Raw genomic sequence first — 109,122 nt, 5'->3', positions numbered from 1 at the left:
TAAGGAAAGAGGACTCTTTGGGAAAGGGAACTTGCTTAACTAAGCACCGTGTTCTCAGAAGCCAAATGAAATGCAGTAGCTCTCAGGTATTCTGGGTCCCCGGGCTCTGCTCAGTGGTGGCTGATCAGTCGGGCCCCAACATCAGAAGTGCAGGTGGACGATCAGCTTGCTTTCATCAGGAACTACATTCAGACACCAGAGGCTGCTTCCTGCTTCCCAGTTACACACAGCCCACATCTGCTGTCTGTCCAGGGCATTTTTTTTTAACCATTATATTTATTGACAAAAAATGTCCAGAAAATAATTGTAGCACTGTAGCACTGTCGTCCCCATGTTCATGGATTTGCTCAAGTGGGCACCAGTAACGTCTCCATTGTGAGACTTGTTGTTACTGTGTTTGGCATATCAAACATATCAAAGCTTGCCAGGCTCTGCTGTGCGGGCGGAATACTCTCGGTAGCTTGCCGGGCTCTCCGAGAGGGACGGAGGAATCAAACCTGGGTTGGCCTCGTGCAAGGCAAACGCCCTACCCACTCTGCTATCGTTCCAGTTCCAGAGAATTCAGAAAGGAATTAGGTAGAAAAATTATCTCATATAACTGAAGTCACATCTTTCAAGGGTAGTATGTATTTCAGGAAAAGTGCTTTTCCCTTTCATCAAAGCAAGACGCAGGAGAGGTCCAGATTGGTGCAGTGCAAGGCAGAGTTCCAAGGCCCTCGGACAAGTGCAGGCGAGACCTTCGAACTTAGCACCGGCACCAGAGAGAAATTCTTCATCTGAGATTCTGCAGTGATCTTGACAGGAATCTTCAGGGGTTTAAATGTCCTCCTTTTGGCGTCTCTCCATAGCCAGACCTCCCCCGTGTCCCCTTCTGTTTCTACCCGATGTCTCTCCCCTCCCTTCTCCATTCTCCCGTTTTAAATTTCCCTTTTACTTTTAGGTTAGTTCAGATGTTTCTGTTCAGGGTTGAAACGGAAAATATGTGTATTAAAAAATGTAGGGGCGGGAGAGCTAGTTCAGCGTGTAGGGCGCTTGCCTTGCATGTGACCCACCCGGGTTTGATCTCCCGACACCCCATAGAGTCCCCTGAACACGGGTACAGCTGGGTGTGGCCCCAAAACAAAAAATAAGGGCTGCTGGGGAGAGGACTCTGGGCAGGAGCACGTGCAGGGGGCCGGGTCTGCCCCCGCTACTTGGTCCCCAGAACCCCACCCCTGGGGGAGCCCATGAATGCCGTCTGGTGAGGTCTCCAAATTAAAATAGAACAGCCCCCCAGAATCCGATACTCTGACACATCTGGGAAGACATTTCCCGCTGGGAGGATTCGGCGTCCACGCAGAGCATGCTGGGAAACAGGCGTGTGGGCTCTGCCGCCGGTGGGTATGCACACAGGCGGTAGGTATGAGGTATGCACACAGGCGGTAGGTATGCACACAGGCGGTAGGTAAGCACACAGGCGGTAGGTATGCACACAGGCGGTAGGTATGCACACAGGCGGTAGGTATGCACACAGGCGGTAGGTGTGCACACAGGCGGTAGGTATGCACACAGGCGGTAGGTATGCACACAGGCGGTGGGTGTGCACACAGGCGGTAGGTAAGCACACAGACGGTAGGTGTGCACACAGGCGGTAGGTATGCACACAGGCGGTGGGTATGCACACAGGCGGTAGGTAAGCACACAGGCGGTAGGTGTGCACACAGGCGGTAGGTGTGCACACAGGCAGTAGGTAAGCACACAGGCGGTAGGTATGCACACAGGTGGTAGGTGTGCACACAGGCGGTAGGTAAGCACACAGGCGGTAGGTGTGCACACAGGCGGTAGGTAAGCACACAGGCGGTAGGTGTGCACACAGGCGGTAGGTATGCACACAGGCGGTAGGTAAGCACACAGACGGTAGGTATGCACACAGGTGGTAGGTGTGCACACAGGCGGTAGGTAAGCACACAGGCGGTAGGTGTGCACACAGGCGGTAGGTATGCACACAGGCGGTAGGTAAGCACACAGACGGTAGGTATGCACACAGGTGGTAGGTGTGCACACAGGCGGTAGGTAAGCACACAGGCGGTAGGTGTGCACACAGGCGGTAGGTAAGCACACAGGCGGTAGGTGTGCACACAGGCGGTAGGTATGCACACAGGTGGTAGGTGTGCACACAGGCGGTAGGTAAGCACACAGGCGGTAGGTGTGCACACAGGCGGTAGGTATGCACACAGGCAGTAGGTAAGCACACAGGCGGTAGGTATGCACACAGGTGGTAGGTGTGCACACAGGCGGTAGGTAAGCACACAGGCGGTAGGTGTGCACACAGGCGGTAGGTATGCACACAGGCGGTAGGTAAGCACACAGACGGTAGGTATGCACACAGGCGGTAGGTAAGCACACAGGCGGTAGGTGTGCACACAGGCGGTAGGTGTGCACACAGGCGGTAGGTGTGCACACAGGCAGTAGGTATGCACACAGGCGGTAGGTAAGCACACAGGCGGTAGGTGTGCACACAGGCGGTAGGTGTGCACACAGGCGGTAGGTGTGCACACAGGCAGTAGGTAAGCACACAGGCGGTAGGTATGCACACAGGCGGTAGGTGTGCACACAGGCGGTAGGTGTGCACACAGGCGGTGGGTATGCACACAGGCGGTAGGTAAGCACAGGCGGTAGGTATGCACACAGGCGGTAGGTAAGCACACAGGCGGTAGGTGTGCACACAGGCGGTAGGTGTGCACACAGGCGGTAGGTGTGCACACAGGCGGTAGGTAAGCACACAGACGGTAGGTAAGCACACAGATGGTAGGTATGCACACAGATGGTAGGTATGCACACCAGAGACCCAGTGCTGGAGGGGTTATTTAGTGGCTTCTGAAAATGGTGGTGTTCCAAGCCTCAGTGCAAGCATTAGCGAATGGGAATTACTTCGATGAAATTCTCTTTTTTTTTTTTTTTAAGTGTAGGAGTACTGCTATTTATTCAGCCATTGATTAAGCTGATTGAATTGGGCATGAATTCCACATTACTTTTTTTAAAATTCAGAATTTTTTTTTTTAATTCAGAATGTTTTTGGGACCCGGGGCTGAGACCTCCAAGCCTGCTCGAATCGGGACTGGACCTCTTCCGCCCAGATTTCCCATTTTCCAGTAGCTAGGCGGTCACACCCAGGGACTGGCCCCCCTGCGGCCTGTCATCCCATCAGTGACCAACATCCAGAGACTATAAAACCAAGCTCCTGGAAGGGAGCCCGAGTGCCTGGCTGTTTTCCCCGGGGCCCGTCGGAGGGGTTGGGCTCCAGCTTCCCTCCCCACCCTGAACAGAGCTCCCATGACTGAAGACCTCCGGAGCCTAGCCATAGCCATGCTCAAGGCCCCTCTCCACACGTTTGAATGAGCCTCACGCATGAAGGTACCGGCAGAAGAACCCAGGTGTGTGGGACCCAAGGCTGAGACCTCCTAACCTACTCAATCGGGATTGGGCCTCTTCCACCCAGATCCCCCATTTTCCAGTAGCTAGGCAGTCACACCCAGGGACTGCCCCCAGCGCCCTATAATCCCATCAATGGCCAACATCCAGAGACTTAAAAGCAAGCTCCCGGAACCCACAAAGCGGCCAGCCGACATCTTATAGCCTACTTCTCCCTCTGGGAGAACTAGCAGGCTACCGAGTTTCCTGCCCACATGGGAGAGCTTCGCAAACTCTCTGTGGCGTATTCATATGCCAAAACCAGTAACAATGCTGGGTCTCATTCCCCTGACCCTGAAAGAGCCTCCAATGCAGTATCATTGGGAAGGACGAGTAAAGAGAGGCTTCTAAAATCTCAGGGCAAGGACGAATGGAGACGTTACTGAGACGACTCGAGAAATTCGACGATCAACGGGATGATGATGATGATTTTATTATTTTTATTATTTTTTTAAATCACCACGAGTTAAGAGTTCCAAAGCCTTCCTGCTGGAGTTTCAGTCACACAGTGGTCTATCACCCAACCCTCCACCCGTGCACATCTTCCACCATCAAAAGCCCTAGTATCCCCCCATCCCACCCCTGCCCCTGCCTCTGTGGCAGACGGTCTCCCCCACACTCGCTTTTGTAATGCTTGTTATGAATAGCATAAGAGGTTGCGTGGCCGCGAGAGCAGCCGCGTGCTCCTGGAACCCCAAAATCCCAGACCATTAGGGTCTGGAGAAACCTCTGCTGCGAGCTGCCCGGTTCGGAGATTCTTTCGTGTGTGTGTCTCTGGGTCCTGGTGGCCAAGGAGCGGCCCTTGGAAAGGGGGGCGGGGCCCGCGGGGTGGCTGTCCAGGCCGAGCACGGGGAGGGGGCCCTCATGAGCTGCGAGCACTCGCGCTGTCCAGGGCACAGGGGGAAGGGGAGACGTGGCTCCCGCGAGGAATTCAGGGTATGGAAACTTCGAGAAGTTGAGTGAAGACTCAGAGGCATCACGAGCTACTCCAGAGGTCAAATAAGTCTCGCACGCTGGAGCCCCCCAGAGGAGCTTGGGGGCTGTGGGAGCCAGGAAATGAGGTGGTTACTGGTGTCAGAGGCGCGTGGCAAGGCGCAGCCGTGCTTAGAGCGCGTGCTTAGTGCGCGTGCTTAGAGCGCCACCTTCTGTTTGTGTAGACGGCTTAGAGTCGCTCTCCGAAAGTCAGAGGAGGCGTTTCACTGCCTCTGCTCCTTTCTAAAGTGATATAAAAGCTTCAGCACTTGGCAAATAATATTAAATTTGATTTGAGGATGTTGCGGACTCCCAGAGAGAGAGAGTGCAGGGTGTAAGGTGGTTGCCGGGTACGTGGCCATCGCGGGGGTCAGCCCCCAGCACTGTGTCGAATCCCCTGAGTACAACAGGACTGAGTGCTGAGCACTGCTGGGTGTGACGCCCAAGCCAGAAATAAACAAAGACCTGGGACATTTTGATCAAATACAAGACGGGGAACTGTGTTGCTGTTTGGTCACATATTATAACCAGGGTGTTGGCAGAAGCGGACGAGAGGGATCCAGGACCCTCGGCGTTGCCTTCCATCATCACCCCACCCCGGCTGGTCTGGAAGCCGCCTTAGTCACTTGTTCCAAGGCCTGAGGTCTGAGGTCCGACTTCCTCGCTCCCCTTTCCTGTAGCCGTGAGCAGGGTCGCGTGCACCTGACTCTGGACTCCCGAGGCTCGTGCCCCTGGTTGAGGCACCTGCGGGGGCTGCATATCTGAGACCCGGTTCTTGCACAAAAGCATGCGTGAGCCGGAGATCACACACACTCGAACTCTCCCTTGCAAGGCCAGTACTTTGCACCGAGCTAGACCCAGGCCAGAATACTGTGTACTTGGGTTTGGGTGCCCCCCCGGCAGTGCTCAAGGCTTACTCCTTGCCTTTTGCTTCGGGGTCACTCTGGGGCTGGGGCTGCTGCGTGGGGGATCGCACGCGGGGATCAGACCGGGTTGGCCACATGCAAGGCAAGAGCCTTAACCCCGGCCCTTTCCCTCCGGCCCTGGAAATCCACTTGTTTGTCCAGATTCAGGCCTCTTCACTATTGCGTTATTACCGCCTCAGCAGAAGTCTTGGAAACTGCTCTGTTTATCTTGTAATCTGGCCCCAGATTGCGAAATGGGTTGACTTTTCTTTCGGTCTATTTTCCACATTTCCCGGAACCATACTGTTTCAAATGGACAGGTTGGGTATGTGTATATGTGCCCCGGCAGCTGAAGACCTCTGGAACCCAGCCACAGCCATGCTCAAGCCCCTCTCCACACGTTCGAACAAGCCTCACCCATGAAGGTACCGGCAGAAGAACCCAGGTGTGCGGGACCCGGGGCTGAGATCGCCAAGCCTGCTCAGATCAGGACTGGGCCTCTTCCACCCAGATCCCCCATTTTCCAGTAGCTAGGTGGTCACACCCAGGGACTGCCCCCGGGCGCCCTGTAACCCCATCAGTGGCCAACATCCAAAGACTTAAAAGCAAGCTCCTGGAACCCACAAAGCGGCCAGCCGACATCTTATAGCCTACTTCTCCCTCTGGGGGAACTAACAGGCTACTGAAATTCTTGCCCACATGGGAGAGCTTCGCAAACTCCCCGTGTTGTATTCATATGCCAAAACCAGTAACAATGCTGGGTCTCATTCCCCTGACCCTGAAAGAGCCTTCAATGCAGCATCGTTGGGAAGGATGAGCAAAGAGAGGCTTCTAAAATCTCAAGGTTTGGACGAATGGGGACGTTACTGAGACCACTCGAAAAAATCGACGATCAGTGGGATGATGATGATGATGATGATGATGATGATGATGATTTAGCATTTGAAAATCAGTTGGTCAGTACCATAATCAAAATACGGTCCTTATGAAAAATTTCAAAGCATTGCAGTTCTGTCAGTGATAAGGACCAGAATAAGATGCCTGGTTCTTGGGGACAGTTGCAGGGACAGGCCCAGAGCACCGCCTGTGGGCTCAGTGCCAGGTAATCTGTCGAGGAGACTTTCGAACCGAGGAAGCCACGGGGCAGGTGAGTGTCTTTCGAGTGTAGCGTGTTGTGGAGACCGTACAAGATAAAGGCGTCCACAAAACCTCGGCCAGAAAACACTAAGTGTGTTCAAGCGACCCCTGGAACAGGACCTCTCCGGCTGGAGCGCAGCTGTCCAGAGGGACAGACGCTTGCAGCAGAGACAGGGGCCCGCTGTGACAAAGCAGCCGGGACCCAAGCTGCCAGCTGGTGCATGGAAGGGCAGTCGCTCTCTTAAAGGGTCACTGCCGCTCCCTCTTCCCGACGACGCTTCTCGTACCAGTCAGATGAGTTCATTTGTTCTAGGCCAGGGGGTACTGGGGGTGGGGGAAAATGAGGAATATTCCATGACTTCAGGAAGTATCCAGATCTGGTTTTGCCTGCTTTTAGTACATTTCTTTGTTTGTTTTCAGTTTTGGGGTCACACCCTTCGATGCTTAGGGCTTCCTTCTGGCTCTGCACACAGGAATCACTCCTGGCGGTGCTCAGGGGACCATGTGGGATGCTGGGGATCGAACCCAGTTCAGGCGCGTGCAAGGCAAACACTTTCACTGTTCTCTCTCTCTCTCTCTGGCCCCGTGCTTTTAGTACTGATAATGAGAACTTAACTGGTCCCGTGGAAACTCACCGTGATTCACAAACGGACCTTTGGTTCGTGTGACATTTGACCCTTCATCTGTTATCTTCTGGGGACTGTCTCTGCCTGGAAGTCGGTGGCCTTGGACGTGGTGAGGGAGGGGGAGTGAGGCCAGAAGGACGATGGCAAGTGTTTTCGCCAGTATTCCTGGGCAGAGACCGTGCCCCATGGTCGAAAAGGCTGAAGTAGAGGGATGTTTGTGGTTGCGGCGGGCGTCTTAGGTCTGAGCTGACATCCAGGTGGGATAGCCAGGCGGAGTCGGCGCTCCCAGATTGGAGGAAGGGAAAGAAATGATTATTGGTGATTAATTAAAGGGGCTCTCCAACCTGCGGGATGACAGAGCGGGATTCCAGGGACGGTGAAGAAAGGAGGCCGGGGGGCGGGGAACCACATGAACTGCAAGGTACTTGAGCTGTCCAAGACACAGAGGGAAGGGCAGACGTGGCTTCCATGAGGAATTCAGGGCATGGAAACTTCTGGAAGTCGAGTGAAGAAGTCTCAGAGGCATCACAAGCTACTCCAGAGGTCAGAGACCCCCAGAGGAGTTTGGCTGCCGAGGGAGCCGGGAAACGAGACGGTTGCTGGTATCAGAGGTGGAACCGGGGGGCCGTGGCTTTCCTTGGGACGAAGCTGCGTGTCAGGAACAGTGGCTCCCTGGGGGTGGGGCGACCCAGCAGCCTGAGAGGGGAGGACGGGGAGGAGGGGGCATGTCCGGAACCGACTTCCTGTGGGGTCACAGCAGAGCGCGGGCAGGTGCTCACCTGTGACCCCACAGGAGGACGGGGTGCTCAGCTGGCCCGGTGGGTGCGTGCGGAGGGCGCCTCCATCCCGGCAGAGTCGGCCGCCAGTGACTGGGGAAGGCGGGACGAGAGGTCAGAGCCAGGGGCGGGTGAAGGGACCAGGCTTGGAGGGGCAGAGCCGCTCCGGGAGGGCTGAGTCGCCCCTGTCACGCTCCCAGCCTCACAGGGAATGTTCGCGGGCTCCGGAATTCCCGGTACCAGCCGTGGGCTGGGACACAGACACCCAACCTGGGTAAAGGTGTGTTTAAAGGTGTTTGCCCGCTTTTTACTGTGCTGGGAACGTGCACGGTGGCTGAGCTTTGTACCTATGGAGAGATGTTTTTCAGTTCAAGTTGGCCAATAATAATGCAATCCATTTCTTATTTTGGGGGGGCCACGCCCTGTGGTTGCCAGGGCTTATTCCTGGCTCTGTGCTCAGGGATCACTCCGGGCGGGGCTCAGGGGACCACCTGCAGTGTCGGGGATTGAACCCGGGTCAGCGGCCACCTGCGAGGCCGGGGCACTGCCCGCTGCACTATTTCCCCGGCTCCGTTTCTTAATATTTGCGTCACGGCATTTCTGGCACCAATACCATGTGGTCAGGATGTTGTGTTTTTTTTTTTAAATATGTTGCTTGGTTTTTATTATTGTTTTATTTGGGATTTCATGAGTAGTAACAATCCTAGTCTGTATTTTTCTTTTGGGTGGGTCTAGTTATGGTAGATGTTGTGGCATTACAGAGGCCTGTTTTCTGTGCTATGTCCTCAGCCCCGGATGATTTTCTTGCTTTACACTGCTGTGGAATAATTTAAACCTATTTGGAATTGCTGGCCGGAGAGAGAGTACAGGAGGCAAGACGTTTGCCTGAGGTTCGGATTCCCGAGACAGCATATGGTCCCCTGATCACTGCCAGGAGTCATTCCTGAGCAGACAGGAAAAACTGACACCACCAGGCGTGGCCCAAAATAAAATTTTGGGTAATTTTATTTACCCAAAATAAAAATTAGGATTGGAATTGTGCCTCTAAAGAGTTGGTAGGCCTGGGCAGAAGAGAAAGCACAGTGGGTAGGACTCTTAGCTTGTATGAGGCTGACAGGGTTCGAGCCCTGGCACCCCATGTGGTCTCCCGAGGACCTCCAGGAGTGCTCCTTGAGTGCAGAGCTGGGAGTAAGCCCTGGGCACCACCAGGTGTGGCCTAAAAATAAATAAAAAGAGTTGGTAGACTTGCCCTGGGGCACTTTCTAGACTGCATTTTGAGAGGGGCCTGTTCTTCTCACAACACCGATACCATCCTCATTGGCTTTGTAAAATTTCCTTTTGCTTAGCTTTTCTTTTTTTTTTGGGGGGGGGGTTCACACCCAGCGATGCTCAGGGGTTACTCCTGGCTCTGCACTCAGGAATTACTCCTGGCAGTGCTTGGAGGACCATATGGGATGCCGGGGATCGAACCTGGGTCGGCCTTGTGCAAGGCAAACACCCTCCCCGCTGTGCTATCGCTCCGGCCCCTCGCTTAGCTTTTCTTTTCTGAAGCCAGAGTGATAAACGGTGGCCCCAGAGTGTTCCTGTCTTTTTTGCGTGGTGCTGAGCAAAACACAGGATTCGTGCAGGAGACACTCTGCATGAATTTCAAGCATACGCACAGTCTTGAAGCTTTTGTTTCACACGATGTCTCGGGAATTGCCTGCAATTTGCCTCTTGGTGCTAAAGTGGCTGCCGGCTGACACGGAGACGGCAGGATGCAGGAGGCCCTCGCAGTGAGGTGAGTTGGGAACAGTAACGGTGTGAAATGTCGATTCCTCAGAAGGCACTAGTGATGCCTGGGGCCTGGGGACCCCGGCCAGGCCTGCCGAGCTGCCACTCCCCCCACCCCACCCCTGTCTCTGTGCCCCCTAAATGGCCTTCTGGGTCCAAGGGGACTCTTGGTGCTGGGATTGGCTTTCTTCTCTGCGACACAATCCCTGATCGCCCCAGGACCCCCACCCTAGCCAACATTCAACCCTGGGCCCTTCCTGCCCTTTCTTTCTGCAGAACCCCCCAACTGCCCAGCCCACCCCCAGCCCACCCCGACCCCCTGAGGTTGTGGCTATAGGAACAGCCCCACATCTGCGTCCTAACAGCCTGGCGTCATCCACGTGCCCGCATGGGGAACAGGCACGCCCCCCGGCAGAACGAACAGCACAGACCCCCACGATTTTATCAGGACTTGGATGGAACTAGAGGATGTCACACTCAGTGGTCAGCAGAAGGGACAGACACAGGATGATCTCTCAGGGGTGGGATTCACAGTTCCCCGTGGGGAGCGGGGGCAAGCCCAGGGCAGCGGAACTGGAGAGCTGGTGCCCAGGACTGAGTGTGTGTGTGTGTGTGTGTGTGTGTATGTGTCGGGGGGCAGCGGAACTGGAGAGCTGGTGCCCAGAACTGAGTGTGTGTGTGTGTGTGTGTGTCGGGGGGGCAGGGGGACCTTTGGCAGAGGGAAGCAGGACTCTGGGGATGGGTGTGGCATTGGAATGATGTGCCCAGGAAACCAGCAGTAACAGTGTCGTAAATCATAGCACCTCAATACAGATACATAGATAGGTCACTGTCACTGTCGTCCCGTTGCTCATCGATTTGCTCGAGCGGGCACCAGTAACATCTCCATCTTGAGACTTGTTCCTGTTTTTGGCATACCAAATACACCACGGGTAGCTTGCCAGGCTCTGCCATGTGGGCGAGATACTCTCAGTAGCTTGCCAGGCTCTGAGAGGGGCAGAGGAATCGAACCCGGGCTGGCTGCGTGCAAGGCAAATGCCCTACCGCTGTGCTATCGCTCCAGCCCCATATATAGATAGATACAGATATTTTTTCTTTTTTTTTTTTTGATACAGATATTTTTTAAGATGGAGGACTGTTGCCGCTGAGTCCAGGGGGTGAGGTACTGGCCCAGTCGGGTCCCCAGCACTGCAGAGGGTCCCCGGAGCACCACTAGGAATAATCCTTGAGCACAAAGTGAGAAGTGGCCCCTGGACACTGAGGAGTCTGACTCCCACGCCTTCCCCCGAATTCCAAATAAAGAATCAACGGTCAGTGGCCAGCAGACAGATTCTGGGGGCCAGGGGCCGGCCACCTGCCCGGCCAGCAATTTCCCCCGCGATGCTGTCGGGTTGGTCAGAGGAGCTGGGGTGACAGAGAGTCCCCCGAAATGAAACGTCAGACCGAAGTGCCTGAGGAGGAAGTTGACCCAAGGCCCTTGGCCTGCTGGAGCCACTTCCCAGCGCCCTGGCCCTGGGCCTGGCTTTTACAGAATGGCTGTTTCTATCAAGATTGGTTTGAATTGTGCTTCCTGTCTTGCTTCTTTGGGGCCAACCTAATCAGCAAAAAGCTAGGTCAGGGCCGGTTCCAATCTCTTCCAAATTGTGAAGTCATTGGCTTTTATTTTTGAAATTGGTTCATTTAAGTGCTGTGGTTTCCAATTTTATGGGTCCGGTGTTCCAACACCTCACCCCCAGCACAGTGCCCTCTACCCTCCCTCCCCGCCCCCCCCCCCCCGCCCATCCCACCGCCCTGGCTGACTATTCTCAACCCTGGAGACCAGTTCTCAGCTTCTGTTTTCTCAGACATTTGTTTGTTCCCTTACTGTGCAGTCACTGGCTTTTAAAAAGGACGTCGGTACAGGGAGAAAAAGTGATTTCATCCGTTCAGAGTTGAACGCTTGGTCTTTTGTTTTTTGTTGTTTTGGGGCCACACCCAGTGGTGCTATGGGGTTACGCCTGGCTCTGCGCACAGGACTCTCTCTGGGCGGGCTCAGGATCCACATCTGATGCCAGGGATCAAACCCGGGTCGGCTGTGCACAAGGCAAGTGCCTTAGCCACGGCACTACCTCTCTGGTCCCCAAGAGCTCAGTCTGACATGGAATTCCCGGGGAGGGAATGTTGGTGGATATTGGTGAGGGCCCAAGCCGCTGTCCCTGGTGGACACGGGTCACTCCAGATCCGTGGCCTGTTGAATCGCAGGCTCGTTTCCAGCGTGTTATAAAACGCAACTGCTGGGGCTGGAGTGATAGCACAGCAGGTAGGGCGTTTGCCTTGCACGCGGCCGACCCGGGTTCGAATTCCAGCATCCCATATGGTCCCCTGAGCACCGCCAGGGATGATTCCTGAGTGCATGAGCCAGGAGTGACCCCTGTGCATTGCCGGGTGTGACCCAAAAAGCAAAACAAAAAACAAAAAAAAACCAAAACGCAGTTGCTATTTGTTACTGAAATTGGAGCATCGAAACAAGTTGGTAAGTCACCCGAGGAACATAGACCTTCGACATGCTGAACTCGGGCGCCAGAGAGCTTGGGCCGGCGGTAAGGCACTTGCCTTGCCCGTGTTCCCTCCCTGGCATGTGAGCACTGAGGCAGGAATGGCGCCTGAGCACCACCGGGTTTGCCTCCAAACCCACCCGCTCCGCCAGCCGGCACAGCCGCCCTGCACAGCCCCTCCCCCCTCGTGACCTGATGGGCCTCGCTCGGATCTGTCCTGACAGGTGGCTTAGCCCAACACTCTTGGTCCGGACCTCGCCCTGCCCGTCAGGGTGCTGCTCTAGGGCGAGCACAGTGGGGGGAGTCACAGCTGGGAGAGGGGCGGATGCTCCAAGGCAGGACCTCCTCCTCTGTTCGAGTGTCTGGGCGTTCTCACTGTGCTGGGCTCTGCACACACCACGCCATGTGGCACAAATACGGAGAAAAGGCAGAGTCAGCGCGGCTGGCGCGGTCCCGGGGCGGGGGGAGGGTGGCGGGGGGGGACACTGCAATCTGCATTTGCTGTCCCTTTCTCTGGGCCAGGAAACGCTGTTCATTTGCTTTTCTTCTCGTCTACTCGAATAGGCGAAAGCAATCTCCTTAATGGCTTGAGGCAGAAGGGGCACAAACTCCACCCGCAAGCCGGGCCAGCTGAGCCTGCCCGAGACTTAGGGAAGACCTTCTGTGAGGAGATCAGGAGAAGCGGCTTGAAATCCTGCAACGTGCTTTGATTGATAGGGTTTTACAGTGCTCTAGAGGATTTTCCTGTAGTCCTGAAGTTTCAAGTAAAAGTAGGTTTCAAGGCCCAGAAAGGAAATACAGTGAGCTGGACGCTGGCCTCGCGTGCCGCCAACCCAGGTTTGACCGCTGGCTCCCCATCTGGCTTCCCAAGCCCATGGTTTTATTTAATGTTTATTGTAAAAAGATCTTTATTGAGGCGCTGTGATCTGAAGCACTGGTAACGCATACATCATCCCAACACCCACCGGCAGAGGCCTGCCTCTCTCCCCCAGGGCCCTAAATTCTGCTCCCAAATCCCGACTCGGGCCTCGAGGTCAGCAGTTGCTTGGAGGATTTTTCTGGGAGATTTTAATCAATTTAGCGGTTTGGAGAAACTTGATCAGCGTTGCTGCTTCCGAGGTGGTAAAGATGTGGGGGTTGAAGCAGGTGAGCAGACTGGGTGGGGGGGTCCTTCCTGGGTGGGGGGTGTCTGGCTTCGGCCACCCCATCGCAGGGAGCTCTGCTGTGAGCCATGCGGAGAGGAGGCACCTGGCTTGTCCCCAAGGCCCTGAACCTTTGGAGGGGCCTGTCGGCGGCAGGGGCTGGTGAGTCCCAGAGGAAGGAATTGGGAAATTCTGCCCCTCCACATTTCCCGTCCCGGAACAGTCCCCCTCTGCAGTGACTGTTGTGTGGTGATTTTATCCATATGTTGGCTAAGTCAATTCCCAGCTAGTTTATATTTGTATTTCTGTGGACTGGTGCCTTTTCCTTTTCTTTGTTTTTGGATCACACCAGGCGGTGCTCAGGGTTTATCCTGACTTCACACTCAGGGATCCCTCCTGGTGGGTTCGGAGGGCCGTGGGGTGTCAGGGGTCAAGCTTGGCTTTGACCAAGGAAAACGCCCTATCATCCCGAGGGCCTTTTTCTAGTACCTTCTATATATTTCTTTTTTTTTTTTTCTTTTTGGGTCACACCTGGTGATGCATAGAGGTTACTCCTGGCTCTGCACTCAGAAATTACTCCTGGTGGTACTCAGGGGACCATATGGGATGCTGGGAATTGAACCTGGGTGGGCCACATGCAAGGCAAATGCCCTATCCGCTGTGCTTTTGCTCCAGCCCCTCCTAGTACCTTCTACTTGAAATTTCTGGGCTCTAGAAAAGCTATTATCTTATGTTGTTGTTGTCTCTTTTAACTAGCCACTATGTTTTGTTTTGTTTCAGTTAATTCTATTTTTTTTTAGTCCAAGAATGTCATTTGCAATAATTAATGATCCTCATCTCTCTTTTGCCCAAATTTTAAATTGGTATTTATTTTCCTGAAATAAATTGACTGGAATTTCTTGGGTGAGACAGCCTTGGTTTAGCCCAGGTCTTAATCGGAATGGCTGGTGTTACATTATTTCTAGTGAAGCTGATTGTTGACGAGATGTACTTTGTACTCTTAAAGGAAGTCTCTTTTTTAATTAACAAAAATGTTTTTGGAACAAATGGAAATTGCATTAGTTACTCTTCGGAATTTGGAGTTCATTGACAATAATGTCATAAAACAGAGTAAGAAGCACAGAGCCAGGAGTGAGCCCTGAGCACCATGGGTACGACCTGCCCTCATCCCCAACCCCCATCTTTTTTTTTTTTTCTTTTTGGGTCACACCTGGCAATGCACAGGGGTTACTCCTGGCTCTGCACTCAGGAATTACTCCTGGCGGTGCTCAGGGGACCATATGGGATGCTGGGATTCGAACCTGGGTCGGCTGCATGCAAGGCAAACCCCCTACCCGCTGTGCTATTGCTCCAGCCCCACCCCCACCCCATCTTAAAGCACTTCTTTGGTTCCTGTTTGTTTGGGGCACACATTTGCCAGTACTCAGGGGGACACTCAGGGATTGCTTCCCGAAGCCAGTGCCGGTGCTACCATGCGGTGCCAGGGACAAACCAGGGCCTTCTGCATGCAAAGCACATGTCTAGCCATTGGACCATCTTCCTGTCCCTTACGATTCTTAATGCCACACCATTCTTTCATTCCTATTCCACTCTTTCAAGTCACCTTAATATTTAATTTTTTAAAAATTTTAATGAATTATCATGAGTTACATTTACAGACTTACAGACTTCCATGATTGTGTTTCAGTCAAACAATGTTCGAGTACCCATCCCTCCACCAGTGCCCATTCTCCACCACCAATGATCCCAGTACCCCTCCCCCCACCCCTTCCCATGTCCTGCCTCTGTGGCAGGCACAATCCCTCTTACTCTCTCTGTCCTTTGGGTGTTGTGGTTTGCAATACAGGTAAAAGGCAGCCATCATGTTTAGTTCATAGTCTGCTTTCAACATGCGTCTACTATCCCGAGCGATCCCTCCAACATCATTTATTTAGTGCTCCTCTCTCCGTCCCAGCTGCCTTTTCCCCTAGCACATGAGATCGGCTACCAAGCCATCGGTCAGTCCTCCCTACCCTTATTTCAACTGTCTTTAGGTGCTAGTCTCCTATTATGTTACTTTACATTCCACAGATGAGTGCAGTCCTTTCATGTCTGTCCCTCTCTTTCTGACTCACTCAACATGATACTCTCCATGTTGATCCACTTGTATGCAAATTGCATGACTTCATTTTTTTTTCTAGCAGCTGCATAGTATTCGATTGTGTAGATATACCAAAGTTTCTTCCACCAGTCACCTGTTCTTGGGCACTCGGGTTTTTTCCAAATTCTAGCTATTGTAAATAGTGCTGCAATAAACATACAAGTGTATATGCCATTTCTACTGTACTTTTTCGCATCTCCGGGATATATCTTCAGAAGTGGTATTGCTGGGTCAAATGGCAGCTCGATTTCTAGTTTTTTTTGAGAAATGTCCATATGGTTTTCCCAAAAGGCTGGACCAGTCGGCATTCCCACCAGCAGTGTAGGAGAGTCCCTTTCTCCCCATATCCACGCCAACACTGGTTGCTTTTGTTCTTTTGGATGTGTGCCAGTCTCTGTGGTGTGAGCTGATATCTCATAGTTTTGATCTGCATCTCCCTGATGACTAGTGATGAAGAACATTTTTTTCATGTGTCTTTTGGCCATTCGGATTTCTTCTTTGAGAAAGTTTCTGCTCATTTCATCGCCCCATTTTCTGATGTGGTTGGATGTTTTCTTCTTGTAAAGTTCAACCAGTGCCTTGTATATCCTTGATATTAACCCCTTATCAGAGGGTTATTGGGTGAATATCCTTTCCCATTCTGTAGATTGTCTTTGTATTCTGGTCACTGTTTCTTTCGAGGTACAGAAACTTCTTAGCTTAAGATAGTCCCATTTGTTTATCTCTGTTTCTACGTGTTTGGTCAACGGCATTTGGTCCTTGAAGATACCTTTGGCTTCAATGTTGTAAAGGGTTTTGTCAACTTTTTCTTTAGTGTACCTTATGGATTCTGGTCTGATGTTGAGGTCTTCAATCCATTTTGATCTGACTTTTGTGCATGGTATTATGTAGAGGTCTGAGCCCATTTTGTTTTTGCATGTAGTTGTCCAGTTTTGCCAGCACCATTTGTTAAAGAGACTTTCCTTGCTCCACTTCGAAACTCTTGCTCCCTTATCAAAGATTATATGCTCATATCTTTGAGGGTATGTGTAAGGATGTTCAACCCTATTCCACTGATCTGCAGGTCTGATTTTGTTCCAATACCATGCCATTTTAATTATTACCACTTTGTAGTAGAGTTTGAAGTTGGGGAAGGTGATGCCCCCCATCTTCTTTTTCCTGAGATTTGCTTTAGCTATTTGTGGATGCTTGTTGTTCCACATGAATTTCAGGAGTGTTTGGTCAATTTATTTGAAGAATGTCATGGGTACCCTTGAATGTCATGGGATCACACTAAGTCTGTATAATGCTTTGGGGAGTATTGTCATTTTGACAATGTCCCAATCCATGAACCGGGGATATGTTTCCATTTCCTCATGCCCTCTTTTATTTCTTGAAGTAGCATTTTGTAGTTTTCATTGTACAGGTCCTTTACTCCTTAGTTAAGCTGATTTTGAGGTACTTGATTTTCTGAGGCATGATTGTGAATGGGATTGCTTTTTTCATATCACTTTCTTCTTTCTTATTATTTGTGTATAGGAAAGCCATGGACTTTTGGGTATTGATTTTATAGCCTGCGACTTTACTATACATGTTTACTGTTTCTAGGAAATTCTTGGTGGAGGCTTTAGGGTTCTCTAAATATAGTATCATGTCATCTGCAAATAGTGAGAGTTTGATTTCTTCCTTTCCTATTTGGATGCTCTTAATGTCTTTTTCTTGCCCAAATGCTATGGCAAGTGCTTCCAGTACTGTATTGAATAGCAGTGGTGAGAGTGGGCATCCTTGTCTCGTCCCTGATCTTAGAGGGAAGGCTCTTAGTTTTTCCCCATTGAGGATAATGCTTGCCATAGGCTTGTGGTAGATGGCTTTGTCAAGTCAGCTTAATTTGAGGTACATATACACCCAAACCATGAATGCTGACACTCTGTAAACACTTTACATGAATATAATTGATTTTTAAAAACTACATATACCCTAGGACAGAGAAGGGACCACTAGGACAATGATGGCAAGGAGGTAAAGGGATACATATGATACCCTTTCAGTAAATGTATTGCAAACCATAATGCCCAAAAGGAAAGAGAGGAGGAGGGGGAGAGGGAGAGAGGGGAGAGAAAGAGAGAAGGAGAGAGAGGGAGGGGAGAGGGAGAGAGAGAGGGAGGGAGGGAGGGAAAGGTGTTTGCCATAAAGACAGTCTGTGGGTGCAGGGAGGGGGGGTGGCCAGAGGGAACATGGGGACATTGGTGGTGGGAAATGTGCACTGGTGAAGGGATGGGTGTTGGAACCCTGTATGACTGAAACCCAGTCAGCAACAACTTTGCAACTATGTATCCCACGGCGGTTCAGTAAAAAAGCAAGCCAGCCAGGCAGACTGCAGGTACTTATGAAGGACAATGCCTTGTAAGTCTTGCAGAGGAGGGCAAGGGTCTGTATTGTGTAAGTTTTCATATTGGCACGTACACATACAAAAACTATTTGGGAAAGTTTTTATGGTTTCCCTAGTTCCTTATCAGTTTAAAGAACAAGAAATTGCTCATTCAAAGCTCCAAAGAATTCAACCGTGGAATGATTTGGCCTCAAAAAAATTTTCCAGAGATGGATTTGGAGAGATAGCATGGGTTGTCTTGTATGCTGCTGACCGGGGTTCCATCCCCGGCACCCCTTATCATCCCCGGAGCCCTGCCAGGAGTGATCCCTGAGCACAGAGCCAGGAGGAAGCCCTGAGCACGGCTGGGCGTGCCCCCCAAACCCAAGCCAGAAGAAAACAAACTATTTCCAGAGGTGATCTTTATTTGATTTGGGCAGCTACGGTGTCGGTTATCTTTTTTTTTTCCCCTACACAGAAACGGTTTATGCTTGCTTTTATGATTTTTGTCAATACTGGTCATTTGCAATTTCTGAGAGAATGTTGATTCGTTCCCTGCCTCTACCTCTACCTCCCTATAAATGTTTTCTCATGATGTTTGATTTTTTTTTTTTTTTTTTTTGCTTTTTGGGTCACACCCAGCGATGCTCAGGGGTTACTCCTGGCTTTGCACTCAGGAATTACTCCTGGTGGTGCTTGGGGGACCATATGGGATGCCGGGGATCGAACCCGGGTCGGCCGCGTGCAAGGCAAACGCCCTACCCACTGTGCTATCACTCCGGCCCCCCGTCATGATGTTTGAAATATCCGGACTGGAGCTGGGTCGCACAAAAAACTGAGTTTGGACTCTCTGTGCGGGAGGCCTGGGTTTGGTCCCCAGGGCTAATGGTGTCCGGGGCACTGAGCACTGCAGGGTGTAGCCCCCAGGCCCTCCTTCCCTCAAGATCATCCTCCCGAGAGCCAGAGAGCAGAAGCCTCTGGTGGTCTTAGAACAGTGACCCTCTTTTGCGTCCTCGTCCCAGCGTCCTGCCTGGGGCTGTGTCTGTTCGCAGCCCCCTCTCTGCGGCTGGGGAGGCACCGGGAGCTTCCCAGGCTCTGGGGGCAGCTCCCTCCCGGCCCGAAAGGATCCACGTTGTTCTGGGACTTTACTCTGGCTCCCGGGCGAGCCTCATTCTCTGCCGTAGAGACAGGACAGGCGTGCATACAGGCTGCCAAGGGTCGCTGCTGGGATCCAGCCTGGCGTGCGGCTTTTCCTGCACAAGGATTACTGTGCTCGGGGAAGTCTAATCAGGAACCTCCAACGGCTTCCTCTGGACCAGAGATCTCTGCTGTGGGCGGAGGGCGGGTAGGGCAGGGGGGTGGGGGATGAGAAATAGGTGAGAGACACGAGTGGCTGTCTCTGGTTCAGGGCGAGTTAAAAGAGAACGTGGCCGCAATCTGCGCCTGGGAGAGCCCTCACAGGCGGAGAATGAACCAGCGCGTCTCCACCAAGGCACGTGCTCCCCTGATACGTGACTCGGGAAGATCCGTATTCTAAGGCCAGTGAGACATCCCCACGGAATGACTCACCCAATAGCTGGCTCTGCCCCCTGGTGTTCGAAGCCCACGTCAGCTGCTCTCCGTCAGGGTGGACGGGACCTGTGGGGGTGGGGTGGATGTCATCTGCATGGCGAGGATGCGTTTAGGTCAAGAGTGGAGGGTTCGGGGGCTGGAGTGATAGCACAGCGGGTAGGGCGTTTGCCTTGCATGCGGCCGACCCGGGTTCGATCCTCGGCATCCCATATGGTCCCCCAAGCACCGCCAGGAGTAATTCCTTCGTGCAAAGCCAGGAGTAACCCCTGAGCATCGCTGGGTGTGACCCAAAAAGCAAAAACAAAAACAAAAAAGAGTGGAGGGTTCGGTAGGTTTAACTCAGGTCTCTGATCCGTTTGACCTTGAATTCATCAAGGGGGAAAGCACCCCGGTGGGCCTGCCCTCAGCAGGTGTGCCCATGGCCGCAAGCGTCAGGCTGCCTCCCCGGTGAGATGCGCTTCAGGAGCCTCGAGACGGGGCTGAGTCTGACCAGCAATTCTGCCAGCCTGGAAACGGGCCCTGGGCGCTGCCCCACCCCAGTCTACAACCGTGTGTACCTGGCGTGAAAGGGAAACTAGATCAGCCCCTTGTGGACGGGAACTGGTCTGTCCGTCTGTCCACCTCCTGGCTCTGTCCCAGCACCACCACAGAGCCCGGTGCACCGAAAGCGCTCGGCACGTTTTGTTTTTGTTTTTATAATGTTTTATGGAGAGTCTGTGGTTTACAGTACTGTGTTGTTTTGTTTTCTTTTCTTTTTGGGTCACACCCAGTGATGCTCAGGGGTGACTCCAGGCTCTGCACTCAGGAATCACTCCTGGCGGTGCTCAGGGAACCATATGGGATGCTGGGGCTCGAACCCGGGTTGACCGCATGCAAGGCCAGTGCCCTCCCCGCTGTGCTACCGCTCCTGCCCCCGATTACAGTATTGCTAATGATGGTTTCTCACGCGTGAAGTTCCAACGTGGCACCCGTCACTGGTGTCTGCAGCCCCCACAACGGCCCTAACACCCCTTTCTCTCCTCTACCCCCAAGTCAATCCTGTGGCTCAGAGGACCATGATGTTGCCTCTGGCTCTTTGTCACTGCCACCTTGCTATGTGTCTTTTTTTTTTTTTTTTGTCACACCCAGTGATGCACAGGGGTTGCTCCTGGCTCTGCACTCAGGAACTACTCCTGGTGGTGCTCCGGGCAGGGACTGTATGGGATGCTGGGGATTGAACCCCGGTCGGCTACATGCAAGGCAAACGCCCTCCCCGCTGTGCTATTGCTCCAGCCCCATCACTCTGTGTCGTTAATCCCATTCCTGAAGAGACCATCCTGTATCTGTCTCTTTCCTGCTGACCGACTGACTCTGCATCACCTCCTCCAGCTCCATCCCTGCTTCTGCAAACGGCATGGTTTTGTTCTTTCTTAGAGCTGCACAGCGTCCTATTGTGTATACTCGCCACTGCTCTGGACCCGTTCTCCGTAGTTGTGCATTGGGGTTGTTTCTGCATCTTGGTTATTGTCCGAAGCGCAGAGATGTGCATATGTCTCTTTGAAAAGATGTTTTTGTGTTTGGGGGATATGTACCGGGAAATGGTCTCGTTGGGTCATATGGCGGTTCTCTTCCTATATATTTATTTCTTTTAGAAATCTCTCTATTGCTTTCCATAGAGACCGACCCAGGTGACACCCCAACAGTGGCTGAGGGTTCCTTTCCCACCACGACCCCGCCAACGCTGGCTGTTTCCAGACTTTTTGGATACGTGTCATTCTCACAGGTGTGAGATGATATCTCATTGTAGTTTTGATTTGCATTTCCCTAATCATGAAGGATGACACCAGGCACATTTTCATATCTTGGCCCTCTGTGTGTCTTCTGCAGGGAAGTATCTGTTTATCTCCTCGCCTGACTTGTAGATGGGGTCGTTGGATATTTTTGTGGCTAAGATTCAGTGAGTGCTTTGTAGCTCTTGGACCTCACTCCTTTCTCAGAAGCATTGTGGGCCAGTATTTTCCCCCGTTCCATGGGCTGTCTTTTGATTAGAGTTTGGGTTTCTTCCACGACACAGACGCTTTTTAATTTGATGCAATCCCATTTGTTTGTTTTTGTTTTTGTTGTCTCTGCCCTGTGGTTGTTTCCTTGAAGATTCCTCTTCAGTTTCCCAGATAGTTTGAGCTTAGCCCGTTTTAACGGCGTTACTGAGACGTGCTCCAAGACACTGGAATCCATCCTCATGATCCCCAAATGCAACAAAAAGATGGATAGGGACATCCTGTGCCTTTATTACTTTGTTGTGTGCCCTCATGAGTTTAAAAAATATGATGGGGAGCCAGGGGTGGGGCAGTGGTAGGAACCAGTGGTAAAGTGTAGGCCTTAGAGACATGAGACCACGGTTCAACTCCTGACATGGGGAAAAAACGGTGTGTGTGTGTGTGTGTGTGTGTGTGTGTGTGTGTGTGTGTGTGTGTGTGTGTGAGAGAGAGAGAGAGAGAGAGAGAGAGAGAGAGAGCAAGAGAGAGAGAGATTGCTTTTACAATTCTTTTTTGGTGGATTGCTTTCTGCAGTTCTTTTTTTGGTTTATTTTGGGTTTGCGGTCACACCCATTTGGGCTCAGGAATTACTTCTGACTTTGTACTAGGGCTCACTCCTGACTGGGCTCAGGGCATCTCCAGGTCAGCCACATGGAAGGCAAGCACTTTACTTGCTGTACTCTCTCCCTAGCCTTCCCGTTGCTCATCAATTTGCTCGAGCGGGCACCAATAACATCTCCAGTGTGAGACTTGTTGTTGTGAGGACTGGCCCAGGAATTCCAGGACAGGCCATAGGAATCTATTTAACTGTCTTAAGATTCTTTTTACAGGAACCTGCATTGTGAAATAACTTGTCTATCTGTCCCTGAGCAAGGAATTTGGAACCAGGCGCCCTGGGTCGCAAAAAGGGTGGTGGTCAGACCAGATAACCAGATGCATATCACAAGACCCATGTCACAAGACCCAGGACTGCCCCAGAACCGGGACATTCCTGAGTATTGGCGTGAATACTGTTCTCTAAAACCATAGGCTAAGGAGTGATGTCCTTTTAAATGGATTGGTTAAGAAAGTTTGCAACATTACAAATCTATTGGCTATGAAACGCGCGGGCTCTGCTGTAATGGTTGGGAAGGCCTATATAAGATCTCCTTTGGAGAAGCTCGGGGTCTTGCCCAACCTGCTGGACCTGCGTGTCCGTGTAGGCGGCTGGACCCTGGCTAGCCAGTCTCACAATAAACCCTGCTTGCTGTTTGCAGTCTCTGGACTCTTTGTCGGTAAGGGAGATTTCAATCCGCGCCCTAACAGTTGTGACTGTTTTTGGCATATCGAATATGCCACAGGGAGTTTGCCAGGCTCTGCCATGCAGGCAGGATACTCTCGGTAGCTTGCCAGGCTCTCCGAGAGGGACGGAGGAATCGAACCTGGGTTGGCCGTGTACAAGGCAAACGCCCAACCGCTGTGCTATAGCTCCAGCCCTCCCCAGCCTTAAAGATATTTTCTGATTGCTTCCCCTGTGTACCTGTTGCACTAGGTCTGTGACCCACTGAGTGAGAGGCGACGCTTGACTGCGGATGGGTTCACTGCCCTGTCCAGCTCTGCTCAGTTGATGGCCCTGCTGACTAGCAGTCACGGGGGTGTCCTCCTGCGTCTGACCAGGCTCCCCAGGATTCGCACTGACCCCTCTGCTTTGGCCAAAGCCAACCCCACTTCTCCGACTGTTGTCAAACACCGCCTCCGAAGGTAGCCCGGGAGTGTCAGAAGCTTCTAGAAGTTGGAAGGTCCTTTCCCTGTGCGAGAAACGTAGCCTGGCCTTTGGTGATGAGAAGAGAGGAACTAGAAGCAGAGAAACGGGTGACTGAACTTTAGACAGACGTCCAGCTTCTTTGTAGGAAGAGGTGCCAGTTCCTCGGGGGGGGGGCTGGGAAGGCTGGGGGGAACGGCTCCGCTCGCAAATGTCCAGGCACAGAGTGAGGCTGTGCTGGGCCATGCCCAGGCGGAGGGAGAGGGCCGAGACGGGCCGCGGAGAGGAAGAGACAGAGTCCAAGAGGAGAGTCAGGCAGAAATGGGGTTCACTGGGAAGAGAGCGCTCCCGGGTGGGCCTCACGGCTCAGGAGGGGCTAATAAGATGACGCCCACCTCTCTCTAAGGGTGGGCTCTTAGGGAAGGAAAGGAGGCCTGGGGCCCTGGGGCCGGGGTGCGGCTAACTCAGAGCTGGGTCCTGCTTCTGCCCGGTGGGGCTTGGCTGGAGTGGGGTGAGGGGGCCCCAGGTCCCTGAGTGGTCCTTTGTTGTGGCTCCCAGGGGTTTGGGTGGGGCCCGGGGCGGTGCCTTTATGGAGCCGCAGGTGCCGGCTTCAAAGGTGCCACCCTGGCCGCCCTAACACTGGCCACACTCACGAAGGTGCTTTCCCGGGACCAGCGCAGCCGAGGGCCCCACGGGCAGTGCCAGGGAGCTTGACAGGGGAACGTCGAGCATGAGTGGGGGGTCCAAGGCATGAAACTAGGGGGCCTGCTGTTAGGGTGGGGGTGGGGACCGGAAGGAAACAGAGGCTGAGAAAGGTCGGGTCGGGCGCATCCCTGGGGAGCACTTGGCACATGCTCGCTCTGCCGCAGCTCCTAGAGACGCTTTTCTCTGTCTCTGGTCCCTCCTCTCCCACCCCCTTTGTGCCTGCTTGGTTTGGGGGGCCCCGTGCAGTGGTGCTCAGGGTTTGCCCCTTGCTTATGCCCAGGGGTTGCTCCTGGTGGTGTGGGGGTCGGGGCGAGGGGGGCAGGTGGGGAACCAGCAGGGTCAGGAAGAGGCCGGGTCTCTTGTATGTGGAACCCGCGCTCGGCCCTCCCGGCCGCTCTCACAGTGACCATCCCACTTGTCTGGCCGTGCTGCTCAGACTGTTTTGTAGCCGGGTGCGTGGTGGCACCAGGGCTGTAAGTGGCAGAGCTGCCAGGATCTGTCTCAGAGCAGGTGGCAGCCCCGGGGCCTGAACTCGTCATCAGAAGCCTTCCAGGCTGCGTGTCATCCCTCTGGGCCCTAACAGCGCATTTATTTCTCAGAAGCTGTCCTAGAGACTAAGGGACTTGATCTATAAAGCTGACCTCAGGCAAAAGTGCTTCGATTGTTTCACCAGCAGAACAGATTCACTTGGGAACAGTGAAAAGGTAATTTGGTCTCATTCATGATCACACACCACACACACACACACACACACACACACACACAAACACACACACACACAGAATAAAAACCAGGAGCAACTTATATACATTTGAAAGGAGACCTTATGATCCTCTCTCTTTCTCTCTCTCTCTCTCTCTCTCTCTCTCTCTCTCTCTCTCTCTCTCTCACACACACACACACACACACACAAACACACACACAAACACACACACACAGAATAAAAACCAGGAACAACTTATATACATTTGAAAGGAGACCTTATGATCCTCTCTCTCTCTCTCTCTCTCTCTCTCTCTCTCTCTCACACACACACACACACACACACACACACACAGCCCCAGAATAAAGACCAGGAGCAACTTCTATACATTTGAAAGGGCCGTGGGAGGCAGAGCTCATTGGAGGGAGTGGTGTTGGGCGTGTGATGACTTTGACTTTCCCTGGCTGCTCACCGGGGCCTCTCATTGGCTGGGCTGCTCGGCCCGGAGGGCAGCATCAGCATCTCTTCCCAGAGACGGAGGCACGCTGGCCCTGCGGGGATGTCCATGAGCGGGAGAGTTCCTGCCCGTCTTCGGGGGTCTCGGGGCCGCGGGCCTCCTGTCGCTTTCCCTGGGGCCTCTCTGGTGGGTTCCTCCTGGGGTGCGGGCAGCTGCTCTCTTCCTGTCACGTGGAGGCTGCCTGGGCAGTGGAGAAATGTCCAGCACAGAGGTGGACACGGTGGGTTTGAAGTTCTCGAGGGACCGGGGTGAGAGACCCCAGATAGCAGCAGCCCCAGAACAGGCGGGGGGGGGGGACGGGGCTCAGAGAGGGAACCGCTGTGTCCGAGAGAGCCTGTGTGCAGAGCGTGGCCGGTCTGGGCCGTCTGTGCTTCTCCTCCCCTCCCGTGTAAGTCTGGTGTCATGTTAGAACATGCTCCCGGCCTGTTTCCCTGCATGAAGCCGGTGACCCCCAGGCTCACCCCAGGGCCCGGGCCCCTCTCCGGAGTCTTTCGTGGCACTTGGCCCGCCTGCCTTTCCTGCTCTGCCGAGAAGTGCGTATCCCCCTGGGTGCGACTCTGTTTCCTCTTGAACCTCAAACCCAGGGGCCGGGCCCTCAGCAAGCATTTCCTGACTTCCCTTTGAGTGCTGGCAGAGGTCGGGCTTGGTCTTCCTGAGACGTAGGCTCGCAAGCCACAGGCCCTGGGCGCAGGAAGGCTGGTGCCTTGAGAACCGACTTTGGTCTTGGAGTTCCTGGCCTGCGGGTTCGCAGTGCCGGGGACGGAGCCCGGGGCTCATGCGTGTAAGCCACGCGCTTCACGGAGCGCGCCCCTGGCCCCAGAGCGGGCTTGGGAAGGCGAGGCTCGGGGCTCTCCTAAGGAGCAGAGACTTCATTCCATCCCCGCACCGCCCGTGAGGAGGTGAGTCTGTGGGCCGGAGCCGGGACCCCAGGGGAAAAGTTCCCCCCCCCCCCCCACTGTGATTCTCCGGCTTCGTGTGTGGCTGCACCTTGACGTTCAGGACGGGGCTGCGGAAGGCCACACTGGAAGCGGAACAATGCAGAGGGAAGAACGTGAACGCCACTGAGCACTGGGCACGGAGCACTCAGCATCTCATGGGGCCCGGGACAGCCAGCCGGCCCATCGGAGCCCACTCCCCGCACAGGGCGGGAGGTAACGTGGTGGCCCTGAGCAAGGCGCCGAGCAAATGGGATCCCCGGAGGTCCTGCCTCACTGAGGAGCACCGGGGGCTGCGGGGTCACTGCTCCCGGTGAGTGTGCCCCGATGATACGCGCTTCTCGGGGGGCTCCTCGGTGCTGAGACTCCGGCCGCAGGCTGCTCGGCGTGTCCCCAGAAGCCCAACGCAGATCTAATCGAGTCTCTTCCTTCTACCCCGGAAAGCGGATGGATGATTTGGTGGCTTCACGGCCCCATGCCACCATCGCTTCCTGTTTCCAAAAAGGAGACTCTTGCAGGGGACAAGGGTGTTGGCTCGTGCAAAGCACGTGCCCGGCAGGTCCCTGCCCGTGTCCCTGAACCTGCCGCCTGTGGCCAAACTAGGAGGGGAAAGTGGCACAGGGGTTCAGGCACGGGCCTCGCCTGGAGCTGGCTCTTCTTGGCACGGCATAGGGCATAGGGTACTCTGAGCACTGCCAGGTGTAGCCAGAGAGAGACAGAGACAGAGAGACAGAGAGAGAAAGAGAGAGAGAGAGAGAGAGAGAGAGAGAAGGAGAGAGAGAAAGAGAGAGAGGGAGAGAGAGAGAGAAGGAGAGAGAGAGAAAGAGAGAGGGAGAGAGAGGATGAGAGAGGGAGAGAGAGGGAGGGAGGGAGGTGGGGAGGGAGGGAGGTGGGGAGGGAGGTGGGGAGGGAGGGAAGACAGAAACTGCATCCTCGGATATTACTACCTCTTAACCTCTCCAACTCCCCGATGGACACGGCCTACGAGTACGACTCCTGGTCCCCCGGAATGCCCCCTTCCTGCTCAGAGCCTTGGTTTATAGGCTGACACCTCCACGTGATCAGTGCTGGGCTCTAGTTTTTTTTTTTTCTTCTTTTTGGGTCACACCTGGCGATGCACAGGGGTTACTCCTGGCTCTGCACTCGGGAATTACCCCTGGCCGTGCTCAGGGGACCATATGGGATGCTGGGAATCAACCCGGGTCGGCCGCGTGCAAGGCAAACGCCCTCCCCGCTGTGCTATCGCTCCAGCCCCTCTAGTTTTGTTTTGGTGGAGGGGCCCCCATGTGCTCAGGGCTTCCTCCCAGCTCTGCGCTCAGGGATCGCCCCTGGAGGGGCCCCGGGGGTCATATGGGACGCCAGGGATGGAACCTGGTCAGCCTCATGCAAGGCAAGGACCATCCCTGTCCTGTGCCGTCTCTCCGGCCCCAGCCCCTGCCTTTTTTCTTTTTTCTTTTTTTCCTGATTTGACCGACAGCCCTTTGTCCGGATGTGGCCCATCAGCCAGAGCTTTTTGTGAAATTCTGGGTCAATCAATGTTTTCCTTTCTCTTGGATATGTACCACGTGGAATTGCTGGGACCTACAATAATTCCTATTTTACTCATTGGAAAAACAGCAGGGTGGTTTTCAAGGCAGCTGCCCTAATTTAATCCCCATTAGCAGCGTATGGGGGTCCCATTTAGCTGGCAGGAGGAGGTTAAGGTAAAGGAATAGCAGTGGTAGAGGGGGTCTTTCATTTGCAAACCAGGTTATTTGTTTTCAGCTAACAGCCCAGTTTGTTTCTGCTGGTCTGGAATGCTCCAACGGACTTTTCAAGACCCAAGACAGGGAGAATAGAACCACTGACACTGCCGGTCCCGGGGTTGGGTGTTGATCGTGTCCTGTGAGTTCTCTTGGCTTTTCTTTCAGTTGGCCGGACCTACCGGGAGAGAACAAGGAAAGATCTCTGCTCTGTTCTCCCAGCGGCCTCCTGGGGGGGCCGGTTCTCAGTGGTCAGAGGAGAGTGAGAAAGATCAAATGCAGCTTCCGGCCTTGCTGGCCTTCTGCGTGGTCACCGGGGCCGGAGGCCCAGGGGCAGTGCTGCCTGTCACCCGCTTTACTCCATCCAGACAGCAGAGGGGACAGAAAGAAGAGCAGAGACCCTGGAGCAGGCTGGGCCCCGGATGACCCATCCAAGCTCTCAGTGGGTATAGATTATGGCCCGTGGCGGAAAGGAAGCCAGACTTCTGACAGGCCCGCTGAACCGCAAAGCTGTGATAATAAAGGTTTCCAGAAACCAGACACACAATTCCCCACTCAACCAGAAAACATTTCCCCCTAAATGTTGATAATGGGGGCCGGAGTGATGAGACAGCAGGGAGGGCGCTTGCACTGCCCCTAGGTTCGATCCCCGGCATCCCAAACGGCCCCCCGAGCACCACCAGGAGTAATTTCTTAGTTCAGAGCCAGGAGTGACCCCTGAGCATCGCTGGGTAGTGGTCCCAAAACAAAACAACATGTTTTTTTTTTTTTGGTTTTTGGGTCACCCCCAGCGATGCACAGGGGTTACTCCTGGCTTTGCACTCAGGAATTACTCCTGGCGGTGCTTGGGGGACCATATGGGATGCCGGGAATCGAACCCGGGTCCGCCGCATGCAAGGCAAATGCCCTCCCCACTGTGCTATCGCTCCGGCTCCCCAAAACAACATGTTGATGCACAAGGTATTAGGGTTTATAATAATGAATAAATATATGAAACTTAAAAAAATATATCAAGTGGGCCGGAGGGGTAGTACAGTAGGTAGGGCTCTTGCCTGGCACACAGCCAACCTGGGTTTGATCCCTGGAGCCACCTAATCTGAGCCCCACCAGGAGTGACCTCTGGGTGATCCCTGAGCGCCATCGACTGTGGTCCCCCAGACAAACACAGAACAGCAACTAGCAAAGGCCAAATATGGTAGGATGGAGTGTCACCCAAGCTGGGGCTGGTTTAGTCTGCCTGGAAAGCCCCTTCCACACTCTCTAGCCATCTGACTGAGGGGCTCGGGCCCCTCTGGGAGGTGACATGCCTTGTCACTGTGCAAAGCGACCTTTGCAAAGGTCTGTGACGGGTTAGAGAGGGGCAGGCACCGGCGGTCTGGAGGCTGGTTGGCACCTCGGAGGTTTTGTTTCAGTTGATCATGGCTGTTCTTATTTCCGTCAAAAGGTTTGGGGGCAGGGGGACGGGGATGCTAAGGAGAGGAAGGTTCAAATGGGCTGGCGCCCCCGGCTCAATTCCTAGTACACCCCTGGGAGTGGACCCCAGCAGCCCCCCGAGTCTGGCTGGCTGGGTCCCCTCTCCCAAACAAGTCTTTCCCTGGGAAATAACCTCCCATTGAAAGTGCAAAGGCGGCACGTACTTCCCCTGAGCCCTGAGCCCAGATTCCCCGAGTGTCAACCACAGACTTAGTCATTCCGCCTCTCGACGGAGATCTCGGAAACGGGGCGGGGGAGAGTGAGGTGTAGACGAGGACGCGGCCCCTGCCCCCTGCCCAGGAGCCCAGCCTGGACATTCCTCGGAGCCAGCGAAGCAGCAGCCCCAGGGCCTGTGTCTCAGCCGGCACTCAGCCTCCAGGGCCAGCCGGGTGCCCCCAGCAGGCGGGGGCGGGGGAGGGGCAGCGTGGCACACGGGCAGTGCTGAGCCCCTCCGGTCTGCTGCAGGACCGAGCAGGTGGTCCTGGAGGCCTCCCAAAGGCCCCCCTCGACCCCCCAATGATGGAGGAGTGGGGATGAGGGAGACAAAGCCTCAGAGAGACACGCCATGAGCTTCCTGCTCGGCCCGCCGTAGCCTCCCCAGAGGAGCGTCTAGGTGGGGATGGAGGGAGGCTTGGGTGGGGGGGTGTGGCCCAGACCGGTCAGGTCTGCTGGACTCCCTGCCCAGCATGGACACTAGGGTCCCCTGGACCCGCTGGGCAGTCGTCAAGCTGCAGCCGAGGTTCCCTTGGTCTCCACAGTGCGGGAACTGGTCCCCGCAGGGCCCTGTGGCCTCAGGCTGCTGTGAGGAACTGCGCTGTGCAGGGAGAGGAGAGGGCGGGTCCTGCCCTCCCGCGGGACAGAACGCCAGGAGGAGACGACGACAGCGCCGGGCCCTTATCTCTCCTCAGGAAACCCGCGGCGGGAGCTGTGCGTCCTGCCCGTCTGGGGTTCTGGAGGGCTTGTAGTGGGACGTTCTCCAGGCGAGGGGCCTGCCGTTGACGCAGGCACGCGAGCAGGCCGGACGTTGGCACAGAGGAAGCGCCTTGACGAAGGGCCTCCTTTCATCTTCTCGCAGCCTGTTGTTTCTCTGGAAGCTCCCACCCTTCTCTGGGTGGGGCGGTGAGTCTGCTCAGCCTCCCGAGGGGGTGGCGTTCGTCCATGCCTGCGGGCTGCTTTCGGGCCGGCAACCCGGAGAATTCTTTCAACCACACCTTGGTCTCATGACTGCCCCCAGACTCACCGCTGGCTCGGGAGAGAGGACGGGCCCTGCCCTGCCCTGCCCTGCCCGTCGCCTGCTTGGTTCTCACATAACATTACCCAGAGGGGCTGGAGCCATAGCACAGCGAGGAGGGCGTTTGCCTTGCATGCGGCCGACCCAGGTTCGATTCCCAGCATCCCACGTGGTCCCCTGAGCACCGCCAGGAGTGATTCCTGAGTGCAGAGCCAGGAGTAGCCCCTGTGCATTGCTGGGTGTGACCCAAAAAGAAAAAAAAACATCACCCAGAGCCCGTGGGCTGGAGCGGCTAGTACAGTGGGGAAGGCACTCGCCTGGCACGCTGCCAGTCCTGGTTGGCGCTCTGGTACCCCATGTGGTTCCTCGGGCACAGCCAGGAGTGATCCCCGAGTGCAGAACCAGGAGTCAGCCTTAAGCACTGCCAGGTGTAGCCCCCTCCCCAACCAGAAAATTAAACAAAAACCCTTGGGGTCTCTATATGAGACCTTTTAGCTCTAAACACCGGGCCCCTTCTTGTTTTTGCTTGGGGCCACGTCTGGCGGTGCTCAAGAGTTACTCCCAACTTGGGGTCACTCCTGGGAGAGCTCGCGCCAAGGCCTCTGATATCAAAAGCACCCCCACATGCACTGGCCCTCTGACCCTCTTCCTGCTTGCTCCGTAAGCCTGTTCTTATTTTGTTTCTGGGTCACCTGCGGCTGTGCTCAGGGATGACTCCCGGCGGTGCTCGAGGGACCCTGTGGGGTGTCAGGAACCAAGCAGAAGCCCACCGCGTGCAAGGCAAGCGTGCAGACCCACGACCCAGCATGTCCTTAAACACGAAGGCCAGCGTTCTCTTATACAACCACAGATCCCAATATCAGTACCGCCCCGATACGTGATCTATGAAACGTAATCCCATATTCACCCAGTTCCTAGGAATTTGCTTTTTTTTTTTTTTTTTGCCAAGCTCCATAGCTGATGAATTCAGAATTAGGGCTGCCTGTCACCTCCCCCTGCAGGGGGGAGCTGGAGGGCGGCGGACCCCCACCCTGAGGTCACCAGCTGGGCAGAGCAGGGAGAGCCACACCCAGGACTGGCTGTCCCAAGGGGGGGTGCTCCTGGGGGCCCGACGATGAGTCTGTTCTGCCAAGGGGGAGCCCCACCCCCTGGCCTCTGTCTTAGCTCCCCCTCCTGCCCACGGGACCCCTGGGACCACAGATGGCTTCCTGAGCCCCGCCACGAGTGGCCCTGCCCGCAGCCATTCTGGACACTCTGGCTACGGCTATGGCTGTGTGGGCCTGGGGCTGGGCTGGGCCCTCTCCCTCCCTGCCCTCCTGCCCTGCCCTCCTCCCTCCCTGCCCTCCTGCCCTGCCCTCCTCCCTCCCTGCCCTCCTCCCTCCCTGCCCTCCCGCCCTGCCCCCGTCCGCCTCCCTATCCCGCTGCTGCCCTCGCTCCAGAGGCTCCGGCCCTCCCTTTGCAGGAAAGTGACATTGAAAAATCAACTTTTCCACTGACGGTGTTCCAGGCGTGGAGCTCCTTGGCGGCAGGGGCCCAGCCCACGCCGCGGCACTGCCGGCTGGTGCTCGCGAAGGAAACTGAGGCCGGGCCCAAGCAGAGCAGGCGCCTGCAGTCGGCCCCGACGGCGGGGGGCTGCCGAGGGAGCAGGGGGCGGGCGGGGCGGCCTGGTGCTCAGAGGGTGGGCACCAAGGCTGGTTCAGCGGCGTCTCCCGTTGGGGTGCTGTGTCCCCCGCACCCTCTCCCCATCAGGGTTCTGATCCGGCTGTGGCAGGAGGTGGAGACAGACAGACGCCACATCCTGGAGCAGCCCGGCTGCAGGGCGGAGAGCGGGGGGCTGTGTGTGTCTGGGGGGGGTTGTGTACGGGTGTGTGTGTGAATATGCGTTTCTATGAGTGTGTGAGTATGTGCATATGACAGTCAGTGTATGAGTGTGTGACTGTGAGTTTCTGTGTGTAAGAGTGTATGTGAGACAGTGAGTGTGTGTGTGTGAACGTGAGTTTCTGTGAGTGTCTGTGTGTGTGACAGCGAGTGTACGAGAGTATGTGAATGTGAGTTTCTGTGTATGTGTATGCGTGTGTGACAGCGAGTGTATGAGTGTGAGTATGTGAATGTGTGTTCCTGTGTGTGACTGTGTGTGTGACAGTGTGAATATGTGAATATGTTTGCGTGGGAATGTATGCGTATGTGTGTGACAGTGAGTGTTCAAGTGTGAATATGTGAGTGGGTGTTTCTGTGTGTATGAATGTGTGAATATATGTGTGTGAGAGAGCTTTGTGAGTGCATGTGTGTCTGTGAGCATGTGTGAAAGGGAGAGTGTAAGTATATGAATGTGTCTGAGAGGATCTGAGTGTGTGTGAGAGTGTATGAGTGTGTGTGATTGGATGTGAGGTGTATGTGTGAATATGTGTGTGTATGTGACAGTGGTGCATGAGTGTGAATGTATGAATGTGTGTGGCTGTGAGAGTGTGTGAGTGTGAGTGTATGAATGTGTGTGTGAGTGTATGAATGTGTGTGAGTGTGAGTGTATGAATGTGTGTGTGAGTGTATGAATGTGTGTGTGTGTGAGTGTATGAATGAGTGTGAGTGTGTGAGTGTATGAATGTGTGTCTCTGTGAGCGAGTGAGTGTGTGTGTCCATGAGTGTGAGTGAGGAAACGGGGCAACTTGTGTATCAGGTTAAGCAATCTGACTTTCATCTCCTGGATCGGAAGCTTCTGGAAACAATGGCGTCGGAGTATGATCAGGTGGTAGGACAGTGAGAATATGACTGTGGGCCCCTGGGTGTCAGGTTCTGGGATGAGGAGAAGGAGCACATGAGACTGGGGTCCTTGGCCCTCCCCGAGCTGGGCCCTGGATGGAGGCGGGGGTGGGGGGGGGGCAGTGCCGTGCGGCCGGGCGAGTTCCCTGGCCTCTCAGACCCTCAGGGCTGTGAACCGGGCGAGGATGGCAGCGGAGTTGCCTCTGTGCCTCAGCACTGCCCCTTTTCTCTGGAAAAATCCTCTCCGGGAGTCTGTGCCCGGAGCTGGGGAGCAAGAAATGAGTTTTCATGATGGGCCTAAAAATACGCAGCGTTAGGAAACCGTCTTCCTAAATAGTGGCAGGGGAGGGAAAGGAAACAGTGACCGTTTCAGGTGGAAACCTGGTGGAGACGGGACCGAGGGAGACCAGGAACGGGCCAAGCCTCAGCCCTCGGGGACGACGGCCACTGCACGGGGCACTCACCCCCTCCCGCCTCAGCCACCGGGGTCCCGAGACACACTCGTGACTCGGACTCGGGGTCAGAGCACCTGCTGCAGCCTCTGATTAGTTTTGGGGGGGTCCAGGCAGTGCTCCGAGGGTCTCGGGGCCCATCTGCATAAGCCTGATGAGTCAGTCCTTGGGCCGGGCCTCACCTGGCGGTGCTAGGGATCAAACCCGGGACCTCGTCCAGGCCCGCCACGTGTTCCAGCTCAGACCTGTTTGCCTGCCCGTAGGCTGCCTTCCGGGCCAGCACCCTCATGTGACCGGGATGACGCCGAGGCCGCAGTCCTGGCCTCTCCAAGCTGCCGGGCACGGCACACCCCGCATGCTGGGTACTGCTTGCTTGGTCTTCCCTTCCTGCCCACTCTCTAGGGTGCCAGCACTCACAGCCCTCCCTGGGCCCCCCTCCACCTCGTACAGCAGAGTGCTCCCTGTCCCTCTAGGGTGGGCACCTTGCCCACTGCCGCCTGGCACCCTCGGTCACTCATGAGATGCGCAGTCACTCCTGTTTTTCTGATGACCGAGAACCAAGTGCCATTCAAGTCCATTCCAGCCAGAAGTGGGGTCTGGTTATTGGCCGGGTCACCCCGCTCCACCCGACACAGGAGTGTTTCAGGGGGGACTGGGCAGTGGGGGGAGAGAGGTGTGAAGACCTTAAACAGGCGGGAATGGTCCAGAAAACAGAGCATTCAGCGCAGGGCAGTGAGGTCTATGGGGCTGCCAGCGCGGGAGGTGGGGGGCGGGGGTAGGAGTGTGGAGCTGGGGGGGGGGAGTGGCAGGACCAAGGCAGCCTCTGTGAGTGTGTGTGTGAGTGTGTGTGTGAGTGTGTATGTGTGCGCGCGCGTATCCTTTCCTGTGGCCTGCACAGACCACTGGACACAGCACTGCCACCAGTTAATCTGTCTCTGCTCCCCGGGCCTGGGCTCCCGCACGGAGCAGTTTGGGCCGGCGCCCCCCTCTCCCGCCTGGGTAACGGCAGCTAGGGGGCACCAGACGGCGATCTGGTCACCCTGGGCCCTGCCCCCCGCCCGTCCCGGGGTCCTTTCCCACCCGGGAGGCTCTGGGTATGGGAGCGACCCGGGGACCCCGGCACCCCCCTCCCTGTCCCAGGCTGCTGGGTCCCCTTCGGTCCCCGGGTCCCGCGGAAGCCCCACAGGGCCCAGCCGGGAGGTGCTGTAAGTCGGGGTGATGCTGGGGTGGGACTCGGAAACGCTCCCAGCCGGGCAAACTTCGCGCGCCGAGAGCGCAGCCCCCACGGCGCGGACGGCGGGCAGCACCCCGAGCCCCCCGCGCCCCGTCCCACCCTCAGGCCGCCCGGGCCCGCGGCTCGGTTCTGGTGGGGGGTCGAGCGTTCCCCCGTTTCCCCTGAACTCGGGCCGGGCGCCACCCCCTTTGGACGCCGCTCAGGGGCCGGCGGCCAGGGGCGCGCGTGCCGGCCCCGGGGTGGGGGTGGGTGGGGGGAGGCGCGCACAGGGGCGGGGGCAGCGCCCCCCATCCCCGCGGGGGTCCGGCTCCCCGCCTCGGCGCTCGCTGGGCGGGCCCCGGCCCCGCCGCCGCCACCCGCCTCCGGCCGGCCCCCCCCTCCGGGCGCCGTGCCCGTCCCCAGGGCGGCTCGTCACCGCCGCCAGGCCAATGGGCTGGGCCGCGCGGCCGCGCGCACTCGCACCCGCCGGGCCCTCGCCGCCGTCCGGCCCTCGCCCGCCCGTCGCCGCCGTCCGCGCCGCCATGCAGCCCCCGCTGCCGCCCCCGCTGCTGCCGCTGCTGCCGCTGCTGCTGGCCGCGGCCGCGGGCGCGCTGCCGCCCCGCGCCGGCCGCTCGCTGCCCGCCGCCGCCTGCCCCGAGCGCTGCGAGCCCGCGCGCTGCGCCCCGCCGCCCGCGCACTGCGACGGCGGCCGCGTCCGCGACGCGTGCGGCTGCTGCGAGGTGTGCGGCGCGCCCGAGGGCGCCGCGTGCGGCCTGCAGGACGGCCCGTGCGGCGAGGGGCTGCGCTGCGTCGTGCCCTTCGGGGTGCCCGCGTCGGCCACGGTGCGGCGGCGCGCGCAGGCCGGCCTCTGCGAGTGTGCCAGCGGCGAGCCGGTGTGCGGCAGCGACGGCAACACCTACGCCAACCTGTGCCAGCTGCGGGCCGCCAGCCGCCGCTCCGAGAGGCTGCACCAGCCGCCGCTCATCGTCCTGCAGCGCGGCGCCTGCGGCCGAGGTACCCCCCGCGCCCCCGGGACCCCCCGCGCCGGGCCGGCCCGCGCCCGGCCCCGACGCGCCCCCAGGGAGCGATGGGAGCGCGCAGAAGAGGCGAAAGCGGGGCGTGGTGGGGGGAGAGTGGGTCTGGGTCGCCCACTGGCCCGGGGATGGGGGGAGGACGGCCCGGGGTTCCCGGGGTGGTCACTTCCCTTCCGCTTCCCGCGGACCGAAGTGTTGTGCCCCGCGGGGTTGGTGGCCGAGCGCTCCATCCCGCAGCCCGGGGCCAGGAGGACCGTGAGCCCAGTCCGCTTGCCGGCCGCGGGTGGGGGTGCGTGCGCGGGGGCTCCTTGGGGAACCTCCCCACGTCAGCGTCCCGGGAAATCAGAATCCAGGACAGGAAAGTGGGTAAAAGACAGAGAGCAGGGACGGCTGGCGTCCCGTGTGCCGCCGAGCCAGCCGTTTGGGAGCCCCTGGGACTCCCCCGGCTTCCTCTTCCTTCTCCGCATCTCTCTCTCCGCTTGAAACCCAGCCTTCCTCCCTGTGTGCCGCACGGCCTCAGCCCACAACTTGAACTTCGGGAAGGAGCAGCGAGGCGCCCCGGTGTTCTCCCTGGGCCGGTGGTGGGCACAGCGGGTGTTGCCAGCCCTACTGAAATGAAAGCGTTTCTCTCGGAACTAGCCGGACGGGGCCTTGGCTCGGAGATTCTGTAGAGGGTTGGGAGTGAGCCCTGGGAGCGCGCCTTCTCTCTGCCAGGGCTCGTCTCTCGGCCCACGGGGCTGCTCTCCGGGCACAGGGTGGAGAAAGGCTTCCCGTGGGAGAAAGTGCTCAGGGATGCTGCTGCCGGCCTGCCAGCTGTGCAGAGAACAGCGAGGAGTCAGCGGACGCCAGGAGGGCTTGGGCTGGGGTCCGCCGGCCAGCCGGGATGGCGCTGTCCTGGCTGCAGCGTCCCCTGCATGCGAGGGGCAGAGTGTGGGAGGGACCGCAGGGCTGGGTGCGGTTTGCCTTGTGGGGCTCTGGCCCAGGTTGGTACACCTGCAGGAACCAGGACTGAGCGGGAGATTGTGCCGCCCCCAAATGGGAACGGGGCGCCAGCCTGGGCCCCCCTCCGCCCCCAGGACTGCTAGATAGAGTTTGAGGGGAGTTCTCAGGAGGGGCAAGACAATGCACGCAGAGAGGGCGTCTGCGCGAGGACACGTCCATCCCCGTGACCTTCTCCGTCCCCTCGAGGAAGCCTCCTACTGTCACTCCTGTTTTACAGATAAGGGAACTGGGCCAGAGTTACTTGCTCCAGGTCCCGATGTTGGAATTTGAGTGCAGTTAACTCAGAGCCCGAACACACACACACACACACACACACACACACACACACACACACACACACACAGATAGTGGGCAGAGAGGTCAGACGAGGAAGTGGAAGTTTCTGGAAGGCGAGCAGGTGCGGCTGGTGGAGTGGGGCACGGCGGGCGGGAGGCTGAGACTTGCTAGGGAGGGGCGGCTGGACTGGCCTGGTCGAGAAGAGCTTCGGGGCGGGCACCGGGAGTGACCGGGAGCCCGTGGGCGCCCAGCGCTGTGCCCTGTCCTCACCCGCACCTGGACGCAGCAATGTGGACCGTGCGGCAGGAAGCCAGGGCAATGCGGGGGTCAGGGATGGCACGTGAGGACGTGGGGACAGAGCCAGCGCGTTCCTGTCTGTCTGTTGAAATCAAGCGCCACCGGGAGGGCAGTCTCGCCGCCCAGGAACAGCCCCCGCGCTCACAGAGGGCCGTGGCACTGGGGCTTTGGGGCTGGCGGAGATGCTAGTATCCTCTGGGCCCAAACAGGTCCCCCCATCTGCCAAGGGGGCGCGGGGGGGGGCAGCTGCAGAGGAGAAGCCAGTTGCCTCGGACAAAAGGGGAGCTGGGGACTCTCACTTTCTGCAAGTGTTTAATGAGCTCTGCTGGGTGTGTGTGTGTGTGTGTGTGAGACCCAGGAGCAGTTAGTCCATGTGTGAGTGGTGATGGATAGAGGCAGGAATGGGTGTGTGTGTGTGTGTGTGTGTGTGTGTGTGTGTGTGACCCAGGAGCAGTCAGTCCATGTGTGAGTGGTGATGGATAGAGGCAAGAATGAAGGCAGGAGGGGCTGGAGCAATAGCACAGCGGGGAGGGCGTTTGCCTTGCACGCAGCCGACACGGGTTCGATTCCCAGCATCCCATAGGGTCCCCTGAGCACCGCCAGGAGTGATTCCTGAGTGCAGAGCCAGGAGTAACCCCTGTGCATCGCTGGGTGTGACCCAAAAAGCAAAAAAAAAAAAAAAAAAAAAAGAATGAAGGCAGGAGAGGAAGTAGGCATGGCTGCAGGCCCGGCCAGGAGTGATGAAGGAGTGATGTAGGAACGGATGCGGGAATGCATGCAGGAATGGAGATGGAATTGGATGGAGGAGTAGATGCAGGGGTGGATGCAGAAATGCAGGAATGCGTGGACCCAGGGAGGGGGGAGCCCCGTGGCTCTCCTGCCTGCCTGCACAGACGCTGCTGTCCTGCTCTCCTTCCCGCCAACACCCCGTGCCCATCTTTCTGGGCAGGCTCTCTGGGGCCCGGAGCCGGGGAGCCACCAGGCTTTGTGCGGGGACAGGTTGCCAGCGTCCATGAACCAGGCTCCAGCTCCAGCTGCAGGGGTTGGCCGAAGGACAGTCTTGGCGAGGCTGGCCTGGGAGACCTTCGGCAGAGGTGCCCTTGGACGAGAGGCCTGGAATCCGAGACAGGAGTGGGTCCCAGCACGCCCAACATCAGAAGGGGGCCTGGGGGCAGGGGCAGGCCCGGGCTGGAAGGCACCTGGACACGGGAGGCTGATGGGCAGGTCTTGGGGTCTCCCTGGGGCGGGAGAGGTCATTCATGGCTGAAGGAGACATTTCCCCCAGAAAGCGTTTTATTTTATTTTTTTATTTTTTTGCCTTTTGGGTCACACCCGGCGATGCACAGGGGTTACTCCTGGCTCTGCACTCAGGAATTACCCCTGGCCGTGCTCAGGGGACCATATGGGATGCTGGGATTTGAACCCGGGTCTGCCGCGTGCAAGGCAAACGCCCTCCCCGCTGTGCTATCGCTCCAGCCCCCGGAAAGCGTTTCATACAGCTCGAGTTTCCTCCGTGTCACCTGGAGGGGAGCTGGGCTGCTCTCAGCTGTCCCCGGTGACGGGACGGGGGGGCAGTCAGGCTGTAGGACCAAGACCCGCAAAGCGTTTGGGTGAGCGTAATGCCACAGAGACAAGTCCATGGGCACTGGCCTCGAGCTGGGCTGACCCAGCTCTGGCCCTGGCGCTGCCTAGGGTTCCCGGGAACCCCACCAGGAGTGATCCCTGAGGGCAGAGCCAGGAGGCAGCCCTGAGCACTGCTGGGTGTGGCTCGAAACAGGACAAAGCTAAGTGGTCCGTCGGCCCGAGGGTACGAAAAAGCCAGGGCTCGGAGAGGCCGGTGCCGTGGGTGAGGGGAGGCGCAGATTGGGGGCACACTCCCGCCTAGGCGGGATGGGATGAGCTCCAGGCCCTCCTCACCCTCCCTGGAATGGCCTGCTGGAGGCCGCCTGCTGACCAGCTGGGACACTGAGTCACGACGCCAGAGCCCGGCCCCATGCTTGAACCCTCCGCACAGCTGGGCCCGGGCCCGTTGCTAATCACGGCTCCGCGCTGTTGACGGAGAGACGGGGATCAGGGGCGAGCCCAGCAGGCCGGGGCCAAAGGCTGCAGTAAACAGAGCTCCAGATGGCCCTGCTGGACACGAGGCCCTCGCACGCCGCCTCCTCGCCGCGTGTGGGGGCTCGTGGAAGGCTCCGGATTCCCTCCTCTGGCCCCCAGCGGGCTCCAGGAGGGGTGTCCCCGGGCCCGGCTGGGGAGGCCCCTGGGCCCGGCTGGGGAGGCGCTACCCTCCGCAGCTGACCTCACAGCACTCGTGGATCTGCTCGGGGCAAGTTGCTCCTGTGAGTTCTGGGCCAGGAACTTCTTGCTGGTTGTGTGCGTGCCCTGGGGTCCCTAGGCCCCTGCAGAGTGAGCAGGGGGGTGGGTGGGGATCGTGAGGTCACTGTGCTCAGAGGCCCCCTGGTTTAGGCCCCTGGCGCTGGATTCTGCAGGGATCTTGTGTTATCCCGGAGGCAGTTTCGTGCCTTGGACCAAGAAATCAGAGTTTCCATGAGCATCTATTTATTTCACTGGGATAAATAGCTGCGCTCAAGCTTCATCGAAAGAAGTCAGACTCGGCCCGTGGGGCGGGGTGAGGGAGGGTGTGGCGGGGAGGGTTCGTCCCAGGCCAGCTAGGGTAGGGTCCGGTCTGCTGCTGGCTGACGATGGCCCTTCCAGGCTGTGACCTGACCAGGTGACCCGCCTCTCTGAGCCGGGCAGTAAGGAGAACTCAGGTCACGCCAGGTGTCTCCGACCCGTCAGCGGGGACGGTCGGTGGTCCTGGGACCGTCCCTCAATGGCCACGTGGCGACTTGTCCAAGTCCACGACGTGAGCTCAGTGACCGGGCCTGAGCTCTTCCTTCCGGGAACCCTCTGCGGGGGGTGGCTGGCTTGGGGCGTCCCCTGGTCACGCTGTCCTTCCCGTCCCTGCCCTCCGTGCCACTGAAAGAGAAGGAGGGGCTGGAGAACGGGCGCTGGTGTGTGAGGATGCGCCTGGCATGTGTGTATGGCCTGGGGTTGTAATTCTTTTATTTTTTCTTCTATTATTTTTTTTTTTGCTTTTTTTTTTCTTGGGTCACACCCGGTGATGCACAGGGGTTACTCCTGGCTCTGCACTCAGGAACTACTCCTGGCGGTGCTCAGGGGACCCTATGGGATGCTGGGATCCGAACCCGGATCGGCCGCGTGCAAGGCAAACGCTCTACCCGCTGTGCTATCTCTCCAGCCCCTCTTCTATTAATTTTTTATTTTACGGAATCACCCTGAAATAGAGCATCGCAAAGCGGTTCATGGTTGGGTTTCAGTCCTATAATGTTCCAGGACCCCGTGGGCTGCATTGCCTGCCCCCCGAAATTCCAGCACCCCGAGATGTAGCCCAGGGCATCCCAGCACCCCGAGATGTAGCCCAGAGCACCCAGCATCTTCGGGTCGAGCCCAGGGACGCCCCCCCACCCTCCCGGCCTGAGCACTGTCCCGTCAGGCAGAGACACTGAGTCAGGGCTCCCAGATTCTGTCCCTAAGGCAGCCGGAGGCACGGCGAGGTCTGTGGGGCCACCCTGGGAGGTGGCAGGAAGGACAGAGGCCGTGCCAGAGCCTCTGACCCGACAGAGATTTATTTTCAGGTTCCTTTCCAGCATCTCGTGAGCCCGTGAAGCGTCCTTGGCAGTGTCCGGGCTTGGGGGCAGCTGTGGGAGCTGCTGTGTATGGGGGTCCCGGAGTCGGAGGCCACTGTGGGATCCAGCGCCCTCTATGCTTGTGGGCTCACGGCATGGGGCCCAGGATGCGTCCTCAGAAGCCAGCGGCCAGCTGCTGTCCTGGTCTCCCTCCTCCTCCTCCTCCTCCTCCTCCTCCTCCTCCTCCTCCTCCTGCTGCCCTCGGGGCCAGGAGTCAGCTCAGGGCAGGGGAATCGGACGGGGGTGGGGGGGCGGGCAGAGACAGGCGCGCGCAGCAGAGGGTGGGAGCGTGTGGCCCGGAGCCGACCGGGCACGGCCTGCCCTGAGGAGCGTGTGACTGTCTGGGCTGCGTCTGGGCCCTCACCCGTGTCACCATCTCAGGACCCCCCCCACCCCCCGGGGCTGGGACGCTCCGGAATCCACAGGAGACCGAGGCCACCTCGAGGAGGGGACGAGCTGCTGCCTCCCCGAACCCGGGCTCCCTAAAAGCCGCTCCCCGGCCCCCCTCTGCCCCTCCTGGGGGGGCTGGGGGCGCCTCATGTGCCGGGATGCGGCCGTGACGGCACTCTCTGCTCGCGCTCAGCTTTGAGTCACCCCGTCCCCATGAGTCAGAGTCTCGGCGGCAGCTCACGGCTCTCGGGGGACGGACGGCGTTTGCAGGCTTGTGTAATCGGAGCCGGCGGCCGGCCGCCCCTCTGCGGCACAGCGGCACAGCCCCGGGACCTCTCGGCGCTGGGGGAGATCTGCAGCTACGTGCCCTCGTGCCCAGGCTGGACTGAGCATTTCCAGGCCCAGCCGAGCTGAGTCACTTCACCACCCTCCCCTCCCCCCCAGGTGCCGGCGACCCCGAGCGGGTGGGCACGGGTGGGTGCAGACGAGGGCCAGCGGGGACTGTCTGGGCAGATGGTGTTTTGCAGTGCCCAGGGGGAGGGCACAGAGGGGCATTCAGAGTCTGCTAGGAGGGAGCCCCCCGCTGGCTGGGCACTGGGTGGGCACCAGGGTGCGGGGCTGGGGGCGCTGGTCTCGGGCTGCGCCGTCAGAACTGCAAGGGTTTGTTTGGGCCCCAGGGCGGGGCTCTTCGGAGCAGGGGCCCCGGCCCGAGTGCCCCCTCTGGGATGCCCAGCCACGAGTCTCGGGCCCCTTCCTGCTGCGTGGGGCTCGGCTCTCTCCCTGGGGCCCGGGGCAGCCCCCTCCCCTGCACCCCAAACACACACACGCTCGCTGCGAGGCCAGGTTTCCCGGCTAGAAGGCGGCTTGCTGAGTGAAGGCACAGAATGTTCTGGAGTGGCGGGCAGGAGCGTCTCTCCGGGCCAGCCCCGGCAGCCGCGCCTCCGGGGCAGGGAGACCACCGTCCTTGTGGGCCTGCCGCCTGCGTGGCCAGCCCGCTCCTGGGAGAGGCGTGCGGGCGTCTGCTGAGGGTCCTGGCTCTGCGGCAGGGCGGGGGGCCCTGTGTGTGCCGCATACCGGGACGCCTCTGCCCCAAAGCCCGGAGCTCTGGCCCCCCGCATGGCCCCAGAGGCACGGTGCGCAGTCCCTGATGAGCCATGCTCCGTCTGCAGTGACCTGGGGGTGACTGAGCTACCGAGAGGGTCACCGTGAGGGTCACGGCGAGGGTCATGGCGAGGGTCAGACGAGAGGACGGGGTGAGAGCGAGGAGCTCAGGGCCACACCGGGGCTCCTTAGGGACACTCTGGGGGCAACGCCAGGCTCTCCAGGGACACCTGCTGGGACCCGGGGCCAGAGCTGGGGTGGGGGAAGAACCACCTGCTACCCGGGCGCCTGGGGCGGGGCCTCCCATCCCGGGGAGACCCGTCCGGTCCCAGCGGAGCGTGACTCAGTGGCTCGGAGCAGTGACCCCGTGTGTCAGGGACGCCGAGGACCGAGTTTGCTGTTATCATCCCCGGGGCGGGGTGCTTTGATCCGGCCTCTCACCCCTTTATTACAGAGCGCGCGCAGCAGTGCGGCGCCCGCCCGGCCGTGGAGAAGGGCACAGGCCGTTCCCCCCGCCCGGCCTCCCCCTGCGGAGCCCCCGCCTCGGGGCTGTTCCGGGTGCGGGGCTCCGAGGCCCTCACTCGCCCTCGGTGGCTGGTGCCCTGAGATGTTCCCGGTGGGGTTCAGCCTCGTCGGGCCAAACCCAGCAGTGGCCCAGCGGGGAGGGGCGGGCAGGGGCCCTGCATGAGGGTCCTTCTGGCTCCGTCACCGTCTGGTCGCTGGGAGACCCCTCGCTGCCCCGCCCTCCGCCAAGTGCCACGGGGCTCCGCCCTCCCCCGCCCTGTCTCTGACCCCGCTCAGCGTGTCTTGGGTCCCGTGGACAGGACACCTTCCCTGTGGTGGCCAGCCAGGGCCACCGATGGCTGGGACAGGACAGAGCTAGAGACCCACGGGGGAAGGTCCTTGCAGGGCCTGTGGCCCAAGCCTCCCCCTCGGCAGATGGGGAAACTGAGGCACCCAGCGGGAGCGGGACTCAAGCCGCCCAGCTTATGGGGCTGGGGGGGGCGGGACAGGTATGAGACCCACCGCATCTTCCCGCTGGAATAGACCCAGGTGTGGGGGTCTCCCATGGGCTGGAGGAAGGGGGGGCAGGGGAACCTTTGCTCTCACTCAGTCTCCCCACTGTAGAGCGATGTGGAAGAAAACTCCCCCACAAAATGGTCTCCTCGGCGGGTGACTCAAGTGCTCCCCTGTAATGACTGTTGGGGAGCCCTAGGCCCCTATTAATGTCCTTGAACTATAATTACAGTGTTTTCCCGGGAGGGAGGAAAGTTCGGTAGAAATGAATGATCAAGTAGACCCCAGGCCGGGCGCTTCCTGCCTTCCCGCTGAGGGTCACTGGGGGTGAAGGTCCCCCCCTTGGGGCCTGGATGCCTTTTCCCTTCTTTTTTACCTGCAGGAAGGTTGTTTGTAGATTGACTCTCAGACGGTCCTCTGTGAACACTTGAGGGTTATAGAGTAGAACTCAGTCAGGAGTTAAGAAGGGCTTGGCCAGCCTGGAGGGGGAGTTCAGCGGGGAGGGCGCTTGCCTTGCGTGCAGCCGGCCCGGGTTCAATTCTCGGCACTACATTTGTTCCTCTGAGCACGGGCAGGAGTGAGCCCCGAGTACTGGGCCAGGAGCGAGCCCTAAGTAATTCCGGGTGTGATTCTAAATCCCGACCCCCCTCCCAAAAAAAAAAAAAAAGGACAAAGGTTCAAGATTCCCTCACAGTTCCAGCAATTTCTTTGTTTATTTTTGTTGTCATTTTTTTGGTTTGCTTTGGGGCCATACCTGCAGTGCTCAGGGAGCACTCCTTGGGGGGGGGGGCGGCTCGAGGCACCATTGGGTCCTCCTGCCTTGGTTCTGCAGCCCTCGCTGGGTCCTTGTGGATTGGAGGCAGTCGAAGACTGGAACTTTTTTTTTTTTTTTTTTGCTTTTTGGGTCACACCGGCGATGCACAGGGGTTCCTCCTGGCTCTGCACTCAGGGATTACTCCTGATGGTGCTCAGGGGACCCTATGGGACGCTGGGAATTGAACCTGGGTCCGTCATGTGCAAGGCAAACGCCCTCCCTGCTGTACTATGGCTCCAGCCCCTGAAACACTTTCGATGTCCGTGGTTATTCCTGTGTCCGGGGGTCTTCCTTGGGTTGGGTCAGAGCGTGTGCCAGTGAGCGGGCAGTCAACAGGCGGCCCCCAGGACCCTTCACGATTGGGGTGGGGCGTTTGCTAGGATTCCTGGTATTTCTTCTCGCCCTCGGAACCTGCACCTGCCTGGGGCGTGGGGGCTTCAGCCTCGGAGCTAAGCCCTGTCTGGGGCTGCAGAGCCCTTTCCCCGTCTGGTCTGATCTGGGGCGCGCTGGAGGGCTGCCGGGGGTCAGGGCATCTGGCCCTAAGCTTGTATCTAATGCAGGCGCCGGGCCAGCGGGGGGACGTAGAGGTCTGAGGAGGTGGCAGAGAGATTGTCCCGTGTGCCCCCTGCAGGGCCCCCATAGGACCCCTGGGGGGACGCAGGCCCCGAGCCGGGTCAGGCTCTGTGTGGGACGCAGGAAGCCCAGGTGAGTCTGTTTGGACAGGGAAGCTCGTGCCCATTCGAGCTTTCTCCCTGCCGTCCGCTATGAGGCGGGGCCCCCTAGGTGAAAACCCAACTTTCTGCTAGTCGCGGTAAGAAAAGGAAAAACAAAAAAGGAAAAACAAGCAGAGGAGCGAGGCTCGCTGCTTCCTGTTTGGCTGACGAGGTTTAATTGCAGTTTCTGTCCAGGTGTACCCTGTTAATACGGACAGTCCGGAGTCTTTTTTATAGGCCCGGAGTTAGGCAACCATCGTGGCTTTAACTCTAGAAATTTCCGTCACTCCGGAAAGCAGCCGGGTCCACTTGCAGCTCCCCTCTGCCGAGTCCTGAATAATTAATTTTGTGTTTATGTTCTATTTTGTGGGGTTTTGTTTGCTTGTTTGGTTTTCAGGCCACCCTTGGTGCTGCTGCTCAGGGCTTATTCCTGACTCCGCACTGAGGAATTATTCCTGGCAGTGCTCAGGGGGGGGCCATCTGGGGTGCTGGGAATTGAACCCGGGTCGGCCGTGTGCCAGGCAAGCACCCTCCTCGCCGTGCTGTCACTCTGGCCCCATGTTTTACAGCTCATGGTTGGTTTATTTATTTATTTATTTCTTTAACTTTTAATTTTTTTTTTTTTTTGCTTTTTGGGTCACACCCGGCGATGCACAGGGGTCACTCCTGGTTCTACACTCAGGAATTACTCCTGGCGGAGCTCAGGGGACCATATGGGATGCTGGGATTCGAACCTGGGTCGGCCGCTGTGCTATCACTCCAGCCCCTTTATTTATTTTTTTGGGGGGTATTTAGGGGTCACTCCCTGTGGGGGCTCTTCAGGGTAGGGATCCGCCCACGTCCCCGCTCTGGGCGTTTCAGCCCACGGGGCCAGAGCACGCGTGGCGTGGCAGGCAGGGCTGGTGGCTTCCTCTCTGCAGGGTGGTCTCCCCCAGGCCGTGGCCGTGGCCGCCCCTCCTCACACCTGACCTCTGGCCCTTGGGGGGGGGGGTGGGGGGGGCTGCTGGCAGCCAGCCTTTCCTTCTTTCTTCCTGCTCCAGCCCCTGCCGGAGTCGCCCCTGCACGTCAGCTGGTGGGGGCGGCCCTGCCTGGTTTCGCAGCGGCAGGATCCCAGCTGCCCTGGAAACGGAAATATTCTCCGCAGCTGAGAAAAGACCAGGAAATGCGCTTTGCAGATTCCTTAGGTCATCTGACTTGTTTGGGAACTGGCAAGGATGTCGGAAACGCTTGGCTCCCCCCCTTCCCCCCCTCCTCCCCCCCTCGCCCTGCCGCATCTCGCCCAGGAGGCCCCGCCCTCTCCCAGAGATGCCTTCTGTCTCTGGGGGCCAGAGACGGCGGGGTCCCCGTCACGCTGCTCCTTCCGACACTGGGACCACATCGCCCACAAGCAGGCGCGGGTGCTTGTGGGAAGGAGCCTTGCGGACGGGGACCTGGCGCTGGCCCTTCCCCTGCCCCCCACCCCCATCCGCCCTTCCCCAGGGCCGTCCCCTCCACCTGGAGGCTGCGGGAAGTTGGCCGGTAACTCTGAGGATGGTGGCTCAACCTCTTAACAAACCCGACCATCACACGCCCCCCTCCCCCCAGGCCCCTTCATATCCTAAACTCCCGGCTCGATGCACCCACCCAGAGCCCCCGCCTGTCCAGGCCCGACACCAGGGGCTGTTGCGGCAGGAAGAGAAGCAGCCGAGAGCGCGGGGAAGGGCCCGAGCGGAGCTCGTCAGAAGCAGAGTGTGCCGGGTCTGCGCTCGGAGCTGGCGGCCACTCCCCAGGGAGCCTCGGCCGGCAGGCGTCAGGCCGGGCATCTAGGGGGGTGGGGTGGGGGCTGTGGACGAAGCACCCGAGCAGCCGAGTGGGCGGGAAACTGCTGCCGAGACTGCGAAGCCAGGCAGGGCGGGCTGGCGGCCGGTGCCGGGGGTCCCCTGGGGTGTGGCGCTGGGGATGGCGGCTCTGACACGGTGGCCCGTTCCCAAGGACACTCCCACCGGCCAGGTCCACGCTGTGGCGCCGGGCCGGGCCTCGCTTGAAGGTGCTTGTAGCCCGCCGGCTAGGTGGCCCCCAGCCCCCTAAAGCTGGCACCGCTGGGGGGGTTCGTGTCTCTGCCTTTCCGAAACCCCGACTGGATCTTTCCCTGAGTCTGCAGGGGCGGTGTGCTCAGAGCCCCCCGGGGCCCGGGGCCTGGAGGTGGGTGGGCCCCCTGTGCCGAGAGGGTCGGAGGGTCCTGTGGCCAGGCCCTGTCCTGCCTCCACCTCCTGTGCTTGTTACAAGGCCCGAGGCGGGGGCCAGGGAACACTCCAGAGCTTTGGCTCAGTCTCTCTGCGGAAGACAGCACGGAGGTCACCAGTCCGTTGGGAATCTTAAAAAAAACACATGCTGTCAGTTGGGTTCGTTAGAGAGACCCGGCCGCGGGCCAAGATGTCTCTTCTATCCCGGCCCTGCGATTGGCGGCCGAGGCCCAGAGGACGTGCGAGGTTTTCAGGTTTATTTTAGGACTTCGCGGGCTGCGTTTCTCTGCAGGGTTCCGAGAGATCAGGCTCCGGCCCCGCCCTGCCCGTGCCCTGGAATGCGCTGGCCGCGGCAGTGCCCGCGGCCCGGGAGAGGGGAGTCTGGTTCCCCGCCCCCCCCACACCCCCGACGTGGAGGGTCCGCCCGTTCCTGCCGTGGGCACCGGGCCAGGCGCGGGCTGGAGTGCCTGCTGGCGGGCCTGCGGAATGCAAGCGAGTGGGACAGGCAGACCGCAGTCACTCCCACGGAGGGCGAGCAGGGGGCCGGCGCGTGTGCGCCTCACCCCTGCACGCACACACACACCCCTCCACGCACACACACACCCCTCCCGCCTCCCCCCTGCCCTGAGCAGCAGAGCAGGCCTTGAGAGGCCTCTTTGCATCTCGTTCTTGGTACCCCCAAGGGGGCATATTCAGGGCATCGCTCCCAGCGCCAGGAGGAGGCAGAGAGCCCGGCCCGGCCCAGGAGGCAGCTGGCCAGGCCCCTTTGCCCAGTCTCGAACCCTGCCCTTCTGACCCCAGGTGGACCTGCCTCAGGGCATGCCTGGGTCTGTCCTGCAGTTACAGGGCCAGAGATGGCCAGCAGGGCTGCCTCCACCCCGGCTGAGTGCTTCCTCTCTCTCCCAGTGACCCCAGCGGGGGCGTCTCAGGCCCCCGGAGTCGGGGTGCCTGTGACCACCAGGGCAGGTGGCTTCCATGAGGCAGAGAGGTTCCTCCATGCCGTGGCCCGTGATGGCCCTTCTTCCTGTCTCTTCCCCTCTCCCCCCTGCATTCTGTCCTGTCGTGCTGGCGGCCAGACCTTCATTCTTCCTTCCTGGCGTGCCGGGGAATCCAGCCAGGGAGAGTCGCCTCGCGTGCGTGCTGGCTGCAGGCAGCCCCGGGAGTCTTCGGCGTTCAGGGTGGGGGTGGACAGGCCTTGGCCCAGTTCATCTGTGGGGATGAAGCGTGGGGCGCAGTGGACGCTGGGAAGTCGGAGGAGAGGGGGCGGGAAGAGTTCTCTGTCCCCCAGGTGAGAGCAGGCGTGGGGCACGAGCGGGGTGCCTGCATGGGGGCTCAGGGTCCCGCAGGTGAAAGCCAGTTTGGGGGTGCATGCGGGTTGCACCTGGGGGGTAACGTGGGTTGCCTTTGGATTTGGGCTGCTTTGGAATCAGGTCTCACTGACTGGAAAGCAGTTCAAGTTGACTAAAACGTCCTTTGCACAAACCCCTTGATATTTCACGGACACTTTTAATCTTGTCAGGGGAGTGACCGGAAAATGTAAGCAGGGGCCGGGACTGTGGTGCAGTGGTCAGTGCTCACTGGCACGTGTCCCCTGTGGGTTCCGTCCCCCGCATCCCCCCGTCACTGAGTGCCGTGCTGGGCTCCAGGGGATGCTGCACACCCCACCCCGCAGCCTGGAGAGACGAGAGCAGCCCCCAGTCCTTGCCCCCAAGTCCTGGGAGTCCCCCAACCAGAAGAAGATTCCTGGAGCCCCAGAGAAGGGGGCCTCCTGGGGGATCCCAGCCACCCCCACCCATCTCTGAGCTTTCCCGAGTGGGATTCAGACCGTCCCTGGGGCCGCCTGCTGCGTCTGCTGCCGTATTTCTTTTTTTTTTTTCTTTTTGGGTCACACCCAGCGATGCTCAGGGGTTACTCCAGGCTTTGCACTCGGGAATTGCTCCTGGCAGTGCTTGGGGGACCCTATGGGATGCCGGGGATCGAACCGGAGTCGGCCGCGTGCAAGGCAAACGCCCTCCCCGCTGTGCTATCGCTCCGGCCCCCTGCTGCCATATTTCTAAGTAGGGTGGGGGCAGCTGGTGACTCCTGTGTGGGACTTGGGGTCCGGAGCAGTGGGGCCGGGAGGGTCCCAGCTGCAGCTCAGGGGCCGGAGGGGAAGGTGGGAGCAGCCTGGCTCTGGTTTTCCCGTTGACGCCCCCCCCCCCCCGCATCCTGCTCTGGGCTTCGTGTCTTTGGGGGTCCGTCACTTAGGCCCTGGCGCATGTGGCAGAGGAGAGGAGGAAGGACGGGGCTGGGGGCTTCTGGGAGGTGGGGGAGTGAGGGGGCACCCGGAGCCCGTCAGAGCCCGCCCGCCTGCGGAGGTCCACGAGCCGGCTTGGGCACTGAAGCCTCCGGTCCTCCCTGGCCACGGCTGTGGTCACTCCGGGCCCACCCGGGCCAGCTGTCTGTAGCTCACCCGGGACTTCCTTTGCACTTTGGGGGTCCGATTCAGTGGGCTGAGGTGCTGAGGGCCCAGCTGTCTCGGGGGCCAGGCACAGCAGAGGCCCCGGCCCGCCTCACAATTCAGGCTCTCTTGAATTATTATTTTTTTTCTGCCCCCGGCTCCGCGCTCAGGGGTCACTCCCGGTGGTGCTCGGGGACCACGTGCTCGAACTCGGGACAGCCACGTGCAGGGCAGGCCCCTGCCCAGCCCCCGGCCCGGATTGTTCATCCTTGGGGAGCCAGGCGCCCTTGTCCGGGGTTGGCCCCGGGCCCTGAGCTTCCGCCTGCGCCCCGGAACGAGGACAGGGCCGCAGTGCCAGCTCTGGTCCGCTCGCGCGGGTACCTGATTTGAATTTTGGGAACACGCCGTTCCCGAGAAGAAAGGAGGCTTCATCACCCGCCCCTCGAATACTCGGCGTTCTGTTCTCCAAATTAGCTCAGCTATCAGTGCCGCTGCCGAGAAACTGGAAGGCGGGATTGTTCCCGCTGGCAGCGAGGGCCGGGGGCTAGCCCCAAGGCTTGGCCCTGGGCTCCTGGCCCGGAAGGGGGAAGCCTGTTCCCACCGCCGTCCTGTTGGAGGGGGATCTGGAAGGGAGAAGCAGGAGGAGGAGGAGGAGGAGGAGGAGGAGGAGGAGGAGGAGGAGGAGGAGGAGGAGGAGGAGGACAGGCCAATCCACTCGCCAGCTCGGAGCTTCCGGCCCCCTCACGCCTGCCTGCGGGTTGGGCCCCCCTGCTCCCCCCCCAGTGCTCAGCCTGGGCTTGCCAGAGTCTCTGGAATGATCTGGGAATGTGGGGCATTGGCCTGGCCTATCGCAGAGGCGTCTGAAATTGGTTTGTTTTGGTTTGGGGGCCATCCCCGGTGGTGGTGCTCAGGGCTGACTCCTGGTTCTGTGCTCAGGGATCACTTCTGCCAGGGCTTGGGGGACCATGTGGGGTGACAGGGATTGAACCTGGCTGGCGTGTGCAAGGCAAGCACCTTACCCCCCCCCACACACACACACACACCGTCCCGTACCATCTCTCTGGCCCCAGGAAGATGAAGCTGATATGGTGAATATTTCTCTAGAGTGGAGAAAGAAGCTGCCGCGTGTTGTAGATTTTTAGATTTGTCAGCCCCACTCTGCACAGCCCAACAGGCCCGGGCTGTGTTGTCCCTAACCTCCACATGTCCCTTCGAAGGACCCCCGCCACCCCCTGCCTCTGGCGGCACTCGGCCTGCGGCAGTGAGGCTCGGTGTCTCCCGCAGACGACGGCCTTGACGGTTACTCTGAGGCACTCAGTACTTTCCCGGGCTCTCCTCTCCGCCTCCCCCTCAGTCCCGGGCCCCCAAGACCTCTGCCCGCGGCGGCATGTGAGTTGGGCAGCAGCTGGCGTGTCCCTGGACATTGTCGTGTCCACGCCAGGGCCATGTGCAAAGTGACCCCAGACGTGAGTGTCTGCGCCCACATGCGCTATCCCCATGTTCTCCCCTGAGCTGCTCCCAGAGGCCCCGGCGGGCAGGGCAGGGCGGGGCGGGTGACCGCGGGAAGGAGCCTGTTGTCTCCACCAGCTGAAATATCGGGCTTGTAGGAATGGTCCAAAACTGTTGGGCAGCTGGACGCTGGCTTGGCCTACTTACCCGGCAAAGGGGTGCTGGCGGCGCCCTCTGAACTGAGCCTCGGTTTACCTTCCTTGTAAGCCCATTCCAGGCTACTTGAATTCCTGCACCGGGGTTAGGAAGATCTTGGGGGTCCAGTTCGAGAGACCAAGTCTGAGGATTCCCAATATATGCTTTGTGAACTCTTGTGATATTTTTTCATGGTACCTCCTGGGCCAAGAAAGAGAAAACGATCAGCTTTATTGATCAACTAATTAGGTCCCATCAACCAACTCCGTTAATTTGGGTCTTGACAACATAGCAAAGGTTAGGGAAGAAAAAGTAGTATCTTGTTTATATTTGGGGGTGGGGGAAGGGGAGCAGGCTACTTTTTACTGGATGAGATTGACTTAGGCATGCCAGGAGCGGGGGCGGGGCATAGTACCGCAGGGAGGACACTTGTCTTGCACGCGGCCGACCCAAGTTCGATCCCCGGAGTCCCCCGAGCACCACCAGGAGTAATCCCTGAGTGCAGAGCCAGGAGTAACCCCCCCCCCCCCCGCCAGCACGGCTGGGTGTGGCCCTTAAACGGAAAACAAAACAGAACAAAAACCCCCAACAGGGCAGGAGAGAAGAGCGGGATGTGGGGGGAAGAACCATCCCAGGCTTCTCTGGAGTGCGAAAGAGTCAGCGAGTGCGCCGTCGAGGGCACGTGCCCCGGGGAGACGGCGGGCTTGAGAGAGCGGGCAAAAGTGGGTCCCTGATAATCGTGGCAGCAGAGCCCAGCGCGGGGGCCGGGCTGCGGGCCGGTTGGGGGTCGTGCCCCACCTCAGGTCCCGTGACCTAACCCCCCCATTCCCCTTTCCACATTCACTTTTGTTTCTGTTCCGTGTCTGCTTTGCCTCTCATCAGCCGCCAGAAAGCCCAGGGACAAAGGCGGGGAATTGTCCAAAGGCACACGGCGCCCGCTGTTTGGAAACTCCAGGGCTCCAGGTGCCAGCAGAGACAAGTATCTGCCATCCCCCGCCCCCCTCACCCCCCCCAACAAAACCCCGAGCTTCCTGGGAGCATCGGCCCAGGGCGCCCCGCAGGGTTGGAGAACCCTGGCATGGGGCCTGTCCAGGCCTTTTCTTGCCTCACCGCTAATCTCGACTTGGCTTCCTTTGCCTTCAGGATGAAAGGAACCCATTGGGCAGGGTTGGACTCACACATCCGGTTTTGTGCTGGATCTGGGGAGGGAACCCCAGATGACAGCCGCTCCTTTGATTCGGAGCCCCTGCATTTCCGTTTCTATGGCAAAGCGTTTTCTTCAAGGGGATCCTGCTTGTCCAAGGCTCAGCCGGCGCTTCTGAATGGGGGTGTCTGTTATTCCGTTTGGGCGGTGATTGTTGGGTTATTGAGACATATGGACCCTGTTCGTGGGTCTATTCCCCACCCACCCCCTCGAAGGGCATTGCTGAATGTTGTTAAGAAATATCGTCCGTAACCCTCCAGGAATGACGGGTTCCAAGGAAGCAGTATTTCATGGAGTTGTGTGCCTGACTAGTAGTTTATAGAGGAATGATCGTTTGTTATCCTAGGATGGAATCCTGGCAGCTTGAAAGCTTGTAAAATTATAGGAAACGTTGGCTACTCTTAATGGGCCACTTGTTATGTTAAATTCAGTGGTGATAAATATTTATTAGGGAAGTGGAAAGGCCTGTCCCCATACAGTCTTGTGACTCATCCATCATTTTGCTAATTCTAGAATTCAAACCTTCAGAATTGCTCTAAAAGAAAATTATGCACTAGAAGAAATCATTCACTTTTTTTTTTCTTTTTGGGTCACACCCGGCGATGCACAGAGGTTACTCCTGGCTCTGCACTCAGGAATTACTCCTGGCGTTGCTCAGGGGACCATATGGGATGCTGGGAATCGAACCCGGGGTGGCTGTGTGTAAGGCCAACGCCCTACCCGCTGTGCTATTAATCCAGCCCCGAAATCATTCACTTTTTCTCTGCATGCTGGAGGCCTGACTTCAGTCTCCTGCATCACATGGTCCCCTAGAATTATTTTGAAATTATATTTGGATAGTCTAGGCTCTTTGCTTTCCATCTAATCTTTATATGTAGCTTATCAAATTTGCAGGGGGGAGAGTTTTGGGGTCATACCTAGCAGTGCTCAAGGGATCTTACGCAGTACTCGGACTGAACTAGGGTCAGTTCAACTTCCCATATCAATTTGGAAATCAATAAAAAAAATTTTTTTCATGCTATTTGTCTGGCCCTGTGGATTATCAATTTCGAAAAAAAAAATTAAGAACTTCTGCCCAGAGTTAGAGAGTTGTCTTGAATCCATAGATCAGTTTGGGGAGGATTGATGATTTCATGGTAGTCTTTTGACCTTACTCCTGGATATTTGCAAAAGACTCTCAATTTGTTTGAGTCTTCCTTAATTTTTTTTTAGAGTGTTTTTATGGCTTTTGAGTACAACCTTGGCATGTTTTGTTGAAAACATCCTTTAGGTATTCAATATTTTTGATGCTGTTACAATTGGTATTCTTCAGGTTTGAGGGTTCTTGGGATGTATTTGGGGGGGGGGTTGGGCCACCCCCCGCCAGCGCTCAGGGGTTACTCCTGTCAGAAATCTCTCCTGACAGTACTCAAGGAACCATTAGGGATGGCTGGGATCAAACCCGGGGTGGCTACGTGGAAGGCAAACGACCTCCTCACTGCACCCGCCCTCGGCCCCAGACTTCAGTTTCTACTTGCTTTGTGCTCCGGCAGAGAAAGGCATTTGGCGTCCGTACCGCACCGTTCCCCGTGACATGAATCACGGGTGGCTGAGAAATTTCTACGAACGGCCGTGATGTCAGCTTCCGAGAAAGACAGCTTTGTTCTCCCTCTTAATCTCACGGGCTTTCCTCTATCGTTCTCCCCTTTTTATTCTGGCCAGGACTTGGATCAGAGGTGGACAGCACGTGGTCAAGATGATAGTCTTGGCCTCTGTCTCATCTGGGGAGGAGGGAGAAGCGTCCACCTCTCCCCCTCAACGTGGTGGTAGTCGGGGCAGCGTTTCTTACTCTTCTTCTGACCGTGGCCCCCTTCCAACATCCTCCTCTCCCGTCCCTGCCCCCTCCTTTCATCCCTGTGCCCTCCCCCATTTATGTAATTCTTATCTGTGGCCCCTTGTGATGTTCTGGGGGCCTCTGGGATGCCAGGGCTTTGTTGGGAAATGCTGGTTCTTTGTTTTTTTGTTTTTGATTAAAGATGTACTCTTCTGCTCTCTCTCTCTCTCTCTCTCTCTTTTTTTTTTCATTTCTTTTTAGGTCACACCCAGTGATGCACAGGGGTTACTCCTGGCTCTGCACTCAGGAACTACTCCTGGCGGTGCTCAAGGGGTCATAGAGGATGCTGGGGATTGATCCCGGGTTGGCCGCGTGCAAGGCGAACTCCCTCCCCGCTGTGCTATCGCTCCGGCCACTGGCCCTGTAAAGTCTTTCAGAGAAACCTGATCTTTAACTCATCAGACTCTGACATCATGATGCTTCCGATCTTTTCATTGATCAGGAACGTAGAAAATACTTTCCCTTCACGCCTCTGGGTTCAAGATCACCCGCTCCTGTGAGCCGGCCGGTCAGCTCCCTGGCCCTGCCGGAGAACAGCCAGCAGGACCACATTTTGCTTTTGTCTGGGGCCACACCTGGTGGTGCCCAGGGCTTACTCTCGGCTCTGTGCTCGGGACCGTATGCTGGGTTCGGAAGGGCCGTGTCCTGACGGAGACTTCTCACCACCGCTGCCCTCTCCACCGTGGGCCTACGGAGCCCCCGATTCCCCTCGCTGAGGGGGTCCCCTCTGCTCTCCTGCTGTGGGCCGCTCTGCACACCAGGCGTCGGGGGGACAGTGTGGCTTGGTGCAGCGGGCTCCCTCTGCACAGCCAGCGCTCGCCCAGGCTGCAGGAGTCGGAGGAGGATTCTTCTTTTTTTTTTTTTTCTTAGATAGCTACATATTTATTATTTGTTATTTGAACTGGACATTTTCCCCCAAAGAAATATAAATGATCGATGTGTAAGGCATCATGACTTTTTTAGACTGCATATTTATTTATTTTTATTAATTTATTCTTTTATTGAGTCACCATGTGGAAAGTTACAAAGCTTTCAGGTTTAAGTCTCAGTTATACAATGCTCGAACACCCGTCCCTTCACCAGTGCACATATTCCACCACCAAGGATCACAGTATACCTGCCCCCTTCCCCACCGCTTCCCCAGCCCCCCACCCCGCCTGTGTAACTGGTAAATTTCACTTTCCTTTCACTTTACTTTGATTACATTCAATATTTCAACAAAAAACTCACTATTATTGATTTGGAGTTTCTCCCCCCTAAAGTCGATCTGCTGAAAAGAAAGCATTTGAGGAGGATTCTTCTAAGTGGGAGGTGGAGGGGGTGTAGTTGGGGCAGGGGGGGCGGGACAGGAGGACCAGAAAAACTGGCCTGTCACGTAACATCCCTGGATCGCTGCCTCCTTAGGCACGGCCCAGCTTAGCCCAGGAGGCCCCGGGGCCCTCACACCTCCCCCTGCTGTCTGTCCCTGTGTCCCCGTGTCTCCAAGGCAGGTGGTGCTCACACCTGGCAGAGCTGCCTTTCCCGGGCTCCTTTAAAAAAAAAAAAGATTGATTATTATTTATTTAATTATGGGGCTCTGGGTCCCACCCCGAGATGCTCAGGGCGGACTCCTGGCCCTGCACTCAGGGATCCCTCCCGGTGGCACTCGAGGAACCGTGTGGCATGCCGGGGGTCCAATCTGGGTCGGCCACGTGCCAGGCAGCTGTCCTACCCGCCGCTCTATTGCTCCAACCCGCTTCTGTTTGTTATTTATTTTCACGTCGGAAATCTCACTCCCAGAGTCGGTCAAGCGTGTCACCTGCAGTCCCTTGTAAAATCCGCCTCCAGTCACTTGGAAGTCGGGCGTTGTGGCCCTCACAGTTTAGGGGCGGGGTAAGCGTCCCGGGTGCGAGGTGATCTCCGCAAGGTCACCCGGCCAGCGGTGCTGTGCCAAGTGTCGCGCTGTGATGGGTGCTGAGGTCAGAGCCTGGCGCCCCCGTCCCTGCAGCTGGCCGTGGCAGGGCCAGTCCGTGTCTCTGCAGAGCCCGTGGGCCTCACCCCCAGGGAGGGGGTCGCTGGCCAGTCGGTGGGCTCAGGGCCAGGGGCTCAGCTGGGCTCCCTCCCGGCTGACAGACAGCCTGCAGCGAGCCAGACCCGAGGCTAGGGAGGGACAGTGTACGGCGGGTGCTGAGGTGCAGTGTACCCCCAGACAGCCGGGCCTGGGGTTCACAGCGCCCCCAGCTGGCCCTTTCCTTTCAGTTGTTTCTTGCTGTGCCGGTGGACGGTCCTCCCAGTGGGCAGGAGTCCAGGTGGGCTCGATGGGCCTCTCTGCAGGCCCCTGACCACGCCTGTCCTGGGGTGGTGGGGGCCGTGGAGGGGGCAGCAGGCACAGGCCCGAGGCCGTCGCTGGCTCAGTTGTACTCCAGGGCTCCCTCCATGCTGCCTCCCTGCCAGCATGTGGGGGCTGTGGGCCCCAAGGCCCCGGCCCTGCGTGTCCGGATGGGAGGCTGTGGCTGGGCTGGGGCCAGTGGGAACCCAGGGCCTTGCTGGGGTGTGGCGGGGGCACCTTGCAGTGTCCTGCTGGCCATTAGTGTGTGTGGCCCAAACGCTATTGATTTGTGTGTATCAGTATACACACACACACTAACGGCCGTGTGTGTTTGTGCAGGGGTGATGGCGAGGGGGGCGTGTCTCTGCCTGGGGTGGCGCCGGGTGGGCCAAGTTGGAATTGAGGGTCCTATGGGCATCAGACGGCATCTCCACCACTTTGAGGTGTGGGTGGGGGGCTGGTCTGCACCTGCGCTTCACTGCTTTATCCTGAGACTCTCCTCTCCCCTCCCCTTCCCTCTATTCCCTTTCCCTCCCCTCCTCTCCCCTCCCCTCCCCTCCCCTCCCCACCCCTCCCCTCATCTCCCTTCCCCTCCCCTCATCTCCCTTCCCCTCCCCTCCCTTCACCTCCCATCCCCTCCCTTCCCCTCCCCTCTTCTCCCCTCCCCTCCCCTCCTCTCTATTCCCTTCCCCTCCCTTCCCCTCCCCTCTATTCCCTTTCCCTCCCCTCCTCTCCCCTCCTCTCCCCTCCTCTCCCCTCCTCTCCCCTCCCCTTCCCTCCCCTCCACTCCACAAGCAGCAGCCAGTAGGGGGGTTACCGAGATGAGGACAGGAGCAGGGCACGTGGTCCTTGGGTTCTGGAAGAGCCAGTCCAGGTGCTGGTTGTTCTCCCAGTGAGGGGGGGCAGGGACCTGGGGAAATGGCCGTGGGGCTGGACGGGGCTGTCCGGCCCAGCGGGGGTGGACGCATCCGCATCAGGCAGTCGGGTCCCCTGAAGCGGCAGGCGCTTTGCCAGTGAGGCTGGGCCAGGGGCTGCGGGCTCCCCCCCCAGGACCCCCCCACACACCCAGAATCACCCAGCGCCGTGTCTCTGTCCCCAGGGCAGGAAGACCCCAACAGTCTGCGCCACAGATACAACTTCATCGCCGACGTGGTGGAGAAGATCGCCCCCGCCGTGGTGCACATCGAGCTGTTCCGAAAGTAAAGCGCGTCCCCCACCCCGGGGCCGGCCAGGGACGCCCCGAGTAGAGCAGGGTTGGGTCCGGGGCAGGGCCGGGCCAGGGCCGCCCCGAGGGACCCAGCTGCACCCCCCAGGCCTCTGAGGGGTCCCGTTAGCTCGCGCACCTACAGCCACCCCTGGGGAGGGTGGGAGTATTATACAGAGAGAGATCTGGGGTAGGCCACTCTCAGCCCTGGACACCCAGGTTCCGTGTTAAGTACCCCCAGGGAAAGTGCTGGGCTTGGTGAGCTCGAGGGCCGAGGTGGTTGTGACTCAGGCTGACCCGTGCTCCTCCGAGTTCTTGGTCTCCCTCCGCCTTCCCCTTCCCCTCCCCGCCTCTCCCTTCCCCTCCTCTCCTCCCTCCCTCCCTCTTTTTGGGCCATACCAGAAGTGCTCAGGGCTGACTCCTAGCTCCGTGCTCAAGAGTCACCTCTGGTGGGGCTCAGGGCACCCAGTGCGGGGCTGGGGGTTGAGCCCCCGTCCGCCGTGCTCCAGACCCGCTCCCTACCCACTGTGCTCTCTCTGCGGCCCCTAGGCTTCCCTTCTCGAAGAGGGAGGTGCCGGTGGCCAGCGGGTCTGGGTTCATCGTGTCGGAGGATGGCCTGATCGTGACCAACGCCCACGTGGTGACCAACAAGCACCGGGTCAAGGTTGAGCTGAAGGACGGGGCCACCTACGAGGCCAAGATCAAGGATGTGGATGAGAAGGCGGACATCGCACTCATCAAAATCGACCACGAGGTGAGCGCGGCCGCACGGCCCAGGCTCGGGTCCCGGCCGACTCGGGGCAACGCTGCCTGGCCAAGAGGGCACCGGGCTCCTTGGCTGCTTGGAGGGTCCCAGGGACTGAGGTCTGGGCCCCGAGGAGAGGGTAGAGGGTGGGGGGGCGGTATGTGTCGAAACGTCGCATGCATGAAACCCTGAGGTGTGTGTGTGTGTGTGTGTGTGTGTGTGTGTGTGTGTCAGGGGGGCGTTCTGGAAGCTTCTGCATAAGCAGGCGGCAAATCAAAGGGTTCTTTAAGTTGAAGGGTTTTGTGCGCGTTTGTCTTTGCAGTGCGGGCCCCGTGCAGCCGAGCACGAGCTCTTCTGACCCCATCCCCGTGCCCCAAGCAAGGGCTGGCATTTCCCGGGAGGCCTCCGTCAGCCTCCCTCCCCGCCGGCCCCCGGCCATGCCCTCTAAGGGATCCACCCACGGCCCCTCGCTGCCTGTGACCCATTTCCCTGGATTTTCCGGGACATGCCTTGGAGCAAAGCCCTCTCCCTCACTCAGGGGTTCGAGAGTTTCCGAGGGGGTCTTAAACATAGTACCACCGGGCCGGAGGGAGGGCATAGGGCTGGACAGGTCCAGGCAGCCCCTTCATTCCGAGCATCACCAGGAGCAAGCCCCGAGCACTGCCAGGTGTGACCCAAACCCTTTCCCCCACATATTTGACTATATATGTACTTCACACAGACAGACACACATGTACACATGAAGGAGAGAGACACACAGACACACAAGGACACACACACAGAGGGTCACATACATAAAGAGAGACACACACAGAGGGACACACACAGAGGGACACACACATAAAGAGAGACGCACATAAAGGGAGCAGAGCTCTGCCCAGGCCCCTGGCATTCGGGTGACACACCGCTCGCTCAGACACAGACACTCCGAGGAGTTCCACAGGGGAAAATAATTCCATGACTGGTCTGCGTTCATGCAAGGCCTCACACACAGAGACACACACAGAGGGACACACGCATACACATAAAGAGGGAGAGACACACACACATACACAGAGGGACACACACACACACACAGAGTAAAAATAAAGCCCCAGGCGCAGAAGTCCGTGGCGACCTTGCGTGAACGCAGACCAGTCATGTCATGGAGTTACTTTCCCCCGTGGACCTCCTCGGAGCGTCTGCCCGAGTGAGCGGTGTGCCACGTGACCCGAATGCCAGGGACCCGGGCAGAGCTTTGCTCCCTTTCTGGCAGCGTGGGGGGTGCATGCGAGGGGGCGCGGCTGCCTCCATGTTTACACGGACCCGTGTGGCCAGTCATCCCTCCCAGTCCGGGGAGATGAAAACGTCCCGTTTCTTGGCCCCTCGCCAGGCAGCTGCGATGGTGACGGAGGTCGGGGGGTCACTGCAGGGTGTGTGTGGGCCAGAGTGGGGCCGGGGTGTCCGTGCAGCCAGAGGGAGGGAAGAGTCCGTCGGAGTTGGGTCGCTGGCGGGAGGGACCGTTGCCCGCTTGGCGTGTGGGGTGGGGCCCGGCCGGGGGCTGTCCACATGCTTTCACCCGGCTGTCCGGGGCCGACACGGCTCTGTCCCTGTGGCACTTGCATGTCACTTCTCGAGGATGAGTGTGGCACTCCAGGAGCGCACCGTCCCAGCGTCACGAGGGCGACTTTCATCTGAGAAGCGACTGTGCTTCCAGACAACTCGGGGGGAGGGAGAAGGGGCGCAGAGAGCTTAAGAAACCCGTGGCGTGGTGTCACCCCGGGAGGCTGCTGTGGCCCGGCCCGGAGCCAGGACCGGGTGGCGCTGGCCGGGCAGGCTCTGAGCAGCACCCCGGGAGGCTGGCACTGTTTCAGCTCCAGCTGCTGCAGACACGTCTCCACGGCAGGACACAGCCCGAATTAGCGTTTCCTGTGGCCACACACACTTTCCAGCGCCCGGGGAGGGCAGCTGGCCGCAGGGGGTCCGGGGGGGGGGCTGGCGGGGCCGGGCCTGCTTGCCAGGAGCCGCCCCCACCCCCGCCGCCCCAGGTGAGCCCCGCGTGTGGAATGCGTGGGCTGGCGCAGCTGTCCCTGGCCCCGGGACGTACTTTTCACGTGGAGCCGAGGTGGGGCTGCTGCTCCTGGCAGGTCCTGGCAGGATGGGGAGGCCCTGGACGGCCTGGCCTGCTCCGTGGTGCCCCGAGCCCAGCCCCGGGCCAGCGGCACCTGGTCGGAGCTGCGTCTCCGGCCCCAGGGCTTCTTGGCATGGAGCCAGGGCAAGGCGGAGGGTGGGCGAGCCCCCAGTGGAGCTGCCTGAGCATGTGTGTGTGTGTGTGTGTGTGTGTGTGTGTGCGCGTGTGTGGTTCTGATTTTGCTGATGTTCATCAGAAGTGGGGAGCCCAGAGCGCCTCTCGCAGCGCCTTCCCCTTTGTTCCTGGGCTTTGGGGGTGCAGAGTTGCCGGAGGGGGCAGGGACGGGCCAGGAAGGGGAGATGCACGGGCCCCGCACGTCATCCCGGGACTGAGGCGGAAACAGGGGAAAAACGCAGAGCAGGCAGAAAAGACGCCAGGCACCGGCTGGAGACGGGACCTGGTGCCAGTGCGGGGCCACGTGAGCCGGCCCAGCGCCCAGCGTCCAGCGTCCAGCTCCCGGCCGGGTGTCACGTCCCCCGCCCCCCCGAGGGCTGGCAGGGTGCAGGCTCCAGGCCGTGCTCTCAGGACTCACTCGAGGGGCTCCGTTACTTCCACAGCCACAGTCGGCCCCCGGCGTGGGGTCCCGCCACCCCCCACCCCACCATGGGACTCATGTGGACCACCAGGGTCGGCTCCTCATCCGGACGCCGGGAGCAGCCACTCCCTTCCCTGCGGCGTCTGCTCCTCTCCCTGGGGTGGACGCAGGGTGGGTCCCAGGGAGCCCCCTGGGGGCGGCGGGGGCGGGGCCCCTTTGCCGACTCCGCCTCCCTCGCGTCCCCAGCACATGCCCCCCGCCTGGGACGAGTCGGAGACATTTCTGGGCTCGCGACCAAAGGACCGTGTCTGCGTCTTCTCGCGAGTGGACGCATGCGCACCCGGGCCCGAGCGTGGCCAGGGCGAAGCGTCCGAGGCTCCCCGGGCCGCCCCCGCCCTGCCCCAGCGCCCGGCCTCTGCGGGCCGGGGAGGGGCCACCGGCAAGGGAGGAAGGTGCCGCGTGCAAACATGTTAATAGAAAGCAGCTTGGAGGGCAGAGACGTGCCGAGCACGGAGCCCGCCTCGCCGGCGCTGCCTGGAAACCTCCCCCCAGGGACGGCGTTTTGTCCGTGTGCCTTTCTCCCCGCTGCGGAGAGACCCGTGTGCACACACACACACACACACACACGGGGACACACACAGAGACACACACAGAGACACACACAGAGGTACACACAAGCACACACGCATAAATACACAGACACACATGCATACATACACATATAAGCACACATACATTGTATACACAGATGCACACAGAGACACTCAAACACGCAGAGACACACACATACACACAGACACACAGACACATACCTATATACACACAGACACACACAGACACAAACACAAACACACCCTCAGACACACAAACCCACACTCAGACACGCACACATGCACACAGAGACACACAAACACACACAGACACAAACATACAGAGACACACAAACACACAGAGACACACAAACACACACTCAGACACACATACACACATATACACACAAACAGACACAAACACACAGACACACACACACTCAGACACACATACACACAAACACACACACAGACACAAACACACAGACACACACAAACACACACTCAGACACACATACACACATATACACATAAACACACACAGACACAAACACACAGACACAAACACACAAACACACACACATTAAAGAGCTGTTTGCTTTTTCTGGCACAGCTGCCGGCGCCTCCCAGAGGTGAGGGAGAAAGAGTCACATTCATTCCCGCTTATTCCAGCACATTCCCCTCATGCTGCCACTTAGCAAGTATGTCCCGTCCCCCCCACCGCCGGGAGCCCTGCAGCCCCCCCCCCCCCCGCCCGCAGCCAGGCCCAGCCCTCTCGGCCCCCCTTCCCCTGGACCCTGCAGACCAGGCTGCGCCCTCGGGGTCCTGGCAGGCCCTTCCCTGGGCGCCCCCTCCCGCCCCCAGCTGTCACGATGCTCGCCCCTGCTCCAGCGGCCCCCCCCGGTCCCCGTCCCTGCCCGCCCGGCCACTCTGAGGCCACGTGCCCACGCTGGCGTCCCCTCGCGTCGCCTGACTCGTTTGTGGGGCCTGTATTCTGGGCTCCCTGTCGCGGTCACCTGTCGGGGCTCAGGTGTGGGGTCCTGAGCCCCCCGGCTCCGAGGAGGGGACTGTGACGGGGGCGGGGGCCCCGACAGACAGAGGTGCCCAGCCTCCTCCTGGCCCCCAGCCAGCCCGCGCGGTCCTGCTGGCGGGCCAAGCGGCCCGGCTTCCTGTGGGCGCTGCCCGACACCGCCGGCCAGCGGAACCTTGGCAGCTGCCCGGCGCGCCCGCGAGGTGGTTTTCTCCCGGCCCCGGCTGCTGTGGCCAGCGGCCACCTCCAGATCCGTTTGAAGTGGCCGAGAGCGAAGCCTGGGGCAGGGGCTGCTTATTTTTAGAGGGTCCGCGGGCGGCAGGCCGGGCGGCCGGGCGGAAGGGCTGACGTGGCCCATCTGGGCCCAGGAGGCCCCGGCCCTGCCACCGTGGATCCGGTCGTGGTGGGGCAGGCCGAGGGCTGGAGCGAGGAGGGTCGGGGCAGCCCCCCGGGGGGACTCCTCAGGCAACCTGCCTGCCAGCGGTGCTGACTCAGCGGGACCCGGTCCAGGGGGACTCAGATAACACGGAGGCGAGGCCGTCTCTGCACTGCCACTCACCCGGCCGGCCGGAGCTGCCCCGTATGGACCCGCCCGCCGCCGGGCCAGCCTGGGCCCCGTCCCCGCTGCCCCCGCCCGCCGGCCCGACATCTGTCTCTCCTCTCTCCCTGGCCCGCTCTGTTTGTTTGGGGTTGGGTTTGGGGCCACGCCCGGCCACGCCGGGGGTTATTCCTGGCTCTGCACTTGGGACTCTCTCCTGGCGGGGCTCGGGGTGCCGGGGATGGAACCCGGGTGGGCCGCGTGCGAGGCAGCTGCCCTCCCCTCGGTCCTGCCGCCCCGGCCCACGCCGGCTCTGTGTTGGCTGAAGCTGCCCGGGGCGCCTGGGGGTGGCGAGGCTGCCGGTGCCCGAGTGGGTCCTCGTGTCCGAGGGTGCTGGCTCTGACCCCGGGAGCGCCTCGGGGCTCTGGCGGTGGCTCCCGCGGGCCGTGAGCGTGCCTCGGCCCCCTCTTCCCGCTCCGCCAGCCACGGACGCCCTGGTGTATTCTCTGGCCCCGCTTCAAGAACTTAGGCACCGGGAAGAGCATTCTTGGACGCGGGTTTTCTCTTAATATGGAAACGCCTGTTCCCCGTCACTCGCCCGTCAGGGCCGTAGGTCCGGATGGTTATTTATGGCTGCAGAGGAGCAGCGTGGGGGTTACGGGGGCTGAGTCTGCGGGTGCCCCCTCACAGTCGCTCCTGTCCCCTCCGCAGGGGTGCGGGGGCGTGGGTGTGGAAAGTGGATCGCTGGGGGCAGTTTGGCCAGTTTGCAGAAGTGTCCCGAGTCCCAGGTGGGCCAGCCTCAGCCTGTGGGCCAGACCCGGCCCTCGGTCTGGTTCCGAAAATAAAGCTGTACGGACCCGGCAGTCACTGTGTCTGCCGTCCGAAGGCTTGAGACAGCGGCTCTGGCCAGTGAGGTGGGAGAGCGAAGGGCCCCCCGGGAGACGCTTCCTCCTGCCCAGCATGAGACGGTTCATGCCTGACCCCGGAGGAGCAGAATATTCTAGAAGCGCTGCACGCTCCTGGGCAGCATGGCGCGCACAGAGGAGCTGGTCCCTCTGCTCTGCCTCTGGTTCTCTGGGGAAGGAGAGGACGCGTCTCTCGGCAGCCGGGAACCTTGCCCGTTTCTGTCACCTCCGGGAAGGGACGGGCGCTCCCAGACTGTCCTGATCTGTTGCTTCTTTCCATTATTCCTTGTTCCTTTTTTTTTTTCTTTCTGGGTCACACCCGGCCATGCCCAGGGGTTACTCCTGGCTCTGCACTCAGGAATCACTCCTGGCAGTGCTCGGGGGACCCTATGGGATGCTGGGAATTGAACCCAGGTCGGCCGAGTGCAAGGCAAACGCCCTCCCCGTTGTGCTATCGCTCCAGTCCCGTATTCCTTGTTCCTTTACTGATATTATAGATGTGTCTGGAGCCTCTTAACTTGGCCAGCCTGTGAGAGGGGCCAGGAATGTTCCGGCAAAGGGCAGAAAGCACCTGGCATGAGATTCCCTCGGGGGCCGAGATGTAGCCGTCCTGGGAGAGAACAGACAGGGGAGGAGGGGGCAGCCATGGGGACGGGGGGGGGGGGGGAGGTCTTTGCAGGTCAAGCACGGCCGGGGGGCTGCTCTGAGGAGGTGACAGCCTCGGGGAGTGGAGGGGCTGGAGCCTTCTCCGCCCGGCCCGGAGGGCTGGACTCTCTCCGAGGGTACTTACTTAGCGTCTGTTTCTCTGTGCCTGGGGTTCTGTGGAGGTTCCTGGCCATACTGTGGGAAGCTCCGACTCTGTGTATGTGTGCGTGTGTCTGTGTGTGTGTGTGTGGGGGGGGTACTCAGGGCTTACTCCTGGCTCTGTGCTCAGGGAGCACTCCTGTCAGGCTTGGAGCACCCTAGGCTCTGTCGGACCGGCAAAGCGAGCCCCTTCCCCCCCGGAACGATGTCTCTGGCCCCCGGCTCCAGCTGTCTACACCGTCAACCCCAGGAGTCTAGAGCACAGAGACTCCTCCCGAGCCCGCCGGCTCTTCCCTCAGCGCAATCGAATTTCCCTCGGACCCTCCAGCCCACTTTCCACCAGGGCGAAGCACCTCCAGCGAGCAGGGGGTGGGGGCTGCAGCGGCTCGGTCTTCTTCTCGGCCCCAGAGTCTGACCCCAGCCGCCCGCGCCTCACTGTCTCCCGCTTTGCTTTGGCGACAAGGCGGCCCCTAGGAGCCACCGACCCCGTGGGAAGGCCATTCTGCACGCGCCCCGCCTTGTGTCCTGGGTGTCCGTGTGCGGGTGAGCTGCCGCTGACCGTCAGACGATGTCCGTGTAGAAGCGGGCCACCCGTCTGTCCTGTTTTCAGAGACTGAGTCAAGGCGCTGCTGCATCTCGGGCGACTCCTCTGCCCACGGTGCAGTTCCTGGGGGTGATGAGGCGCAAGTGCCTTTGTTGGCATGCGGGAGACGTTTGAGCAGCCGCGGGGCGAGTGCGCGGAGCCTGCCAGAGCAAGGCCGTGGCCCTGTGCCTGGGCGCTGGTGGGGGCCCGAGGGGGGGAAGAAGCTGGTGGGTCAAAGGTGCCCCCTGAGCCCCCAGCACCAGGCCCACCGCGCTCCGGACAGCTGGGGGTGTGGCAGTTCCCAGAGCCAGTTGCCCCCGGAGAAAGGCCAGGCCTTGGTTCATTCACCCCAGTTACTGGGCTTCTTGCCCCCACCCCCCGATTTAAGACCCTTGTGATTTTTTACGACCTTGCTGTTGATCCTGCCTGTCCTTTCTTTACTTTCAGGCTAGCTGGGTTTATAAATATTTATTGGCCAGGCAGCAAGTTTGTGGTGTGCAGAGGGAGCCGTGGCCAAGTGGTTGAGAGTGGAGGGGTGCGTGGGGGGGGCCCAGAGAGGACGAGTCAGCCCCGACGGGCAGCAGAACCTCGCCCCCGGGGCTACCATAGGCTCTGGCCTGGCCCGGGGCCCTCCAGGCAGCTGTGGCACACCGTGGTTTAAGGAAGAATAAGGAGGATTTGAAATGTCTCGTTTCTTGCTTTAGCTTAGCACTGTCGCACTGTCGTCCCGTGGCTCATCCATCTGCCCGAGCGGCACCAGTAACGTCTAAACGGTGAGACTTGTGACTGTTTTTGGCGTATCGACTACGCCACGGGGAGCTCGCCAGGCCCTGCCGTGAGGGCGGAGGCTCTCGGTAGCTTGCCTTGACAGGCACCTAAATATTATAGTGGAGTCGGTAAACAGTGAGTGGGAATCGTGCTCGCTTCCTCTCTCCCGCAGCCTGTGTGTGCGTGTAAGTAGCTTCTGGACTTTCCGTCTCCCTCCCCGCCCCTCCCCTGCTCCATCTCTGCTGCTCCGCCTTCGCCACCTGTGGTTGATGGATGCGTCACCGTCACCAGGGAGAGAGGCCGGTGGTGGGTCTGCAGGGGGCAGGGATCACTGTAGCTGGCTTTGGCCGTCTGTCTGTCTTTGGCCGTCTGTCTGTCTTTGGCTGTTTCTCAGGGCCAGCTCTGCACGAGCGCTCTGAGCCTGCCGTGTGCCTGTGGTCTTAGAACATGCGTCTTGCGGTGGGGGGTGGGGGGTTCGGAGAGATAGTGCCGTGGATAGGGCGTTTGCCTTGCACATGGCCAACTCGTTGGATGCCCAGCACCCCAGAGGGTCTCCCGAGCACTGCCGGGAGTGATTCCTGAGAGCAGAGCCAGGCGTAACCCCTGAGTATTTTCCGGGTGTGACCCCAAAATAAAAGCCAAAACCAACAGAAGATGAGCATTTTGCCAGCGAGGATTCTGGGTGAGCACTGGCTTACCCGGGGTCCCCCAGCCCTCTGCCTCCCTTGCCCCTCTCCCCCGGGACCGTAAGTTTCGTGACTGTCACTCCCTGCCCTCAGACGTGTGGGCATGGAGAGGGCTGGCCTTGGCCCCTGTAGCGTCTTGGGGCCCAGAGAGCGACAGGGCACTCGCAGGTGGCAGTCGATGTGGGGCCGTCTGCCAGCAACCAGACGGGGACCATCTCGTTTGGTCTGGGGAGAGCACTGCAGGCTGAGGCCCTGGGGGGTCGACCCTGGCCCCTCAAATACTTTCCTGCCCCAGTGAGCGAATTAGAAACTGACAAATAATAATAACAGTAATAAACCCCTCTCATTACAGATTAAGAGGAGGGTCGGGGGAAGAGAGAGAGAGAGAAAAAGAAAAGGAAAAAATCTTTTCGTGCTACTCAGGGTGCATGTAATGTACATTTAATGGGCTCTATGGACCCACATTTGGGGGGAGGGCTGGGCTACACCGGCACAGTGCAGGGCTTACTCCCGGTTCTGAGCTCAGGGGTCACTCGTGCCCGTGCTCAGGGGACTGGCCTAGGGGCGGCGGCGTGCAAGGGAAGTGCCCTCGGCCCGGGACCGTCTCCTCATCTCAGTTCTCATCTAGCCCTGCGCCCCACCAACCTGCCCGCTCATCTCTGGGTGCCTCCGGGCCTCCGCCGCTGTGCCCTCTCGGCCCCCCGCTCACCCCAGGGGGCTTGCGTGCCCCCTGGCCCAGCTCTGCACTGCCCCCTCCGTGCCCGGGGTCTGTGGGAGCAGGGCCGGCCCTTTCCCATTGTGCGTTTTCTGGAGAAAACGACAGGTCAGCAGAACCGTGTCCAGAGGCTCATTGAATCACTCGCTTGAGCTGCAGCCAGTTGCTGCAACATGAGCCTTTGAAGCAAACTTGGACGCAAATTCCCCGCCGGCAACCCTGGCCTGGGGGCCCCGTCCCCCGAGCACGAGGGCGCCGGGCAGCTGGTCGAGCCTGAGTTTCTGCAGACACAGCACAAGAAGAACTTGTGGGTGGGGGAGGGTACTCCTTCCTGACGGTGCTCAGGCATCCCTCCTGGCAGGGCTGACGGGGCCCTGGGCGGTGCCGGGGATCGGACCGGGGTGCCCACACTGTCTCCCTGGCTGCCGGGACGATTCCTGTAAACAACACTCGTTACTGGAAGAGATGCCAGTAATGGGCTCCTTCGTGGCTGTTGTTTTTCACATGCCCCCTTTCTTCCTGGGGGGGCTCATTCCCCTCCTCTCCAGGCTCTGGGGCATGCGGTAGCCGTGAGGTGGTCACTCATGGCTGGAGCTGAACTATGGGTATGTGACGGCCGGCGGGTCCTGGCCAGACCATCACAGCCAAGCCGGCACCTGGAGAATCCCCGGCATTCCCCTGCAGAGGAGGGAACAGCACGTGTGTGTGTGTGTGTGTGTGTGTGTGTGTGTGTGTGTGTGTGTGTGTGTGTGTGTGTGTAGGCCTCCTGCCCCCATGGGGCAGCTGCAGGACCGAGATTTTCAAGAACCTTCTGCCTGCTGTGATGAGACCAGCTGAACCCCAGTGGGTCCTCGGGGGGACCCGCCAGGTGTGTAGGAAGGAACCCTCGTGTCAGGGCCGGGGAGCTGCTAATCCTGCCCGCAGCTCCTCGGGTTCCATCCCTGGTACCACATTTGGCGCCCTGCCAGGAGCGATCCTGGGTGCAGAGCCAGGGTAAGCGCCGCGCGGTGCAGGGTGTGCCCCTAACAAAGCACCCTGCTGGAGCTAGGTGCCTGGGACATCTCCAGCCAAACACCCTCATTTGATTGATTGATTGATTGATTGATTGATTGAATCACCACCATGAGATGCACTGTTACAAAGTTGCTCATGATTGGGGTTCAGTCATACAATATTCTAACACTCATCCCTTCACTAGTGTATATTTCCTACCACCAATGTCCTCAGTTTCCCTCCCACCCACCCCCTCAAGTCTGCCTCCATACACGTAGTCCCCCCATTTCTCTCTGACTCTCTGTCTCTGACACACACACACTCTCTCTCTCTCCCTCTCTCTCTCTCTCTCTCTCCCTTTGGACATTATGGTTTGCAATACATAGAAGGGCAGTTAAAAAATAATGATCTTGGGGGCTGGAACAATAGCACAGCAGGGAGGGCGTTTGCCTTGCACGTGGCCGAACCGGGTTCGATTCCCAGCATCCCATATGGTCCCCTGAGCACCGCCAGGAGTAATTTCTGAGTGCAGAGCCAGGAGTAACCCCTGTGCATTGCCAGGTGTGACCCCCCCAAAAAAAAGCAAAAAAAAAAATAATGATCTTGTTCCATGTTCTCCTGTTCCCATTGCAAATGGACCAGTTATGTCCCAGATCTCCAAATAGAAAGTGTGGATGAGGGGCTGGAGCAATAGCACAGCGGGGAGGGCGTTTGCCTTGCACGCGGCCGACCCGGGTTCGATTCCCAGCATCCCATATGGTCCCCCGAGCACCGCCAGGGGTAATTCCTGAGTGCAGAGCCAGGAGCAACCCCTGTGCATCGCTGGGTGTGACCCAAAAAGCAAAAAAAAAAAAAAAAAAAGTGTGGATGATACTAAAGATCACAAACGCGTCATTACCAGTGTCAGGGATGCCATAAGGTGCTGTGGGGATACAGACTAGGGAGACGACATTTCAGTATGTCTTTGCTATTATTCACTTGTTCCAATTTTCTTAATTCCCCTCAGAAACATTAAATATTTTGGTGTTGTTCATTTTCAAGTTTTATATTTATTTCTCATCCGTAGGAATTTTACCTTTTTTGGGTCCCTTTGTAGATAGGAATTTTCTGTGATTATGATTTCTACATAGTGATTGCATAAAAGCTCCCTCAGTTGGGTATTTGTAACATTTGCAAGTCACACAGTATAGGCAAGGAAAAGCCTTGTCATGTGCGAGGTCCAGAGCACAGGAATCACGGGATGGCTGGCACTGAACCTCAGTCAGCCATGTGCAAGGCAGATGGCCTACCTGCTGTAATAATCGTTCCAGCTGTGTGTTTTGGATTTTGGGTGGTGCTCAGGGATTACTCCTGGTTGTACTAGGGAAGATCACGGAAGAGCCTGGCGAGCTCCCCATATGCCAAATACAGTCTCATTCTGTATTGATCAATGACAGGTCTCATTCCCCTGACCCTGAAAAGAGCCTCCAGTCGTTGGGAAAAACGAGTAAGGAGAGGCTGCTAAGATCTCAGGGCTGGGATGAATGGAGACGTTACTGGCGCTCGCTCGAGTAAATCAATAAACAACAGGATGACAGTGACAGTGATCCCTTTACCTACCTTCAACACTCAGTTCTTGTCCAGAGTGGACATCTCCGACTGTCGTCGTGCAGAGTGGGCCCTTCTCCGTCCTAACTGCCCGTTGCCTCCCCTGCTCCCCGCCCCCCAACTTGTGGCAAACTTCCATCCGTGGACCAGTCCTCCTGGCCCTGGCTTCCACTCTCCTTGGGTGCTAGTCTCATACTGTGTTTTTCACATCCCACAAAGGAGCGCCCCACTCTGTCTGCCCCTCCCCCTCTGACTCACTGCACTCTGCACGACGCTCTCGTGGATAAGCGAATTTCCTGGCTCCATTTCCCCTGGCGGCTGCGCGGTTATTGCAGTAACACCCTCGCTTTCAAAGCAAAGCCGGCACCCGGGGCTTCAGCCTCAGGTGGCCCCGGGGGTTGGAGAGCTTGTTTGGAACCAAGACCAAACCCAGCAGCACGGCTCGCTGGGGCGGAGAGATCCCGGGTCCGAGGGGAATGACCTCGCATGCACGCAGGGACCTGCGTGGATATGCCCTCGTGCGTGTGTGTGTGTGTGCGGGGGTGCTTGGCCACGGTTGCCCTGGGCCCGTGTGAAGGCCAGACCATGGTCCAGGAGGCGGCCAGCAGCCCGGGGCTCTGCACGGTGCAGGGCAGCTGTGAGTCACTCCAGACGGCTGCCTGCCTGCTCTGTCCCGGCCCGGGCTTGTCTCCCAGCGAAGAGCCAGCCCAGCCAGCTGCCCCCGGGCTCGGGAGCCGCCGCCTCTGCTCTCGGGGGCCCCGTGCCCCTTCCCTGGCGGTGGCAGGGTCGGGGTAGGGTGGGGGTGGGGACAGCAGGCCTAGCCCCTTCCTCCCCTCCTCCGTGGCTGCCAGCTCCCCTCCGTCCTTGGGGCAGTGAGGGCCCAGGAGTGTCAGGGGCGCGTGCGTGGGGCGGTCTGTCTACACTCGCCCACGGTGTGTGTCTACACTCGCCCACGGTGTGTGTCTTATACGGGCCAGGGCCGGCCCGACTTCACTATGGATTTGTCTGTATCCGCCAGGGGCTGTCTCGGTGTCCAGTGGAGGCCGTCTCCACTGGCTGCGGGTGGGTCTGTCTACACGGCCAGGGCCGGGTCCATCTGTGCGGGCCAGGCCGCTGAAACCACTTGGGCCTTGTGCCGACCGACAGGAACCTGGGGCCCGTCTCTTTCCCCTGGGCCGGCTTCTCCTCATGGCCTTCACCCCCGTCACCCTGGGCAGTGCCGGGTGAACCGCCAGGAGGCGGCTCTCCCCCCCGGCTTGGGTGGACTCAGAGGGGGCCCACCCTCGGCCCCCTTGGCCCCGAGTTTGGGGCGGGCACTTCGGGCCACCCGCCTCTGGCCGGCAGATGGGCTGAGGTCCCCCACGGCCAAGCCCAGGCTCGGCCACTGGCCTCGAGCTGGTCAGATCCGGCTTTGCTCGGCGTCCCGGAGCCTTGCTCTTGGGGGCGGCCACAAGGCGCCGCGTCCCACAGGCATGAGCCGATTCCGCCCGGACAGGCGGGCGAGGTGCGAGGAGGCGGCCTGTGCCCCCTCCAGCGGCTGGTGTGGGCACCCCCTGCCCGGACACCCCTTGTGCTTTGGGTTTCCTGTTCCTTGCTGCTACGGAAGCCCTGATGGACGCCTCATGCCGCTTCCAGCCCATTTGTATTTCGCCCGGTGGAAGGTTCTAGGCCGAGCCGCCCGTGGGGAGGAGACGGACCTGGCTCTTCTCTGCCGTGTGCCGCTGGCTTGTCTGTCCCCGCAGGTGGCCAGAGGCAGGGGCTGGGCTTTCTGGAGCCTGTGCGCGGGGCCGAGGGCGGGTGGGTCTGTGCGTGGGCTGTGTGGGCGTCTGTGCGTGGAGCTGCGTGTGCGTCTGTGTGTGGACGTGTGTGGAGCCGTGCAGGAGGCCACATGTGCAGAGCTCGGCCACCGCAGACAGACAGAGCGTCTGCAGCCCGGAGCCCCGAAACGGCTTTGATGTGGAGGCGTGGGAACCAGCCGTAGGACAACAGCGCAGGGCGAGCCCCGAGCTTCCGCACCGGCAGGCCAGGCTCTGTGCCTCCCGCCCTGTCTGCGTCTCACGTCCCCGGGGCCCCCCGCGGAACCCGTGTCTAGACAGCAGCGCCATGCGATGCTCAATTAGCCGGTAGGAATTTGGCCAGCGCGGGGTGGCCGCGCAGAGGCTGCAGCCTGAGAACGAGGCCCCTTTCGGAGTGATGTCTGGAGAGCGGCGGGTGAGGGGCTGGCCGGCAGCTGGGCGGCAGGATCAGAGCCCCCCCGCCCCCAAGAATGTCACCTCTCGAGAGCGTCTGCCTCTGGCCTGGCCTGCCGCCCTGCTGGCGAGGCTGTGAGCTCACGTCCACGCGTGTGGAAACCTGTTTCCGCTTGTTTGATCAGCTGCTCATCAGCTAGACAAAGGCCTTCCAGCTGTGTGCCTCAGTTTCCCCAAATGTGAAACGCGGGGCAGGGGCAGATTAGGTCTGAGTTCCCGTCCCCCAGGAGGTGAGGGTCACCCCTTTCTCGGCCGAGGCTGTGTCCCGAGGCCCCTGCACCCCGTTTTCTGTGTCCACCTGTTTCTTTCCGGTGGCCTCTTGAGTGGACGATGACCTGGCCCCCGGGGCATGCTCGATGACCCCCTGTGAGTACAGCGTCCTCCTCTTGGGTCCAAGTGAGGGTCGGTTTTGGGGGTGGAGCTCGGGGCGGGGGTGCCGGTGCCCACTTGCCCAGGCCACTCGAGCGTGAGGGTCTCTCGGAGTTCGGGGCCGTGTCCCCCTGCCCAGCCTCCAGCCCGGCCCCTCGGCGCAGAAGCGTGGTGGGCCGGGTCCCCTGGGTGGCTGGTGCACGGGCCTGTCCCCCTCCTGGGCTGAGGTCATCGCTGGCAGGGCGGCTGGCCCGGGCCCAGGGTAAACAGGCGGTGCTGGCTGCCGAGAGCCGGGCGGGAAGGCTGCTCCCCGCCAGAGGAGAATCCCGTGAGGGGCTCCGGGACCCCGGGGGCAGAGGTCACAGTTGGGGCAGAGTCTGTGGCGATTTCCCGGTGGACGCTCAGGGGACTCTCAGCGGCCCCCACGCGGGTGAGCAAAGCTGACGTGCCCCTCCCCCCCACGCCGGACGCTGTGATGCAGGCTCCAGGCTGGGGGCTGTTTGGGCCTTCAGCCGGTCTCAGGACAAACCAGTGTCCAGGCAGGCTGGCCGCTCCGGGCCGCTTCTTCAGATGTGAGTACCCAGCCCTCAGCGGCCGTGACTGAGGCCGGGCTGTGAGCAGGTGACCTGGCCAGGCTGTGTGCAGGTGACCTGGCCAGGCTGTGTGCAGGTGGCCGGGCTGTGTGCAGGTGGCCTGGCCCATCGTCCCCTTGGCCCTGGCGTGTCCTCTCGGTCCTTCCTCCTCTCCCCCCGCTCTGGGATTCTGCCCCAGGGTGCCCGAGGAGCCCCGTCTCTGCGGGGGGGGGGGGGCGGGGGGGTCTTGGTCAGCATCACGGCGGAGGGGTGGGTAAAGTCCCTGCTTGGGCCCAGCTCACCATCGCTTGGCACCTCAGTGTCTCCATCTGTCCAGTGGGCCCAGCTGTCGTCCAGTGCGGTCGCCAGGCCCCCTCCCCTCGGGACACCCCCTCACTTGCTTTTCGGAGGCACGAAGGTCCTGCCCGGTCTGTGTCCCCTGCAGGCCCGGGCTGGGTCTGTCTCTGGGCTCCACGCCCTTGCTCTGGCAGTGCTCCCTTGGGGTGTGTGTGTGTGTGTGTGTGTGTGTGTGTGTGTGTGTGTGTGTGTGTGTGTGTGTGTGTGTGTGGTGGGGAGCACTGGTCGGAGAGCCTCAGGGAGCCAGGAGAGCTGGGGGGTTCCCCGTGGAGGCCGGACCCCCCTGGCTCTCTACTGTTCATTTTATTTTATTTTATTATTATTTTTTTTGCTTTTTGGGTCACACCTGACGATGCTCAGGGGTTACTCCTGGCTCTGCACTCAGGAATTACTCCTGGCCGTGCTCAGGGGACCATATGGGATGCTGGGATTCGAACCCGGGTCGGCCTCGTGCAAGGCAGACACCCGACCCGCTGTGCTATCGCCCCAGCCCCTCTACTGTTCACTTTAGTTTGAGGGGTCTGTGGGGGTCCTGGTCTTCCCGGGGCTTGGGGGCCACGGCTGGGGTCACTCCCGGGCCCAGGGGGTATGACAGTGGGCACAGCCCCTGTTTCTGCCACACTCACCCCAAAGTGACTCCAGAAGGGGGGCCCGGGTGCAGGGGGCCAGGCTGGCACCCTCCCTCCTCCCGGCCACGCGCCCTCCTTTCGCTCCCCCTGCCCCCTGCCCCCGCCCCCCACCCGGTGCTCTCAGAGCCTCGCCGCCCCCTGACGGCCACGTCCCTCTGCCCCCCGCTGCAGGGGAAGCTGCCGGTGCTCCTGCTGGGTCGCTCCTCGGAGCTGCGGCCCGGGGAGTTCGTGGTGGCCATCGGGAGCCCCTTCTCCCTCCAAAACACCGTCACCACCGGCATCGTCAGCACCACCCAGCGCGGCGGCAAGGAGCTGGGGCTCCGGAACTCGGACATGGACTACATCCAGACGGACGCCATCATCAACGTGAGTGCCCGCAGGACGGTGCTCTGAGCCCCAGGGCAGGGGGGGAGGGTGGGCCTGTGCCTCTGGCACATCCACGGGCTCCTGAGGTTTCAGGTCTGCACCAGGCTGCGGGGGGGGGCGGGGCAGGGGGGACCCCTGTCACCGAGGGCTGACCTGCTGACCCCGGGGTGGGGCAGGCTGGGGGAAGCCCTTGGGCAGCTTCCTGGAGCCGCAGGCTGGGCGCCCCCCCCTGACCCCCCCGCAGGGCTGGTCCTGCCTCCCTGTGCCCTGGCCGCGGGTTCAAATGCACAGCAGCCAGAGCTCCTTCCCACCATCTGCTCCGTGGAATCTTCTCGTCACATTTTCCCCGGCAGCTGGACCCCCCCAACCCTCCCCTCCTCCCCCCCTGCCAGCTGACGTTTCTATAAGCGTCTGATTCCTCCCCCGTCTGTGCAGGGAGCGAGACGCCCCTGGCGGGCTAAGTGGCCGCCCAGGTTTTTCTCCCCAACCTTCGCCGAGCTCTGTCTGCCGTCATGGAAAGTGCCCCCCCGCCACTGTGGGTTTCCAGGCCCGGCCGCAGGGCGGGCGTCACCCCGTGTGGGGGCTGTTTTGGTTCGGGCCCCGTGCGTCTGGCCCTCCTGGGTGGCTGGCTGGCGGCGAGGGGCGGTGTGGGGTGTTTGGGTGTTTCGAGCCGGCGGTCGGGCTCTGGAGGAAATAAGTGAACATTCCGCTGACGCGCGCCCGCCACTCTTTGGCGATGTTAGTGCTTTGTTTCCAACAAAATAGGAGGTTGACGGGGCCCCGGCCCCACCCGGCCCCCCTGAACCTCGCTAGGAGTAACCCCTGGGAATCGAGCCAGGGGTCAGCCTGGAGCACCACTGGGGTAGCAGCCCCGAAAATATAGTATTTGGGGAGGAGGAAATCTCAGAGCAGAATCGGCGACCCTCGGCACCCTTGGTGAGACGCTCAGGCCTGCACTCACCGTTCTCCTCTCTGCTCCCTTGCAGTACGGAAACTCCGGGGGTCCGCTCGTGAACCTGGTAAGGCTCCCCCACACGCCTCGCCCGCCTTCCCGGCCAGCACCCGCCTGATTCCCTCCAAGTGGGCTCTGAGCACGCGCACGGCCCGTCTCAGCGTCTCTGGAAAGAGCCGGGGGATGGATGTGACCCCTGCAGAGAGCCTTGTGTTCTGTTGGGGGGCGGGGGGGGGACAAACTTCTCCTGCCACCCTCTCGTGGGGCTGGTGGGGTGATTAAATTAACGTCACACAGACGTGCGCGGGAGGGAAGATGGAATTAAAGAGGGAGGGAAAGCAAATTAAGTTATGCCCCTTCGGGGAATGCGCACAGACTCGGGCCCCGTGGCGGAGAGGGAAGTGGGGTCCTCTGGGCCCGGCGGGGGCAGGGGGTGCTGGGGCTGGGGGCAGAGAGAGCCATCTCGCAGGCGAGGACGGAGACCCCGGTTACGGGCGCCCTGATGGGGGGCCGTGTCGGGCAGAGTGCTCGCTGCACGGTTCCCCGAGTTTCTTCCTTCCGGGAGGCCCCTGCTGGGGGGTCCGATCGCCTTGACCGAGCAGGTCACGTTCCCCAGCTCCCGCCGGGCGAGTCCGTCTGGCCCGGGGGGGCTGCTCTGTGCACGGGGCCTGTCCCGGGCGTCCTGGAGAGACCTGCCCTTCGGTGTCCAGCCGGCAGCTGCCGTGCCAAGCTGGTGCCCGCCCCTGCCAGGCAGCTGCTGTGGGAGCAGCCCAGGCCACAGGCCTCGGGGTAGTTTCTCCCGATGCCCTCGGGAGATGGGGCGAGGGGGCGCCCGCAGCCCAGAGGGTTGGAGCCTCACTGCCCCCGGGGTGACAACGTCCATTTCGAAACCATTGGGTGCGCTGTTTGGGCACTGCCCAGCCCTGAGCTGGTGTCGCCTCTTTCCACTGAGCTCAGGGCAGTGCCCTACACTGCCTCCCCTCACACACACACACACACACACACACACACACACACACAGAAACAGACTCAGAGACACACAGAGACACTCACAGACACACACTGACACTCAGACACACAGACACTCCACAGTACAGATACACACACAGATCTCACAACCACACACAGACTCAGACACACACACACAGATATCACACACATACAGATACAGACAGACACACAGATATGCACAGACACACACACAGGCACACAGATACCACACAATACAGATCTACATACAGACACACACACATATACACACAGACACTCAGACACACACATATATACACACACACTCAGACACACACATATATACACACAGACACTCAGACACACAGATACCACACACTTAAAGACACACATGCAGATATATATTGACAGACAGAGAGACACACAGACAAAACACACACATACATGCAGTCCCACATAGACACCACGTACATGGTATACACATATGCACACATACACTGCCCCACACAGACAACAGGTACACAGCACACACACATACACATGCATGTACGCACACACACACACACACACACACCTGCCCCGCCCCACCCCCCTGAAGTGGCCCTGACTGGCTCGTGCGGGTCTCCGTCCCCTGGGGGCTGTCCCGGGCACCCCTGCCCAGCCTAGCGGGTCCCCGTCGCACTTTGCAGGACGGGGAAGTGATCGGAATCAACACCCTGAAGGTCACGGCCGGCATCTCCTTTGCCATCCCCTCGGACAAGATTAAAAAGTTCCTCACCGAGTCCCATGACCGTCAGGCCAAAGGTGAGTGGGGCCGAGGCAGTCGGGGTCACTTTGTGTGGCGGGCGGGGGGGATGGTCCTGTTTTGTGGATGAGAAGACGGAGATTCCGAGACTGCTGGTCCCGGGGACACCTCCGCAGGCGCCCACCCCGCCTGCACGTGCTGCCCGGGGAGGCGGGGGGGGGGGGGTGGGGGGAGGGACGGACACTCCCGGGATAGCATGCGGCCTTCCAGAACGTGCCAGTGACCCCCGTGAGCGGGGCTGCCCCTGACTCGGGGCGTGTGTCATGTGGCCACGCCTGGCAGAGCCGGGCACAGGGACAGGCCCAGGGTCTCGGACCCGCCGGGCGCGTGCCCCCAGGGGGGGGGGGAGAGACTCACGGCCCGAGGAGGCGATGCTGTGGGGACCCTGCCGTGCGGTCACCAGGCGGGGCGGGGGCGGGGCTCTCGTTCAGGGGCCGGGGGGGGGGGACCGGCCCCTGCACCTGGGGGAGCGTCTCGAGCAGCGAGGCGCGTGCTGGCCCCTTGGTCCTCCGCTGAGTGGACGGAGTGCGCTCCTGCCCGCAGCCGAGTGGGCCCTGGGCCAGGGTGCCCCCGGGCTGCCCTGCAGGCGTGGGGCGCCTGTCCCCTGCCGACCCGCCACCGCGCCTTTCTCACCCCCAGGCAAAGCTGTCACCAAGAAGAAGTACATTGGCATCCGAATGATGTCACTCACGTCCAGGTGAGTGACGGGCAGGCGGGTCCGGGTCGTTGCCCCCGAGCCCCCTCCCCCAGAGAGAAGCCTGTCGCGGCCGAGGCCCCGCGGCCCTGGGTGAAATCCAGGACACCGGGAAGTAGGAGGAGGGACCCTTATGCCTTTGCCCCGAGTGACCTCAACTCTCTGGTTCGTTTGCGGGGGTTCAAGCCGGGGGTCCTTCCCTCCAGGGGGCTCGCCTCCTCCCCGAAGGAGGGCCCGGGCAGCAGGCAGCGGTGGCCACTGGCCCTCGGCCTCCCTCTGACCCCTTGTTGTGCTGGCGCCTGCCCCTGCCCCGACCGTGGGCGGCTCTGCCCCGTGGGCTTGGCGGGTGCCAGGCGGCCCCGGAGCCCGGCTTGTTTTCCTGACTGCGCGGGTGCCAGGCCAGCTCACGCTGTTTGCTCCACGCCGGAGACGCTGGTGGACAGGCCCCCGGGGAGCGGCGTGGGGGCCAGGTGCAGGGAGGGAGGGAGGGAGGGCGCACGGGCACGGGACGGTGCCAGCCCTGCTGGGCGGGAGGGGGCAGGGCCCGGAGCTCAGCGGGCGGCTGGGAACCTCCTCGGCTCCCGCCTCTGCCGGCTGATGCAGGCAGGGACGGAACGGGGAGTGGACCCCGCCCGTTAACGTGGACGCTGCCCTACAATTGGTGGTTCTCGCCACCACCTGGGGTCTTCCTGAAATAAACCCCATTTTCTTTCAATCAGTCGCTGTCACTGTCACTGTCGTCCCGTTGCTCATCGATTTGCTTGAGCGGGCACCAGTCATGTCTCCATGGTGGGACTTTGTTGTGACTGTGTTTGGCATATCCAGTACGCCACGGGGAGCTTGCCAGGCTCTGCCGTGCAGGCGGGATCCTCTCGGTAGCTTCCCGGGCTCTCCGAGAGGGGCGGAGGAATCGAACCCAGGTTGGCTGTGTGCAAGGCAAACGCCCTCCCCGCTGTGCTACCGCTCCAGCCGGGTCTTTCAATAAGTACAAATAAATTCTTTGACATTTTCAGTAAGTTGGGGCCAGAGCAGTAGCACAGTGGGTAAGGTGTGGACATCGCACATGGCCGACCTGGGTTCAATCCCCAGCACCCCCTATGGTCCCCTGAGCCCCACCAGGAGTGACTCCTGAGTGCAGAGCCAGGAGTGACCCCTGAGCATCACTGGGTGTGGCCCCCGCCCCCAAAATAGAAAATTTCAGTAAGTGATTGACTTTTCAACAACATGGCAGTTTTGTTTGTTTTACCAAACTAGCCTGACAGAGGATTGTTACATGTTTGTTGGTGAGGCGCGTCCCATGTGACATACACGCTGGAGCCATCAGGGGCCCACGCTGGCACCCGTGTGCTGGAGGGTGTCGGGACTGGTTCACAGGGTGACAGCCTGGTCACCAGTCCTGGGGGTAGTTTCACTGGGCAGGTTCTGCACCGGGCGTTGGGCCCTGGGCTTTGTCCTCGGGTGATGCTCCTGACCCCCACACCCCCGGCCCATACACAGCTCTCATCCTCCCGGTGCGTCAAGGGGAAACTGAGGCCTGGAGAGACCACAGTGCCGCCTAGCCCACACAGAGAGCAGCACCTGGGTCTCCACACCCGGCCCCGGGTGATGAGTCTGACCCTGAGGCCCCTGCGGTGACTAATCACTGTCACTCGCAAGCACCTTGCGGGGACTCAGCCCCGAGGGTGCTGGGCAGGCGGCACCTGGCTGCAGAACCAGACCCCCAAGGAACGGACGTTAGGGAGGGGCGGGGAGGGGAGGGGGAGCAGCGTGGGGTGCGGGGAGACCCTCGTGGCTCCATGCTAACGTGTTCGCTATTGGTCCCCCCTAGCAAAGCCAAGGAGCTGAAGGACCGTCACCGAGACTTCCCGGACGTGCTTTCCGGGGCCTACATCATCGAGGTCATCCCCGACACCCCGGCAGAAGCGTGAGTAGTCATCCCTCCCCGCTCTGGCGGTCCTGGGGTCTCCGGGAGGGGGCGCCAGCAAGGGCCCTTCTGGAAAGAGAGGAGGAGCGAGCGGAGAGCCTGGGATACGCCTGGCCGGGGTGCGAGGCTTAGGGGGCAGCGTCCCGGGGACCCCCAGGTCAGGGGGGCCACGCTGGGCTGAGGGGGCGTCTCCGGACACTCCCACCCTGCGTCTGGCTCTGCGTGGGAGAATGTTGGACCACCCCGGCCCACTCAGCACCAGGCGCTGTTAGGACGTACTCCCGGCTCTGGGCTCAGGGGACCGTGTGGGGCGCCGGGGCCAACCTGCGGATCCCACTGTGCCCTCACTGCGCCCTCACTGCGCCCGCTGTCCATCCGCGCCGACAGCCCGCCAACGACACAGAGCAAGAAAACCGCCTGCCCGCCCCGTAGGGCTGTCTCTGAGTTACGGTGCCCGTGACAAGCCGGTCCCCTCTCGGGGGTCTGTTCCCTTGGCCTAAGAGAGCAGGTCGCTGTAGGGGGCTTCAGCCAGGTGCTCCTGGCAGGGAGACCCCAAGGCGCAGAGAGCTCAGCCACCCTCTCCCTCCCTCTCCCTCCCTCTCCCTCCCTCTCCATCTCTCTCTCCCTCTCTCTCTCTCCCTTGCTCTCTCTCTCCCTCGTTCTCTCTCTCCCTCATTCTCTCTGTCCCTCGTTCTCTCTCTCTCCCTCTCTCTCCTTCTCTCTCTCCCTCTCTCTCCTCTCTCTCCCTCTCTCTCTCCCTCTCTCTCCTCTTTCCCTCTCTCTCTCTCCCCTCTCTCTCTTCCTCTCTCTCTCCTTCTCTCTCTCCCCCTCTCTCCCCCTCTCTCTCTCCCTATCTCTCCTCTCTCTCCCTTTCCCTCCCTCCCTCCCTCCCTCTCTCCCTCCCTCTCCTTCTCTCTCCCTCTCTCTCTTCTCTCTCCCTCTCTCCCCCTCTCTTTCCCCCTCTCCCTCTCTCTCCCTCTCTCTCCTCTCTCTCCCTCTCTCTCCCTCTCTCTCCTCTCTCTCCCTCTCTCTCCCTCCCTCCCTCTCTCCCTCTCTCTCTCTCCCTCTCTCTCCTTCTCTCTCTCCCCCTCTCTCCCCCTCTCTCTCTCCCTATCTCTCCTCTCTCTCCCTCTCTCTCCCTCTCTCTCCTTCTCTCTCTCTCCCTCTCTCTCCTTCTCTCTCTCTCCCTCCCTCCCTCCCTCCCTCTCTCCCTCCCTCTCTCTCTCTCTCTCTTTCCCTGCCGCAGAGGGGGGCTCAAGGAGAACGACGTCATCATCAGCATCAACGGCCAGTCCGTGGTGTCGGCCAACGACGTCAGCGACGTCATCAAGAGGGAGAGCACCCTGAACATGGTGGTGCGCCGGGGCAACGAGGACGTCATGGTCACCGTGGTCCCCGAGGAGCTCGACCCCTAGAGGCTGCGGCAGGAGCTGGACTTCGTGTTTCCCGCAAAGACTCCCGGGGCCCGACGCGCGATGCCAGGGCTGCTGGACGGCCGCGCTCCCGGGTGGGCAGAGACACCCGGGCCAGCAGACCCCTTCCGCATCGCCGGCAGACGGCCTGCTGTAGACCCCCGCAGAAGCCCCCGTGCGCTTGCTCGAGTCCCCTCCCCCAGCCGACACCGCCCTCGAGGCCCAGCCCTGGCCGGCGGCCGGACACAGTTGCTCAGAGGACGGCCCCCGGGAGCCAGAATGGTACTGGGCGCGCCCGTGCGTCCCCAGGGGTCACGGGTGGGTGGACACCGGTCCCCCGAGGGCCGGGGTGGCCTCTCGGAGGCGACTCTTCAGAACGGGGAGCCGCACAGCTCCCACCTCGGGCCATTAAATGACTTCTTCATACGTGGCTTCCGGGTGCGTTTCTTCCCTTCTCTGCCTCGGCGGCTGGCGGTGGTCTTCAGAGCGGGGGTGTCAGCCGGGCCACGCTGGCCGGGCGGGAGGGAGCCGGGGGTCTCACCATGGCTGCAGAGTCGGCCTGGAGGGGTTTGCACGGACGGCCGCTGGGAGCCGGGACGTGAGGACAGTTGCCCGGGCTGTGGCCCCCCTGCAGAGCAGGGGCTGATGGCGACTCCCGTCGCCCAGCGAGGAGAGGGTGTGTGTGTGTCGGGTGGGGGGCCTGGGGGGTCCTCCACATGCCGGTAAAACAGCTGCCCCGGGAAGCAGCTCGAGGGATGATCTGTGCCCACGAGGAACGTCCAGAGGTTTGGAGCCTGACTCAGGAAGGCGTCGCAAAGCTTGAGCCGGGAAGTCCGAGCAGGCCGGAGTGAGGACGCTGCTGCTCCGGCCCAGGGCAGGGCTGAGGCCTTGGGCACCCCCACTGGCAGCTTCCCCGTCCTCTGCCTCCCTCCTCCTCCCCCCTGCTCCCCCTCTCCCTACCGCTCCTGCCCTCTGCCCCCGTGGGGGCTGCCCCTCCCCCGGCCTCGCGTGCCTGGGCGCCGTCCAGCCTGGGCAGATGGACGCCCCTCCCGACCACGCTCCTTAGCCTTTTCCACTAGCCGCTGCTGCGCCCAGGAACACAGCCGGGGACGGGGACGGGGGGCGGCGGGGGCGCTGCCAGCAGCACCTCGGACCCCTGCCGCGGGCAACTCCCATTTCAGTTTTGGTCTTTGCACCTTCGGAAACCTTCGTCGTGGCTCAGTTTCCCATGGCTGCCTCGCCGGGCTGCGTGCAGGGCTCTGCCCCCCCCCATACCCCCCGGACCCCTGCTCTGGCTCCCCGGACCTCGGGAGCACTGCGCCTGGCTGGTGGGGGCGGCCGTGGAGGCGGGGGTGGGGGTGGGGGCGATGCTCAGGGCTGCTCCGGCTCGGCCGCTTCCCGGGTGCGTGTCCAGGCCAGTGGGTGGACCCAGGTCAGGGCCCCCGAGAGCTGCGGCTCCCTGAAGGCGGGCGGGGCGGGGGGGTGTTCGTCCTGGGGGTCTTGGCGGCAGGGTGTGGAGGCGCCGGCTGGCACTCGGTGAGCAGGTGGGAGTCCGGGGCAGCGTGCCAAGGAGGGCTCCCTGCCGATGGCGCTGGCATTGTCGCCGGCAGGTGCACGGGGGCGGGGGCCTGCGGGCCAGGTCATGGCTAACGCCGTGTCCCCACCTGGCCCCCTCCCGGCTCTGCTGCCCCGGCCACCAGCTCTGGTCGTGAGACGCGGCCCTTAGCCTCCGGGACCTCCAGGATCCCAGGATGTCTGCTCGGACACCGCCCCCTCCCCGCTGTTTCCTGTTCTGCCGGTGTGGGTGACACTGCTGTGCCCCCCGCCCCGGCACACCCCCCGCCCGGGCACCCCCCCCCAGCTCCCCGAAAGAAACCACCGGCCGCCCAGCCAGTGCCGGGAGCCCAGAGGCCTGTGTGCCAGGCACGCGTCCAGTCTCCGAGGGGTGCAGGGCCTGGCCCGGGGGTTCTGCATCTGGGCCAGCTGTGCTGACTCAGCGCCGGGCATGGCGGGCGGGCCGGGACCCTCCCAGACGTGGGCGGAGGCCGCCCGCGGAGCAGAGGTCTTCCCAGAAGGAGGCAGCGCCTGCCTTGGAACTTCCAGAAGGGGTTGTCTGGGGGCTGCCCGGGCCCAGGAAAGCAGACGCTGTGGCCGGAGACAGCACGGCGGGCGCGGGGGTCTACAGCAGGACATCTGCCCTGGCACCTTGTGCGGCTCCCTGAGCCCCGCCAGGGGTGGTCTCTGGTCACCGCCGGGTGCAGCCTAAAAACAAAGGAAAATAAAAGCAAACATGGACAAGCGCCTTGTCAGGGTCCCAAAGACGAGCCAGACCTGTGGAAACGGCTTCTGGCTCAGGGGTCTCCCTGAGTCCAGAGACTGCCCGGTTCTCTCCTCCACCCCCACCTCGCCCCCCGAGACCCCCAGCCTTACCGCGAATGCGCTGCAAACACGTCGTTCCACAGCATCTCACGGGCTCGACACTGTCCAACCCCCCCTTTGTACACACAGTAAGGCCCAGAGCAGCCGAGCAGGCGGCCTGGAGTCACACAGCAGGGAGGAAGGTAGAGTAAATGACGTTCCGGACTCAGGTCTGGCTTCAGAGCCCTCCCCCCCCCCATCTCTCCGTGTTTTGTGTGGGGGCCACACCCGGCAGTGCTCAGGAGGGACGATCCTGGTGGCACAGGGACCAGGCTCGGCAGGCAGCAGGGACGTACCCGACCCCATGCACCCCGACCCCATGCACTCTGACCCCATGCACCTGACCCCGTGCACCCTGACCCTGTAGGGCTCTTCCCAGCCAGCCCAGAGCACTGCTCACTCCCTCACACTGTCCAGAGCCAGTTGTGGGGTTCGGCCACCATGACCGGTCAGTGTCGGCCATCGGCATGGCGGGTGCACGCCTGGGGGCAGTCACTCAGGGCTGCGTGTGGAGAGCGGGGGCTGGCGGAGCCCCACCCTCCCAGGAACCTGAAACTGCTCTTGAGTGAGGCCGCGGGGGGACCTCTCTCTGCCTCACGTGCTCCTCGGTCCACACCTCGCTGGGGCTGATCCCAGCCCCCCACGGCCCCCACGGCCCCGACAGCCCCCGATGGCCCCCAACAGCCTCTGACGTCTCTGACAGCCCCTGATGGCCCCTGACAGTCCCTGATGACCCTAAAAGTCCCTGATGGCCCCCAACAGTCCCTGACAGCCCTTGATAGCCCCCCAAGGCCCCTGATGGCCCCTGACGGCCCCTGAGGGCTCTACTGTCATCCCGGGGAAGGATGCTGTACCTGCGACCATGCAAGCGGTGTCCACTAGGGGGCGACCCAGTCTCAGGAACTCCTGGGTGGGCACCCGCGGGAGGGGCCCAGAGACAGACTACAGGCTGGGGGCGGGGTGGGAGCTTCCAGGGCCGAAGGGTGGGCGTTTCTGAGCACCTCCCACCCCCCACCGCCCCACGCGGCCTTTCCAGGCTCCTCTGCTCCAGCCGTGCGGGCCCCTTCTCTCCCCGCTGACCCGCGCAACTGGTCAGCTCGCTGAGTGGGCGCAGAGAAGGCCGAGAGAGCAGGACCAGCTCCGCCCAGCCTCGGGATAGCCCGGCCGGGGTGTGAGCGGGGCTGGAGGCCGGTGGGGGAGGCGGCAGGCCCCGCAGGTGGGCGCCCTTGCTCCCTGCTGCTCTTTGAGCCCAGACGCCCCTCACCTGGGCCCCGGGCGCCTCCTTCCTGTCCTGCCCTTCGGGAGTCTCAGGGAAGACCCTCCCCCAGGGGCCCCAGGGATGGGTCAGTTTCTCCAGGGTCCGGGCCAGGCCTCCTCCGATCCCAGCCCCCCCAGAGTCCCCCCGCGTGCTCTATGGGGCTCTGAGTAAGTCACCCCCTCCTTCCAGGCACGCTGAGAGGCCTGAACCGGTGAGGCGTGTGCGTGCATGTGTGTGTATGTGTGCATACATGTGTGTGCTTGTGTGCAGGTGTCCATGTGTGTGCATGTGTGTGTGCATGTGTTCATGGGTGCGTGTGTCCATGTGTGTGGATGTGTGTGTGCATGCATGTGTGTTTATGTGTGCAGGTGTCCATGTGTGTGCATGTGTGTGTGCATGTGTCCATGGGTGCGTGTGTCCATGTGTGTGGATGTGTGTGTGCACATGTGCACGTAGGATACCCTTGGTTTGTCCTTTCCCCCTTGCCACAGGGAGCTTAGGTTTACTGCGTAATACCCATCACAGTGCTCCCGGGGCACTCCCAATCCTCTGTGTTTATCTGTAACTTCTCTCTTTGGGCTCTGCTTCCCCAACCTGTCGGTCACCTGTGTCCCCTAATCGGACTCTGTTGACTTGTAAGGTCAGATCCTTCGAAGGACGCTGGATTTGTATTTGTAGGCTAATTTTCTCTTCTCCTTGCGTCCTCTGCATAGTTACTTCAGACAATGCCCTTTTTGTATGGACACAGGAAGACAGTTCATGCTATGCTTTTGTAACTTGGGAGGTAACTGACTTTGAATAATATTCACTTCCTGGGCATCTGTTTTCTCGACTTGAGCCTCAGTTGCCCTTACTTCCTAGCACCCCAAAAGCAGGGTCCAGACGAGGGATTGGTCGGACCCAGGGCAAGCTGTGGGCTATCCTGGCATTGAAATGGGCCAGGCCAAGCGCCATGATACTTAACTATAAATTAAGAACATGGTCATGGACAAACTCTGTGATGATCCAAAAAGTAACAACTGGATTAGCACCCTGCTAGGTTAGGAAAGACTAATCTGGCCTGAGCACTGCAGTCTGAGATCTATAGCGAGATGTCCCCAGGAGAGCCCCCCACAAAGCTTAATGTATCTCTTACTGTGTCCATACAAATGGCTATTATTATTAAGGAGCAGAATCAAGATGAATGTTCATGTGGTTGTGGGACGAAGGAAAGGAGAAACACACCCGAGGTGAGATTTCGCCCACAGGCGGGTCGTCTTGCTGGGTGAGTTTGTCCTGGAAGAAGCTTCCCCTGAGGGAGGGACCCTACGTCCCTTGGTTGTATGATGACACCTGTGTGTGATTGTGCGATGACACCTGTGTGTGGTTGTACGATGACACCTGTGTGTGATTGTGCGATGACACCTGTGTGTGATTGTACGGTGACACCTGTGTGTGGTTGTACGATGACACCTGTGTGGTTGTGCGATGACACTGTGTGGTTGTACGATGACACCTGTGTGTGGTTGTACGATGACACCTGTGTGTGGTTGTGCGATGACACCTGTGTGTGATTGTACGGTGACACCTGTGTGTGGTTGTACGATGATACCTGTGTGTGGTTGTACGATGACACCTGTGTGTGATTGTGCGATGACACTGTGTGGTTGTGCGATGACACCTGTGTGTGATTGTGCGATGACACTGTGTGATTGTGCGATGACACCTGTGTGTGGTTGTACGATGACACCTGTGTGTGGTTGTACGATGACACTGTGTGGTTGTGCGATGACACTGTGTGGTTGTACGATGATACCTGTGTGTGGTTGTACGATGACACCTGTGTGTGGTTGTACGATGATACCTGTGTGTGGTTGTGCGATGACACTGTGTGGTTGTGCGATGACACTGTGTGGTTGTGCGATGACACTGTGTGGTTGTACGATGACACCTGTGTGTGGTTGTACGATGACACCTGTGTGTGGTTGTGCGATGACACCTGTGTGTGATTGTACGGTGACACCTGTGTGTGGTTGTGCGATGACACCTGTGTGTGGTTGTACGATGACACCTGTGTGATTGTACGATGACACCTGTGTGTGGTTGTACGATGACACCTGTGTGTGGTTGTACGATGATACCTGTGTGTGGTTGTACGATGACACTGTGTGGTTGTGCGATGACACTGTGTGGTTGTACGATGATACCTGTGTGTGGTTGTACGATGACACCTGTGTGTGATTGTACGATGACACCTGTGTGTGGTTGTACGATGACACCTGTGTGTGGTTGTGCGATGACACCTGTGTGTGATTGTACGGTGACACCTGTGTGTGGTTGTGCGATGACACTGTGTGTGATTGTGCGATGACACCTGTGTGTGGTTGTACGATGACACCTGTGTGTGGTTGTACGATGACACCTGTGTGTGATTGTACGGTGACACCTGTGTGTGGTTGTACGATGACACCTGTGTGTGGTTGTGCGATGACACCTGTGTGCGATTGCTACCCCAGCCCCCTCGTGACTGGAACGACAACTAAGGCTGTAAGACCCGGCAAGCGGGGGAAGGACGGAGGAGCAGGATCCGGAGAGAAGGGAGGAGGGGATGAGGGGTGGGAGAGGGGGAATCAGGAGAGAACGGAACGAGACGGGAATGAACAGCAACTGAGACCAGCCAGCCTGGCCTCGTTTTCTCGTTGTCTGCCCATTGCCATCGGCCATCGGGGTGGGGGAGGCGGCCTGAGACCACTGGATGCAGGCGGCGAGAGAGCTGTGGGCTTCATATTAGTTTTCTGAATACACATGTGCGTGTGTATGGACATGCGTGCGTGCATGCATATGTGCCCATGTGTGTACATGTGTGTACATGTATGTGTATGCATGTGTGTGCATGCTGTGTGTGCGTGTGTGTACATGCATGTGTATGCATGTGTGTGCATGTGTGTGTGCGTTGGGGAGGGGGAGAGGGGTGCAGGGGGGAAAGTTCCAGCCCAGCCTGCCGTAGAGACGGGAACACACACAGCTGGGTCAGAACTTTCTGTGTGTGCGCAGCCTGGAGCATGCACGGACGCCCAGACGCAGCCACGCTTGCTCTCTGGGGTTCCGCTTGTCCGGCCTCTGTCCCTCGGGGCAGCTGCCCTGAAACCGGCCAGGGCATCACCACTCACACCTCCAGGCCTTTTCAGAAGGGAGAGGAGTGGCTTACGTGCACAGACACACACGTGCACACAGACACCATGCATGTGCACACACACACACGTGTACATATCACACACATATACACTCACACAGAAACACTTATACATGTGTGCACATAACATGTATGCGTACTTGCATCACACGTACACACATTGACATTTACCTCACACACAGATGTGCACACACTTGTCTGAGCCTCCCCTGCCCCTCCCCCTTCCTGCTTCTCCCCCGACACTCATCCCCGTGGCCACTTTCCTACACTGTGGGGTGACCCCCCAGGCCAGGGCACGGCCTCAGGGGGGCTCGGAGAGTTTCCTAATACATCCCAGGCTGACCGCTGGACAGCGGGGTCAGTTCACGCACCTTTGTCCTGAGACCCCGCTGATGGCTGCGAGCATGAAGGCGTGTGAGCGTGTGAGTGTGTGTAAGTGTGTGAGGACGTGAGTGCGTGTGCAGAGCTGTGGGCACGCTGTGCACATGTGAAGAGAGCATGTGTGCGTGTGCAGACACGTGGGCACGCACACACCTTCCGAGCCCCTCCCCTCCGGCCTCCCCAGGGGCCGCACTGCGTGGTTCTGGCCCAGCAGGACGGGCTTCGGTTGCCGCCCCTGAGCCTTCGTCTGTAAAGTGGGGGTCCTGGCCAATTTCTGGAGCCCCTAAGGGGGGTGCGGAGACGTGCTGTGCCCCACTCTTCCCCGCCCCCGTGCACTGGTGCAGGTTCTAAGGGGCGCCCCGAATGAAGGGCCAGTGACCGGGCCCTCCAGGGGCCCCCGGGATTGCCGTCACAGGCCCCCAGGAGTGGGGACCCCACGCCCCAAAGCCCAGCCTTCCCTGGGCTCAGGATTCAGGCCCTGGCAAGTTCCGGGTTCCTGGTCGAGCTGTGACGTGTTCGGTGGCTCCTGTTCTCCCAGAGATGGGGCTCAGGGTCCCCTGGGTTCACCGACCTGGTTCTGTGTCTCTGGGTACCCGCGTCCACTCACAGTGTGTCCTGGGACTGACCTTTCGCTTGGTTCCCAGGGAACTGCACAGAAGGCCCGACAGTGTGACCTGCCCCTGCCCGCCCTCCGCCCTCCACCCTCGGGAGCCCGCGCCCCTCCCCCGCGCCCCGCTCTCTGGCCAACACGGTCACTGCGCCCCCAGCTCCAGGCTGGGCTCTTTGGACCAGTGGCTCTGGGCCAGAGAGGCAGAGGAACCCCCGCAGGGGAGAAGGGAGAGGGGTTGAGGATGGAGTGGCTCCTGTCACCGTCAGGGACGGGGACCGCTGGGTCAGCCCTGGGCTCTCACGGTCCATGCAGACACAGGCGAAGGCCCAGGACGTCCCCCGACTAGCCGGGCCCCTCCCAGCCCCGCCCCTGCCCGCCACCCTCGCTGCCTATTTTCTGGCATCCTCTGGCGTCTGTTTCAAACACCAACACTTCAGGGCTGTGTCCCCTGGGCCACCCACGCCGCCAGGTGAGGTCATGGGGACAGCGCCCGAGTCAACGAGACGAGGAGCCCCTCGGGAATGAAAGCCCACCCAGGCCGAGCTAACGGTGCTGAAGAAAACCACCACCAAGTGCTCTCCCTTGGCAACAACCTACCAATAGATTCGGGGACAGTTTGGGGAAACTGTGTAAAAGCAAAGTTTCCAGGGGCAGAGCCCACGCCTCCCCATCCCGGGTCACCCGTGTTTCTGCCTGAGACACAATCCTGCATGTCATCCGCACTTTCTCCAAGATGTGATTGTGTGTGTGTGTGTGTGTGTGTGTGTGTGTCACTAGGTAGAAGCGCTCTCTCTCTTCCTCCCTCCTCTCCCTCTCTCCTTTCCCTCTCTCCCTCTTCCCCTCTTTCTCCCATTCTCTCCACCCCTCTCTCTCCCTCTCTTCTCTCTTTCCCTCTCTTTTTCCCTCTCTCTTTCCTTCTCTTTCCCACTCTATCTCCCTTTCTCTCCTTCCCTCTTCCTCCCTTCCTCTTTCCCTCTCTCCTTCTCTTTTCCTTTCTCTCCCTCTCTCCCTCTTTTTCTCTCCCTTTCTTTCCTTCCCTCTCTCTCCCTTCTTCTCCCTCCCTCCCTCTCTCTCTTCCTCTCCCTCCCTTTCTCTCCCATCTCCCTCGCCCCCCTCTCCTCTCCCCTTTCTCCCTCCCTCTCTCTCCCCCCCCCTCTCTCCCTCTCCCCCAACCCCTGGTAGCACTCAGGCCTTGCTCCTGATCTCACCCTGACGTTGTGTCGGGGAACCATATGCAATGGAGGGGGTTGAACCCGGGTCAGCCCCTGCAAAGCAAGAGCCCGAACCCCCATGTAGCCTCTCCAGCCCCGTGTTCTGTGTTGAACATCACACCCTCATTCTCTCTCCTCCCATTTTCCGAGTCAACCTCTCTTAGTCCATCTTCCATCTCCGCCCTGAGATCCTCTGGGCAGGTAGGCGGGGGGCGGGAGGGAGGGGAAGGCCGGGCTTGGTCTTGCCTCTCCTCACCCCGCCCTGAGTTCATCTCACGAGTCCCGGGTACTGGGGGCAGGGGTTGGTTTCCCTGCTCGGGTGGATTCAGGTGCCGTTTGGTGACGGTTGTGTGGAGCTGGTGAAACCAGGTCTGGGTGGTGTCAGGGTTTGAAGCCGACTCGTCTGAACGTGCCAGGCCGGTCTCCGGGGGCCGAGAGGGTGATGAGCGGGACTCTGCCACCTCTCACGCGCCCACTAAGTCCCCCTCGACCAAGGGCACTGAAGGAAGTGCTGCCTCAAACGTAGCACTGTCTGTAGCACTGTCGTCCCATTGCTCATCGATTTGCTCGAGCGGGCACCAGTAACGTCTCCATCCTGAGACTTGTTACTGTTTTTGGCATATCGAATATGCTACGGGGAGCTTGCCAGGCTCTGCCGTGTAGGCAAGATACTCTCGGTAGCTCGCCGGGCTCTCCGAGAGGGACGGAGGAATCGAACCCGGGTGGGCCGTGTGCAAGGCAAACGCCCTACCCGCTGTGCTATCGCTCTAGTCTGCCTCAAACGTAGCTTGACCCCAAATAATGAAGACCATCGGAGCAGCGGAGGCAGCCGGAGCCAGAGCAGCCCGGGCACAGAGTGGAGGCCAGAGGCTGGGGTGTGGGGCGGGGAGCTAGTCTGGGGTGGGGGGGACACTGCCAGCCCCACAGAGGCACCCCAACCTCCCGACGTCTCTCTACTCAGACCTCAGCCCTGGGTCCGAGAAGGAGCACTGAGCAGAGGATGCGTGCGGGCTGTCATCAGAGATGGACCACCCGCCATCACTCAAACGTGGAGACGGGGCGGGGCTGCCCGAAAGCGGTCAAGCCAAGTCCCTCTAACATGCGCCCCTCAGGGTCACCTTCTCAGCGGGCCTGGGTGTCCGGGAGTCCCAGCCCTGCAGACTCCACATGGTGCCAAGGGTTCCTGAATGAACGGCGCCTTCTCTGCTGGCTGGACGAGTTTCTAAATGACAAACGACCTTCGCAATTTTATGCTCTTCACAGGAAGTTCGGGGCTTTGGAGTCCCTGGGTTGGACCGACCTGCTCTTGGGATGGATCTCTCTTCGGGCTCTCTGGAAAGTGCTGACCCGTGAAAAAGCTACTGCCAGTGAGGAAATACTTTCTCTCGCCCTTAGGTCAACGCTATCTCCCAATTGCTGCTGATCAATTGGGGAGCGAACAGCCGGTATCGTATAAGCCCCAGCATATCGCTTATCAGTAAATGGGATTGATAATGTTCTCCATACAGCCCAACCTATCACGAGATTATGCACGTTGATCGGCTGGCAGAGGGCAGGGGACTGATATTTGAAACACAGGGCAGAACCTTTGACCAGAGCACTTTTGGGAATCCGAAAAAACAAAGCGACTCTCAGAACCACGTGGTTTCCCTACACACTAAGAGCATGATAACCTGAGCCGCAGTCAGTTTGCTGTTTTATAACCTACTATGGAGCAATGATGGCTAATATTGCTGGCAGATTTTTTTTCCCTGTGATAAAGAGTGGAGTGATAGCTAGGACTAGAGAGATAGCACAGTGGTTAGGGCGTTTGCCTTGCACGTGGCCAACCCGAGTTCAATTCCTCTGCCCCTCTCAGAGAGCCTGGCAAGCTACCGAGAGTATCCCGCCTGCACGGCAGAGCCTGGCAAGCTCCCCCGTGGCGTATTCGATATGCCCAAAGCAGTAACAGCAAGTCTCACAATGGAGACATTACTGGTGCCCACTTGAGCAAATCGATGAGCAACGGGATGACAGTGCGACAGTGCTACATTACTTTCAGGATGTTATCTGCGAAGAAATGCTGCCCATGATGAACTCCCGTGGAAAGGCGGCCCCGCAGTGTCCCGGCAGAGGGACTTGGGCGATCGCTCCTGCTCAGGCCGTGGAAATGAACCAGCTGCATCAGCTGCTCTCTCGGAAGGTGCTCTTAGCACTCAGCCCAGGTGTGTGTGGAGGACGTGAGTTACTGGCGAGAAAACCAGCGGAAAAGGTAACGTGAAGCTTCTTCAAAAGTATATCAAGACACGCAGACGAATCTCAGATCTGGGTAACTTGCGGCAGAGATGGCCCGGGACTGTGCAAAGGCCTTCTCCGCTGGGCTGCTTCAGACGGGGGCGGGCACCGTCCCTCCGCCCGCCCCCCAGGAGCCCCGGCAGCTGCCATTTTCCAGAAGCCAGAGAGAAGCTCCAGGTATGAGCCATGGTGCCTGTTTTTTTTTTTTTTATCACCATGTGGAAAGTTACAAAAGTTACAAAGTTCTCAGGTTTATGTCTCAGTTATACAGTATTCAAACACCATCCCTTCACCAGTGCCCATATTCTACCACCAAAATCCCCAGTATACCCCCCGCCCCCGCCCCCCACCCCCAACTGAATAACTGATGAATTTCACTTCATTTTCTCTTCACCTTGATTACGTTCCATATTTCAACACAAAACTCACTATTGTTGTGGGAGTTATACCCCAAACAAGATAGCCCTACTAAGGAAGCATTTGATAATTAGTTTTCCATTAAAAGATTGTATGTTTTCAGGTTTTAGAAAAGGTCGCGTGGCCGCGTTAGCGGCCGCACGGCTCGGATGTGTCCCAGTCCCGAATCCCGGAGCCATGTTAGTTGCTGCTCAGTGTCGCCAGGGCTCCATCTGGAGAAGGTGTGCTGGCTGCACCTCCTCCGTCCGGCTCCCTGGTGTTGTTGGCCCCAATTCGGGTCCGGAGCATTTTCCGGGCCGCGTTGCTCACCAGAATGCCTGGCCGCTTCTCTGTTGAATGTGGCAAGATGGCGCCGAGGGTGGGTCGAGGGCGTGACTTCCGGCGGCTGGGACCACTTGAGGCTGGGCTGGCGCCGCCCCACTCCAGTGCCCCCCAGAACGAGCCATGGTACCTGGAGCTTCTGGGTGAGATTCCTGGTGACGACAAATCCCCAGCCCCATGGGACAGGGGAGGAGCGGGCCGTCCTCCCTCCCCCCGCCCTGATGAGATGCCGAGATGAAGTCACATCCGCCCACTGACTACGTAAGCCCCCACACAGCCACGATCCGGAGACACACAAATGAATCTCGGAACCGAGCAACTCTCGGCAGCGATTTCTTCACACCCTAATTATTATAATCCTAGAAGTCGAGCACAGCCGTACGACATCATAGTCTATCCATCACAAGCAACACAAAACACATTGCTTAGCATTGCATCCTGGGCAGGTACGGAGAGTCGTGGGACCGGTCTGGAAATATCGAAGGTCACTGAAGTAGAGAAAGAATATCCGGCAAAGTGTCTGCCACAGTCAGGGTCCTGGCCAGCCACCCCGGCAAACTGGAGTGTGATCCCCCCAAGATGCCGAACTTACTCCCTATAGGAGAGGGAGTGGGAAGGGAAGGAGCCTCCTCCCCGCCCCTCTGCGCACTGCGGACTCCCTGCGCCACCGAGAAAGAACCACGCAGAGCGGGGAGAGCTAGGGGCCAAGCAGCTCTCACTTGATTAGCTCTCACATGGGGTATTTATACGTGGACTTCAAGGCGGCCTACATACCGCACACACCTGGTCATCACGTCCATTGCAGATGGTAGCTAATGATTTCTGTTTCCCGCTCTCAAAGCCTGGTGTGTCAGCTCAGACAAGTGGTGACAGTCGGGTCCCTCATCCCGTTATCTCCTCAGCCAGAGCGCCTTTCTGGGTGGAGTGCTGGCACAGGGCCCCGGCCCCTGGGAATAGAGCCTGCTCCTGTTTCTAGGGGTGGGGACTTTGGCCAGGGTCTCAGGCTGGCTGCTGAGACCCCAACACTACACAGGCAGGGGGAGGTGTGAAATAGGGTGTGTGTGGCGGGGGGGGGGGGGATACTGGGGATTTTGGTGTTGGGAAATGTGCACTGATGAAGGGATGACGAATGACCGTATGATCGAAGTTCAAATATGAAATTTTTGTTACTGTACCTCATGGTTAATTAATAAAAAATATATATATTTAAAGGGCAGGTGTGCAAGGCGGCCTTGACACCCCTATGTCACAGACCCCCCTGCCGGGGAGTTTTCAAATCTTGCCTCGAACAGTATTTCTGAAATTTGATGATGTTTCTTGGCAGGCTGAGTCCATGAACAGAGTCACCCACAGATGTGTCCACATCTGTAGAACAGATGCACCAACGAAGACCTTCACACACCGGGTGGGGTGGGCAGCAGGAGCTAGTGGGGAATCTAAGAAGGGTTCTAGGGTGAGAGAAACAGATTCTGCTCCACTCACTAAGATGGGAGGATTAGCACCATCATACGAATGTTTGCATTTTTTTTCACCTCCCAAAATGAGCCAACGAAACCTCCTTAAAGGGTTGCTTTGGTTTGCGTTTGCTTGGGGGCCACACCAGGCTGGGCTCGGGATGAACTCCCGGCTCTGTGCTCGGGGGACCGTTTCTGGTGCTGGGATTGGCCTGGAGTCAGCTGCCTGCAAGACAAACGTCTTAACCCCGGGCTACCTGTCTGGCTCCAAAATCGTGCTACGGTTTTGAGCAGCCTGGAGTGAGTCTTTTCGCAGTGAGGTGGCGGTCACGTTCTTCGTCCTTCTGTAGTCGCGTCCCTTAGAACATTTTCCTATCATTTTGGGGCCACACCCGTGGTGCTCAGGGAAAACTCCTGGCTGGACGCAAAGCTTGGGGTTAGTCCCTGCAGTGCTCAGGGGCCCAGACAGTGCTAGGGTACTAACCCTGCGGCCTCCTACAGGCAGACCACGGGCACTAGTTTCTTCCGTAATCTCCTGGGCGCCAACTCCGGAACATTCCGAGCAGTGACTTGTGCCTCATCATGTGTCCCGCACCCTCCTCTGTCACCAGGAGGGACGCGAGGCATTCTGAGCCCCTCTCCCGGTGCCAAGAGTAGGGGTCTGTGCTGCAGAAATTGCGGCTGATACAGAATCTTGAGTTAAAGGATAATCTCAGCAAAGCAATCAAGTCGGGGCAGGGGTGAGACTTGGGCTTTTCTCTTTGGATAGACGAGAATTAAAAAGCTAGGCCTGAGGGGCGTTGGCCAAGTCGCTCCTGCCCCCTTATTGATCTGTAATTGAGACGCATAGTTGCTTCTTTGGAATTGTGGGAGTTAGACAGGAAAGGGCCCAGGTAAATGGATTTTCTGGGAACTAATAAACCCAATAGTCCTAAGGCTGCAGAAAGCCCACTTTACAGAAACAGAAACTAAGGCCCGATAAGGCTCCACCTGGTGTCAAGAGACCTAGAGCAGGCTGGACCCCTTTCAAGAGAAGCTCCAGCTGGAATCAAGGCCAGAAAAGGAATTTCAAAGAAGGCCACTGACCACTCCCAACTGAACCCCCTCGGAAATTACCCTAGCAACGTACTCTTACCTAGCTAGAAAGCCCCACGTGGGGCACACTTGGAAAATATCCATAAAAGCCACCTTGAGCACAGAAAGCTCATTCAAATGCTGTCTGAGCCCACATACTGCTTGTGTCCACATGGCCAAGAGCACTGTGGTCTCCGAGCACAAGTGTCACCCGCATCTCCCCTCTTAAGAGGTGTGCTGGGGTCGCTCCATCTCTGGAGGAGCCATGTTGGACCCTGAGCATGTGACTCTTTCTCCCTTTGCTCCCCTTCCTTCCCCTTCCTAAAAGCCTCCAAATAAAATCTGTTCTTCCTTCGCCGCGCGTCTCCTCCTGAAATTCTTTCCTTCGAGAAAGACAAGGACCCCGGAACCCTGGGGAAGGCCTCGGACTGACTCTCCTCCCCTGCAAAGGGCGATTCCTCCTCGCTCCAGCTTGAGTCCGGGTCTTCCTGGGAAATCGGGTGATGGGGACCAACGCCCGTACCCAGAAGACCAAGTGGACATCAGGGGTGGCCTGGCAGCCCCCTGGCGGGTGTGCTGGGGCTCTGGCCCGTGCCTTGCGGGGGCCCTCCGCAGACTGTCTCAGTCCTCGTCTTTCCAGCTCGTCCTGGGATGACTGAGGTGCATCGGGAGAAAGTGACGGTCTCTCTCCTCTCACAAGTTGCACCCATAGGTGCCCACTGACTTCAGTGGGGGTAAGGGGGTGTCAGACCTCCCAGACCCGGGAATCTGTCTGCTCTCCTCACCTCCCCCCGGCCCCCTGATCCTTTTGAGTGGGAGGTTGGGTTACGAGTAACTGTCCTCTGCACTCAGATGTCACTTCTGGTGGGCTCAGGGAGTATATGGGGTCCAAGGAATCGAACCTGTGTCCGCATGCAAGGCAAGCACCCTACCTGCTATACTATCACTCTGACCCCCGATCTCTCTCTCTTCTCTTCTCTTCTCTCTCTCTCTCCCTCTCTCTCTCTCTCTCTCTCTCTTTCTCTCTCTGTCTGTCTCTCTGTCTCTGTCTCTGTCTCTGTCTCTCTCTCTCGGGAATCATATTTTCCTGGAGACAGCCTTGAGTCTGCAGGTATCAGCTTTGCCCTTGATTTTGGATTCTGACCACCGAGGGACTGTAATCATGTAATTGCATTAGCATGCAATCAATTAACAAGTGCTGGTTCCCGGAAGCCACTGGCCTTGGTCCCACAGAACAAATAGAAGATTGTGGACATATCACCCAAGTAGTACTTGGATCTCGGGGGCGGGGCCCAGAGAGGACACCTAGCGCTGCTGACATAGGCTCGTCACTCGCCGTCCCTAGCCTCAGTTTCCTACCGTGAAGGTGAGCTAGTATGAGTAGTGGGACTGTGAGCTGGGAATAAAAGGCGGTTCCTGCAGCGAGGACGGATAGCGCAATGCCAGGGGCCCCAGGAAGCTGGCCAGGGCTTCACACAGCACCCAGGGCTGCCAGCCTGTGCCCCTTGCACTTTGCTTTTTGTTCATTTTCTTTTGCTTTTCTTTTGGTTTGGAGGCCACACCCAGCAACGCACGGGGGTTACTCTTGATTCTGCACTTAGGAATTACTTCGTGCAGTCTCGGGGGACCATGTGGGATGCCAAGGCTTGAACCCAGGTCAGCTGTGTGCAAGGCAAGTGTCCTACCTGCTGTGCTATCGCTCCAGCCCTGGAACCCTTCCTGCACTTTGGGTCTTTGAGGAGAATGGCTGGTTAGGCCCAGCAGCCGCCCCGAGATCTCAGGCCCCGCTGAGAATGGAAGCCAAGCCCCAGACCCTGTGTCTGGAAAGGTGCCCAGGGGCCCTGCAGGGGGCCCTCAGCGGACCAGGCTCAGGAGCCCTTGGCACAAAGGCCACGAGGGCCAAGAGCATAAGGAGACGCTGAGACTCAGGAAGCAGGCCCCCCCCCCCCGCCCTGTGTCACGGGAAGCAGCTCCACCGTGTCAGCAGAGGCTGCTCTCGCCTCCTCTCCTCCCAGAACCCCACATTTGCCCACAGCCCCTGTGGGTCCCTGTGGACTGGAGCTCACGTGTAGCCCTGCGCCCCCTGGGAGGCCCGCTGCACACCCACCTCAGTGAGAAGCGCCCTTCTCTCTGGACACCTCGGGAAGCGCTTCTACGGGGAGCTCTGGACAGCCGGGCCAGTGAGCCCTGGGGAGGCAAGCGGTCCCCGAAGGTGGGGGACAGCAGGCCAGTGCCTGGGCATAGGCTGACACAGGAGCCTCACCCTGGAGGGAATCCCGGGGAAAACTCAGGTATGCGGGACTTTGTGATGGTACGGAGATCCCCTGCCCGTCCTCGCCACCCCCCCTCCCCCACTCCTGCCTCGTCCTTGGGGACTCAGCAGTCTCGGGGACTCATAAGCCACCTCTGGTTGGCGCCAGATAATCTCATCATCGGCCTCCGTCCAGATCACGCGTCCTTCTCTCCCGGAAGGGAGCAACATGACGCTCACCATAGCCATGCCGCCAGACCCTGTGCCAGGCTGTTTCACTCGGGGCGCTCCAGAGGGGGGCAGGTGAGACCCCCTCCCCGCCCCAAGAGACCCAGCCCTGGCAGCTGAAACCTTCCACAAGCTGCTGCCCTGCTCATGGCCACGCTCCACACGCTCGGGCCGAGCATCACCCACAAGTACATCTATTCCTGGACCACTCGGCCGCATTCAAGGCCACACGACACTTCAAACCACATACTCTAGCCGTACCCCAGGGTAACTACACACATTTGACAGGGATCAAAGTAGGAGGCAACCAATCTTAGAGGGAAATACACATTTTTTACAGACATATGAAAACACACAAGGCTCAACCTTTAACAACATGTTAGTGATCTCTTTTTTTGTTTGTTTTTTTTTGGGTGGGTCACACCCAGCGATGCACAGGGGTTACTCCTGGTCTATGCACTCAGGAATTACTCTGGCGGTGCTCGGGGGATCATATGGGATTCTGGGATTCGAACCTGGGTCGGCCGCGTGCAAGGCAAATGCCCTACCCGCTGTGCTATCGCTCCAGCCCCAGTGATCTCTTCTAGAAGGGCTTAATGACCCCTGGGTGAAATACAACAATCCTCACACTCTTTCCTCTAAGGAGACTCTTTTTATAGCATTCTCAGCAGTTTCTCATAACAAACAATACAAAATATACTATTTTGGTTCTGCTTTGTGGACTGAAGCAATAGCACAGCTGGTAGGGCGTTTACCTCGAACGTGGCCAACCTGGGTTCGATTCCTCCATCCCGAGAGCCCGGCAAGCTACCGAGAGTATCCCACCCACATAGCAGAGCCTGGCAAGCTCCCCGTGGCGTATTCCATATGCCAAAAGCAGTAACAACAAGTCTCACAATGGAGACGTTACTGGTGCCCGCTCGAGCAAATCAATGAACAACAGGATGACATGTGACAGTGCTATAGTGCTGCTTTGGGGCAGGGATTGGGGTTCGGGATGGAAACATCCAAAGTGGTGGGAAGGTGTCATGGTGGTGAGATTGATCTTTGAATATTACATGTAATCAAATATTGTGAACTACTTTATAAAATAAAAAAAATTAAAATAAAAAAAGGAGGAGCGTGACTGGTTCCCCTCCCCTCCTCCGCGCTGGTGTCTCCCCCACTCTGGGCTGCAAAGGCGGGGTCCCCGGAGACAGTGCCCAGCATGCGGGAGGGGCAGTGACGCCTCCTAGAATCAGGTGAATCTGAGCTTCCACGGGCTCCGGAGCACTGACTGACTTTTGCAAGGCCACTCATCAGTAGGAATAGATCCAGGCACCTCTGGGGTGGGATGGATTTTGGTTTGGGGGGCCACCCCTGGTCCTGGGGCCAGGGGACCATATCTAGTGCTGGGGACAGACAGAAGCTCAGCTGCGTGCCAGGGAAATGCCTGCACCGTCTCTCTGGCCCCCCTGCGGGATGCTTCTGACGTCTCTCCCAAAATCTTCGAGGAGAGGACAACAAGACACAGCTCGTGCCGAGCACTGGGCTGCTCACTGGGCAGACCCAGCCAGTGCTAAGACATTTCCTTCATGTCCTTAGGACCAACCCTGCACAGCACTCACTGGCAGAATCCTGATCAATCTCATCCTGGCTTCTTGGGCAAGCACACAGCAACACAGCGAGAGAGTCCCAGGCAAGCTCGAGTGGTTTGGCACCAAGAAGCTTCACAGTTTCTCCTGCCCTGGTTAGAGTTCATGCAGTTGCATGATAAAGGCAAGGCCAACGTACATCAGCAAAAGGGAAACTCTCACTTTTCAAGGTTACTTCCTCCCGGGTGCATCTCTGTTTAGGGATCCCAGGGGAGTCGGCCTGGGGGGTGGGGCGTGGGGACGCTGAGGAGGGAATCTGGGCTCTGTGGAAGGATCAGTGTGGCAGGGAACAGGGCTGCACGCGTGAGCTGGGGACTCAGGCCCCAATGGCTCCTGTTGATTGCTGAGACACACGACCGGAACTTGCAGCGTCTTATGCAATGTTAGCGCCATAAAAAACATAATAGAGGAAGTTCCATGGAATTCGGCACCCACGGGGGCGCCTTAACTTCCCAGAGAGCGTGCAAATGGACAGAGGCCACCCTCACTGTGACATGCGGACTCTTTATATCGGCTTCCACAAAGCCCAGGACCAGGTGTGGCCCCCCCAACCAAAGTCCATCCCACCCCGGAGGCGCCTGGATCTATTCCTACTGATGAGTGGCCTTGCAAAAGTCAGTCAGTGCTCCGGAGCCCGTGGAAGTTCGGATTCACTTGATTCTAGGAGGCGTCACTGCACCTCCCGCATGCTGGGCGCTGTCTCCGGGGACCCCGCCTTTGCAGCCCAGAGTGGGGGAGACACCAGCGCGGAGGAGGGGAGGGGAACCGGTCACACTCCTCCTTTTTTTTTTCTTTTTGGGTCACAGCTGGTGATACTCAGGAATTACTCCTGGCGGTGCTCAGGGGACCATATGGGGTGCTGGGAATCGAACCTGGGTCAGCTGCGGGCAAGGCAAACGCCCTACTCGCTGTGCTATCGCTCCAGCCCCATCCTCCTTTTTTTTTTTTTTTTATTTTATAAAGTAGTTCACAGCACAGCGGTTGGGCGTTCGCCTTTCACGCGGCCGACCTGAGTTCGATTCCTCCGCCCCTCTCGGAGAGCCCGGCAAGCTACCGAGAGTATCTCGCCCGAGCGGCAGAGCCTGGCAAGCTACCCGTGCATATTGGATATACCAAAAACAGTAACAATAAGTCTCTCAATGAGAGATGTTACTGGTGCCCGCTCGAGCAAATCGATGAGCAACGGGGTGACAGTATCAGTTCACAATATTTGATTACATTTAGTATTCAAACACCAACCCCACCACCCTGACACCTTCCTACCACTTCAGATGTTTCCATCCCGAACCCTAATCCCCGCCCCAAAGCTGCACTGTCGCACTGTCACACTGTCCTCCTGCTGCTCATCGATTTGCTCGAGCGGGCACCAGTAACGTCTTGCACGCTCTCTGAGAAGGTAAGGCGCCCCCGTGGGTGCCGGATTCCAAGGAACTTCCTCTATTATGTTTTTTATGGCGCTAACATTGCACAAGGCGCTGTAAGTCCCGGTCGTGTGTCTCAGCAACCAACAGGAGCCTTTGCTGCCCGAAGTTCCCGGCTCACGCGTGCAGCCCTGTTCCTCGCCCCATTGATCCTCTCTGCCTGCCTACCCACCCTCCTCTGCCTCCTCTGATAATCACTCAGGATCGATAGTCCAAAAGTTGATCTTGGGCGCCTTGGCTCGTCTGTGTTCTCTCCTGGCCACGGGTGAGGGCACTGTGGCGCCTGCCTTGGGCTCTGGGTCTGGCCACGCGGCTGCAGGGGTGGGTGGGGTGTGTCCTCATCAGCCAGGCTCTGAAGATAAGAGGAGATGAGAGGCCCAGCTGGGAGCACTGGCAGGAAGGAGTCCGTGGAGCACAGAGACCACACACCCAGCCCCCAAACTCTGTATTTTCACTTATTTGTTTGGTTTTAGGGCCCAGGGTGCATCCTGGCGGTGCTTGGGGGTGTCTTGAAGCTTCGGGGATCAATTCCAGGCTCCCAAGTGCAAAGCCTCGGGCTGCCTCCTCGGCCCAGAGGCCACAGTTTCTCAACCCACTCAACGCCTGGTGGGCACTTCGGTTGTTTCTGGGCAGTGACTATTGCAAATAACACCGCAACATACGTGGGAGACCCATCGAGGGGAGGTGGGGCAGTATTCTGCTTCTTTGGGGTTGTGCTTTGCATCTGATGATATGGAGCCTCTTGGTCCTGCTTCCCACTATGACCACCCTGACTAATGCCCCCCGCCTCACACAGTGCCCCCATATCCCTTTCTTTTGTGGGGGGGCGGGGCAGAGAGGGGTTACACCCGGCAACATTCAGGGATTACTCCTGACTCTGCACTCCTGGGGGTGCCTGGGGTCCAGATGGGACACCGGGGATTGAACCGGGGTCAGTCTCATGGAAGGCAAACAGCCACCTGCTGTACTATCACTCTGCACGTGTCCCCCCTCCCCTCCAGGTCCCCTTCTTGCACACCCGGTTCACACTTCCTGCTTGTCCACGGAGCTCCCGTTTAACAAGCTAGAGCAAAGCTCAAGGCTGGTCTCCAGCCGCCCAGCTGCTTCCTGACACATCGAGGGAGTCTGTGAACGTCGAGTGTGTCCATGGGCACAGCCGCAGCCCCTGGAGCTGGCGAGGGGGCAGGTGACACCTGCCGGTGTCAGATGGCACGGCCGAAATGCCAGCTTAGCAGGACACCTGGGGCTGGGGGCATGGCAGAGGGTGCGAGACAGAAAACACAGAGGCTGGAAATGCGTGGCAGAAAGTCAGGCCTGTCTCGGGGCCGTGGACTGGCCGAGAGGAGTCGGCGCTGAGAGGGGGGAGGAACCTCGGCCCCAACCTTGGCACTGGGTCCCGCAGGCGGTGGGCACTGAAGAGGCTCCCAGATGACTGGGCGGCAGCCACAGACAGGGCGAAGGCCGCAGCCCTGGCTCCGAGCCCAGGGAGAGAGCAAAGGTGTGAGCACGATTCCCTTACAGCTGAGCCGAGTGCGGACCCCAGGCCTCTAACAGCCTTTGTGGCCGCTCGCCCCAGTCACAGCCGGGCAGGACCAAGGTCAGGGTCCTCTCGCCGCTGGTCTCCCTGGCAGCGTGCCCAGCTGGCCTCCCTTATCTTCAGGGCCCTGGCCAGGTAGGGGCCCCACGCCCCAGCTTCTTCCCTATCACTCCCCACTCCCCCCGCCCCCCATTGCCAAAGCTTTTGTTCCAGCCCTTTCCCTGCAGCTGTGGGTGTGACAAGGCCCTCACACCCCCCTGTTTATCACACCCCCTGTACTTATCTGCTTTTTTATTTGTTTGTTTGGGGTTCACACCCGGCAGTGCTCAGGGCTGACTCCTGGCTCTGCATGCAGGGTTCACTCCCGACTGACCGGGCTCTGGGAATCCTAGGGGGTGCCAGGAATCACACCCCGGTCGGCCTCGCGCAAGGCAAGTGACCGGGCCATGGCACTGCTGCTCAAGCTTGCGGACTGCTTGCAGGACCCGGAAGCAGCTCTTCGGGCCGAGACCTTGTCGCACTGATTCTGAGTTTTGAGCCCTGATACATGGAATCAAAGAGTGCAGCGGGTCCGTTCGGTGGAAACAGATGCTGTGACTACCTACTCCCCCATCCCCCCCGGAAACTGACCGACATGACATGAATACCCAGGACGGAGGGCTACAGAGACTCCGGAACTGTGGCTTTCAAGGGTTGTACTCCAGAACCTCCATTCGTTCTGGAATCTTCTCAGGAAGGGCTAGTTGAGTTGGGTGAGCACGTATGTTTGTTAAGATAGAGTCAATGCTGCCGGTGGCCTGGTACAGTGGAGGGCCAGGGAGGCGAGAGGGGGCAGCAAGACAGCTTTCACTGAGACCTGCGGGGATGTGAGAGGAGAGAAAGAGAGGAAGGACGTGCCCGAGAGGACTCGGGCCTCTCGAGAAGAAAAGGCGAGCACGGAGACAGAGCCGGCCAGCCAGTAGCCACGGGCTCGGAGAGCCAGGAGCTTCCGGACAATTCCTCTGTAACATTTGCTCGGACCAAACAGTGGGTGATCAGCTGATGGGATACTGACATTTCCGAAATCACAGGTCACCTTCCCCCAGCACGGAAGGCAGGACTTGGGGCCCGTCTGGTGACAGGCAGGACGCCACCAGGCTGCATTCCGTGCTTCCTCACGTCCGTTCCCTCCAGATAACAGAAGGCCAGGCCAGGCGCACCCGCCCCTCTGGTCTCTGTTTCCCCAAAACATCTTAAAATCCCACTTAGGGGGCTGGGGTGATAGTCCAGCGTGTAGAGTTCTTGCCTTGCACATGGCCGACCTAGGTTCGACCCCCAGCATCCCATAGGGTCCCCTGAGCACCGCCAGGAGTCATTCCTGAGTGCAGAGCCAGGAGTAACCCCTGAGCATCACCGGGTGTCTCTCTCTCTCTCTCTCTCTCTCTCTCTCTCTCTCTCTCTCTCTCTCTCTCACACACACACACACACACACACACACACACACACACACACACACACACACACACACACACGCAATCCCTCTTAGTCTCAGGGTGAGGCTCTACTCCAGCCTCACCAGGGCCCGGTTAGGTCCGCCCCGGAGTGTGCCCCAGTAAACCTCTCCTGTTTCTCCACTTGAGCCATCTCTGTCCCTCTGTCAGCCCTGGGTCAGGACTCCCACCTGTCATCCTGCAGATGGTTTGCTTCTGGTGGGTGGACGGGTGAGAGTCGCGTACATCACAGCTAATCTGGGCGTTATCCTGGGAGAAAGCTTAGCGCTGCTGACGGGCGCTTCAGAATTCCAGGCTTTCTCGCAGCTTCTTCTCTGAGGCATCTACACTGCTCTGCTGGGGCCTTGGGTCTCTGCATCTGAGTGGTGCCTCAGTTTCTCCTCGCCCAAGTGCTCAGGATTTGCATGCCTTGGGGTTACTTCAAGGCTAGGAAATCTCTTCGGTTTTTTTTTTTTTAGATGGAAAAACTCTTTATTCACCAAAATACAAAGATTAAAAGAAATGGAAAATTAAACATTGAAGATATATGTACTTTATAACGTAAAAATTTTAATGGCACATGCATGTTTTGGAAAATTTGGGGAAATATATATAATATGTTATATATTAAATAATGAATAAAATAAACAACAAATAATGAGCAAAGAAACACATTTCTGTGTAGTTTGTCCCCAAAGTACAATTTCAGAGAACCCTGAATGCTGAATGCCTGAGAATGCTCAGGGTGCTGGCCATACATAGGCTTGGGCATTTGCAGTGGTTTTATTTATTTTTATTTGATTTATTTTTGCATCACACCCAGCAATGCTCAGAGGTTCCTCCTGGCTCTGCACTCAGGAATCACTCCTGGCGGTGCTTGGGGGAGCGTATGGGATTCCGGGGATTGAACCCAGGTCGGCTGTGAGCAAGGCACATGCCCTCCCTGCTGTGGTGGTTTTAGAGTGAAGCTATTTAGCCTGCACCCAAGTCGGGGCCAGCAGTAGAGTCAGAGAATGCTGCTGCGTCCCCCGATCAGCCAATGGAGCGGAGCGGAAGGCTAAAGGCATTCAAATGCTGGTGGGTAGCAGGGGCCTCACGGCTGCTTCCTGGCCAGGACCAACGCCAGTCCTCACGCCACGGCCCCCACGCCCCACCTCGTGGGTCCTCTGAGCACTGCTGGGAGCAACCCCGGAGCAGCCCCCAAGCACGACGGGGATGTGGTCCCAAACCATCTCCGGGTCCCCACTGTTTTCAGACCCAGGGAAGGACCCGGGAACAAGAAGGGCTCGTCTATTGATTTCAGCCGGGCACATTTTGTAAACATGCCCTTGTATTGCAGATTGTTTGCTCTCTTCCCAGAAGCCATCAGTCTTCAGTCCTGCTCTCGCGGGTAAATGATTCCCAGACCGATAAAAGCCTATTGACTATCGCCGGGACCAACGAACGCCTCGACCGTTTACCAGAACTCGCGTTCCTGCTCGGGATTTTTTATCAGGGCTGGGTGGCCAGTGGGCTCCTTCCCCACATGCCTCTTGTAGGCTTTCGGAGTGCTCTTTTGTTCCCTTTCCTTTTCGGTTTGTTTTCTGGGCCACGCCTGACTCCACAACAGAGTCGGGAGCTCGGGGTGCCAGGAGCGAACCCACCACCCCGCGCTCCTGCAGACAGAGGCGGGTCAGCCGGTTAGTTTAGCTGATCACTGGAAATCTCACCGGCCCCAAAGGTCTCCGGTCAAAATAGCTTCCGGGACGGCTGGAGTGGGAGGGGCAGCAGAGAGAGGGACCCCCCCAAGCAGACAGCACCCTCCTCCGCCCTGGCCCCGACGCCTGGACAGACAGCAGGACAGCAGGAGTCACATCTACCTGCATGTGGCAGTGACTGGAGGCCAGAGCAGGCCGAGGGGACAGGCAGTCGCTGGGGCCCGGTGACAGGCTAGTGCTCAGCGATTCCAGACCAGGAACGCGCACAGTGGGCAGAGAATGGCACAGGGGCGGGACCGGGACACCGTGCTCTGGAGGCGAGCAGGTGCACGGGGCCGGGGGTCGGGGGACAGGGCGAGTGGCACTACGCTGGGCACGGGAGGGACCCGAGCCACCTCCTTAACTCCCAGTGAACTGGAACCCGAATTCAGTCTGCAGACCCTTCACACAGACCCCAAGCCCCTACGAGCTCAGGAATGAAGCCCCCACTCCAAGGGCGCCCCCCGCCCCCGCCGCTTCCCTCCTTCCATGCCCTTCCTGGCCCCCTCGAGACTTGTAGCGACTTTCAATTGGTCTCACTGGGCTGCCCTGGTCTCAGGGACCCCAGCGACTGGCCTTCGCTCACGGTGCCAGGCTGAGCCTTTGGTGCCCGTCAGCCTGAGCTGAGCCCCTCCGTGCTGGCCTGGGCCGGAGGAGGGCGTCCTCCGACAGCACAGACCCTGCGGTGGCTCCCGAGGGCAGCGGACTCGGCCCCCAGGAGCAGCGGGAGGGAGAGATGCAGTCCCTCTCAAAGACCACCGGAGCTCAGGCCTCCGGGGCAGGGGCCAAGGACGCTGCGGGCACTCCTGGCTGTCTGAGCAGGCGTGACCGGGTGAGGCCTGGACGCCTCGTCCCCCTCTGCTCCATGTGACTGGCGTCCATTCTGCACTCGGACCCCCGAATCGGGGACTCTCAGAACTGCCGTCTCTGCCTTCTCCGGGGTACTGGGGGGACAGTGGCTGGAGAGATAGTGCAGTGGGTGGGGCGCCCGATCCCCAGCACCCCATATGGTTCTCTGAGCCCCGCCAGGAGCCATTCCTGAGTGCAGAGCTAGGAGCAAGCCCTGAGCACTGCTGGGGGTGACCCCCCCCAAACACACACACCCAAGAAAAATGCCGTCAGGGGTACTGAGACTGAGCAAGGCAGGCTGGGGAGTCAGGCCACGGAGGAGGCCCCGAGTTCGACCCCCAGCACCGTCTAGTCCTGAACTAGGTCGCATTCAAACAAGCCCGAAGGAGCTAGGCTGCCGTGTGCCGAGAAGAGGCTGCCCCAAACACGGGGGACGCCCTGGAGCGGGAAGCCCAGGGGAGCGCCTCCGTCAGGGCCGTGCAGGAGGCCGTTTAGAGCAAAGGAAACCTGGGGCACGCACTGCGGGAAGGGAGGCTGCGTGGAAGCGGCCACTGAGAGGACAGCCAGAGTGTCCCGAGCTGAGGGAAAGGCCAGAACCGCAGCTTCCTGCTGCCCGGCCCGGCTCTCTGTGTGTGGGTGCAGGTGCCCACACGCCCCTGTGGACCGCCTGCTGTGTGTGTGTGTGTGTGTGTGTGCGCGCGTGTGTGTGTGTGTGTGTGTGAGAGAGAGAGAGAGAGAGAAAGTGTACATACACACGCCCATGGACCACCTGCTGTGTGTGCATGTGTGTGTGTGTGTGTGAGAGAGAGAGAGAGAGAGAGAGAGAGAGAGAAAGTGTACATACACACGCCCATGGACCACCTGCTGTGTGCGCTCGCGCACGCACGTGCACGTGTGTGAGAGAGAGAGAGAGAAAGTGTACATACACACGCCCCAAAGACCACCTGCTGTGTGTGCATGTGTGTGTGTGTGTGTGTGAGAGAGAGAGAGAGAGAGAAAATGTACATACACATGCCCCATGGACCACCTGCTGTTTGTGCATGTGTGTGCATGTACATACACACCCCGCTGACCTGCCTGCTGTGAGTGAACATACACACCCCCACGGGCTGCCTGCTGTGTGCATGTGTGAGTGTGCACACACATGCCCCACGGACCGCCTGCTCTGTGTGCATGTGCATGCGTGTACACTCACACTCCTGCTGACCTGTCTGCTGTTTGTGTGTGTGTGTGTGTACATGCATGTCCCCCCATCCGCCCACCTGCTGTGTGTGTGTGTGTGCACATCCACCCCCACCCCGCTGACCTGCCTGCTGTGTGTGTGCGTGCACGTGTCTGTGTGTGTGCTCGTGT

General features: G+C 59.4%; 1 protein-coding gene across 1 annotated transcript; it reads left to right on the top strand.

Annotated features, from left to right (window-relative positions):
* Nucleotides 1–35,292: 35,292 nt before the first annotated feature.
* Nucleotides 35,293–82,480, top strand: HTRA1 (HtrA serine peptidase 1). Its single transcript, XM_055118917.1, has 9 exons — nucleotides 35,293–35,872; nucleotides 58,003–58,102; nucleotides 58,657–58,861; nucleotides 75,104–75,298; nucleotides 76,285–76,317; nucleotides 77,909–78,023; nucleotides 78,664–78,721; nucleotides 80,547–80,642; nucleotides 81,889–82,480. Exons 1-9 carry the CDS (start codon nucleotides 35,308–35,310, stop codon nucleotides 82,055–82,057), a joined length of 1,536 nt encoding a protein of 511 aa, XP_054974892.1. The 5' UTR covers nucleotides 35,293–35,307; the 3' UTR covers nucleotides 82,058–82,480.
* Nucleotides 82,481–109,122: the final 26,642 nt, after the last annotated feature.

This window comes from Sorex araneus, chromosome 11, assembly GCF_027595985.1.
Source record: "Sorex araneus isolate mSorAra2 chromosome 11, mSorAra2.pri, whole genome shotgun sequence".
In the NCBI taxonomy this organism is placed as follows: Eukaryota; Metazoa; Chordata; class Mammalia; order Eulipotyphla; family Soricidae; genus Sorex; species Sorex araneus.
Note: the sequence above shows the minus strand (reverse complement) of the source record. Positions and strands in the feature narration are given on the sequence as shown.

Coding starts and splice junctions, on each gene's coding strand:
- HTRA1 (XM_055118917.1), top strand. CDS start 35,308: ATGGGCTGGGCCGCGCGGCCGCGCGCACTCGCACCCGCCGGGCCCTCG. Junction 58,103..58,656: donor CACATCGAGCTGTTCCGAAA/GTAAAGCGCGTC, acceptor TGCGGCCCCTAG/GCTTCCCTTCTCGAAGAGGG. Junction 75,299..76,284: donor AGACGGACGCCATCATCAAC/GTGAGTGCCCGC, acceptor GCTCCCTTGCAG/TACGGAAACTCCGGGGGTCC.